Raw genomic sequence first — 144,179 nt, 5'->3', positions numbered from 1 at the left:
GCCCGATTTTTTGAATATTTCTAAAATAGCGCATGGGCCTTTTTCTGTGGGGTCCTGTTTTGTGTATTTAAAAAGGTTTTTAGTTTTGAAAATTTTTGTAGTTTTTTTTTTTAATTGAGAAAAAGTTAAGAAAAATGTGGACAGAATCTTATGCTTGAAAGATGAGTATCCGAGGCGCCAACGCCGCTGTTTTAGCAGCGATTTAGCGGCGCGACCTTTTAAAAAGATGTCCCAAGAGCCGCCACGTGCCGGTCGCTTTGCAAGCTCAGAACTGGCACCCAAACCGCGCCGACCGTCTACAGCCCGCCTCCAGACCAGCGGCCGCCACCCGATGCTGCCGGCCACGCGGCACTGTCGATGCCGTCGGATGAGTATCTGCTACGTGGAAGCTTCTCCGTAGATGTTGAAAGGCCGCCGTCGGATGAAAAGAAACCAGGGACAGCCGTCGATAAGGAATATCTAAAATTTGTTTTTCTTTTTAATAAAAGTCTTTCTTAGGGATCTTCGATGTGAGCGATGGACCGACTAAAGGGGCCTCTGCACTGTGCAGTGCAGTCATCGTCCCGACTCCCCTCCTCTGCTGGCCATAGCCATAGCTTGCTTCTTGGTTTCCATCAATTTGTTGGGTCCTGCACGTCACGTACACTTGCAAGAAAACATGCAGAAGACTTTGCACCCGCACGACCACATCCTTGTCTTATCCCATCGTCTCTCTCTCTCTCTCTCTCTCTCTCTCTCTCTCTATCTAGCTAAATAGTAGTAGCTATGGCGTCCCCTTCCAATCCTCTCTTCAGCTACCATTAGCTTAAATTTCCTTGGTCCCCACCCTCTCACCTTTCTTAGCCCTCGCGTTCGAGTCAAGCCAACCGAAATCCCTCTCCCATGGCCGTCTTCTCCTTAGCTCCTTCAAAAAGAGCTCCACGCAATTAGAGAGCCCTTAATGATCCCCATAGAAGCTTAGACACACAGCTCCTTGTTGAAACCCTCTCTGAATTGCTCTGTGTAGCCACTCCTTGCTGTACGGCTGCTGTATTTTGTACGGCCATGGTGCTGGAAAATGAGAAGATTTTGCCGGCGCAGGACATGGAAGCCTTGGAGATGGACTCCCTTACCGGAACCAACAAGCAGGGCATGCAGGAGGTGCTATGGTCTCTCCTATATGGCATGGGTGAGGCACGCCTTCGAGCCGCCCGGGAGATTAGGAGGCTCACTAAGACATCAGCCAAATGCCGAGCCTACCTAGCCGCCGCAGGAGTCATCATCCCCCTAGTCTCTATGCTCAAATCCTCTTCTATGGAAGCAAGGGAAGCAGCCATCCTAGCACTACTGAACCTTGCAGTCCGAAATGAAAGGTAGGCCTCAATCAACATCTCTTTCTTTACAATTCTTTAGATTATTCATCATTTTGAACATGCTGTTTATACACTAGAATGCGTATGTACTACCGTGTAATCCCTTCGATTATTCATCATTTGGAACATGCTGCACATGCTGTTTATACACTAGAATGAGTATGTACTACCACATAAAACCCTTTTGTTTCCAGAGTTTAGAGGCCTGGAAACAGGTGCCCTTGGGGGCTGGAATCTCTTTGTGCAGCAGGGATATGTTGGTCCTAATTCCCTGCAGCCCCCATAGATTTACCTATGTTGCACCAGTATTTTATGCGAATCGCTTTGTTTCTTAGGAGTCAGCTTAGAAGAGAATGAGAAGTTACTTGTACATATTCCTAACAATATGAGCCCTCCAAGTCTTAGTCCCAAGATCCCCTTTAGATTTCTGCCCAGCAGTGATGCTGGTAAGCTAGCTGTCTTCAATGGTTTTTTTCATTTATAAACAGCTTCTCTTGTTATGGTTCAGTTCCATGTGGTCTTCCCTATTTGCTTTAAAACTCAAATTGAGCAGATCTGTTGCTAATCTGTGCTAGAATGGTGTGTTGCCTCCCTAGATATATAAGTTTACTTGGTGTCCTTGATTAACTTCTCATCACAGATCCAACGGGTGTATAGCAGCCCAGCAGTGTGGGCTTGTGACTTGAAGAGAGAAGAAGAAGAAGAAGGGGGAGTGGGCGGGGGCCTTGTGGGGGGGGGGGGGGGGGGGGGTTGTGGGATGTGCAGGTTCAAATCCCCACAGGCCCTGTTGGTGCTGTTGGGATTGCAACCACAATTTGTAAGGCCTTTGGGCAGGAAGACCAATTTGTAAGGCCTTCGGGCAGGTACAGAAGGATCTACTCAAGGAAAAAAAAACCACATAAAATTTGTATAAGACTAGTCACAGAACCTTTGGCCGCTCCCCAGCAGGTGCTTATGATGGATCCAACTTCCAGCCCAATTCCACCTTAACAAATCATGTTACTATGTTACCTTATGTTAAGGCATAATGATTTTGCCATATAATTAGCTTATCTTATTAACAAACACCCAAATTCCCTCCTCAGAAATTTTGGAAATTGAATGCCATTTTTTGTGGTTTCACTGAGCATGTTTTGTTTCGATTTCAGGAACAAAGTGAGGATTGTCAAGGCAGGAGCCATCACTCCCTTGGTTGAGCTGCTGCAGTCTGAGGATGCAAACTTGAGGGAATCAGCTGCAGCTGCAGTTTTGACATTATCAGCTTCAAATGTGAACAAACCTGTGATCGGTTCCTCAGGCTCGACCCCTCTGCTTGTAGAGATGCTCACCTGTGGAAGCCTCCAAGGCAAGGTTGATGCCGTAATGGCCTTGTACAATCTGTCCACTCATCCAGAAAATCTTGTCCCAATTCTTGCAGCTGGTGCAGGTGCTCCCTTGATCCTTCTGCTGAAAGATTGCAAGAAATCATCAAAGGTGGCAGAAAAGATAACTGCCTTACTCGAGTCACTGATGGATTTTGAGGAAGGTAGGTGCAGCGTCATCAAAGAACAAGGTGGACTGTTGGCTATGGTGGAGGTGTTGGAAGAGGGGTCGGTGCAAGGTAGGGAGCATGCTGTTGGAGCACTTCTTACGATGTGCCAAAGCAACAGGTGTAAGTACAGAGCTGCCATTCTCGAGGAAGGAGCGATTCCAGGTTTGCTAGAGCTCACAGTGCAAGGCACGCCACAGGCCCAGCAGAAGGCTCGGAAATTGTTGGAGTTGCTGAGGGATTCTCCTCAATCGCAGAGGTCTGGCATGGCTTCTGCTTCTGCATCTGCCATGCTACAGAGTATTGTTTATGACATTGCCACCCATGTGGACAATGCTGAGCCTGGCACTGGAACTGCCAAGAAAATGCTCACGGAAATGGTCCAGCTCAGCATGGATCAGAGCATGCAGCACTTGCAACAGAGAGCACTGGTCTGTGTCCCATCAGATCTTCCACGCTCAACTGTGTGATCTAGGTTTGGTCCAAGTAGAGAGGTTTTGTATCAAAAGTCTTCCATGCTTGTTGAAGTAGGAGTTCGGTTTGTGCCACTCGGCAAGCATGTGAAGCCCCCCTTGTTCATATTACGTCCATCTAGGCACAAAATGTTGAGTCATGACAGGTAGTTGAATACAAGAAGGCTGTACACTAAAGTAGATCAGTCTGGGTCACTTAGCCTTTTACTATGGCTGTGCCCTTATTTTGCTTCATATTTTTAGACAGGAAATATATTGAGTGTGTTTAGGATGATCTCCGTTGCTCTATGGTGGTAGTGTTTTCATGTGACACCCGCTTTTTCTTGGAAATGAGTTCAGGGATTATATGAGGTGTGTGTAGGCTTCAACTTATTTAGTTGAGGACTTAAAGATCATTTGGATGCCACACTTTTCTTCCAATATTTTTGATACAACTAAGTATGGTGTTATCTACTCTCAACTTTTTAGATGCTCTCGTCTTTACTCTACTAAATTTGCCTTTATCTCTCAATCACGCCATCTTATTTTGTTGCTTATCGAGAAAGGTTATAGTTTCAATAAGATTTTGAAAAAAGTTCGTTCTTTCATGAATCATAGTAAGTTTATCTTTGGTATTTCAGCTTTTGGAATGTTTAAAATGATAAGTTTTATAGCAGTGGGGAGCTGAAAAGCCCACTTAATTCATAATTCAATGCTCTTTTTTGTAAAAGTGGATTGTTCTAGCTTAGAGTAGGGTTTGTTGTTTTAACTTAGAGTAGGCCTTGTTTAGTCTTTTTTTAATTCTTTCTAGCTCTAGCTTAATATAGACTTAGTTTGGTTCTTTCCTATGTTTTGTGATTCTTTGTTGTTATACCTTAGAGAAGACTTTGAGTGCTAGTCTCTACATGGTTGAGTATGACCATCACCTCCAGAGAGTGATAGAAACTCAGTTCGCTGGTTTTATAAAGCATGTTCTTTTGGACTAACCTTTTACAAACCTGCACCTACTCTTGGGCACTAATGACGTGAGTAGGAATGTCATAGCTTATTGTCCACACTATGCATGATAGAGTTGAACCTACGCTTCATGTTCGGACAGACATTGGAGTTAATGGTTGCGCTTTTGAGTCGAAGTCTTTTTTGAAGTTTAGCTTAATGTTTGGTTCTGGCTCTTAAGTGCTTTAGGCCTAGAGTTTACAGTTCTCTATTTTGCTATTTTGTGTTGTTGTTTAGTATCTCAGCTCAAAAGGTTTAAGTTCTTATTAAGAAGTGTGTGTATGCTTTTGTGGTGTGTGTTTTATTTTTTATTTTTTAAAGTTTTTTTCAGTCATGTAATTGTTTTGTTTTCTTTTCTTTTCTTGTTTTCTTTTCTCTTGTTTCTTGTTTCTTGTTTTTTGTTTTTTTGTTTTGTTTGTTTGTATTTGTTTTTTTTGTTAATGTCTTAATTAAAAGTCTTCGTTTGATATTATCTTTTGATTTTCTCTCCTTAGTAGCTAGGTTTGTTAGTTTATTTATTTTTTATCTTTCAAATGCTTTGTTTTTGTTTTTGTCTTTGTCTTTCTTCACTATTATTTCTTTCTCAAATCTCTCAATTCGTAAGTAAGTTCATATTTTTCTGACCTTATGAAGGTATATACTATAATGCTGGTGCTTTGCATGACCTGTTACATTTCTAGAGTAGCGGTGGTTTGCCTGGTTTGTGACTTTGTATGGATGTATCTGATAAGGCATGCTCCCATTTCGTAGTTCTTGCCTTTGGTTATTAGATTGGAAGGTCTTTGCGAGGATGCTGATCTGTTGTTTTTCTTGAGCATTTTAAGGTTTGTTGCCATGATGAAGGGATAGATATCCTTTCCAAGGGGCTCCTACGTATGATCCTTAAGGCATAAGGCTTTTGTTAGGACATTCGATGCTAGAGACCTTGTTGAAGCATAACATACAATATCTTCACAAAATAAAAAAAGCTTATGCCTTTGCCATTACCTTCCTGACGTTATCCACTGCAGTTTGACATTGTTCGGGACAAAAGAAAGTACTGGGATTCATCTTCACCTTTTGAGGGGCATTGTCATTGTGGAAGCCACATGACAGCAACTTGATGCTTTCTTTCTAGATTTTGAGAAGGCTTATGATAAAAGTAGATTGCACCTGTCTTGTCTGGAAAGCCTATGTTTAGGAGCTATCGATTCTTGAAGTTTCCCGACCACTACTTGGAAATACACTAAACATGTTTCTTAAATAGAGACAGTGCTCCATATCATTGTTTGCAAGTTGAGAAGGCCTACTAACATCTTCTTCTTCTTTTTTTGTAATGCGAGATTTTTATTTGTACCAAGCAGTGTCCTTACGAATGAGAGCTGGAAGTAAGACTAGATCACGAGACCTTACCCCAAACACACACACGCTTCACCCATTGCTCTACCGCACTTTGTTCATATGACATAGGGTATCAACAATTCAAGGCATTAAGTACACATCTTCAATGATTGCCGATTCATATCCATGACCTTGATGAGCCATTAGCCTCATAGATATCATGACTCCACGTAGGAGAACCTGCCCCGCTTTGTAGCAGTGGTAAAGATCTACTTTATGGTCTCATGTGCAAAAAATTATCAGAGACCAACGAGTGCTAGCTCATCTGGTAGAGCGTTGGTTTCTACTCCCAAGGTCTTGTGTTCAAGTCTTGGGGGCCTCGTTAGGTACCTACCCTTGATGGGTTGATTATAAGCATGTACGATGGGTTCGCCAGCCCTCATCCCGGCGGGGCTGCCTCCACCTCACGGAGGTTGGGTGTGTGTGTGTTTCTAAAATTTCCTGTACCTTCGAAAAAATATATATATATATATATATCAGAGGAAACCTTCTAGCTTATAAAGCCTTCTTCCCCTCCCTGCTTAGGGTGAGGAAGACAGCCTTCAGTGGGTTCCTTGTGTGTGTTACAATGTCGGTGTGTGTGTAACTTAACCTAGAAGTAGCCTGCTCCCTCTTTTTGCAGGCATTTGCAACAATCTATCATATTGGAGTATGGCTGGCATCTCATTGGTCAGTGAGTGATTCTCTCCACAATCTGGTATACCAGGTCCTCTCTCTTTCTCTCCCTTTCTCTTTTAGGAATTCCTATTCTAAACTCAGACAAACTCACATCCACTGTTGCAACCTTGAAGCATTGATCCCGAGACCACCTACTCAGAACTTCCCTTCTCTAACCGACCAGGCAACCCGCCAGGGACTGATTCGCACAGTCTCTCTCTCTCTCTCTCTCTCTCTCTCTCTCTCTCTCTGTGTGTGTGTCTCATTGCTTGTTTTGGAAGACATTCCTTTGTGCTGTAAACCCTTCAGCATCTTACTTCACTCTTAGCTTTCCTTGGCAAAAGAGGAGGAGAGGTTGATACCAGCGTGCTCACATGTGGGTGGGGGCTTCAGAAGCTGGCCCTACAGGAGCTTTCAGGGGTCCTAAAGCTCCTGCTTTTCTTTTCCAAACTAGCAAGGCCCAAATGTGCATCTTCAATGGGTTCTTTGCAGGTGGATATCTTGGCAAGAGCAGCACCTCGCCCACCTTCTTGCATACAACCTACCCTTTGGAGTACGACTCGCCTCCCAATGGCGAACTGGGTGGTGGTAGCTACTAGCCTCTTGCCACAAGGTGGTATACCACCTGTTGTGGTATATCTTGTTACTCATAGCAGTGATTCTAATCCATTTCTTCACACCTCACCTTAATCGACCCTAGATGCAATTCTCAAGCTGGTATCAAAGCCCCCACACATACTAGATAACTTTAATGGTGAAGTTTTTTTGTACATGGCAAGTAAAACTCAAGTTTGTTTTCATGAAAGATGGGCTTTGGGGGATAGTTAGTGGAAGGGAGAAATGTCAAGATTAGAAGTGGAGGATAGTGAAGAGATGAGAGAGTTCTAGCCATCATTACATTAGGGCTAGGCAATAGTTTCATCCATCACATTGCAAAAGATATGCAACAGAAGATAACTCTAAGAGAGAAACTATTTGGTGCTGCCAAACAAAAGAACTCCAAAATAAGTCTAAAAATTTAGCTTTTTTGGTTGGACATCAAAAAGTGTGTCCCTCTAAGCACATCTAAATAAAATCAAAAGTGTTATGCAACAACTTGCATGTGTTAGGTCTCTAGTGGAAGAGGAGGATTCCATGACAAACCTTCTCAAGAGCATGACCTTCGAACCCGTTTGGCTACCTTGAAGAATCTACCCAACCCGACCTTCACTTGCATTGAAGGACTCTTGATCGAGGAAGAAAAGAGATTCAAAGTAAAAGTAGGTGGATCCTCATCACACTACCATGAGAAATCTTTCTTCACCAGAGGACCAAGAGCTAGAGTGCAGTGCAACTTTTGTGGCAAGCTAGGCCACATAGAGAGAGACTGTTGGAGCAAGAACAATGAAAGTCCAGATGCTAGGGTTTCATAATAGACAAGCTATGGTGGGTGAATCTCTCCGCAGCTGCTAGAGAGAACGACTGGATGACGAAGAAGAGAAAGAGCGTTGCATAACTCAAAGCAAGTTTGATTGATATGATTGATTGATGAGTACAATGCCTTTAGGTAGGTATAAAACCTTATCTTATGACTCAACACACACACATGTATTGCCACATGGCACACTTATCTTCTCATAAGAGGTGGTTCACATGCATATGAGACGCATACACATAATAACAAGACCAACAACAACAACAAGAGGTGCAACTATGCCATGTAGACTTCCAACAATAGATATACTATAGAGGATTAATGAGTAAGGCTTTGAGCTAGTCCAAGTTCCAACAGAGTTGCAAAACCCAGAGGTTCTAGGGAACCCACCTCCTACAAGACCCTCTCACCTTTGCAACCTCTGCTCTAGGCAGACTCAAATCTCCTCAAACAAATCCTGAGTCGTCTTCTTCTCAAAATTAAACAGACTTCAATATAGCCACCTATCTTAAAGCTGCTTCACCACAAAACACCTTGGCTCTCTCATGACTTTCTTCTCTACAAAACTAGGCTCACACACAACAATTTTTCTCCCACATCTTTCTGTAACCATGCGCTTCCCTTTGCAATCTCTAGCATCTCCTCCTCTATTGCACATACACAATGGCTAGTTCCATTTTGGAAGGTGGCCACACAACAGTTATCTTTTCTAAAGTTTATAACCATGCATCGGCAATCTATTTCATTTTCTTGGGGTTGGGGTGGACATATTTATTGGGCACAAAAAATCCTAGCATAGTTTGCCCAACCCCCATGGTTAGAGCATTCATGCTCAACCATATGCTGCTGGCTCACCAAAACAATCCTCAAAGAAAAGTACATTTGAATCCCAACAAGAATCTCTTGTATTGGCTGGAACATCTGCATCAGCAAGGCAGGCTTGTATACCTATGAATTGTTCTAAATTGTCATAATTCAGCATCAATATGGCTTTAACCTTTAATTGAGAATGTAGTTGTGTACAACCTTGAAGGGACCTCCCACTTGATCTGGAACTTGGTCTGAAAAGTATTGTCCAGCTTGTTGTTGTATCTGAGCACCAGATCCCCTTCTTTGACACCTTTATCCTTAACAGTCGCATTGAAACGCTCAGCTCTCCGATTGCTTAACTGAATATAATGGTCCAAGGCTTCCTCTCTAGCTAACTGCAACTCTTGTAGATCCAACAATCTCTCTTTATACACATCCAAACCACTATCTTGATGCTTCAGAAGAAACTGTAAACTGGGAATCTCAACTTCAGTAGGTATCATAGCCTCTTTCCCAAAAACTAGGAATCTCAACTTCAATAGGCATCATAGCCTCTTTCCCAAAAACAAGATGATAAGGTGAAAACCCAGTAGGCTGATTTGACAGTTTTCTTGTAAGCCCTTAGAGCTGAGGAAATATGCAAGTCCCGTTTCTTGGGATGCTCCTCCAGACACTTAGTTAGCATAGTGAATGACTCTCCATTGAATCTCTCTACTAGCCCATTACATTGTGGATAGCAAGGAGTAGAGTATATTGAATGACTCTCCATTGAATCTCTCTACTAGCATAGTGAATGACTCTCCATTGAATCTCTCTACTAGCCCATTACATTGTGGATAGCAAGGAGTAGAGTACCTATGTGTGATATGTAATTTCTGCATAAGCTCATGTATAATCTCTCCTCTGAATATCCAGACCCTTGGTCTCTCAATAACACCAATGGCATGCCAAATATAGCACATATGTCTTCAAAAAAAATTTTGGCCACCTCTTTAGCGGTTACATTCTTCACACATCAAGCTTCAGCCCATCTGGTTAGATAGTCTACTCCAGTCAATATATAGGTCTTGCCTTAGCAGTAGTGGGAAAAGGACCAATTACATCCAATCCCCACTTTTCAAAAGCCCCATATGGTATAATACTCTTACTCAAATCATATTGCAAAACCTTTATGCCTTGTTTCTAATAGGGCTCACAGCTCCTGCACCAATAATAAACATCTCTTCTCATACTAGGCCATACATACCCACCAGCAGTCAAAATTTTTCTCAGTGTCAGCTTCAGGGCAAAATGCCCTCCACACACCCCTTCATAGGCAGGAGGTCATAATGGCAAAGATCTCCTCCCTGTTTAGAACTCTCCTCAAAATCAAATCCTTGCCTTTCATATATAGTTGATCATTTAGAATAGTGTACTGCAAAGCTTTCTTTATAAAACCATATTTCTGCCTTTTGGACAAATCTGCACAGCAGCAGGCAGGTACAAGACTTGTGTGTAAAAAATCTTCAATTCCCTATAAATTCTCTCTTCCAGTATAGCTGGGATGGGCTACAATGATGGTATGCACTTCCATATCCTTTCCCAACCCCTCTTTTGCTAATGCATTTGCAACTTGTTTCTGCTCTCTCTTCACATGCTGTATCTACACTTCCTGAAATCTATGCAACATCCTCTTAATATGAAAATTCCATTCTTTCAATTTAGGGTTCTTAGCTTTCCAAATAGATTGCAGCTATCTAATGACCAATAAATTGTCCCCTTTGATAATAAGTCTTCTGATGCCCTTCTTGATACGTTGCTGAAGCCCATACTCCAAGGTAGCATACTCAGCCTCATTGCTAGTCTGCACCTGCAATTTAATCCCTTCATAAAAAACCTCTTTGCCCTCTAGATCCAATAAAACTATTCCTCTATTGACCACTCTTGAGCTTCTCTTGAAAGCCCTATCAAAGAACAGTGTGAGAATCTGATAGCCTTGATTTAGGATCCTTCCATCTGTGTACCTTATTATTTGCAACAAATGTCTCTTCCTTCAACACCACTGGATTCTGCCTATATGTCAGAATATTAGATAGTGTAGCCCTAGTGCTATCCTCCACCATGCAAGTAAACTGGAACTTCTGCAGTTCAATCAACCACTTGGACAATATCTTCAAAGGAATGTCTGAATTGATCAGATGAGGAAGTAGAGAATAATGGGTAAGAATAGTAAAAGGCTTTGGGAGTAAGTAGGACCTAAATTTCCTCAAAGCAAACACCACAACCACCATCACCTACTCTGTCTCAAAATATGTCCTCTCCCCTTTGTTCTACTGACAAAATATGCAGGCCTCATATAAGAATGTTCCTTCCCCTGCTGCAACAGAATTGCTCCCATAGCATCCTCACCCACACTAGGGTTCACAAAAAATTCTTTGCTCTAATCAGGAGGCATGACCATTGGCAAAGTACTCAAGACCTCTTTCACTTGCATAAAGGCCTCTTCCTCCTTATCTTGCCAACTCAAAGGATCCCTTTGGGATGGGATGCTTACTGTGATGGATATAAAGCTTGAGACAGAAGAAAGATGAACCTAGCAAGATATCTTACCTTTTGGGTAAAAGTCTGCAATTGCTTCACATCTTGAGGAGCTTCCAATAAAAGAAAAGCTTTCACCTTTTTAGGATCAGCTTCAATTTCATTCTCTGAAACCATCGCTCATGTGCATCACAAAGTGTACTCATGCAAGTAACATCATCTGCATGTTCTCTTGGATTACGTGAAGCTGAAAGTTTGCTCTCTTATAAAGTACGAAGCAGCCAACGAGGCACAACTCTAGCCTCCTCCGTTGCTCTCCACTCTTGCTCCACTGCTTCCTCCACATTTTGAGGTGTAATGACCCCATTCATGGGGTGATTTTGAGCACCCAAATTTTGTCCATTGGATAAAGTTGATGGTTGATCTGTTGAGCCATCAATCCCCAACGGGAGAAGTCCTTGAAACATGTTATGTGGGCCCGAAGGTGGTTGTCCAAAAAATTCAGCCAATAGCTGGTCTAAATTTTTAGCAAATACATCTCTGCTGTCCAAAATCCTGTGTGGAAGGATTAAAAAGATGATAGCCTTTACTGCCACTGCTATAACCCACAAATATGCACTTAGTTGCTTTTTCATCAAGCTTACCTCTCAACTATTGAGGCACATGTGCATATCCTATACATCCAGAAACTCTAAAGTGATCAACTTTAGGTTTCCTTTCGTGCTAGGCCTCATATGGCGTGATGGTTTTGAATGCTTTGGTAGGGCATCTGTTCAACACATGTAGCACACATTATTGCATCCATCCAGAATTTGTGAGGAAATCCTTTGCCTTTAACCATGCATCTAGCCATTTCCATCAAAGACCTGTTCTTTCTCTCAGCAACACCATTTTGTTGAGTAGAATATGGCATCGTGCATTGATGCTTTATGCCTTTCTCTGCCATAAATGCTTTGAAAGCAATGGACATGTATTCCCCCCCTTGATCTGTACAGAGGGTTTGCACTTTGCAACCTGTTTGATTTTAGCAAAAGAGGAGACGAACAACAAGTTCTTGTTAATTCCTGGCACATACAATACATTTGAAAGACATAAGTCTGCACCATCTGTTGTTGTGAGGATCACCTCACCAACACCTTGAACTGGATAAGAAGAATTGTTTGCACATGTTACCCTCTTGCCATCTGGATCTGGGGTAGCCACAAGCTTCTTAAACAAATCCCTGTGTAAGGTGATGTGTTTAGAAGCACCCTATCAAAATACCATGTGTCGTGTGTTTCATTGACACTGAGAGACATATGCTCCAAAGATGCATCATAACTGCAAGTGATGAAAGTCCACTCATCCTGCACAAGATTTACTAATGCATCATCTTTCCCTACAGCGGACATGTGTCTATACCTCTTTTGTACCACGGTCTAGACAGAGGTAGTCATCGGCTAGGTGACCGCTCATGCTAGGGCCCGTGGGGTGCCACGTATCATGGCACCCCGAAACTTAACATAAACCTCCAAAACCTTGCTTCCTTGGCCACCACCATCGACTTTCTCTGCCATGCACCGCCTTTTCAGTGTGGAATTTCGATCTCTTCTGCCTCCTCCTTGCTTCAAAAACCTTGCCTCCTTGGCCACCACCATCAAGCACCATCTTTTGAGTGTGGAATTCCAGTGGTTCTTAATTACATTATCTATCCATCTAGGTAGCAGCGCAGGTGATGGTCGCCCACTTGTTACTATCAAAACAAAAAAACACAAACGATTTGCGCAAGCCTAAATACATTGCTTTTATATTTTTTTAATCCTTGCTTTTACATTGCCACGTGACCTTGCATGCTTGCTTGCTTTTGTGCAAGGGTGTTAGACTACCCAAGGTAAAAATTTAGAGTCAAAATTGCTCATGTAAGAGGTCAAAATTAGTGTTCTTGGGTGTTTTGGGAGCACCTAAATGCATCAAAACATCTAATTGCATCAATTGGAAGAAATTGGCTCTCTTTTTCTTAATTTTGCGCATAAAGAGAAGAGACATTAATTAAGAGTTTAGTTAATCTCTAATTATACATTAATTTACACATGAGTTAATGCATATAGCTTAGCAATTCCATGCTCTATCCAATGATGTTCTCAATGGTGTGAATTAATCAGTGATTAGTGAATTAATCAGTCTTTAATTAGTTTAAAAGAGAAAGATTATGAAAGGATTAATCAATCCTTAATTAGTTTAAAAGAGAAAGATTATGAAAGGATTAATCTTTGATCAATTTCTAATCATTTTGTTACATAACTCATTAAGGCTAATGAGCATTGAATGAGAAGATGCTAATGAGTTGTCAAATTGTCCATTTTGGCGGTCATTTCTGTAAGGGGGTGTCATAAAAGGGTTTTACTTTTTTTATTCCCACTTACCTTTTTTGAAAAATGTCAATATCTCCCTAATTTAAAATTCAAAAAATATCTCCCCCAAACAAGGAAATTCAAATTTTCCTCTAAATTCCCAAAAAAAAAATTTTTGGCTCTCACGCCGTAAGCCTTCACACGGAAAAAAAAAGTCAGCTCATGCCTTAAGCGTCTTACGCCTTAAGGCCTCACGCGAAAGAAAAAAAAAATCAGCTCATGCCTTAAGCGTCTTACGCCTTAAGGCCTCACGCGAAAGAAAAAAAAATTAGCTCACGCCTTAAGGCCTCACGTAATAAAAATAAAAATAAAAAAATAAAATCAACTCATGCCTTAAGGATCTCAGGCCTTACGGGTCTCACGTCTTAAGGCCTCGCGAGACCAAAAAAAAACAAATTTAATAAATTCTGTGAAGTCCGTTTCACGCGTGAAGGATTCACGGCATGAAAACCTTGAGCGTCTCACAACGTGAAACAATCCCCATGTCAAAAAAATAAATAACAATAATAATCAAATTTGATAAAAATCCATGAAGTCAGTTTCACGTTGTGAACTGCACCTTGCTAGTTCACGTCTCGTGAAAGGGGTCCGTCGGCCCCAAAAAAAAAACTCTTCAAAACAACCATGTTTGGATATTTATATCTCCTAAACCGTGAATCCGATAGAGACACTCTAGTGCTCATCAAAAAGCATCTAGCTCTTCGAAATTGGTCTTGACTATCCAAGGTCAAAATCGATCGTTTTGATCTCCGACCAGTAGCCTCAAAATTCGACCCAGAAATCAAGGCAAAAAACGGCCCTTAAAGCACTAAAAATCACCCAAAATAATCGAAAACGATTGCGAACCATATTCGGGCTACTTTTTCAGGGTCTAAACGACAAAATCACGAAAGAATCAGAGAGACAAAGTTGTAGTACTCCAAAAATACTACAAGTCTCTCATACAGAGTTTTTGCAAATTCCTTTTGAAACACCTTTAAAAACGGGTTGTGAACCACGAAAAAAATTTTTGAAAAAAAAATCCATCTTAAGACTAATGGAAAATAGGTTTTAGGACTTCCTCTTCCATGTGGGAAGCTACTAGCATGCACCTTTTCCAAAAAAATATATCTAAGAGGTTCACGTGCGTGTAGTGTCTAAGCTAATTAGGGCAAACGAACACTCGTTTGACCCAACGAAGAGTACACCAAGCTTCTTGAGGCTGTAATGCACTGTGAGAAAATATGAAAAGCAAAAAAAAAAAAATGTGTGCTTGCTCACTAAAGAAGCAATTAGTAACCTCAAGATATGGCAACGATAGAGGGATTGCCAAGGCTCACACATGAATTGAACCCAATGGCTGACATCTTCAAGCCATTGCGATCTATGCCCCAGCTACAACTTCCAATACCATTTTCCATGCCAATAACAAGCGTGTCATCGGCTTTTACACCCCCTATCACTTCAATCACACCGAGCTTTGGTCCTTTACCTAACATTCCCACAAACCCTTTTCAACCCCTAAATGCCATCTTAAATATACTAACTAATCTACGAAGGGGGTTCACCTAAGGACTACATGAGGTTCTACCCACATTACCACCCACACACGACCTCGATGACTCATACAAAAACACTACCATACAAATTTCCAAAATCATGGGCAAATATGATGGAACAACTAATCCTGTTCAATTCATTCAAATGTTTGAACAGAGATGTGAAGCCTTTGGAAATCCAAACTGTCCCACCAAGGTAAATGCGTTGAACCTATGCTTAATGGGAAAGGCTAGTCGATGGTTCATCACATTGATGCAGGCAATCAAGACAAACTTCAAAACCTTGAAAACGACCTTTATCCATGGCTTTTCAAGACAAGGTGATCAATGGAGTGCAGCGAAAGAACTCTATTCCATTGAGCGAAAATAGAACAAAACCATTCGAGATTTTATCCTTGGGATAAAACTTTTGGACTCACGATGTGAGCCATGGGAGAAACTAAATGATGCTCAATTAAAGAGATGTTTCATGATAAGCTTAAAGAATAATAGCTTACACACAACTTGGTCATTATCTCCAACCCGAGAACATTTGATTAATGTTGTAAAGAAGCAATACGGTTAGATGACAACATGATGAAAGATGATCATGACACGATATGTACCTCATCTAAACCCGCCCGACCACCTCAAATTGAAAATCATGATCACATGACGTATGCGGAACGCAAAAAGCAAGCTCAAGAGAGCATGCTTAGCATTGTTGAGTGTCATACAAGATCACTGGTCGTGATTGAACCTAATGATGCCATTCCTAAAAAAGCAAACAAAATACAAGAACTAGAGAAGTATCACTTTCCCTTTTAATACTCTCTATTGAAGAGTCTCTATAGAAGAGTCGTTAGGAGCAGATTGCACGAATTATGCAATTAAAAAAGCAGGTGAGGGATTCGATGAATCCCTTACAAAATTAAAGCAGCCTCTCAAATCCTCATTCATAAAGGAGTGCTCTTCCCTCATGGTGGTGAAGCCAGCATAGCATCAACACCTGCACCTTTAAAGGCTAAACACATGAGTTATACCAAGACATAAAGAACTCCAGCGAACAGGACTATGAGGATTCACAAGTTTCCAAACAGAACGGAGTTAGAATTGTCAGAGGACCAAGTGTGCCATTGTACACTGGGTACTCTTGAAAAGTTGAGAGCCAAAAAGAGGATGAGAGTGAATGGGAATATAAAATCGAAATGGGATCTGAAGCTGAAACAAAAACTAAAATATCCATGTTTCTCTTGAAGATTCTATCATGGTATGGTTATATTTCCCTACAGGCAATGATGTTAAACACAAACGTGCATTGATTAGCCCTCGAGCTAGTCATAACATCCTGACAATAAACACTTGGGTGTCATTAGGGCAACCTAAACTCATCCCTAAAGACAATGGTCTTGCAAGAGGAGCCAATTGTTGACAAAACATTGAAGTTCCAGGTTACTTTAGCTATGCTACTCAAACAATCGGTGGAGATGTGGAATTTAGATTCTATGTTACCCTAGATCCCCTTGAGTATGATGTCATCCTTAGTGGAACTTGGATACGTGACTCGTTGTATTCACTTGATGAATTCATGCAAACAATCACCTTGAACACTCCTACAAGCATTGTGCAATTGCTCTTATGGGAGGAAGAGACCTTGGAGACACTGGAACTTCCAACCTATCTTACTGAAAATATCCCAAGAATTATGGTTGGATTGGAACTTTCCAATAAAATCACCACAATTCAAGTACAATTTTATCATCCAACACGTGAGCACAATCTCATGACCCTCAAGTTATGGGATTTTCTAGGTCAACCAACACTCACAGGTCATCCTGAAAGAATTCCATTTACACAAGACTTGAACATGCCATGTCTGGGGGTACTTTGAGCATACAATGTATATTGAAACTAACCCCCTTACTTGCAAGGTTTTTGTGGTTGAGTATGTATGTGCTGGAAGTAGATTTAATCTTGGGGCATAAATGGACTATTGCTACCTAAGCACCACTGTGCTTTGCTAGCGATAGGGTCATCGTAATGGTCAACGATACAAAGTTGACAATACCATACTACCAGGAAGAGGATCCAACCCTAATGGATTTCTATGATGCTGAGCACAAAAAGTTACAAGCCACAAAAGCCCCTCTACACAATGACCTACCATCTACCTCAATGACCAACTCCGATAAAGCATCTACTCCTTCAACTCTATCCTCACAAACGAAGTTCAATGCCAAAACCTCGTAGTCATGCTGAAAAAGTTCCCCACACGGCAACCATCTATCTCTAACAAGAAACTCAAAGGAAAAGCCCTAGAGCTAATGCCTGTTTATCGATGACAAACCTCACCAAAGTAAATGGCAATATGTTCAAAATCCTCATCATCGAAAGTCACTCCACAAAGGACTCAAGCTTCATCAACAACAACACCCATGAGTCTCAAACCCATAGCCTCAGAGCAAACCAATGTGACTGAGGCTTCCAAACCTTCCACTTCAATTAAAAAGAAAAATCCACCAAGACAACCAAAATCTAGGTATCTTAATGGTATCAAAATGTGGGTGGAGAAGCAGCTACTTATAGCCCAAGGCTACTACAAAGATGCTAATGAGATTTGGGTGCCACGATCATCAAAGTCTCTTCCTCAATGCAGCACTACGAGAAAGAAAAGGTCCCCACAACACTATCCACAAAAGCCTATGTGAGTTCCTCAACGAACTCCAACATATCAACAAGTGTGGGCACCCAAAAGATTACTGCAAGCACAAGGGTACTACAAAGGAAATACCAAATCTTGGATTCCCAAGCGCATCAAAAAGTCCCCTAAGCCTACACAAAGAAAGAAACATCAGCACCAATAGCATCAGCCAATCCCAAATTATAATATTCATCAAAGATGGGTGCCTATGCACGTGCTTCAACCACAAGGATACTATGATAGTAATCCCATCATATGGTTTCCAAAATCGAACTAAGTGAAGACAGCCTCACCACCAGTGACTTTAACCCCAACAACTTCACCTAAAGTTTGACAGACGCAACACCAAGCAAGCCATTCAATAAATAAACAAGAGCTTGCATATTCATTCAAACCCAATGGCAACCAACCGGAAGCTATACTTACTACCTGGACAACACTTGCACCAAAAGTTCAAGATTCACTTCCCACATCTGCAAAATGAGTGCATTAAAGACAAACTCACAATGCTCTTTTCACCCCTCTAGATGTGAAGCATAAGTGTAGAAGCTACATGGCATACATAAGAACCTGTTCTCTCAAAAAAAAAGGAGAGTAGCCACAAGAACCTGTTCTCTCAAAAAAAAAGGAGAGTAGCCACAAGAACCTGTTGCTCGCAAGGTGGTAGCCCAAAAAAAAAAACACAAACACAAGGGAGTCACACATATGGCCTACTTACAACAAGTGGTAGAATATCACAAACAACTCCCAAGGATCTTAAATAGCCATTCCATTTTTGTTAATTTTATAGCTTGCTATTCTTTTGGCTAAGTTAATGTAGCAGCTACTCCATGAGTATAGATCCATACTCATGCACTGGAGGACATTTGCACCAAAGCCTCACCATCAACAACTTTCAAAGTACATCTCTAGATGGGGGGCCATGGTGGTAAGCGAAAGCCTAGTCAATATGGTACAACCCATCGGCTAGAACTTTCTTTCAAATTGCAAACCTCTGCAAACAAAAATCTTCACAACACAATGATCTCTAATCCTTAGTGAAGATATCTTAGCCTCGCAAGTTAACGTAATTCTTTCAAGTTTTGCTAATGAGTGGCTACTTCAACAAAAAGCAACAGCTTAATAAGAGTCTATTTGACTCAATTCTTGTACTTCATATATATCGACTTCATTAGAGTACTTAAATATACATAAAAGCATAAAAAGCACAAGGGAAGAAGCATGCAGGAACAGGTCCTACTCAATAACATTTGACAAGAATCCTGGCACATAAAGGGACATCATCGAAGGCCGATGTCTTCAAATGATGAATTTCGCTTCAATGAATCAAATGAGGAACTGAGAAACATAATCTCGTTCTAATGATTTGACAAGAATCCTGGCACATAAAGGGACATCATCGAAGGCCGATGTCTTCAAATGATGAATTTAGCTTCAATGAATCAAATGAGGAACTGAGAAACATCATCGAAGGCCGATGTCTTCAATGAATCAAATGAGGAACTGAGAAACATCATCGAAGGCCGATGTCTTCAATGAATCAAATGAGGAACTGAGAAACATAATCTCGTTCTAATGATTATGTCTACGTTCCTTTGGATCCTTCCTTCTCTTCTCCCCCAATATTAACATATCTTAGTTTCCCACTAACACAAATCACATGTAACCTTGCTTATGATTGCCAAAAACAAATTGAGCCAAAATAAAACATGCTCAATAAAATATAAAAAATACAATCATTCACAAAAAATCCCACCCTGTTATGAATCCCCCAAAAAACACTAACTAACTAGCCCTTCTCATTCCTTCCGGAGGAATAACGACCATTGTGACCATCAGTCAACATCAAAGGCCATCAACAAAGCTTATCAATTCTTCCCACACAAAGGTATTCCACACGATTAGGACGCGATCGCCATCAAAAAGGGAGGAATATTAACCCATCCCTAGGGTTAACGAGAGATACCGCCATTATTTTACATCAAGGAGTCAAGGTAGATACACCAAAAGGTCATACATTCAAGATATGAAGCAATGGTATCCAAATCTACAACTTGGACGGGCACCCGTAAATGGTGTGACGGAATACTTATGGCGATTCCCGCTTCAAGATCATGTGATAGTAAGTTTGGATGAAGTCCCAAGTGATGTACTTCATGGATATATTATGAGAGTAGTCATTGTAATAGCATTAGGCCTCCTATGATCCTAAAGTGCCTGACCGGCCACAGTTTAAGTGCATGTGAACACTTATGGCCATGTATACAAGTGAATTTCTCTCATAATACAAGGATACTCTCCCATTGTGCAATAGAGTCCTGCTCTTGCTAATCCTCTTGTTAATCTCTCTCTCTAAGGCATGCTAGTAAGTGTGTGTGAGTGAAGTGAAGTGAGGTGAAAGGAGGAACAAGTACACGTAGTGCAATGCAGTGGTGTGACAACACTCACGCAAGAGACGCGGTGGAATTGCTTCTCAAGGAGTTGTAGAGCTTGGAGACCTCGAGGGTTACGAGCTCAACCATTGGAAAAATCCTCACGACATTTGTGGTTCACCAGGTAATCTCTTGTTGGATGTGTTTCAAGGAGGGTTAGGATGAGCCATTAACAAGCTTGCTTCCATAGGGTTACATTTCTGTCATATAGCAAGTGAGTTGTAAGTCTGGCCCTTCTAATCTGTGGAGTGGAAATTGCAATAGGCTATCAAGACCTTCCATTGTTTCCTGCAGGAAGCGAAATTGGCTTGTTATATCTGTCAATTGTTATATCAGTTGAGTGGGACCTTGTTATATTTGTCAATTGGCTTAACTTACATTATCATTGACATTGCTCTGCATGCTTTCTCAATGACTTCATCATGTATATTGTCATATTCTGATCCATTGAAGTTTTAAGAAATCCTTTTGAGCATCTCTTCTATGGGCAACTTCTCAATACTAGGAATATGTATCTACGGCGGCAGCAGCTGCAGAACCTCATGCATCAATTCTTCTAAGAGGAGGACTTGTTCTGTTGCGCCATCTGCCTTTGTGACTCTTCCCCTCTTGGTGGCTTTATCATAAGACTTAAGGTACTCTACACATAAGTCTATGTTGATTAAGCGAGGGACAGCTTGCGGCCATTCTAGCAAGTCCTACTTTCTCCAACTTATCCTTGACCTCTGTATCTTCCAGTATTTGTAAGCATTTGAGGCTGTGGTACTAGAGTGTTATTTTCCCGTGTTGTGTTTGAACAACTTGTTTGCTGATCCTTGGAAACTCTGTGTGTATGGCCCAAGATAATTGAGCTTGGTGCCATGAGGTCCTCTCTCTTTTCGTTCCCCTATGGTATTGGTTTGGTTCACGTGGCTGGAGTCTCCTCAACTTTTTCTTCTGGTGTAATGAAGGAGGCCATCTATAACATTGGAAACAGCGTCAGTCATAATGACTAGTAGGAGCTCATGGTCCTCCCCTTCGCTTTTTTTCTGGTGTGTGTACATGTTGTTGAGATATCGAGCTCATCTAGTGAGGCGATGGACACTGATGACCCGCCTGGGGGGATAGGCCCCACACTTACACCACTGGCATGGTTGGTGAGATCATGGGTGATATGCACTGGGATGACACGCTGTGTGACAGCCATTCTAGAGACTGGCATAGTTATAGCGCCAGCTCATTTAGTTGGGTTCACACACTATAGAGAACCCTAGTATGTATGTGGTTGAGTACCTTTTCATATTGTGTGTACTCTTATCTTTGTATATGGTGTGTTGGGTGTTGTGTGAAGAAGAAGAAGATTTTCAGCCTCTCATCGTGTGTGTTCTCTTTTAGGGTTTTGTGAGTGTGTGTGTGCTGCAAGAGCTCAAGCTCTCTTCTCCCCTGCATCTTTTCATGGTATCAGAGCCTGGCTCATGCTAAGGGCTGAGCTGCAAGTAAGAGAAGCACAGGAAGCGGTATGAGGGTAAGAGCTTCAACTACTCTTCCCTATTTGTGTTGGCGACTATGTACGGTACACCTTTCATCCTATGTATTTCCAGGCAAAGCAATCCTTGAAATCTTTGAGGAGGAGAGATATTAGCGCTTCTTCCTCTTCCTCAGATGTGCAATTAAGTCTTTAGCAATGTAGATATGTTTGGGTTCCTCCCCTAGCTCTACGATATCAATTTCCTTAACTTTAGCTGGATCGTCGTATAACGTGGATAGACCATCTTTTCTTAGTCTTTTAGCCGCCGTCAATTGGACCACCTTCGGTTCGTCAATGGTGTATGTTTTGAAATGGTCCAACACTGAGAGTAGTTCTGGTTTAATTTTCATCCTCATTTTTTGTCTGAGCCATCGCCAACCTCGCGCTTGGCTTCAACAACCAGAGCATTGTGTCATTTTCGACGCCCCGCTTTTGTAAGTTTACGTGTTTCTGACTCTTGAGTTATAATTTTCTCCTCTTGTTTACCTTCCACCACGGATATCTTAACTCTTCACCCTAATTCTTAGAAAACTCCTTGTGCACATTAGTGGCTTCAAGATATCTCAGCCAACTGGGCATCCATGGGTTTACTTCATAATAGGGCATTTCGTCGAGTGATATACCTCTTATGTTTTTGCCATCTTCTAAGGCGTTAAGTGATATACCTCTTCTGTTTTTGCCATCTTCTAAGGCGTTGAGCACTAGTGCGGCCTTGTGATCCAGTCCCTTCTGTGTGCTGGAGGCTTCATCCTCCGTATCTTCTTCTCTTGGTTGCTGATTTAAGATGCACAACAAGGTGGTAGAAACATTCCCCGATTCAACATATTGGGTTCCTCTGGGTTGCAACACATCTATAATGGCAAGCACATGCATCCAATTTTCATTAAAATTTGGAGGTGGAAGTGATGCATACATTGTAGTCTCTTCCTCTTCTCTTGAACTCTCTACCATTGGTTGGCAGACTTGTAAGGACGTGGTTCGCTCGATGGTGACCGAATCGTTGCCAAACAATTGCCCTTCCATTGGATGTACCTTCCACATTTGTAGATCAATTTTTAGTATTTACGAGTCCTTTCAAACATACACATGGTCTAATGCCTAGTCATGCACCAATTTGGATTCCCTCATGAAAGGTCTGCACAAGATGATGTCGTATGAATCCGGTTGGTGTAGAAAGTCCGTCACAACAAATGTATGACAGTAGTGGAACGAAAAGAGCTTAAGTTTTTTGTTTTTCAACAGCTCCATAGGTCTTGAAAATGTTACCTCTGCCATTTTGACAATTAGATCGCTCTTTCGAAATCTAGTTTACCCCATTTTTCCCAACATCGCTTCGTAATGATGCTCACCCCCGCTCCTCCATCCAAGATAGCCAATGCTTGGTACCCGTTATGATGGATTGTGATTGTAGCATTTGTGTCATCACTCTCATAATATCGGCCCAATTGGTTGACCAGAATTTTGATGAATTTGGGGGTTCTCACCTCTGCATACTTTAGGTATTTCTTTGCTAGAGGTGATTGGGTCTCCTCTACCATATGGACATTGGGTGTAATCTTCCCTCTACCCAATCCTTTATGTCTGCCCACAATGCCGGTGTATTACGTAACAATGGTCGCGATTGCATTTGGACGGTGGTGGATAGTACTTCTATAAGACTGCCTATGTCTCTTGGCTCCATGGAAAATGAGGGCTCCTTCCATATGTTTATCTCAATTTCACCCCTAGGGAATGAATGAATGGACAAGTCTTGCTCTACTTCCTCAAACATACTTGCCACCATGAGGTCACTGTGAGTCCCTCCCTTGGATGCTTCTAGAATTGGAGTATGCACATCCAAATTCCTTTTATCAGCTCATGTCTTAGATACATTGTAACCCTTACCATGTTAGCCCTTAATTTGGCTTCATGAATTCGTTGGCACTCCTCAACCAAGGCCTTAGCTTCTTAAAGCTTTCTTATCTCTTCTTCAAGGTTTGGATATTCACCAATCCCCTTAGGGGTTGCTCGTCTCTCTTTTTGTGTTTCTTGGGTATTCTCATCTTGTTTCGGCACTTGGTCACTCCCTTCCTTTGATTCAGAGGATCCTATGTCAATGGTATCTTCTTCGGATCCATCTTGGATTGTGACCATGGTGTCACCTTTGCCTACTTTTTTCACTCTTCTTCTTCTCCGAATTTTAGAGGTTGTGACACCTATTGGGTTTTCCCCTTTGTCCCCTTGTTTTTCTTATGCTCGTATTAAGATATTTAGTGGTGTGATGCTACCAGGTTGCACACATATGGTCCTGATAGGTAGCATGGTTAGAAGTAGAAGCAGAGCCACTAGCGCGATATGGATAGTCTTTAATCAAATGATTAACCCCACACTTAACACAAGTAAGTGTTGGCATGTCATTAGGCTCTGCTGCCATTGGTTGAGCTTCGTGCGCATGAACCACATTCTTATTAGGACAGTTTGCTATTCGATGAGGTCCACCACAACAAAACACTGTAATGGCCCCCTTCTCATAGTTCAGTTTATGTCTTTGCCTTTCCATTGTACCGTGGTTTGGAACACTGGAACGGACGTGTTATTTTGTAAAACATAAAATTGTGGCGCAATCTCCACGACCTCCTCATAGTAATCATTATTGATTTCTACCTCACGCAAGACTTCACCCTCGTCCGAGAGCTCCTCAATCAACACCCGATTGATTTTAGACTGTGGTGGTTATGGTGGTAGAACAGGTGGTGGCAAAGACGACCTATCTTGTTTTCGGAACATCCCTCTTGGTAAATAGAATGGGTTTGGCTGCCCTCTAGCTGCAGTGGTTTGCATTGGTGGTGCTTGTAAGGCTACTGGTACTCTGGGTGGCGGCAATTGTGCTACAGGCTAGAGCCTCAGATACTTGCACATGGAAGTGTCATGGTTCCCTAATCTCACACAATGAGCATAATAAAGTAACTACCTTACTCTTAATTGAGGGCATTCGGTAGTGGTGTGATTCATTATGGAAAGGGAGCACCATACCAGATCTCTCCGAGGGTAGAGATGAGCATGCCCTAATGCTTCTCTTCCATCCTTGACTTTTAGTTTGTCCAGTATGGCATTATTGAGCTCGTCAATAGTCATGCTTCCAACTTGCTTACTCTGGGCTCCTGTGTCTTGGTGACTTGAGACTTGCAATGTTGTTGCTACTAAAGCTACCTTGGCATCCTCAGGTTGTAGTAATTCAAGCATGTTGTCTTCATATTCTATGGCCAGCTTACAACATGCATCTAAAGTAGCCGGCCGGGCTAATACTAGATACTCATGAATTTTATGATCTCAGACTCCTCTCCAGAAGTAGGTAATAACTGATCATTGTTTAACCTCTCCCGTAGAAGCTTACACCTTGAATTCATAGGTGTAAACTTCTACTGGAGAGGAGTATGGAAATGGGTGCTTGAGCCGAGATACATAGTCTTGCATGGACTCGTTTTCTTTCTGCTTAATATTATCAAGCTGAGGCACATGACTCCATCTGTCTCACCACTTTGAGCAAAGCTTGGTACGAACACATTCTTAAGCCTAGTGAAGTTGACTTTATCCTCTGGCTTTAGGGTTTGATACCATTGATGAGCCTTTCCTTCTAGGATCAACGAGAAAGCATGGATCATGGTCACATCACTCACCGGCCACTCACTGGCCCACAGGTTTCGCAGGTTGACTCAAAGATCTCAATACATTGGATCGGGTCCCCATCCCTTGAGAACATTTGTACACGTTTGGAAATGATATGCATCTTCATTTGGGATGGTCTGGACTCTAGAGCGGTGCCTAGCTCTCTAACCATTCCGTGGCCCATTTCCACGGCCATATTCAACAAATCAACCCTTGTGACCATATTAAGATCTACATTTGGATCCACAATTGGTCTTAGAGAAGCTACTCCCCCCCTACTACCTAGACCTCTTCCTCTTCCTGCATTTGCTCTTCTAGGCAATTCAAATCTATGGCTAGGTTTGGCCAACTCCTCATGGCATGGCTCATTATTAGCGGCCTCAGTCTGCCTCTGTTGGATTAAGAGCTCCATGCCTTGCAAGAATGTGGGATCATTGATTATTTGTTCTGTGTCTTCCCTTGTATAAAGGAAATCCTCACCCTCTCCAGATTGCCTAGGTAAGTGGTCCCCTTCATTTTGCATATCAAAGCCTTCCTCCGCCCTTGGCTCTTCATTAATGGGTTCTAGATTTGGGATTTCTCCTTCAGTCACACCCATTTCCATACTATTAGTGGCGTTTCTAGATGTTTCTGGTTCCTTGCCACGTGATTGAAAAGGATTTACATTCTCCATTTCCTTTTGTTCAGCCTTGTTCTTCGAGTATCAAGCTCTTTTTTCCTTAAGCTCAATAATCGCAATTGTCGCTCTGCCTCAACTCTCTTCAAGTCGATTGTCGCTCTGCCTCAACTCTCTTCAGTAATCGCAATTGTCGCTCTGCCTCAACTCTCTTCAGTAATGCAATTGTCACTCTACCTCAACTCTCTTCAAGTCGATTTCTATTTCCTCTGACGTAGGTAAGAATACTTGACCGGTCGTCCTGGCCGCACTTTCCTTATCTCTTCTAACCCTAGGGATTGTTCCATTGATCCTCACAGTGTTTGTTAGCCTGGAACCAGAAGGTTGGATTGGTAATTCTAGTCTTAGACCTTGTCTAGTGCTCGTTGACGAACCCATGCCCGCAGATTGCACTTTGTCTTCTATGCTGGGTTGGAGACCAAAAATTCCCTTGGCTATATCAAAGATACCACTGGATCTTGTCAGGGAAGATGATTTTCTTCGTCTCCAAAACCAAAGAGTCGTAGCCCTTCTTCCATGGACTCTTCACTACTTGTATCAACAATGGTCAGATTTCTCTGAGGAGCTGAAACAGTCAATTGAGTACTCGCCAAGTGGCATGAACCAACACTCCTTTGATATGAAGGTCCTGGGTGATTGGATGCACTATCGTCGGGGATAAGATTGTCTCCAATGAGTTTACCAAACCTCAAGTGCATGACAATATAATTTGATAGGCTAAATCACTACTCCAATTAGATTTTCATAGGTTTTTGACAAACTAAGCTTTTTGATCATGAAACTGCAGACTATAAGTCACGCCATGAAGCAGCAAGAAATGGTTCATGCCATGAAACATTTCTGCACTTTCACGTGTTTAATAGACACTAAGAATATCAGGCCAGTGTTGCCTTGATCTGAGCTAGTTGGACTCCAATTACGCAATTAAGGTACTCCCCTAACTTTAGTATGACAACCCTTAGTTCGTGAACTAGATCCGTAAACTAACAGTTCACACCGTGAAACTGTAGAGGGCAGTTCACATCGTGAAGTAGTAAGTAAGGATTCACGTCGTGAAACATGAAATGTTTCACGTCGTGAAGTGATGAATGGTTCACGTCATGAAACAGGGAATGTTTCACATCATGTTCACGTCGTGAATTATATTACTACTACTCACCTCGAGCTTATGATCTAATCCTCTTAAGAGTTGGGAGAGAAGGAAAGAACATGCAATGCACACTAATTTCTTGCATGGGATATGTGGAAACTTTAGAGGAAGAACAAGAGCAACATATTAGACCATGGTACGTAGTCTCCATCCCACATGCCGCTATAAAGTGTATTTCAACACATACACAAATTATGGTGAAGCAAAGCTGCATAAAGTCATAACATCCAATAGGCCCCACCTGAGATTGCAACTAGTCAATGTCCTAGAGTACTCTCTCTCTCTCTCTCTCTCTCTCATAAGACAAGCAAGAGTTCTCATAGCACAAAGGGAGATTGTGTCTTTCCATTATAAGAAAATGCCTTATATACAATTGTCCCTTATTCACACTTGGGTGCCCAAAACCTACTAACTAAGGCCTTGGGTGGCTAATATCTCATAATGTACAACTTTTATAGTGCCTTTGCATGACACTTATTAATGTCCTCAAATGGAGGAGCATATTTGTTATTCTAAAATGGGATTAACACCTCTTGAAGCCCTAAATATGGAGGGAGTATTGCTATGCTCCCATATAAATCTACATGAACCCAACCTACTTGTTCAAGAAGGAGCTCAAGGTGAACCTAAAGCTACAATGCACCTTCGCATGCTTTGAGCCTCATCAACCCCCCCAAGAATCATTAGAGAGGCATGGATGCTTCGTTGCACCATGTCCCCTTCATTCAATGTTGTACTTGACCTTGACGTGGCCATCATTAGGTTCTTCAAGCTTATAATCAGCCTATAAGTGGAGTTTCCCCAGATTTAATGAAGGGCCTCAAGGCCTCACCTTTGAGAACCAACTCTAAAGTAGATACTCCATGCAAGTACAATGGCCAATTCAATGGCTCCAAGGTTAACCTTTGAAGACATGTTCAAAGATCACCTTAGTGGCCACCACACCCCCAAAGTAGATGCTTATTTTTCGTATCTCTTTCCTAAAAGAAATACACACATTTACTTGTATCTCTTTTCTAAGACAAATCCACATAGTTTTGGCTAAGAGAAATCCACTCATACCTCTTTCGTAAGAGAAATCTACACATTTTTTGAGAAGATTTTCGAAAGGAGAATACACTTTCCCATGAATGAGGAGATGGCAGCATTGGATGCAAATGCAACATGGGAGTTAGTGCCTTTGCATAAGGAAAAGAAGGTAATTGGATGTAAGTGAGTGTATAAAGTCAAGCACAATGCTGATGGTTCAATGAGCAGGTACAAGGCAAGATTGGTTACCAAGGGCTATGCGCAGACTTATGGCATAGACTATGAGGAGACATTCACCCCGGTTGCAAGAATGGCAATCGTGATAAAGTTGTCATTGCTATGGCTGCAGGCAAAGGGTTGGTCTTTACATCAAATGGATGTAAAGAATGCTTTCTTGCATGGTGATTTGGAAGAAGAAGTGTACATGATACAACCACTAGGTTATGAGAGTGATGCACATCCAGATTTTGTGTGCAAGTTACGTAAATCCTTGTATGGCTTGAAGCAGGGGCACCAAGAGCATGGTCAAACAAGATCGGGAGTATCTTGTTACCATTGGATTTCAGATATCCAATGCAGATTTTTCACTATACGTGAAAAAGACAGATAGAGCGATCATCTATGTGGATGACTTGATTATCACTGGTGATAGTGATGCATACATACATGATGTCAGGATGCTTTTGAAGCAGAAGTTTGAGATGGACTTGGGTGAGCTGCGATAGTTCTTGGGCATAGAGGTGGTGAGATCACCTCATGGCATTTTGATATTGCAGAGGTAGTATGGCTTGAACATGTTGTGTAAGTATGGTATGACAGGCTGTAAGCCTATTTCAATGCCATTAGAGCATAACACAAAGCTTTCTGCAGATACATGTGAGCTTTTGGAGGACCCCACTACATACAGGCGCGTAGTGGGTAGTTTCATCTACATTACAAGGCGTATTGTAGATAGGAGATCTACCAGTGGTTTTATGTTCTCATTTGGGAGTGCTGCTGTGAGTTGGAGCAGTAAGAAGCAACCAATAGTTGCCTTGTCGAGTACAGAGGTAGAGTATAGGGGTGCTGCTATGGCAGCTTTTGTGAGGTAGCTTGGTTTCAAAAGCTACTTGGTGACATGGGAGAGCCCGTGGATAGGGCAGTTGTCATATATTGTGACAACATGAGCAACATACAGTTGGCTAGTAACCCAATATATCATGCTAGAATGAAGCTCATTGAGGTGCATTATGACTTTGTGAGGGAGAAGGTTCTAGCAGGAGATATAGATCTAGTATATGTTAGCACAGAGGATCAGGTGGCTGACATCTTCACGAAGGCATTGGGCACAGAGAAGCTCCACAGGTTTAGGAGCTTACTTGGAGTGCAGTGTGTGGAGTTGAATTCGAGGGGGAGTGTTGAGATATTGAGCTCAACTAGCGCTATGCGACGGACATTGATGACCCGCTTGGGTGATAGCTTCCGCATCTACACCACTGGCATGGTTGGTGAGATTATGGGGGTGATATGTGGCTAGGGGGATGGCAGGGTGTGTGACAACCATTTTGGATTACTAGAGACTGGCATAGTTATAGTGCCAGCTCGTTTAGTCATGTTCACATTATGGACCGACCCTTGTATGCTGTAGTAGTTGAGTACTAACCCATATAGTGTGTACTCTTATCTTTATGTTATGTTGGTTGAGTAGAGAAGAAGAAGATAGAAGAAAATTTAGCTATCCATCTCTCTTTTGTGTCTTGCTCTCTCTTGTGTGTGTGTGTTTGCTTGCTCTCTCTTGTTTTGCTCTCTCTTGTGTGTGTGTGTTTGCTTGCTAGGGTTTGAAGCTCTCCCTCTCCCCCACATTCTCTTTAACTTACACCACATAACATTATCTCATATATTTACTTTGTCTTGATAGGATGACCCTTAAGTTGGACTAGACACGTGTAAAGAGACTTGATTATGTTGGATTCTCTAATCTCTCACAAATATGCATTCACCCCTTTTTAATGCCTTCAATGTTAGGTAAGGCTTATACATTTCAAGGATGCTAAACCACCCAATTCCGTTTTGTTTTTTTCTTTCTTGAAACCTAGGAATCAACAAACTCTTGAGGGTTTTTGCAAACTAGCTTGTGAGAAGCCGTGGAGAGGTCATATTTGCCTCTTACTAAAGAGATTGGGCATAACACAACTCTATGGTGGTTGGTACAAAAAAGCGCACAAACTTTAATTGAAATATTTGAAAAGTTGGTTAGAAAGACTAAAATGGAGACATAGAGATGCATGATACTTGCTAAAAGGAAAAGTCAAAGGCTCGTGTAAGATTTATAATATGAGCAACAAGAGTTGAAGAGAAACCTTGATGAGTATATAGGTTAAGGTAATGCATACACTATGTAATGAGACTTCTAGGTTTGGAAGATTCTTTGTTAAATTTGTCTTGTTTGATGACATAAATGTTATAATATTAGGTTGACGTGGGGAATGTTATGGAGAATGCAAGGTAGGCGCAATTCTCACTTAGTTTCTCTTAATGTGTGTGTGTCACACACACACACACACACACACACACACACACACACACACAGAGGAATTATGGACTATGTAAGGTAAGTCTCTATCTCTCTCTCTCTCTCTCTCACACACACACACACACACACACACACACACACACACACACACACACACACACACACAAGCACGCACGTGTGCACTCATTTTTTTGTTTTTTGTAATACGTTATATTACTACTGGGAAACCTCCAAGTGGAGGAGAAAACCCACAAGAAAACATGAGGTAAGTTACAAGCCCAGCTGTCCAACTTTGAGATAGCTAAAATTCAAAAGCAATCAAAGAGCACTTGTAGCTGGTGCAAGGGAAGGACTCCAAGGTTAAAATAATCCCCCCCCTTTGAATTGTAGTCCCCCCAGCCCCCTTTTCTCCTATGTGGATCATAGTGTATAGATGGCAATCGTACCCTAGCATGCCAAGCCGAGAGAGAGAGAGAGAGAGAGAGAGAGAGAGAGAGAGAGAGAAAATCTCTTTCTTTTGCTCTCACCTCAATTGCATGGGAAAGCATTCCTGAAATGGATCACCAATTCATACCTTTGTATGCAAAGAATTCCTAAGGTTTCCTCAACCGTTCCGTAAGGTTCTCATGGAGACTATACATTTCCACAAAGCAAATGAATGCATGTACCTCTTGGTATGTTGTTCTAGCTAGGTAGTGGTAGTGAAGGGACAGTTGCTTTTTGCTTTTACAGGGCCCCCTTCTACAACGCGCCTCTCGCTGTGGGTATCAGAATACCGAGTTCCGGAGATCCATATCCATCTCTGCCCCGCACAGCAGCAGACAGCAGAAAAAGCATGAGCCAGACGGTGACTGCCGGCGAGGGATCGCCGCCCGGCTCTTCGACTACGCTCACCATGGAGGCGCCGGCAGCAGGCGGGCTTGAGAAGAAGAAGCTCTTGTCCATGGAGGTGGAACCCCCGCTGTTGGGTGCAGCGTCTGCCACGGCGGAGGACTGGCGGAACGCCCTCAGCCGCGTTGTGTCCGCTGTGGTGGTCATTAAGTCCACTGTCACACGCTCCTTCGACACCGAGCCCGCCGGATCCATCCATGCCACTGGCTTCATCGTCGACAAGCACCTCGGCATCATCCTCACCAACCGGCACGTTGTCAAACCAGGTAGTTTTCCCTGATGATTTGTTCTAATCTTCCCATCTGGATGTGATCATTAAGCTCCCCATCAAATGGTCTCAGCAACCACGCTCTTCATTAATCATCATACTCATGCTTGGCACCACATACCCTTCCCTGTAACCCTCTGTACCGCTCCTGCAATGCCTTCAATTGTGTAACAAAAGCGCTCTGCATTTGGCATTTTGGGTGATTTCAAATGCAACTGGTGCTGCCCAACAAACAGAGCTCAGAGGCGACATGGGCAACTGGAAGGAAAACAATGCAAACTACCTGTGAGATGTAGCATCTGGTTTGCAGTTTTGTCAGAGGGAGAACTGAGCTGATTCTTTGAGAGAAAAAATAGGGAGAGGTGTCCGGCACTTGACTGACCTGCTCATTCATCCGGGCACACCTTTTGTGAAGAAATTTCTGCACAGATGAGAACTGTTGAAGAGTAGTGACGCGCCACCTCAACCATGTAGAGTGTGTGCCTCCCTCTTGTGAACTCTGCCTTGCTCTAGTCTGCAAATTTGTAGTTGTTCTGGAAAAGTGCAAGCCATTTATTTAGCTCTGGAAATTGGGGCTTTAATTGGTTGCTGGTTTATTCCTCACTGTTGCCGTAATGTTACATCACATGTATGGATGTCCAGGGAAAGGATCATACTAACCTCATTTTTTAAAGCTGTTTGGATTTTGTATGATCATGGAAACTGGCTGTATACTCTTGCCTAGCAAATGGGCATAACTAGATTTCTTGTCTCATGGCAAGGCAGAGGGACAAGGCAGGCATGTAGAGGCAAAGAGGACACAGGGAATTCCGGGGAGGAAAGAAAAGAGGTTGTGATGGTGTAAAGCCCTCCAGGGCTTAATCAACAGTAACACCCTAGTCCATCGGTCTTGGGATCTTTGAGAAGAACTCATTGAGTTCACTGCCCAGCTGTAGGAAATACCTGCGTCCACCCCTGAGCTGGAGGCTAGAGTACTTGTCCAGGTGAAAGCTCCAAGTGCAGTAAGCCTTGGCCAATACATACCCTGAGGGTGTCCTCGCATTGAGTGATCTCGAAGGTCAAATTGACACATCCGTCCCCCATAATTGAGCCTTGAGTCTAACTTATATAGGCTAGCCGACTTTGCTGTATTTAGCTTAACCCTAGATCTTAATGTAATGGGGCAGACCCAAAACAATGCAATAAGGATTACGTGCAAGGTTGATATACGCATGTGAATACTAAGGATCTGCACTTAGCACACCACTCTAGGGACTGAAGATGGGTTGGCTGCTGCCTTCCAAATCTTGATCACCAAGATGGAATTGTCAACCACAAAGCTTTGCGGGCACCCAATGGTAACTTCGCTCGGAGTACCAGATTTCCAAGATAGCAAAAATAATTTCAATAGCTTGATGCCGATTCTGATGACATAATAGCTGTGCACCAGTTTTCTCCCACTGCAGGTCAACTACCTGGCAAGGCCTTCACACCTGGGATGCGACTGGAAATCTGCAACAGCCTGCTTTCTGTCCGTACAGCCCTGCAACAGTCAGCTGGGAACCTTTCTTGTTGTCTGTACAGTCCATACAACTGATGATGATGTCAGCATCTGTGATGTCTGTACCGTACGGGCTCATACCCTCTATACAGCTGCTGGTCTTCACTCTTTGTAGGTTGTACAGGTGCCGTATGGCTGTCTGTGCAGCGTATGGTGTTGGAAATTATGGTGATCTAGACTTTGGTAAGAAATGGTAAATGAGTTGTATGGACAGGGATGAATTTATGAAGATCGAGGAGGTGGATGAGATCTAGATAGTTCCATTGGGAATTATGGAATCATGCACTTGCTTCATATGAATCAAATGTGATTTTATGGGTGTTCGCTTTGGCTTTATGATTGTCATCGATTTAAACTTGATTAGTGTTGATTGGTTTGCTTATTCAACCATGAGTCTTTTAGTGGTTTTTGATTCTCCCTAGATAGGAATTGCTACTCAAGGACCTCTCTGTACAGTGTTAGGGTCTAGGGGGCTCCCTTAAGTGGGTTTTGAGACCCAGTCTCCTTGCACAAAAGTGATCTGCGCCGTCCAAACTGAAACAATTGAGCTCCTGGTCTAACCTATAGAGGATAGTCCAGTGCGCTATATTCAGCTTAACCTTAAATTTTAACCTTGGCCTCGCGTTTACCCCACCATGGGGTATCTTCTAACCTTAGCAGAACTTGGGACATAACAAACGGCGTGAAGGGGTGATAAATTTGGAGTGGGGAGTAGGCAAGAAGAAGAGGGTGGAGATGTGAAAGATAAAGCAGAGTTACAGCTGCATGGTGGAGTAGTTCAGGAGGTGGAGGAGGCAAGAGAGGGCTACAACGCAGGGAAATTGCAGCTTGATGGAGGCACAAGAGGTTTTTAAAGTTGTGGATTGGCATCATAAGTCAAAAGAAATATGAAATTTTATTATTATTATATGTGTATTCAGTGCTTGATAGAAAGAAAAACAAAGGGAGAAAAAAGTACGCTGTGTGTGCTCTAGGGCTTGATGGAAAAGATTGAAGGCTTTGGTTGCTGTGGCTGACATGCATTGTGATGTGGCTTTCATTTGGCAGGGCCTGTTGTTGCAGAAGCCATGTTCCTGAACCGGGAAGAGATTCCTATCCACCCACTATATCGAGATCCTGTGAGCTGCGTTTTGAACATTTAAACTTCATAATTAAATGCATAATTGTTGTCTGCATCAAACCAAAACATAATTGACCATATAAATTGTGTTCCGATTTTTTAATGCCATGATGAATCGCTCTTCAAATTTCTCAGCCCATTTTGTTTTACAACTCTTGTTGGTTGCTACGTTGTGGCTGCTAGATGGTGTCTACCACTCCGCCAGTGTTAACGCAATAATTTCTCTTTGTGTCTATAAATCCCATGTAAGAAAAGGGCCACACATCTCTGGTTATCATATTCAGTGGCACTGCAACACAAGGGCCCAAATTCTTCCCTGAATAAGCAATGGAAGCACCCTCTCATAGTATGCCAGAGAGAACCCCAATAATATAGACTTACCCACCTCAATATACAGCTTGCCCCCCTGCTTTCGTAGCTCATTAGATTTTACATTATTTTTGTATTGCATCAACTCGAACAGCATACTTAAATTGAGTTTTCTAGCTTGCATATTATTCTTTTTCTATGCTTTTGTAGAAGACATTTATTGTGAAAGCTGTTAAAGAGTTGAAGGGAGACAGTGGAATGATGAATATTTGGCTTCCATGATTTTGCAGGTACATGATTTTGGGTTCTTTCGTTTTGATCCTGATGCAGTGCAGTTTATGGAGTATGAGGAGATTCCACTTGCACCAGAAGCTGCCGCGGTTGGTTTGGAGATTCGAGTGGTTGGCAATGATAGTGGAGAAAAGGTTGCTACATTCCAAATGTGCTATTGAATCTATGTGGTCTTCCTGATGATGAACTGAACATGTGATGAATATCCCTGTTGCAGATCTCCATTCTTGCTGGTACCTTAGCACGGTTAGATCGGGACGCACCTCATTACAAAAAGTAAGTATTATGTAGAAAGAACCAAACAGTATGGCTTGTGTGTATCTGTTATCAGTAATACTCTTCCAAGGAGTACAGACAATGGATTGGCCCTGCACAGGTTATGCTGGCCTATCAACGTACTGGTGGGGAGGGGGTGGGGACATGCGTGGCTTGTGTGTATCTGTTATCAGGAATTCTTCCAAGGAGTACAGACAATAAATTGGCCATGAGGGGATCCATTTGTTGCTCAATGGTTTATTGAGGCTTTTACTCAGAGAGTACGAGAGGGTTGATTTGAAGACCATGCATGTGACACTGTATTATAGTACATGGGAATCAGAGGTGGGAGGTGTACAGGGTTAGATAGTGATCGTGAGGTGGCTCATGCTATTGATGGGTGGTACCAAAGCATTATTGAAGAACTATACAGTTATTGGACGATGACTCTTAAGGCAAAGCATGCATCCACTGGGTGCATGAGACTTTTTTTCTCTCAGGACATGTACCTCAGATGGGTCATGTAAGAGATGCAAACTTTTTATCTAATGCTTTTATTCTTTTCACATAGAAGCATTGTATCATGTAGAAGGATGCAACAAATTAGCAGTAAAATGTATCAGTGGAAAGAATAACGGCTCCATTGGCATTCAACATCTCAAGTAGGATTGCACGAAAGGAGAGTCCCTGTCTAAGTGATCACCTCAAGGTGTTGTGAGATGGCAGGGGAGGTGATCGATAATTCACCCATAGTTGCCAAAACGTCTAAATGGAATGAAAATGGCAAACCCCCAAACGTTTTGACAATGGCATCATGTCATAGGGTTAACCAACGTGGCCTTTATCACACGTTTTCATCAAGGGACTTGGAAACTATGATTGATCTAGCTGCATTACATATGGGTTTATAGAAAAAAATGAAGGTGATGTTGAAACATTGTTCTGTGTCTTTTGCAGGGATGGGTACAATGATTTTAACACATTCTACATGCAGGTACACCAAATGTTTGAAATAACTGATCTATTGGACTAATTGCTTTTGTCAAGTCTTGTTTTCCATGGCGATTAATTTGATTGTGGAATTTTAGGCTGCTTCAGGGACAAAAGGAGGCTCAAGCGGGTCTCCTGTCATTGATTGCCATGGTCGTGCTGTTGCTTTAAATGCAGGGAGCAAAACATCTAGTGCCTCTGCCTACTTTCTTCCACTAGAACGTGTGAGATTTTTTTCCTAAGCTTTTCACCTTTGTATCGGCATGCAGTGTTATAGAAATAACAAGTGGAGGTTTTGGGTACGCTACATTAGCAATTTCAATTGTTGAAGTCCCTACATTCGGATTGACTACCAACATATTCTTTAAAGGTTACGTCTATAAAGTATAACATACAGAACATATAAGAATCAAAATTCATCCAAAGTTGAAAAAAGGAGGCTAATGAACACAGATGTTGCTAGAAAGCCAGTCAAAAAGACACTAAAGGAAGAGGTTTATTGTTACATGTAGACTAGGTGGAAGCGTTAATGATGATTGAGGTGTGCATTAATTGCAGATTTGGAAGAAGAGAGGTAAACAGAATAGCACAGAGGCGACACCTGATTGGGTCGCAATAACCCACTTAAGGGTCCCCACTGGTGGCCACCACAAGCGGTGTATTGCTGAAATATTCAAAGTACAAAATAGGTGTTACCAAAGGCTGATTTGCATAAGTGCTTAATCTGTTGTAGATTTGTGTTACTGTTTTGGGCTGACTGCCTAACCATGCGGGGGCTGATGCCTGTTGAAATCTAGAATGCTGAATTTCAGATCTCCTGCTAATTTTAGATTGCTCCTTGCTTCAGATGATGACCTTCTTAGGCTTCAAATATTTGCTCAAGAACTGTGAAATATCCAAATGAATTTCCAAACACATCTATATAGGAGGTCCATGCTCCAGTCTGCCCATACTTTGTTCAGCCCTTTCCCATGTGTGCAAATGACCATTCCTCGTGTTCATATGGCTGCCTGGATACTTAGCAATCAGCCCGAGACTTGGTAAACCTTTCTAGACTGTGACTTGACTATGTCGGGTGCCAGAATTTTGGTCTAATAAGCATCCTAGACATTTGTACAAAGAATATTCCCAAGTGGGTTGCATAAATTATGCGGGACAATGTATGATCTGACACCTTGTAGATCTAGATGACAACTAGGAACTTGTCCTCACAACTTGGATAGTGGAGTGCACATCCAAAAAGTAAGCTGTACCTAATGTCCAATTATGTCCAGGTGGCACCCTAGTAGAGATGGCATACATGACATAGTTGAGAAAAGACACGATTTGAGATAGTTATGGAGTGTGAGAGTTGCAAGAGAGAGCTATGGTGGGTGAAAGATGAAAGAAGGCATCATTAGAGTATGATATCAACACTAATAGAGATGATTAAGGTATGAGACAAGACTAATCAAAACATCACGACTTGCATTAGTGAGAATGACATACAGTGCTTCATTTTCATCCACATGGGGTCTTACATACATATCTCCAAGAGATAAGGATACCTTTGGTCCACATGCTACTTGCCTACATCCAGATAAATGCTACACATGAACGTTGCCTCACGTTCATTGACCCATACACATTATTCTTAGATACATATGACCATACATAATATCCCAAATCCTAAGGTTACTATCCACACATAAATCATAGATGACATAAACCTACATGGCGTGACATGCACACATACATTTGTGCACCACATTTTCAACACCCCTCTGGTGCCCAAATGGGTCTCATCCCAAGAGAGTAATGTGACATACATGACATGACATTCTTTGCCTCCCATTGATGGAGACACATATACATTCACTTAGTCTACATATCGATGGCTAGAGGTGATTACATCAACATGACATGAGACATAATATGATCATAGACATAGAACATAATCATAGACATCATTATATCTAGAAAAGATGTTCTTTTGGTGCATCATCAAGAGTTGCTTTCATCATTACATTGGATTGTTGTTTTTCCTTTGACCAACAATTCTTCTCAAGGTGAACTACCTTGCCACACATACAATCTTGGGCTTGTTTCGAAGATGACATTGGGCCATTACATGTTCCATCCTTCCACAATGGTTACATTTGACATTGGTTTTGTTAAAGAAAGTAGTCTCCCTACTATTTTAAGCTTTGTTGTGTATCTTTTAGCTTCTTATCCTCTTCAAACAAGGAGGATGCAGCACCTTCAAGAGTAAGATTAGTAAGAGTTGTTACAACGGAAGAAAACTCTTGCTCTTGAGACATACTACTGCTCATCTGGAACCTCTTGCAAAAATGGTCCAACGCAAGGCATCAACCATGAGGCGTGGGAGACATCATGCATAGTCCAACTGTCTGGTAACTTCAACTTCATGGGGACATCATTGAGCTTCTTCACAATGGGAAATGCACCAAAGCTTTGGAAAGAGAGCTTGGGACAACGCTTGCTCACTTGCTTGCTTCATGATTTGGAGAAACACCCAGTCTCCCTCCTTGTAGTTGACATCTCTTCTAGACTTGTTGGCTTGCCTAGTGTACGCTTCTTGTGCGTTGGATAGGCGCGCCTTCATGGACTCAATAATCTTTGAAAATATCTATAGTTTTGCTGGTTTCTAGTGATGGCGACATCATCCTCGTAAAAAGTGACGAGAAATGGTGTGCAAATGTTGCCTCATATGGAGTCCGGTCAATACTAGGTGAATGAGTGGTATTTAGGATAGCTTGCACCAATAGAAGATATTGTGTCTATTTCGACCATTAGATATGGCAATATATTTTGATAACATCAAAGGCGAGTTGATTATAAATCTCTGTCTGACCAATTTGTATGTGGATGAAATGCACTGGACAACTGTAACTTAGTCCGAAAGTCATCAAATAATGCTCTCCAGAAATGTGAAGTGAACTTGGGATATCTGTGTGGTGTGATTGTCCGTGGTAAACCACGAATGGGATACCAAAGTCGGCTAAAGAGGCGAGCAATGTCTTCTATTATGGCCGTCTGCGTGCAAGGAATGAGGATGTAAAACTTATTGAACCGGTCACAACAATGGTCATACACTGTGTATTCCTGGTTCCCATAGCTGCTGGAAGAGGGCCTACAAAGTCCATGCTAATATCCTGAAAAGGTTCTCCTGGTTTCCATAGCTGTTGGAAGAGGGCCTACAAAGTCCATGCTAATATTTTGAAAAGGCCCCTCAGCGGGAACAAGCAAAGGCTAAAGCAACCTAGTTTGCTTCGAGTGTGGAACCTTTACTTTTTGGCAAATCTAACATTCGTGGACATATTGGTAAAAGGGTTTGGTGGACTCTTGGACGTCTAAATATTTAAAAAATACAAGCTTTGGGAATGGGGGATTATCCAGTACAAAAGAGCAAGTGCTTGAAGTTTGAAGGAGATAGCACAGGCGGAAGCATAAACAGTAAACATATGAGAGAGTGCAAAGGAGATTAAGGGAGTTGGACAAGATCACCTTTTATAACAGTAGTAAAGCTTTACAATGGCAATAGCCAGCAATTGAGTGTTGAACTATGTGCAAGGGAAGTGGATGAATGAGTGAATAATGGGAAACTTCTTATATAGTGCAGTAGGGAACTGGCTGACTGCCTCTAGGATTCGCCCTGGACAAATAAATAAGAGTAAAATGTATAAAATACCCAATAAATGGTAAAGCCCCAAAACACGAAGATGCACAAATTCTAACAAAGTTTGCTCTGGGTGCCCGACATGGTTTCTTGGACACAGAAATGGGCTTTGGGTGTGGAACCTTCACTTTTTGGCAAATCTAACATTCATGGACATATTGGTAAAAGGGTTTTGTGGACTCTTGGACATCTAAATATTTTAAAAATACAAGCTTTGGGAATGGGGGATTATCCAGTACAAAAGAGCAAGTGCCTGAAGTTTGCTCTCGGTGCCCGACATGGTTTCTTGGACACAAAAATGGGCTTTGGAGCTCAAATGTCAAGTGGGAAGCATATATGGCAAGCTCTTGAGGATTTGGGAGAGATCTGGCTTTCAAACATGATTCTACATGGTGCTCACATACATTTTTATAAGGTGAAATACAAAGGATCACACTCCTAAAATCTAATAGGGTTACTATTTTTGGACAACCCCCAATGGAAATTCTGTTTCAATACGTTCGTAAGCCTAGCAAATGGGAGACTTTTGTTGAAGCACCTTTGATAGAAGGTATACGAGTTGAGATATTTTTAGAGATAAGTTTATGGGTGGGAATAAATTGGGACATGTAGCACGACAGTGGATCAATGTGAGGCAAGTGGCCTCACACTTGTCACCTTAGCTCTCCACTTGTCATTATAGCTTTTACTTGCTGTTCTAGCCCACGAGAGCCCCAAATGTATAAATTGGAGCCCTCTCTCTTCATTTGAGTTGAAACCAGCCTTCAAAAATCTGACGGGCGGTGAAACAAACACTTGCACACAAAACACTTCATCACCCATGGGGACCTGGAAAAGGAAACAAACAGGGGGAGCTAGATTGCTCTTGCAAATAGTACAAGGACACCGATTGGTTCCAAAATGCAGTGGTGCCCCTTGCGGTATTTCTTTACTTGATCAAATTTTGAGTACAAAGTACAACTTGTAGAATCCTCTACCAATAGGATCCCTTATAGTTTCACTCAGGACTTCCAAAAGAGAACTCTCGTTATTACAGCACAGCATACCATGGAAAAGGCACACCTGTATAACACCTCCCTGCTTGAAAAGGTCTTCTCCATCTCTACCATGGATCCCTCAAACCCTTTCCCTAACAGCAGTAGGGCTGTACCAAACCATATGTCCTTCCCTATAGTCACCGCTTGCATGTAACCTCGAGAAGACTACAACCTGTTCACATGAATCGAAAGACATGCTTTCCACATGAAACCAAAGACCTGTATCCCATAAACCAAGGACCTGTATCCCATAAATCATAGGCCTGTTTCCTTGTAACCAAAGTCCTCTTTCCATGACAGATATACCATCCAAGTACGGTTGCCAAAACCCAGAGAGAAAGATAGAGGACGCCTGAATACACATCAGTCCAAGACAAAGAGTAACAACACAACTCTTCCATGAACATCATCTTGTGCATCTTAGCTTGATCCTCTGTATCCCATTCTCTAAAACAAGGCTTGCAATCCACGAATAAAGAACTCTCTGACGGAGGTGTCGATGATCTGGTAGACGGCGAGAGCGATCATGGAGGTCTTGTTGGTGTCGAACTGGGCCTGGACGATAACGTCACGGTTCTAGATGATGGGACGGTTAGCGCGCTACTGAATGGCCAAGGGCCTCTCGAAGCTGTAGGCGTAGATGCCCTGCAGGAGCTCATCCCGGACACCCCTCGTATCGGAGCTATTGCACATCTTCACGCCCGGACTTGTCTCATAGGCCATGCCATTGTTGTCCACCTCCGCCACCACCTAAGACCGTTGCTCCGCCTGCACCACCACCACAGACCATCGCTCTACCTGGCTAAAGGCAAAAACCATCTTTGTTAACCATAGATGTAGACAAAGTTATCCATAGTTGCAGTTATAGTTCATGGTGCGGCCAACTGTGAACCATACTCAACTTTACCATCTCATGTGACTAGTACACAATATCATAGAAGTCCCATAAGCAGATGTACTGTCAGCCTCAATACTTTCGGGTGAATACAAAGATGTCACCAAGCGACTCCTAGATGACAACTGAGCCTGTCTCTAACAAGGGAGCGGAGGTGCTACCTCCCCCTCTTGAGCATCAGGTAATGCTCCAGACCCATGCTCTGCTGAACCTGAAGGAGCCGTAACAAGAGTTGACTCCAACTCAAAGGCATCAAGATAAAGCTGCAATACCTTAGGTGAATCTGCTAAGTCACCCTCCTCCATCCACTTCGCATCCATTAGTGAACAGTTCTTGAACTTCACAGGATAGCGATGGGAAACTTTACCTTGTACCTTTATTTCCTTATGTGCCATTATTTGCACGGGAATAAGAACCGCATTAAGTTCTTCCGCTTCTGTCTGAGCCTCATCTGATACATCCACAGGCACCCAAAAGCTGCTTGCACTCCACCCAAGTGGTAAGCACAAGTCCCCAATGAAGCATAGTAGATCATCACTGCTAAACATAGAAAGAAGCTGCCTTTTGAACCCATGAAGTTTCCGTGAAGATACCATTGATGACAAATTGTCGAAAGCCATAGCCTTCAACCCATATTTTGCACCATAACACTTCAATTGCTTCTTGTTCCTGGCTGACTACTTCTGGTCCTTGGTGTCTTTTCTCCTAAGCTTCATCTTTAGCTTTTGCTCTTCACCTCATATAGGCAAAGACATACAATCTTGCACTGTCTCCTGCACTTCCTTTTCACTTTCCTCATGTAGAAGCTTTTGATGTGACAACCATGCGCTTGCCTCCTTGAGAAAGTAGACGATATCTCGGCAATGGAACCATGAAACCGGCCTTCAGAAATCTGACGGGCGGTGAAACAAACACTCGCACACAAAACACTTCATCACCCATGGGGACCTGGAAAAGGAAACAAACAGGGGGAGCTAGAATGCTCTTGCAAATAGTACAAGGACATCGATTGGCCCCAAAACGCAGTGGCGCCCCTTGCGGTATTTTTTACTTGATCAAATTTTGAGTACAAAGTACAACTTGTAGAATCCTCTACCAATAGGATCCCTTATAGTTTCACCCAGGACTTCCAAAAGAGAACTCTCGTTATTACAGCACAACATACCATGGAGAAGGCACACTTGTACAACACCTCCCTGCTTGAAAAGGTCTTCTCCATCTCTACCATGGATCCCTCAAACCCTTTCCCTAACAGCAGTAGGGCTGTACCAAACCATATGTCCTTCCCTATAGTCACCGCTTGCATGTAACCTCGAGAAGACTACAACCTGTTCACATGAATCCAAAGACATGCTTTTCACATGAAACCAAAGACCTGTACCCGATAAACCAAAGACCTGTATCCCATAAATCATAGGCCTGTTTCCTCGTAACCGAAGTCCTCTTTCCATGACAGATATACCATCCAAGCACGGTTGCCAAAACCCAGAGAGAGAAAGATAGAGGACGTGTCAAGTAATCCCTGAATACACATAAGTCCAAGACAAAGAGTAACAACACGACTCTTCCATGAACATCATCCTGTGCATCTTAGCTTGATTCTCTGTATCCCATTCTCTAAAACAAGGCTTGCAATCCATGAATAAAGAACTCTCTGACGGAGGTGTCGATGATCTGGTAGACGGCGAGAGCGATCATGGAGGTCTTGTTGGTGCCGAACTGGGCTTGGAAGATAACGTCACGGTTCTAGATGATGGGACGGCTAGCACGCTACTGAATTGCCGAGGGCCTCTCGAAGCCGTAGGCGTAGATGCCCCGCAGGAGCTATCCCAGACACCCCTCGCGTCGGAGCTGCTGTACATCTTCACGCCCGGACTTGTCTCATAGGCCATGCCATCGTTGTCCACCTCCGCCACCACCTAAGACCGTTGCTCTGCCTGCACCACCACCACAGACCATCGCTCTGTTTGGCTATTTTCACAGAGGCAGCCGCCATGTGCATGTAGACTGCCCCACTCTGTCGAAGGTCGCCCGCCTGGCGCCCGCGTGACTGCTTCCACATACACGTAGCCGCCTGGCTGTTTTCCATACGCGCAGCCGCCTGGCACCCGTTGCTGGTTGCAGCTTGCCTGGTGCCCACACGTGGCTTGCTCCAAGGAGATGCACCCGCATATACCACACGATGACTCACGCTTCGGAATCCGCCACCCTTCCCTATATAAAGAGGCGCCTCCACCTGCTTTTTTTCTCCAAAAACTAAAAGCAATAGCAAAAACGCATGCCTTCAAATATAATAATTATTTTTAAGCCTTCAAAGGTTATTAAACCTTATAAACTTTAAAATCCTTTTGTCCCCCTTCACACTTGGGCTGGCCACACATATGGGTTTCCTTTTCATATCCAAACTGATGCCGTTCACACTGTCCATCCCATGCTTGTGCCCACCTGCTTGTTGTCCAGAGAAAAACACAGGGTCGTAACATGAGTTTGCAACTCTTCTGTGTTCTTGGTGGTTCTTTACTCCAAAGTTATGGCTCTCCACCACTGCCATAAGCTGCCCTAATGCCGGTTGCTCTCTTTCCTCTTTGCAAGGCTGCCCATGAAGTATACCGGCTGTTGGGGACTGTTTTGAAGACTTCCATTGCGAAGAAATCTTGAAGGCAAGGGTATTTGATCATTATGTTATGGTTTGCGACCATTGGGCATTTGTCTTTTTAATTCGTGAATCGTTATATATGGACAGCCATTGGGCACTTGCTACAACAATCGGGCATGTATTTGAGCCATTGGGCACTTGCTATTGCCTTTGGGGTATTGTATCTCAATCATATGGGTTTATGGAAAGCTTTATGGGCTTATGATTCAACCATATGGATTTATGGACAGCTTTTATGTGGGCTATTGGATAAGCTATGTTGGACTAGGACAATGCGTGTGAGTGATTCTTATCTTATCTTACACACTTAAGCCCACCTCTCCTCCAAGGTTTGGTTAGAGTACCAACACGGAGTGTAAGTGGTAGAGTGAAACTTGAGCCCACCTCTCCTCCAACATGTGTGGTCAGAGTACCAACACGGAATGCGAGTGGTAGAGTGAACTTGAGCCCACCTCTCCTTCAAGTTATGTGGTCCAACACGGAGTGCAAGTGGTAGAGTGGACATAACGCCTCGTTGGCAAGGGACTTATGTCTATGCCAAGGGTCATGTCGACTTACGCTTGGTTGCAAGGAACTTATGTCTACGCCCAGGGTCATGTGGGCAAACACCTTGTTGGCAGGACACTCTCTCTATGCCAAGTGTCAGTATAACTATATTTGGACTTATGGGATCGTTTTGTCTCGCCCATGTATAGCATGGTTATAATCTTATGGGACTAGTTTGTCTCACCCATTTATTTGGGACATGATTTTGCTATTGGTATTATGGAGAATTATTTAGTCTCCCCCACTTATTTGGGGCATGGATTCTTTCAGTTATATTGGATTTTTGAGAGTGTCTCGTCTCGTCCACTTGATAGGACATGATTATATCTTGGATATATAGCTTGAAGCTTAAAGTTATAGACAACTTCTAAAAAGCTTGGGAGGGTGTCACAAGGTCGGACATTTCTCAGTATGGAAGGGACGTTTGCTCGAGATGGTTTCTTGGACATTGGCGTTCAAGTGTCAAGTGGAAAGCATGCATGGTGAGCTTCTAAGGATTTGGGAGTGAACTAGTATTGAAACACGGTTCTACATGAGGATTACTATTTTTGGATACTTCCCAATGCAAAATCCGTTTGTGTCATTACGTCCGTAAGCTAAGCAACTGGGGACTTGTTGAAGCACCTTGGACAAAAGGTCTACGAGTTTAGATATTTTCAGAGATGAAGTTTATGGGTGAGAACCATCTCTTAAATTGGGACATGTGGCACGATAGTGGATTAAAGTGAGACAAGTGGCCTCACACTTGTCATCTCAGCTCTCCACTTGTTATTATAGCACTTACTTGCTATTCTAGCTCATGAGAGCCCCAAATCTATAAATTGGACCCCCCTCTCTTCATTTGTGTTGGCAACTCTTCTCTATTCTTGTTGGTTCTCTACTCCAAGGTTATGGCTCTCTACCATTGCTATAGGCTGCCCTAATGGTGGCTGCTCTTCTCCTCTCTCTTTGCAAGGCTGCCCATTAAGTATACTGGCTGTTGGGGACTTGTTTGAAGGCTTCCATCACGAAGAAATCTTAAAGGCAAGGGTATTTGATCATTATATTATGATTTTTTAAGCCATTGGGCATTTGTCTTTTTAATTAGTTATATATGGACAGCCATTGGGCACTTGCTATTATTGTATCTCTGTCATATGAGTTTATGGACAGCCTTATGGGCTTTATGATTCAGTCATATGGGTTTATGGACAGCTTTATGGCCTTATGATTCAGCCATTGTTAGCACATTCATCACCAGATTCAGACCATCATTGGAGTCCCCTTTCTGGTCCCTTTTCATGGCCCTTGGTTGTGGGTTGGCCACCCTATTTTTGTATATTTTTTAGGCATTTTTCCCAGGTCGGGTACCTTTTTTCCCAGTCGGCCAGCTGCCCCATGTCCAGTCGGCAAGGTTCAGATGTCCAGTCGGCCAGCCCCTCTTACCTATAAATAGGTGGGCTGGCCGCCCTCTTTTCTTATAGTCTAGTCTTCCTTTTGCTCCCTCACTTAAGAGACTCTTCATATCTCTTGCTTGGGACTGTATCACTTCAGTATATTCAGCATAGTTGCTTCATATCTCTCTCTCTCTTGCACTCTCTCACAGCACACTCTAGTGCTTGTTTGCTTCCGCTATGTGCACTCATTCATGGTATCATCGCTCCCGGTTTAGCGTTAATCTGTTGCCCCAATCAGCGTTAACTTTTTGCCAACACCTTCAAATCTACGTTTTCTTCTCAGATTTGTTGCTGGTCGGCTGGCTTCTTCCGGCGCCTCTCCACTGCAGATTCAGGTCTTCCCTCACTAGTTTGATCTCTAAGATCCCCCTTTTCACGTGTTGGCTGCTCCTTTTCAGGGTTGTAGCATCTGTCTTGCTGTGTTTTCTTCCTTACAGGTGGCTCTTGCAGTTTTTGGTGTTCTGAGTTGAGGATTGGTGGCTTCTGGTACCTATGGTGGACACCTTCTGAGATTGTGCATTTTTTTCTGAGACTGAGCCCAAGCTCTTGTGATGGCTGCCCCGACTACACTTCATATGTTCTCTGAGTCTGCAAAGTTGGATGCCTCCAACCACACTTTGTGGAAGGTGAAGGTGAAATCAGCCTTGCATGGCGTGGATCTTTGGGATTGTCTTGTTACACCTGCCAATGCCACCCCTCCCACCCTTGCTTCCGGTGGTGTGACTCAGGCGCAGATCGATATTTGGCAGGCAAATGATCGTCGTGTTTTCTCTTTTCTGATGTTGAATTGTCAGGATTCTGTTCTCTCTCATGTGTGTACAGCAGATGTTGCACATGAAGTTTGGAAGGCATTTGCAGATCTTTATGAGATTAAGTCTTCGGGACGGATTTTGGCTTTGGAAAAGCAGCTTATGAACTTGTCAATTTTTGTCTTTCCATCTTTATCTGATTTCATCTCGAAGATGAAAGATCTCTGGGATGAGCTTGCTGTTTGTGGCAAGGATATCTCTACAGAGGATACGACTATTCGGCTTCTCTCCAAGCTTCCAGAGAGGTTTGATGCTTATTTTCAGTCTCTTGTTTCTTCTCCTCGTTCTGTTCCACATACTTGGGAGGAAGTTCTCCCCTTCATTATGCAGATTGAGTCTTGATTTGAGGAGCGGACAGGCGGTGGTTCTGATGGAGCTTTGGCTGCACGAGATAAGGGGAAGAATCAATAGAAGAAAGGGAAAGGAATCAACATAAGAAAGGGAAAGGGGGTTCCGACATAACGACAAGGAAAAAGACAAAGATAAAAGCAGATCTTCTAAAAACAAGGACATTGAGTGTCATTATTGTGGCAAGAAGGGTCATAAATCGCCCCAATGTCACAAGAAGAAGCGGGATGAAGAAGCAAGGAACTCTTCCTCTACAACGGTGTCTTAGACCAAGAAGGATGATGGTATTCTTCTATTAGCAGGTACTCGTCGTGTACATGCTCTTGTGACTTCTCAGTTGTGGTCGTGGATTGTGAATAGCGGTGTTGCTGCTCATACGACGCCCCATCGAGATTGGTTCGAGGACTTCACTGCCAGGACAGGCGAGATCACTTTGGGTGATTCTTCTTCCGTGCCAGTGCATGGACATGGCACCATCCCCATCTTCCGCTCCTCCGAGGACAAGAGGTACTTCTCTGATGTTCTGCACATTCCATATTTGGCATTTAACCTTTTGTCAGTGAGTGCTCTTATAGCTTAGGGTGCGGAGGTGATCTTCTCTCGTTACGAGATTACCATTCGTGATAAGGAGACTGGTAGCATCTTGGCTCAAGGAGTCCAAGATAGTGGTTTGTACAAGTTGACCGCTTTGCTTTCTTCTAGTTCTTCTTTAGCTCTTTGGCATGCTCGGTTTGGCCATTTGAGCTATCAGCTTCTACAACGAGCTTCGAAGGATGGGTTGGTTGAAGGTTTACCGACCATCAAGGCTCCATCTGTTCCTCTTGTTTACAAGGGAAGCAACACCGAGCTGTCTTTCCAAAGGAGGCGACACAGAGATCTTTGACATCACTTGCTCTTGCTCATGCATACTTGTGTGGTCCTATGAGTACCGTGTCTTTGAGTAAGGCGTTGTACATGCTCATGATAGTGGATGACTTCTCCAGATATACTTGGGTCTTCTTTCTGAAGTCCAAGGATGAGGCTTTTCAGCACTTTTGTGATTGGAGGGTTGAGGTGGAAAAAGAGACTGGTTCCTCGATCAAGGCTCTCAGGACCGACAAAGGGGGTGAGTTTACATCCCAGGAGTTTCAGCAATATTGCAAGGCTTGTGGCATTCGAAGATAGCCTACTACATCATATACTCCATCACAAAATGGAGTTGTAGAGAGGAAGAATAGGACCATTATGGAGATGGCCCGTGCTATTCTTGAGCATTCTTCAATATCTCAACGTTTCTGGGCTGAGGTGGCTTCTACTGCTGTCTACATTTAGAACAGGTCTCCTACTGCTGCTCTTCCAGATAAAACTGCATATGAGGCTTTCCATGGTGAGAAGCCCTCTGTTGTTCATTTCCGGGTATTTGGTTGTTTGGCGTATGTACATGTGCCTAAGGAGCATCTCTCCAAGTTGGACTCCGAGTGTTACTGCATGACTTTTCTCGGATACAACACTGTGTCCTAGGCATATCGTCTATATGATCAAAGGGCCGGCAAAGTTGTTGTGAGCCGTGATGTGGTGTTCGACGAGACTCCTACATCTTCAGAGGGGGGGTGGTGAGCTTCTTCTTCCTCCACCTCCTCTCCTCTTCCTCCTCCTCCTCCTCCTCCTCCTCCTCCTCCTCCTCCTCCCTCTGTTGCTGTTACACCCCTAGCTGTGGATTCTTAGTCAGATGATGATGACTCTGCACCTCCTTCAGCGAGTTCAAGTAGATCTGTGTTTGGATGTTTTGTTTTCAGACAGTTTGTGATTCTAGGTTACGTGAGCTTCCCGTTGCTCCTCCGCCTGGTTCTCTCAGGCGGTCTTCCAGAGTTTCAGGGAAACAAATTCATGAGGGAAACATGTTTGTTAACTATGCTTCTATGACCTCTATCATTCATGGTCCTTTTGATCCCACTTCTGTGGACGAAGCTCTTTCACATGAGGCTTGGCGTCATGCTATTATGCAGGCAGAGCTGGATGCTATTGAATGGAATGGCACTTGGATTTTGGTGCCTAGGCCAATGTAGCGTAAGGTGATTGGTGTGCGTTGGATTTTCAAATTGAAGTTCCGAGCCGATGGTAGCTTGGACAAGCACAAGGCGAGGTTGGTTGCCAAGGGTTATGCTGAGCTCCTTGGAGTTGACTTCAATGAGACCTTCGCTCCGATGGCCCGGATGACTACCATTCGCACTGTTCTTGCTCTTGTAGGACATCATAGATGGCCCGTATTCCAGATGGACGTCGAGTCGGCTTTCTTGAATGGAGAGCTTACACAGGAGGTTTATGTTGATCAGTCGTCGAGATTTGTTGTTCCAGGCAAACAGGATCAGGTGTACCAGCTGAAGAAAGCTTTATATGGTCTGAAGCAGGCTCTGCAGGCTTGGTACTAGCGGATTGATGAGTTCTTTCAGAAGCTCGGCCTGTGCCGTTCTCATGCAGATTCGAACCTTTATATCCTCCTTGAGAGGGGGTTGATTGTTATCATTGTGGTCTATGTTGATGACCTCATCTTTACAGGTTCTTATTCTGTGAGGATCCATTCAGTTATGGATGCTTTGGAGAGTTTGAGATGACGGACCTTGGTCTTCTGCATTATTTTCTTGGCTTTGAGATTTGGAAGACCCCGAAGGGCATTTTCTTCTATCAGCAAAAGTACACACGGGAGATACTTGACAGATTTCAGATGACTGGATGCAAACCAGTATCTTCTCCTATGGATACTAGTGAGAAGCTTCCTCTCCTTGATGCTTCTCGAGGGATTGATCATGGATAGTATCGAGTTCTCGTCGGTTGTTTGGTTTGGTTGACCTACTCTCGATTGGATGTGTGTTTCGCAATCAACTTATTGAGTTCTTTCTCATCCAAACCCTGTCAGCAACATTGGCGGTGTGCTCTCAGAGTTCTTCGGTACTTGCGTGGTACTCTGGCCTTTGGCATCTTCTATGGCCAAGGATGCACTCTTCTTGGATGGTCTGATTAGATTGGGCTGGAGATCCAGATACTCGGCGTTCGACCACCGATTGTGTTTTTTCACTTGGGTCTAGAGCCATTTCATGGAGTAGTAAAAAGGAGCCTACTGTGGGGCGCTTTCCTCTACAAAGGCGGAGTATCGTGCAGTTTGTTATGCTGCTTGTGAGGCGATTTGGTTGCGGAGACTGTTGGGGGAGCGTGTGAAGGGAGCTAAACAAGCTCAGCTGAAAGTTAGGGTTTCATGTGGGAGACACACACAGAGAAGAAGGGAGAGAGAGAGACATGTGGGGATAAGTCAACTCACAAAGTATGAGTGTGTGACTCTCCTATCACACATGTATATTTGCTCTAGTACACATAGTGCACTTAGTACATTAAAAGTACTAAGTGTACTATGTACTATAAAACTTATGGGCTTGTACACACTGTAAGGGTGGGCATAATGCCAGATGCACATATCCTGTGTGCCCTTGAGTTATCTCATGACACCTTTCACTGCTTCCCAATGCTTCTTGCCAGGGTTGGCCATGTATCGAGTAACCACTCCCACTGCAAATGCAATGTCCGGCCTGGTAGCAACCATGGCATACATGAGACTGCCACAAGCTGAAGCATACGGAATCTTGGCCATTTCAGCCCTGTCACTATCCGATTGTGGGCTGTCCATAGCACTGAGTTTCACATATGGAGGCAAAGGAGTACTAGTCTTCTTCCCCCCATCCATATTGAACCTCTGCAAAACTTTGCCAATGTATTCCTTCTGAGACAAATACAACACATGCTGATTTCTGTCCCGAAGTATCCGCATACCCAAAATGTGATTTGCATCACCCAAATCCTTCATATCAAAGGTCTGATGCAGCCTCTTCTTCAAGGCATCCATCTCTTTACGAGATTTCCCGGCAATCAACATATCATCAACATACAAGATGAGGATCAATAGACTGCCATCCAAAGCTTTCTTGGTGTATAAGCAGTGATCTATGTCACTCCTCCTGAAATCCTGGGATTTCATGAATGTATCAAATTTATGATACCATTCCCTTGGTGCCTGTTTGAGCCCATAAAGACTCTTTTTCAGCTTGCATACAAGCTTCTCCTTTCCATTTACTACATAACCCTATGGCTGTTGCATATATATCTCCTCATGGAGATCACCGTGAAGAAAAGCAGTCTTCACATCCATCTGAATCAAATCCAGATCATCATGAGCAACCAAAGCTAATACAGCTCTAAGTGTGGTCATTTTGACCACTGGAGAGAAGATCACATCAAAGTCCACACCATATTCCTGCTTAGCCACTAACCTGGCTTTGTATCTTGGCTTTGCATCAGGTGCAACTTTGAGCCTGTAAACCCACTTGCATGGCAAAACCTTCTTGCCTATAGGCAAATGCACCAACTTCCATGTTCCATTTTTGTGCAGAGAATCCATCTCTGACTTCATAGCACGCTTCCAAAGAGCCTTGTCTGCCCTCTGTAAAGCCTCCTTATAACAAGAGGGCTCCCCACAGTCAGTGAGCATCAAGTAGTCAACCCCTGGAACAAACCATGGAGCATAAGCTGTGAGCCATCTGAAAACACAAGCCTCACATCACCTCTGCTAAGAATCTGGCATGCATGGTTGTCACCCAAATAAACTACTCCTTCATTGCCAGCAGTATACCTGACAAACAAGTCTCTGCAACCTGTGACATGAAAGGTCAATGATCCATGAGTGCATAACATGACCATCTCCTGGATGGAGTGAATGGGCATCAAGTGAAGACATGAATAGGACTTCATCCTCAGTGTCACGTGCATGTGACACATTGACTTCTTCAATCTTGACTCCACTTTTGTCCTTTGGCTTTGCATCTTTGGCTTCATCTTTGTCTTTGTCTTTGCCTTTGCCCTTTTCCTTTTGATCATTCTTCCATTTGTAGCATTGCTTTTTGAAATGTCCCTTCTTGCCACAATAATGGCATTCCAAGTCCTTTTTGGAGCGGGACTTGCTCCTTCCCCGTTCTTGGCTTTTACCCCTTTGCTGGGATCTCCCACGTGCATTCATTGCATTGGACTTTCCAACAGAGTTGTTCTTCCTGTTCATCTCCTCTTGAAGGAGAGCACCCTCCACATCTGCATATGACAGCATAGCATTTGAATTGCTAGTGGCTGTCTTGAATGTGTCCCAACTCTCTGGCAAAGTGCATAAGAGAAAGGTGGCTTTGAACTCACCGTCCATTGCCAACTTTTGATTGATGACCTGGCTGACAACACCATTAAACTCATTTAGATGGGCTGTCATAGACGCCCCTTCCTTCATTTGAAGACCTATGAGTTTCTTCAACCAATACACTTTGCTTGAGGCACTTTGCTGGGCATACAAGTCATGCAATCTTTGCCACATTCCCCAAGCTGTCTTCTCTTCACGTATGTTGAAAAGTAAAGAGTCTGACACAGACAACATGATGGTGGATCTTGCCATCTCATCCATATCTTCCCATTCTTCAGCAGTAAGAGAAGCGGGCATTACACCCCTTTCTTTGATGGGCTTGTGCTGCTTCTTCTGGAGCAACACATTATAGCACTGGGTTTGCCAAATGTCATAATTATGTGAGCCTTCAAGCTTCTTGATGTGAAGCAATGAAGAGCTCTCACCTGTGGTTGCCATAGCAATATGCAACCTTTGACACAGTCAATGCCTGACTCCCTGCAAGATGTGCAAACACTGCACCAAAGCACACAAAGTGCTCACAGTTGTTCTCCCAAAGTTTATCTCCCACTGCGGAAGCACGAATGCAACTCTCCTCCCACTGAATGTGATAAAATCACCAAAATCTGGTTGCTCTGCAGATTTATGACAGCACCTTAGATGTGCTCTGTTCCCCTTCCAAAATACTGTACAACAGTACTAAGTGCTCACCAATGATGTACCAAACCTGTACCGGCAAGTATAGCAGCTGAAAATGAGTCTTTTCCTCACTCAAATCAATGTGCAGCCATGCCAAAAATTTGTACAAAGTTGTACCAAATCTGTACCAGCAAGTACAGTAGCAATAAATGCTCTCCTGGCTGTCCAAATGAGTGAAAATCAGACCTTGACAGTCCCCACCACTGCACACAACAGTCCCGGACAGAAATTGGGCAAAAGCCCCTTGACTGCAAGTGGATTTCTGAGCATAAAAGTCCTCTCTGCTGCTTTGCCAAGCTCAACAAGCACAGAATCTTGAAAAGCCCCTTGATTCAAGATCAATTTCTGATCATGAATGGTACATTAATGCACATGAAGGCATCGAGAGTCTTCACAATGCTTCCCCCTGGCCACATATACATCCAATACATAAAAGCCCTTTGATTTATTGGCACATTGAGTGCTTGACAGGCATCAACACATTGCCCAAAGCATCAAATGCCAGTGCCTGCATGCAAATCAACCCAATTGGCACAAAAGCCCTTTGATTTGCACTCCAATTTCCCGCAATTTAGCCCCGAATGTGAGATTGCTCACATCATACAGCATGTATGAATGCCCAATGGCACAATTACATGAAAAGCCCCAGATGTTAACACCCAATTTCTTGCCAATTGACCCGGAATGTGACCAATGTCACCCAATGTTGCCAATTGTGCTCAAATCTGAGCCATTAGGACCTGTACCTGCTCAATTGATGATAATGGACATGCAAATCCCAAAATTGAAGCAAATATCTCTGCAAATTTCTGATTTCTGTTGCAGGAAAGGGGGGGGCGTCGTATTTGCTGACTCGTGTAGCCGAGTTCACAGGCTGCAATGAGCGAACTTTGAGCTACGCATGCGGGAGCTAATGACGAAGAGGTGGTTGCTGGACTGAGTCGTAGACGGCAGGCTGCAAACGCAGGCGGCGTGGGAGAACCGGCAACGTGCAGACGAGTAGGGCGACTATACCTTGGAGCCGGCAGCGGCGACTGTGCAAGAGACGGGCAAGGGCTGATGTTGGGAAGTCACAGACGGCGGAGTGGAGGCCGTGACCAAGCACACGGACGGGAGCTGCCAGAAGACGAAACAGTGACACGGTCGACGGTAGGGAGCTACCGATTGGAACGGAGGCCGCTAGACGGAGCGAGACGTCCACCAAAAAAGAAGACCAGTTTGAGGAGGAGCTGATGTTGGCATGACAGCCCATGTATATGAATTATTCAATGGTCATATGTAGATAAGTGTGGAGCGTGTGCTCCCCCAAAGCTTGTACATGATATTCTTCTCCTTGGCTAATAAATTACTCCACGAGGGGAGTCGGCCCATTCCAGTCTCTATGTGGTGCCCAATGTACACCTCTCTCCTTTACAATTTTGTGGAATTAAGTGGCATAAGTTTAAGGCTATGGCCAATTTAAGTGTTTAATGGCATTAATGTGAAACCCCCTTCTGCTCTCCTCTTGGAGTTACAATATGTATTGAAGAATGCTTAGAGAACTTGGGTTAGATCTCACTTGATAACTGTTAAACTGTCTTTGGACCCTATACATCATTGTAAAGCAAAGAATTCAGATGTAAATATCCCTGTATGGAAGAGAAATAAAAAAGTCTAAGCAAGAGAGGTTTTGATGATGAAGAAATTTTAGAAGAATTCAATGATGCTCAACATAACTACGCTTCAACTAAAGCTGCACATGCAATCTCATAATATGCTTTGCAATAATTATTGAATTTTGAAGTCACTTAATTTTTCAGAAAAATTGACAGGTGCTTGACTACGTTCATTTTCTCCTGATTCTAAAGCGTTAATGGTGTCATGGATGCTTACTTTTCCTTTCCTGCAAGATCTGACTCATCATGTGTTACTGTTTTGCAGGTTGTCAGAGCTTTAACATGCCTGCAGGGAAGCAAGGATGATGCTACTAAGAAATGGAACACCACAGAGATCTCCCGGGGCACGCTTCAGGTAGTCCAGGTCTTCCTAAGTATCGCTTTGGTATCTCAGGGGGATATGGGAAAGGTTCTTAAAACTCGAAGCCTTAATTCTGTAGCCATGCCTGTAGTTTTCTTGATGCACTCTCTTAAACCTTCCTACCAGCATCATCATTAGCACATGCGAACCTTTTTTTGGTAGAAGTTCAGTTATAATGGCTGCTACTTTGATTCAATTTGGAAATGCTAACCTAGCCTTGTTTTCAAAGGCGACATTCATGCACAAAGGATTTGATGAAACCCGGCGGCTTGGTCTAAAGCATGAAACCGAGCAGGTGAACTGACCATGCTTTTTATGAACTTGGATTGAATGTTTTGTTGCCTTGGATCAAATGTTTTGTTGCTCATTTTTCCGCTATTTGAGACCCATGCATAATCGCAAAGCAAGTTGTGTACGGCCACGTTGTATATGAATCATTTAGGCAAAAGTGGGTTCTCATCAATGTTGTATGCTTGCAGCTGGTCAGACAAGCTTCTCCTACAGGAGAAACAGGAATGCTTGTGGTGGAATCTGTGGTATGTTCTTTAGTTGTACTGATTATTTCAAAAAACTGCATCCATGTTTTTTGTCAACTTTCTGGTGCCTTTCTGTATGTTTGCGTGGATTTGTAAAGGGGTTTTTGAAACCAACTCAGGTACCTGGAGGGCCTGCTCACAAATATCTAGAACCAGGGGATGTACTTGTGCGTGTTAATGGCGAGGTAAGGACATTTGAAAGCTCTAGTTGTCTATGTTGGTGGCTATGAATAATGTCGCGCAGTCCTGTTTCACTTTACATCTAATTAATTAGAAGAAATCCTTTTTGTTCATATGGTTGTTAATGTAGTGGGCTCTTAGAGGTTCTTTATGATGCCCTCGGCTCTAGTGGAGCACCAGTTAATGATGATGACTTGGTGTTTTTCACATTGAATGGGCTTGGAAAACTTCAACCAAGATGCAGTTTTACAAGGACCGTTTCTTACATATATTACTGATAGTTTCCCTCAGTGATTATGGTGTTTGTAGAGGCACATGCCGAAATTGCTATTGTTAGATCAAGGTCCACTCACCCTTGGATCTAGTAAGGATTTACACAACTAAGAAAGAGCAGAAATGGAGGTCTCTGTGATGTGGATGACTGGAGAGCTGTTTCAACGTTCAACAAAGATGCAGTTTTACAAGGACCGTTTCTTACACATTATTTCCGATGGTTTCCCTCAGTGATTAAGGTGTTTGTAGAGGCACATGCCAAAATTTCCATGGTTAGATCAAGGTCCACTCACCCTTTAGATCTAGTAAGGATTTACATCAGTACAACTAAGAAAGGAGCAGAAATGGAGGTCTGTGTGGTGTGGATGACAGGAAAATGAGCAGTGCTCCATGAGGGGCGAGCAACCTCAAGGTGATGCTAGAATCCAAAAAGTTCAATTTTCATTTTTTAGTTGAACAGTTTGAGACCTCGTGGTCTATGCTTTTGCTTTGGTCCCATAGGTCATAATTGGCATCGATGGATGTTTAATCATCAACAAATCTATCTATCATACAGATTTCATTTGACATCCTCATCTATGTTGCAGCCAACTGGTTTATATTAATCCTTTCCATCTGAAGTGGTGCAGTTCGTCCAACCAGCTCCTTGCTTTGGCCCACTATAAGTTGACTGTGTACACAAGCTCCTTGTGTCCTCATCATTCTCCTGCTCCTTGTCTCCCCTTCTTTTCTGGACTTTCAATTATTTCCTCTTTCTTCAATTTTATCGAATCATTTAAACTGATTTTATTCCAAATCAAATGAAATTCTCTATGCTCAGGTTTTTATATATTTTTTCCTAATTTCTTCTTTATTTTTCTAAATTTTCGAGTTGGAGGACCCAAATTTTCTGGATCCTTGGGAAAGGTTTAAGGAAAGAGTAGGAAATGGACCTCAAGGCTGGGGTGATATGAGATGAAGGTGCAAGTTCTGTTGCAGGTCTTGGGCTTGCTACTCGTAGCATGACTAGGCTTTTATGCCATTAAATTAATTTAGATAATTGGCATCGACATCAAGGTGTGCCACAAGCTTTAGTGGAGGCCATGTTTCGAGATCAAGTTCCACTTGTGACTAAGGCCATTGGTGTTGGGGTTCGGAGTCTCGTGTGTGTGTCCTCTCGTATGTGTGAACCTTGTTTGTGTATGTGTATGTGTGAACACGCACTTATGTGTGTATGTGAGTAAGTGTTCTCCCTGATGGTCGGCATTTGGTTGCTCAGGCATATGCTGATGACTCTTTCTTTTTTCCTCATAATATGCAATCAGATTTGCAATGTCTCATGAACACTTTGCATATGTTTGGATTGGCGCAGGTCTTTTTATCAATTTTAAATCAAAACTATTGCCTCTCAATGAAGTTCAATGGCATAGCATTCTATGGTTTGGGCAAATCATATCCCCTACACAACATGTTAGACATTTGGGATATCCTGGAGGATGGAATCTTTCTCTTTGTGATGCTACAGATTGGGTGTTGTAAAAACTTATGATTAAATTGGAATATTGGAAGCTCTCTACTTGGCTGCTTCATGTCAGATTGAGAATAGTTCAATCGATTTTGATGGCTTACTTGCAGTTTTTTCTCCTTCTTCTGGCATGGTCTAAAAACCAAATCTCTAGTTTTATGACAAAGCATTTCATGTCAGATTGAGAATAGTTCAATCGATTTTGATGGCTTACTTTCAGTTTTTTCTCCTTCTTCTGGCATGGTCTAAAAACCAAATCTTTGGTTTCATGACAAAAAGCATTGAACTCTTTTGGCAAAACTCTCAATATAAGAAGGCCTTGCGACTCCTCAAATATGAGTTCATATGCTCACCGAAAATGCATGGAGGGCTTAATATTATGAATATCCATTATCATGTTTTGGCACGCAAAGCCACTCTACTTCCGAGGTTTATTGTGCAACAACAAATCTGGACACTTATGATTGCAACTCTTTGCATTGATGTGAATACGGATGAATTTGGCAAATGGAAGCTGACTCACTGGGAACTTATATTTGGCTATGTGGAGGGCGAAATTCCGTGATGCCCTTATGTCTCTCGTCTCTTTGTAGACTAGAAGCTTGTTCTACAATATATTCAGTGATTGGGTAGACTTGAGACTGGCAACACTTTGAGACAAGAAAATATCTTTTGGAGCTGTGAATTCCCTACTCCTTTGGCTCTCCATTACCCTCGGCAAGCTTACTTTCTTTCTACAAAAGGCATTCGGGTTTGCTAAGATGTTGTTGATGCTGAAGGAAATGTTTTGTCCTTTCCTCGAGCTCAAAGTTGTTGGCACTTGGGTATGCACCATAGACCTTTATGACGTATGTTGGAGGAACAATTGCAGCCTTTTACTCCTCTTACGGTTGTTCCGGATGGTGAAAGAATGGAGGATTGGATTTTCCATAGGACAGATCTTGAACCTTATCCCAGATTCTCTTTCCCTCGGGTTTCGGCTGCTTTGATCTACAGGTTGATTATTCTTGCACCTTGGTTTGTTGATCAAGTTAATAAGATTTGGCTTCTCACTGAGACAACTCGTTGGTGGAAACAAAACTTGAAGAAAATTTGGCATAGTAAATTTCCACTCAAATGTAGATTGTTGTTGTGGCAATGCTTGTTGGGAGTGCTCCCAATTGGAGAACTTATTGAAAAAGACACATAGCTGCACCGAAATGTCCTTCTTGCCCTTGCATGAAGGAAACAGTGATGCATCTTCTTTGGTCTTGTCCGTAGATCAGAAGCTTCCTTTGCCAAATTTCTCATTTTCTGTGGCTTAGATTTCCAGGGCATTTCTTCTCTAGATTTTTTTGGCTCGTTGGCAGATGACCTTCTACATTGGATCATGCTGAGTCCTTTCTAATCTGGACTAGATATTGGGTTTTGTGGACAATTTGGCATGCAAGAAATCAATTGGTTTTCCATTCTAAAGGATTGAACGCTATCCTTACTTTTGTCAATCCTTGCGTCAGTCTTTGTTTGATTCCGTTCACCTGGTTCAGATAGATCATGGCTAGTTGGCTTTGTTTTTTCAATGCTGTGAGCTTTTGGGATTGCTTTTTAAGAAGTTTGCCTTTTTTTTGAGGACTTCTTCTTTTGTATAGTGAACTAATAGAAAATAGCCTTTTACAACAAAAAAAGTATGTGAGTGTGTGAACCCACTCTTAGAGTGGTTAGGATAATATCTAGATATTATACTTGTATGACATAAGCAATGATGTCATTCAGATGAGCCTTGAAGGCTATAAAAACATCGTACTTGGTGAAGCTATATATCACATCAATCAATCAAATCATCATTGAGTCGTGCAATCACTTATCAGATTTTATAGTTCTAGGTTTTTGTTATCTTTCTTTATTACTATTTTGTACCCAGGATGATGTGCCTCATGGATATGATGTAACCTTTTGGTCTCATAGGTCATTTTGGCCTTTTGAAGACGTTAACACAACTCTCTCTCTCTCTCTCTCTCTCACACACACACACACACACACACACACACACACACACACACACTATGGGTATCTTCTATCCACCTTAGTTTACCTGTACCTGTGTAAACTCTAATTCCTTTAGTTGGTATTAGAGCACGGCTTAGCTTGTTCATTAAAAAAAAAAAAGGGTTTTGGCCTATGAGCTACCACTGGCAAATGTGGCTAATTTGCTCCTGCGCATTATTGTTCACCTACGTAATACTGTTCGCCTGATGACTTGCTACACCCATCTCGCTGGCGCTTGAGGGAGGGCCTAATGGACAAGGCATTTGACTCTAATCCCTTCTTGCCTTGCCTCTGCATCTGACAGCTATTGCCGTTGAGAAACACCCACCTCCTTGCCTCTGTGAGTGCCGACTGCACCTCTACCTCCATTGTTAGCTATCCTAGTAGTCACGCGGTGGTCTGGACTACCAAGGAAGCATGCATGAGTTGTGGCCATGGAGCTGCTGTTGGGTAGGAGGGAAGCTAGCCTGCACACACACACACTTTTTTTTTGGTAATGTCTAGTGCAGTATATTTATATGTTCACAAATTTACAAAGATGGGAGATCTCCATAAAGGAGAGGAACCCAAATGTCAGAAACATAAACAGAAGAGCTCTATGCAAGAAGCATCCATATCACCCTCATGGTAGGCATCATATAAGGATTGCCGCAATGAGGCTCTGAAGAATTCATATGACTGTTGATTCAGCCTACCCAAGTATGCCATGTTGTGCTCACTCCAAATTGTCCAAAGAGTCCAATATCTCACCCAGAAAAGAAATAGTGAGTATTGGGACAAAGACTGCAATAATCTGCCAAAGAGCCAAAAATGTTTCCCAAATCTGTGACTCGGGAATCGGAGCCGAAGATAGCCTGAAATTCTGCTGAGGAGGGTCCTGGAACAAGGACATTGCCACAGCAGATGAAGAAAGGTCTTTGAGGGAGCTGAACATCTTAGACATGTGGATGGTGCAATGTGACGTTTGGCAAGTGTGACCCCAACTGATAATGTGCCTGTCAAACATCTCCAAAGAAAGAGTCTTTGCTTCAGTGGCATTTTACACTTCCATAACATGCGGAGATTCTTCCGCCACCAAGAGAGAGGCTTTCTCATATGCCACAAAGAATTGGCATGTTGCTGTATCCATGGGGGAGGCTGAAAAAGCCTGTAAGCTTTGATGGAGGTCAAGGCTGGAAGGGGAACAGGATGAGTGCTTGCAGTAGATGAGCACAATTGCCAATCCATGAGCCTGTCTGTGTCAGCCATAGTTGGAATAGGTAAAAAAGGAAGCAATATATCAGCAATTTTCTTCCATATTGGCCTATGATGCATTCCCAATGCATAGGTAGCAGTGGCCCGAGGAAAGGATAAGACATATCCTCGATCATCCACCACATCATGTATGTACCTAATTCCCAGTTTCATAAGATTGTATGCCCGAATAGGTTCCTGCAAGGCAAGTGGAGTGTCAAAAATGGCACTCCAATGAATACTTTCCTTCCTCATGGAGTTCATCCCCAAGCAATTACGAGGAGCCCATTTGACCTTAGAGAGAACTTGTTTCCATTCAAGTATTAAGGCAGTGGAAAAAGGACAGCCAGGTATCCTGCCTTGAAATCTCCCAATAACAACCTCCCAATGATCCGTAATCCAATGACCATAAGCTGAAGTCCTCATGTTGACACACATGGACGCTAACATACAAGTCCATGGTTGTTGTTGGCAGAAGAAAGTGTGCAACATAGTAGCCTTCCTTGCAAGTACATGATATCTTATATTGAGAATATTGAGTCCACCATGCATCCCTGGGGAACACACCATTTCCATCTTCATCAGTCTCAAAGCTTTAACAGCAGATTTTGTCTTCCATAATATCTCCATAGCTTGAGACATAAAGGCTGAAATATCCCTGGAGGACCAATGCAATAAAGGCAAATAGAACTGAACATAAGACATCACTATGGATTGCACAATTCTGAGCCTGACATGAAGAGGCCAAGTAGATATCTTCCAGTATTCCAGCTTATGATGGAGTTTTTGGAAAATCCATTTTAGTTGCTGCTTTCTTGAGATATGCCATCCAATGGGATATCCCAAATGTCTGACCACATCTCTGGAATGCACCACCTGCCCCGGCCAAAGAATAGAATGCCAATCACATTCTTTCAGGGGTATTAATTTAGATTTATCAAAATTAATATGCAATCCAGCTGCCTGTCCATATAATGAGAGAGTGGCCATAAGCTTGCAAAGTTCCGTAGGAGAATTCTGTGGCATAAAGAAGGAATCATCTGCATATGCTTGTGCCAAGAAAGGTTTAGCCCCTGGGATTTTAAGACCAGTCATCTGTCCTGAGTCTGTTAGATGATCAAGATACATCAACAGAGGATGAGTGGCAATGGCATAGAAGAGAGCACTAAGAGGACAGCCCTGTCTAACCGATCGACCCAATATCCATGATCGAGACAAATGGCCCCCAAGAATGCATTGAGCAGTAGCGCCAGAGTATAGCCAATAAACAGCATTTGCCATCTTGGGACCAAAGCCCAGCTTTGTCATAATCTGAGAAATGAAATCCCATTGAACATTGTCAAATGCCTTAGCAATATCCACCTGCAATATCAGCACATCCTGACGAGAATACTTAGCATATTCAACTGCAGTCAAGGCATTGGATATATTGTCATGGATTTGTCTTCGCGGCAGAAACCCATACTGATGAGGGTGAAGACCTGCATGGAGTATCCCATGAAGCCTATGCACTAACATTTTGGCAATAAGTTTGTAAATTACCGGCATCAATGTAATAGGCCTCCAATCAAATATGTGATCACACAGATGGTTTTTGGGCACAAGCTTGACTATGCCATGTTTCCAAGAATGCAGCAACTGATTTTCTTGCCATGCCACATTGATCATTCTCAAGAGGACCTCTTTCAAATCATCCCAAAAAGAAATGTAGAATTCCACCGTAAGGCCATCCCAGCCAGGGGACTTATATTTACTGAGGTGGAACAATGCATTATCCAGTTCTGTGTGAGTAAAAGGCCTCTCCAAAGCAAGAGCATTATCCGGCTCAACTATTGCAGAAACATATTGAAGTAACTCAGTCCTTGCATCAATCACTTGATTAGATGGGAAAGGAGGAGCAGAGAACAATTTCTGAAAATAGTTGTGGCATTCATCTTGGAGATCCAAAAAAGAATGAGTCCAAGAACCATCCAACTTCCTAACCCTTAAGCATGAGTTTTTCTTTCGAGTAGCATGCAACCCCTGAAAGAATGCTTTTGATGAGCAGCCCTTGTCCATGAGGGGCTTCATTCTCGCCCTTATCTGCCATTTGTGCAATTTCCTCTGATCATTAGCAGAAAGTTTTGATTGAGCACGTGATAGGTAATCCTTTTCTGAATCCGTAAGTGGCCTAGATTGAGAAAACTCAGTCAATTGTTGCACTGTCTTTTTTGCCCCCCTAATCTCATTCCTCCATTCAGTCATATGCCACTTGCCATACTCCCTAATGACATTTTGCATACGAGAGACAAAGCTGTCCCAAGCAAAATTCATGTCCTCCTGGGCATGCAATAGCAAAGGATGAATAGCAAATTTAATCATCTGCCGGAAATATATGTGCTGGAAATATGCGCTGTTAACATGCAACAATCTACTCGGGAAAAGTGGCAAATCATCCAGAGGCATGCCAAGCTGTAAATTCATCCACAATGGAGCATGGTCTGACAATCCCAGTGAGAAATCTATTAGTAGATGAGGGCTGAAATCTGCAAATTGTTGTGGATAAAACAGATACCATCTGTCCAGCCTTGCCCAATATGTGGTAAGTGCATTATGGTGAAAGGTATATCCAGGGACCGACCCTTGAAGAAGTAGCCATAAATCTTTAGCCTGCACAGAGAGAAGCATGTCATCCCATTTCTGCCTTTCCAAAGATAGCATATGAGACCGTGAAGTGGTGTTATCCCTAGGCAGAGGGGAATTATTAAAATCCCCACAGATGAATGCATTGGATCTCCATGGATGTCTGCATATAGAGTCCCACAATGTAGCCCTCATGGCCGAGGTCTGGGAGGCATACACTGATGCAAACTCAAGAATATCACCATTGACATTACATTGTATGACAATCCATCTGCCACTGCTGTCATTGAAGGCCAACTGAGGCTCCAACTCATGTCTCACTAGTATGCATACACCTGAATAGGTAGCGGTACCAGCATAATATATATCATAACCATGCAAAAAGCCATGATGTCCAGCCATGGAGTGCTGATTGTGCTCTTGCAAACAAACAATATCTGGCTGCATTTTATGTACATAATTCCATAGAAGCCTCCACTTTGAAACATTGCAGAGGCTCTGTACATTATATGTAAAGCACTTAAGTGTTTGAAGCATAAAGGGGGTATGTACAAAAAAGTGAGGATAAAAGGAGAACTTCAAAGAGGCTAAGCCTCTGCCTGCATAGGCTGCATGCCTTCACTACTCATGTAGGACATAGCATTTTCCCCCTCCTCTGAATCACATATGGGGATGCCTTTCTTCAAGACCCCCACCCAATTTTGAAGGACAGGGGCGGAGGCTGAAGTAGAAGTCTGTCCTGGCGAAGGAGAAGAAGCATCCCATTGACGAGATTGAAGAGGGCGTTGCTTCAGAACAACTACCTTCTTAGGTTGTTGGAAACCATCCTGATCAATTCCCACAGATTCCTTCAGCTTCTCTTTCCCTTTATCTTTTCCTTTTCCAACAAGTGAGTGCACCTGAGTAGCTGATTTTGCATTCTTGGCTGCATTTGTATTTGCTGCCTTAGCTTGCAAATTCTCATTCTTTTCCCAGGGCTGAGGTGGCAAAGCATTTGGAGGGGGCTGATGGAGAACCATCGGGCATTCAGAAGCTAGATGCCCAAACTTGTGACAGGTAAAACAAGCACCTGCAAACACACCCCACTTCAATTCAAAATACTTTTTGCCCAATTGCACCCCCTCAACTTCGACTGCAATAGAAGGAGGGGTAGGTATATCAGTATCCCAAAGTATACAGAATCTGTTACGGTTTCCCATGGGGCGTGGAGGACAAATAACCTGTCCCAAAGTGGCAGCCAGGCCAGGCAACTCTTCACGCATATAATCCGGAAAGTTTGCAACCTCAACCCATACTGGGCAGTGGTGCCGTATCAGGCTTTGGTAATCCTTGTTGGGGGACCAGGGCATAGCATGCACCATTTGCCTCCCATAAAACAGCGGAGAAAACTCAAGAAGCCTCTGTTTGCATGAAGCATCTGATAGATGCACCTCATAAAAACCTCTGGAAGCAAAGTATACTCCTTCTACAAAGCATCCTCCAAGGATGGATTTGATCCATTGTGCAACATCACTGGCTGCGGGAATTCTTCCTGGAAAGAATATTATGACCGCAGTTTGAGAGAGCTTCCTGAGGGGATTCACAATGGACGGCAATTTCAACTTATAGGTGACCTCTGGAATGGGTTTGCCCCATTCTTGGCGAGACTGCTGGAAGTCATCTTTAAGAGTGTCATATACATATTGAGCTTCTGATGTAGATTCTTCCTGCAACAAAGGAGGCTCTGATAAGCGACGTTTCGCTTCTGTATTTCTTTCTTTCCTGGCATATGTACAGACGTCCATTCCTTGAGCCATAATCAAAGCACGCAGGAAAAGGAGAGAGGTTCTCGAAGGAGGCAGATGAGATATTGACAGAGAATTCGAGGAGAGGGCAGAATCAGCAGAAGTGGATACGCAGGTACGTGGACAGATAGGGGAGGAAGATTGAGGGCTGTTTGGCGGTCAAAGTGCAGAACAGAAAAGGAGAGAAACTGGAAAAAAACTGCGAGGCAGAAAACTGAAGCGTAAACAGTGAAAGAGGGCAGCGCAGGTGTGACAGACAGACGAGGAGCAGGGAGGATGATGAGCGGCAGTCTGGGAGACGATGGTCGGATGCTGCAGGCCGCGTTAAGCAAGGCAGAGCTTGCAGCGGGTATCCTCTGTCGACGTCTTGAAGGCAGGCAGCAGGGTGCTCTCTCTCTCTCTCTCACACACACACACACACACACACACACACAACCTCAAGCATAGAGAAACGTGAGAGTGCTGGATAATGATATGAAATGAAAGTTCAAGTGAGTACTAAAAAGGCCTAGGGCAAAGTGCCCAACGCACATAAGTGTGTTCACACGGGGAAAAAACCTGTGTCCAGTCACAGGGAAAAAGTGCACGTGAGTAAGCTGGGTTCACACCTAAACTAGCCGGGAGTGGACATGACCAGCAAACCCTCCTCAAGTGAATGGTGTGAACGGGTGGTAGCAGGGTGGTAAAGTTGTGAATGCTGCCCTGCACTATGCTCCACAGTAAGAGTGAGCTGCAGTGCCAATGGAAAAAGCAAGCACTATATGACGGGGAAAAGGAGAATCCCCAATGTCATAGTGCTAATGCTAGAGCACAGTGGTACATAAATGCATCACGAAAAATGCATGCAAAGATCATGTGGACATCAATTGTATCAAATCAAGAGGCATCGCATAATGCCCCCCTGAAGGCAAGCATCCAAATGCCAAGCTGAACTGCATGTAATCCACATCAATGCTCTGTAACTGCACCAATGATAAGCATAAGAAGAGGTGGCAGATATACGCATGTGTAAAGGCAACAGGATCCAAAAGTCATGCCTACGAGACAGCAATGTAAGCTGCAAAAGTGAAACTCAATGGAGGATCCGATGAGGAAAAATCAGCAATGGTAGGGCTGATAAAAACAAAAATTCAGCAATGGGAAAAGCTAAAAATGGGGCCTCGAGGCGGGCATCAGCCAATGCTATGAGAGGATAGGTAAACTCTTAGCGATGCCATGATCAGTGGCATGTATGGCAAGTGTAAAGATGCATAATCCCACAATGAATAATATACATGTGACATGTCAAAACCATGAGAACAAGCCAACACTGGCCAAGTGTGTAAAAGGAACTCCTAGTAAACATCACATGTGAGAAGGTGACAATGTCAACACTGTAGAAACAATCCTGCTGCAAGGGAAAACAACATAAAAGGCATCTCCAGCAGACATCACATGAGAGAAAGCGTCTAGCATAGACCAGCATAAGGGTCAACAAGCATAAGTGACCATGAGGCATCACCAACTGTATGTGGGCAAGTAAAATCCCCACCGGAAATGCATCTGCCAGACAATGCATACCATGGAGTACAGACTATAGAGCATAGTCATCAAAAGCAACGGCATCAGAAGACTTCTCTGCAGGCGATGAAGATGTAGGGATCAAGGCTGACACGTGTAGCCAAATTGGCTTGATCTGCACCTGTGGAAGAAGATGCCAACTTCTTCTTTTTTTCACTCTCAATACGCTTCCTGCATTCCTCTATGGTGTGCCCTGTTTTCCTGCAATAGTTACAACGCTTTTTCTTTTCAGGCTTGTCCTTTGTCTTGGGAGGATCTGATGGGCTAGGTTTAGGCCCAGATCTATTCCCACGAAAGGGAGCAGCCATTGCTGACTCAGCAGACATCATGTTGTTCCTGTTGGAATGAGATTGCTCTTCACTGAGCAAGAGAGTCACAAGGTTGTCAAAAGTGACCGCATTAGGTGCACTGCCAACCAACAACCGCAAAGTGGTACCAAATGTTTGATAAGAGTCAGGCAAATTACGCAAAACTGTCTGAACAAGATAGCTATTTGTCAAGACCTCATCAATGTTAATGAGCTGCTCTCGTAGGTCTTTCACATGCGTAAGGTACTGATCCATAGAGTCACCTTCAAGCATGTGGTCAGTCTCAAGCTTGCCCTGAAGGTAAGCTACACGAGCCTCATTGCGACCTGAATACAACGCCGCCAAGGTATCCCAAGCACCCTTTGCAGTGGTGCAAGAACAATATGCCTGCGGCTCGAGAGAGCAATCAATGCATGGGCCTGAGCATCCCTAGCATCTCAAGTATGTTGCTACTGAGTAGGAGGAAGACGAGGAGGTGGACCTGCATGAGGGTGAGCGGGAATCACTTCACCTTCCACTGGAGCAGGTTCTAGAGGACGCTCCTCAGTGCCATCCACATATAGCCATACATTCTTGGCAACCAATACATGACGCATCATATAAGCCCACATAGGGTAGTTATCCCCATTGAGCTTGTCCTCTTGAGATAGCATTCCAAAGAGGTCATTGTTACTGTTGGCCATGATAGCACAACAAATCTGTCACAAGTCACCACGAGTAGGCAATGCCCAGCGAAACCGTAAGAATGCGGGAGATAAATAGCAGGATAACCAATGGACTGAAAGGAAACTCCTTCACCACGAGAAATACATATGCATGTCCCAAATCTGCAAGTGTACTATGCACAATGATGCAAATCAATCAAAGTGTCCACAATGGCATACATATACTGCAGCAAACCATAAATGTATACATGTGCCGTGAGCAACACAATCAGTTGACACCTGTAAAAGCTGCAAGTGCACAAATCTTGGCAGGTAAATCGGTCGAATGCTCCAAAAATGGGCTCAATGTAGAAAAGCCCTAATTTTTAGGCAACCAATTAGACCAGATCTGAACCGGATCTGCACCTGTAAATGTGCTAATGCGATTGTCACTTGTACCAAATACTGCAATGTCCAAAAATTGGGAGAAATGTCCCAGTGCCAACCAAATGTGCCTGTAATACCCAAAAATTGGGGGAAAAGCCCCAATGCCAACCAAATGTGCGTGTAATACCCAAAATTGCTTGCAAATAGTGCCAATTTCTGCAAAATAGTGCAAATTTTTGTAAAATCCCCAACTTTCTAGTGCAATTATGCACCAAATCTGTTGAAATCAATGCCAATGTGTGCCAATGTTGCAATTGCAGGCTCAATGGTGAAAAGCCCCAATTTTTAACAAGCAAAATGTGCAATTTTAGGCTTGCAAATTTCACAAACCTTGTAGACCTTGTAGATCTAAGATTTGAAGTTGATTTGGGCAGATCAGGTACTATACAGTTGGACCAGAGCAGGTACAGTCGTACGACGGCGCAGGTACGATCGTACGGTGGTACAGGGCTTTGGTATAGGGCACGGTACAGGGCGGTGACGGCAAGGTGTCGTGTGGCGGCGCAGGTGGCGGCTGCCCGTGAGGGTGACGACAGAGGCGGCGATGCACAGGGCGGAAGGCGCTGCGTGGAGGACAGGCGGCGCCGGATCCCGAGTAGAGAGGACAGGCGGCGCGAAGCAGATCAGGGGCGGTGTGAATCAGATTTGGGGCGGTGGGAAGCAGATCAGGGGTGGTGGATTTGAGAGGCGACGGCGGCGGGCTGCTGAGGGCGGCGGCAGGGGGCTGAGGGCAAAACCCTAACCCTAAACAGCAAAAACCTTAATGCTGCAAACCCTAATGCCAATAGGTTGAAGCTCAAGCTCTGAAGGGCAGCAGGGGGAAAACCCTAATGCTAACCCTAACCCTAACCAAGCTCTGATACCAATGTTGGATAGGGGAGAAGCTAGCTTGCACGCGCGCACACACACACACACACACACACACACACACACACACACACACACAGAGACAACCTCAAGCACAGTGAAAAGTGAGAGTGCTGGAAAAGATGTACTCAATAATGATATGAAATGAAAGTACAAGTGAGTACTAAAAAGGCCTAGGGCAAAGTGCCCAACACACATAAGTGTGTTCACACGGGGAAAAAACCTGTGTCCAGTCACAGGGAAAAAGTGCCCGTGAGTAAGCTGGGTTCACACCTGAACTAGCCGGGAGTGGACATGACCAATAGCTGCAAGGTGGGGGTGGTTCGGCCTAGTGGAATTAGACGCTAGGTTGGGGCCATCTGTACCAAGCAGGCTCGTGGCTATTAGACCTAAGGCTTGAGGGTGGTTTGAGGCATTGAACCTATGGTTGGGTGCTGAGTCACTAGCCACATTTTATCACGGTCATGCGATGCGTATGATGATGTTGGGTCTATGAAACGTCGTTAGGGTTTCGTTTCTAGGCTAGATGATCCTTGGCATTGTTTGTGGAGACCTTACAGTCTTGGTCGATTGTGCATGTCCTGCACATGTTTGTAACCCTTTGGAATGATGTAGAGGTGTTCCAGGCACTTCTCAGGCTTGTAGCTAGGTGTACGGGCACCAAACTAGGTATTGGAGTCAGTAGCCAGGATTCGATGTGTGTGAACCCATATTTATATGGTAAATAGCAACTAATAAGGGGATTGTGGACCAGCTATGGCTTGAGGACAAGGTGTGGCACCTTGGGCAGCCTTGGAGGCTTGCTGAGGACCCATTGGGGACCCACATGAGGGAAGCCAGGCCTAGGCACATAGATTTGGGAGGCCACACATGAGAAATGATCCGTTTCAAAAGATCTTTCTTCGGGACAACCTCCCTCCCAAGCTCCCCTTGTCTAGACTAGAGGATCACAAAATTGATCTTCTCGCCAGCTCAGAACCACCGAGCAAGTTTCTATATACCGCTTGATCCCCTCTCACATGTGATGCATTACAAAGATCAAAGATGCATGGGACTATACCTAAGAGCTGAGGCACCACAGAAACAAACTATCGAGGCAGCAGCTTAAGAGGAAGGATACTGCACAAACATCTGTCACTGACTGTGTTTGGCCCTCACGAGCGAGTCCTAGCTTACTCTCAGTCCACATGAGATCCGCAAGGACAGCTCGACTAGTGCAAGGCTAAATGCCCCCACCAAGTGAGCACTCCACGGACTCAGGGGGTCCTCGGAGAGAGAGCACATGTCCTCTAGGGAGCTAGACGTCCCCAGTTCTAGAGACCCAGACCCTCCACCCTAGAGCTCCAGATGCAGGACTTGCTTTAGTGATAGAAAGAGGCACTCCCACAAGTAGTCGACATCGAGGCGAGATACTCGGTCCATGACGAGGATGGCACATTATGAGCTCGAACTCATGAGGCTCTTCTGCCCACTATATTATTCCTTAGGGTCTACGTAGTATGTTGGCCCTTATTTTTCTTTCGACAGCTAGTTTTTCTTTCTTCATGTTGGCTTGACATCTGTTTACTTATGGATCACATGTAACATGTTTACGGTGTCATAGACCATCTTTTGTAGACGTTAGGAACATCTTTCTTTCTTTCTTTCTACTTCTCTATGCCATCACTGCGCATGTGATTATCATTAATCTCTACAGCTTAGCATTAATCATCATTAATTACGCTTTCGCATAGCTAGAAAATTACATCAAAAAGATGGGATTTGGAAGAGAAGAAAAGAAGGGGGAGAAGAGGTAGGACAGAAGAGGAAGGCCAGGTGCATGACACAAGGGCATCTAGCATTGAAGTGCTAGAAAGGTTGGGTTTTTTATATGTGTGGGGGGTGGATTGCATGTGCTTATATGAGGATGGTGTGGATTGGATCATATGGTTACACATAAGTTTGGTGCAGCTAATATTACGGTGCGTATCCTTATCCAAGCATGATGGAGAAAACGAAGGGAGTTTTTTGGTGCAAAAGTTACATGGCGAGGGTGCACTTCAATGGTGCTGGCACAGACAGCTTTTCAATTGAAAGAAACAGCACAAGGTTACTTTATTATGTAAAGAATTCAGCATTAGGCATAAGTGAAAAGGGAAGAGCCATTTTCAGGTCCATGTTATTGATGAGGCACAATTGAAAATTAGAAGTTTGGGCCAATCATTTTACTATGTAACAAATATCTGGGATTTTGCAAGAATGATTCACAATGCAAATTCGCTTCACTTTTTCTAATTTGCACATTATTTGATTGCAACATTTGCTTGTAGATTGTAACACAATTCTTGCGGTTGGAGACTTTATTGGATGATAATGTGGGATGCACTGTGATTATGGAGGTAGAAAGAGGTGGTCAAACAGTAATTAGCACATTATTGGTATGCACCATTTTAATTTGGTTTATTTTACTTCTATTCTTGTGACACCTTTTGCTGAGTTCCAACTTCTTGTGACGGAGCAGGTTCAAGACTTGCATTCTATTACTCCAAACTTCTTTTTGGAAGTAAGCGGAGGTGTGATTCACTCTCTTTCATACCAACAGGTATGCATTTTTGCCATGTGTTTTGCTTTCTTTTAGTGCTAATATATGTTTATTATTGTTAGCTAATAGCATTTGTGTAGTTTGGGAATTTGTATTAAGGCTTTTGGGAAATTTGGGCAGCCAGCAGCAAGAACATGAAAGAGCTGACAGAAAACGAATGCCAGTTTCAGATGCCTAATGTGTTTGGTCTTGTAGAAACGTTGAAAGCTTCTGTATGATAGCAACATAGCTGTCATATAATTTTTTATGACGTTCTTATCATTTATCTTATATTGCTTTTGGGATTCGATAAGATTAAGTGCATTTTGTGCTGGTAAAGGATGCCTATATCTGGATGCTGTGTGATTGTGCTAGCAGCTGGACCCTCACCTCCCCTCTCTGCTCCCTGCGTCCTCAGTTCTTGTGCTGCCTTTGCATTGTGTTCTCATCACCTACATCTTTATACATCTGGCAATTCGTTAGTATCCATTCATAGGAGTCTGTCCTTTTAAGATTCTTCCTTCATGTCATATCATTGCATTGTTGTGAGGTGAATCGCACACGTCTTGGACATGTACCCCATGATTGGGTGTGATTTCTGGAATCATAGTTACCGGGGAATGCCGTTCCTTCACCTAATGGCGAAACGCCTTACCCCAGCCTTGCCATTCCTGTTTCTTTGTTCCCCCCATTTTCAAATATGCCATTTTGTAGAACATGTTTTCATGCATGCTTACATCCTCTCTCTTAATATTTACTATTTTCTTAGGCATGTCTATTGTTTGCTATGCCTTTTCAGAGAGAGACAAAAGCATTGTTTGTATGTCAAAACATGTGGATATGGTGTTCCCCTGTTCCCGTTTCCCCTCAAGGAAATCCATTCCTGTTTCCCCAAGGACCCCTGTTCATAGTCACAGGAAACGGCCGTTTCGGACCCTAGAAACGCGTTTCTCCATTTTAGGACCCCATCCGTTTCCATGGCCGTTTCTCGTTTCCCAAGTGATATTGTCACAGGAAACGGCCACCCCTAAAAACTCATTTCCCGTTTCCATTCCTTGAACGTTTCTGTTCCCGTTTCTCGTTTCTGGTGACTATGCCCTTGTTCCCGGTTCCCCATTCCTGTTTCTGGCAACAATGGCTGGAATCCCTCATTAAAGAAGCAGCAAAAGTAGCTACTGAGTTAGGAAGGTAAGGGCTCATGCACAAATGTGTGTGTGCATGTGGGTTGGGGTGGCAGGTAATCAAGTTGGGGAGTATAGGTGTTGAACGCAAGCTTGTGCATGACACAAATTTGTGGTCATACGAGGCTTTGTATGAGGATTTTCATAGATTTTACATTGTTTCTGTACTGATTGAGGTTTGTGTGGTCAAAACCATGTACATGGCATCCTTCCAGTGTCCTGAGTGTCCTGAAGGGTTAGTTTCAGAATTGTACAGTTGTTCAGTTGTTGAAAACTCTTAGTGGGCTTGATGCTGGTTGCTCAACCTAGTTTCTACCAATTGAACTTATGATGCTTTTGGGCTTGATGCCAGTTGCTCAACCTAGTTTATTTCTATTGAACTTAAACACTTTGTGGAAGAATCTTGTGAAAAAAAGAATTCAGAAATAAGGTTTTAGCATGTAAGATTTTATCACATGCTCTTTTTCAGCAAAAATCTTTGGTAAAAAGTGTCTGATTCCTTGTTTTATTTCTCTCAGGCCCGAAATTTCCGCTTTACATGTGGCCTAGTGTATGTTGCCGAACCGGGGTAAGCCTTGTGTAAAGCAATTATGTCTTGCAATGTTTTGAATTTTTTTCCTTAAACAGGTTGATTGCTGTGCTTTGAAACTTGCTTGTGTCAACCTAAACTTCTGGTTGATTTTAAGTACCTCTGGGTTTTAACCGGGAAAGAATTTCTGAGCTCTTTTACTGCATTTTTTTATCAACAGATATATGCTCTCAAGGGCAGGAGTTCCTAGGCATGCAATCATTAAAAAACTTGCTGGAGAGGAAGTATCCAATGTGGATGGTTTTTTAACAATTCTTTCAAAGCTCTCTCGAGGGGCTCGTGTGCCTTTAGAATTTATTACTTATTCTGACCGACACAGAAGTAAGGTATGATACTCAAATTTACATTGGAAATGGCATTTCTATTCTGTCTGCAGTTTATGGACTCGTATTAGTATCAGTTTAGAAACCGTCTTGGGAAAATATTTCTTGTAGAAGTTTATATCATGTCAAAGGCTAAAGCATTATAGGGTTTCATCACCTTCTAGAACAGTTCTTTGAGAATGCCAATGGGCATGTGCTATATATGTCTATATACAATCATTAGCCTTCCTGCATTAGGTTTACCAAATGTGCCAAGATTTAGTATAGCTACATGCTCCAAAAATTTGCCAGGAAAGCTGTGAGGTAGCCAGAAAGCTAAGTGATGTAATAAGTAGGCTAAAAACCACTTGCTAGCTACCTCAGAGTTCTCTTGACACACCTTTGGAACTTAAGCCGGATTATAGTTTGGTAGCTTAGAACACAGTCAATAGCAGGACGGCTATTGATTATGTTCTCAATCTGGCTTGTCCATTCATTCATCTACTAGTATTTCAAGGGGCATAATGATGGTCCTGCCTCTGGTTGGGCCAATTTTACTTTACCATCACGCAAGCGTCACATATATCAGGCATATCATGTACCCCTGGTAGGCCAAGCAGCAATCACCATCTGCCATGTATTCTGGCAAGTTTTGCATCTCTTTCTGACTGAACTTTTGGGTTATGCAGTCTGTGCTAGTGACAATTGATAGGCATGAGTGGTATGCCCCTCCTCAATGGTACATACGTGAGGATACTACTGGAATGTGGCAGATCAAGCTTGCAGATCCAAGTATTATCCAGAGTGGTACTGTTGCAGCTGTTCAGTTTGAAGCAACAAAGGAACTAAGCACTCAGCCAGTTCTTTCAGTTGAGGGAGAAGATGAAGGCTTAGATGCAGACTCTCCTGTTATTGCAGGCTCTCTTCCTATTATAACTGGCAAAGATGGAGATTTGGGAGCTGCGTTGGGTCCTGATTCAGGAGGAACCGTGGGAGTTTCCACCATTGAATGTGAGCAAGCAGCAATCGACACTCTTGGAAGGGCTGAATGCAAGCGAAGGCGTGTTCAAGAAAAAAACTCTGACGATGGTGCCGTGATGTCAGATTGTAAGGTGGAGAAAATGGAGCCCACCATTACTGATAATCTCCCTATAGACCAGGTGGAAGGTGTTGATGATGGGGCAGCTGCCACGAGAAATAATGCTTCAGTTGCTGAAAATGTCATTGAATCGACACTTGTGATGTTTGAGGTGCATGCCGTGTTTGTTATGGGACTGTAAGCTGAGGTAATAACTTAAAATGTAGAACTCTCATTTTCTTCAATACTTTGTTTTTTTACAGGTTCATATACCACCTTCTGCAATGCTGGATGGTGTCCATGCACAACATTTCTACGGCACGGGGGTGGTGATTCACCACTCACAGAATTTAGGGCTGGTTGCTGTAGACAAGAACACAGTGGTGATAGCAGTATCTGATGTGATGCTGTCATTTGCTGCCTACCCTGTAGAGATTCCTGCTGAGGTATCTGTCTGAGGACACGCCAAGTTTAGGTGTCTTCTCATCATGTGCATTGCAGTGCTTATTATCTCATTGATAAACCTATGTATGGATAAACAGGTGGTGTTCCTTCATCCTGTGCACAATTATGCTCTTGTTGCGTACAATCCTACCGCTTTGGGAACAGCCGGGGCAGCTGCTGTGCATGCTGCAGTTCTTCTTCCAGGTTGGTTAATAAGAAAATTCTTACTTTGGCCAGTAATTAAATACTTGGCACCAGAAGCTTTATTTTGGTCAATTTCACTGGTAGCAGAGCCTGCACTGCAGCGGGGGGATTCTGTTCACTTGGTTGGACTAAGCCGAAGTCTACAAGTGACATCGAGAAAATCTATGGTTACAAACCCTGGGGCAGCCCTAAATGTTGGCTATTCAGATTGCCCAAGATACCGTGCAATGAACATGGAGGTCATAGAACTAGACACAGGTTCTTCTCCACAATCGATGGCCCATTCTGGTTGCAGATGTTTTGAAATGTCAAATGTTTTATGTATGCCAAATACTACATATTTTCACATGCCACCTTAAATTAAAAATTATACATGATACAGATTTTGGACATGCTTTTTCGGGAGTTCTTGCAGACGAATCTGGTAGAGTCAAAGCTCTATGGGGTAGCTTTTCAACTCAGGTTAGTATTGGGGTACTTAGATTCTTATCATTCAACACCTCTAGATGACTGTGCATGTTTTTATTTATGATTTGCCTCTGTTCATCAGGTCAAGTATGGTGACACCCCGTCCGAAGACCATCAGTTTGTTCGTGGCATCCCTGTTCATGCAATATGTGAGGTCCTTGATAAAATAGTCAAGGGTAATACAGGTCCTCCTTTGCTTATAAATGGTGTTAAAAGGAACATGCCCACTTTACGCATTCTTGAGGCAGAGTTGTATCCTACTCTTCTGTCAAAGGCTCGTAGCTTTGGTCTAAGCGACAACTGGGTTCTTGTATGCTTCTTTCCTCTTGTTCCCTCCTGTTTTTTTTTTTGTGAAGTAAGGTATGGAATGTGGGCAACTTTCTCTGTGTTCTTTACTTATCTGTGAGTGTCTTTAGTGAATGTGGACAGCAAGTTTGGTTTTTTTAAAATTTAATGGGACAAAAAGAATGTTGGCTCATCTGGTCATTTCTTGCATGATATACCTGCATCTGTATCATGGTAGCTCTTGAAACGTGTAACAATACTCGTGCCCAAGCTTCTTGGTTTCCTGCTTTGCCGGCCTTGTAGAAAGGGTTTGCGCTCTGACTACAAAACCTTTTCATGCTCTCCACCTTTGTGGATCCTCTTTCACAGGCTCCATAGGCTTGGGCCCATGATTCTTGTTGAGGAGACTTATATTGAAAGGTGGTAATGGACATCGACAACTTAAATGCTACCTCAGTGATCTCTTAAAATTTAAGAATGGCCTATTATAGGTGTTGGGAGGCAATTCGAGCATGAAATGAGTAGAAGGTGTGCTGGATTATCCCACCTGTGGAAACATGGGAAGTCAAAGAGCTATATGTGGGCTAGAGTGGCACCTTGTCATAGTCATCTCCCCCGGCTGGTATTTTTGGGGCAGCACATCGGGAGGTTAGAGCCCGGTGGGGGGTTTTCTGTAGTGTGGTGGTGGTCATGTGAATCGTCTTGATGGCCTGGGTTGTTCTTGGATGTGGCGGCGCTATTGTGACTTTTCACATGCTATCAGAGCTTGGGCTTGTGGTCCTGGGCAACCCTCGCTCCTATCTTCGGGTGGCTCTAATGGAGGAGGGTGTTGGAGGCAATTTGAGCATGAAATGATTGGAAGCTGTGCTGGGTTTTTCCACATGCGGAAACATGGGAAGTCGAAGAGTGGCACGTCGTTATAGTCATCTCCCCTGGCCAGTATTTTCTGGGGGCATCACACCGGGAGGTGGGAGCCCAGTCAATCGTAATCGGATAATGCAAATGAGCTGATGGAGCTAGCTCCCAGTCATTCCAAGCTTGTACAAGGGAGAGTCTTTTGGTAATAGAATACCATAAGAGGGGGGTCGACCCATCTCTGATCCCTAGTGCAGTGTTTATGGTCTTGTGATTCTGTGGTATAATCTTTCATGCGTAATTGTGTGTAATCAACTTAATGGTTAATCGTCCCGAGATATGTGCTGCCTATTACATCCTCTAGACTGCATTTGAGAAGGTGCTGCGGTGAGTGACACAGATACGAAGCGAACGAGGAGAGTGATTAACCAAGTAAAAGCAGCACTTCGGAGCAGTGAAGAGCCCTACAAGAAAGGAGTCGACAAGCATGACCAACAAGTAGACCTCAAACAAGATGAGAACATCCAAAACGTTTCATCACCTATAATGGGCCATTCTTAAATTTTAAAAGATCATTGAGGTAGCATTCATGTTGTTGCTGTCTGCTACCACCTTGTCACAGTAGTGCTGCCACACCCTGGCCATCTGGACGATTCAGGCAACGTACCACCAGGAGGCGACCACCGCCGCCCCTTTGAGCACTGCAGAAGAGATGAAAACATTGAAAGAGTAGTGTGTTGGTGTACTGGATCATTGCCGCACAAATGATCACACCTGGATGTGTACTCACTCTCGCAAGGTAATCGGTTCTCCCATAATCCTTTAGGAGCTGTTCCATCGCATGAAAAAACATCAAAATCGAAGTATATATGGATACATGCTAAATTTACCTCTTTCTTCAAAACGGTCCAGACAGCACTATGGAACCTTCAAATCAACCCTAAAATAGGCCAACCAACTGTGAAGCTCCTCCATTCAGCAGTAGGGCAAGCATTTGGAGCGATTGTGCTCAATGAAGAGGCGAAAAACAGTCCCAACTGCTAGGTAATGAGGTAGAGAGCAAGAGACAATTGATAGATTCAATATGAGCTGAAAATTGCATTGAAGAAAGTGGTTTGAGTAGCCTCTTTACAAGCGTCCCTTTTTGTGTAGTTTGACATGTGGTGGGCCGCCACACTCACACACATGGCCACTGTTTGGGACAGCCTGCACTTCATTAATGCAGGGGAATTCAACTTATAAGTTGTCCTCCTTGTTTATTATTTGTCCTTGGGTTTTTTTGGTGTGAGCCTGCACATTTCACCTTAGTTATAAAATAGCAAAATTTTATAAGTGGACCAAAAACCAATACGTACCATGCAAAACACATTAGATACACTATGTCAAGCTCAAGTAGGACTATGCACACATGCACCCATAGGTTTCCACATTTCCCCAGTCTCGTGGACATTCATATGCATTATCTAGGCAGTGTCCATGCCAGAATCAAGTTTACGTGAGTAAAGCATATGTGAAACGGCATGCTCATGCTCAATGCGATTGTACTTCGGATAGTTCATGCATCTTCAAGCATTGTACATGTTCCTAGCAGGTTCTTCCAAACTTGCTCCAAAGAAGAAAAGTCGTTTTATTAAGATCACCGAGAAGCTTAATGACATCAGTTTAAGGGCTTACAAGCGGGAAAGAACAGCATCAATGTTAAAGGTTTAAATAAGTCTAATTGACCAGGCTTTGATTGTGCATGAGCGGTCGAACAGCTCATGTGAACAGCCTTACAGCTGTGAATTGAGTGGTCAAGGACTCCAGCCTATAAATAAGTCCTCAGCCTCCTAATTTAGCAATGGATCAGGTAATGGGCTTCTATTCCAGCAATGGCGCAGCCATGTTCTCTCGTGTGTGTTGGAAGCTCAAGTGAGATAAGAGAGGCAGTGTTTGGAGAAAAGCAGTGATTTCCAACCACCTGGGTTTCTATCTGAGTTTTAATCTTTTGTAACTTTTATAGTCATTTGTCCATCTATCTGTTGTATATTTGGGCTTGAGCCCTTGTACTTAATAAAGTTAGTGTATATTTCTTTTGTATGATTGTGCATCTGCCAATCTTCCGCTGTACTCCCCTTTCATAGCACCAACAGGTATACATACTTATATCACTCACTCCATCGATACCATAAATGTGATTTTTACGTACCTCATCCGAGGAAACATGCTCTTTTTGCAATCTTACTGATATGCAAGTCCGCTTGCAATTTTGTAGAGTTCAAAGTCATGTCATGTGACACGTCCTGTTGATTGAGTGTCCACATCTGTACAAATGACATCTCTAGCACTCACAGTATGTCAGAAAGAGTTCAGATTTAGCCTAGAGGCAGGGATTGGTGCCTCCTGATTCCAAGGGGGACACAGTGTGGTAACATAAAGCTGCATGGCAACTTTGGAACGGAAAATGTCTAGTGCCATTGATGACATCTAGTAGAGTAGTGTAGAACTCAATTCCTCTTTGTCTGCCGTCTGGTCCCATGATTTTTTCCTTATTATAGGCGGCTCTGGCTTGGAGTGGCAGTACCATTTGCTTAGGTCAGCTCAGCTTTGGTTAACTTGTTGGTAGCAGTCTTGTGCTGTATGAAATTAAATGTTTTACAATATGGTTGTGGTTCCTCTGCTTGTCTATTTGAATTAAAGTTCAGCATGCTGTTGCGTAAGGGCATACTATGTTTCTTGCAGGCTTTGGCAAAGAAGGACCCAATTCGAAGACAAGTCCTCAGGGTGAAAGGCTGCTTAGCTGGATCTAAAGCAGAAAGAACTTTAGAACAAGGTGACATGCTGCTGGCCATTAATGGGCAGCCAATCACCTACTTTAAAGATGTTGAGAATGCATGCAATCTTATCAGCGAGCATGATGACATAGAAGGAAGTCTCAAAATGACAGTTTTTCGCCAGGTAAGAGAAGTAATGATGACCTCGTTTTTTATATGAAAATGTACCAGGATGTGCACCAGTATATGCTACATTGATGATTGTTTGCAAAGATTACAGTTTGGGCTCTGGTCCAATGAGCCGCCTCTCAATGAGCCCAGTTTATGATAGTGAACCATTTCTATGCAGGCAGGGGTGAAGACCATGTGAAGATTATTGGATGCTTGTGTCATGTGGCTACCAATCAGGGTTAGGGTTAGGGGTAGGTCACTGTTTAGAGTTTGGGTTTTGTAGTGAGTAAGCCCATTGGATGCATGTGTCATGCGGCTACCAATCAGGGTTGGGGTTAGGTCAGTGGTTAGAGTGAGGGAGGTTTTGTAGTGAATAACCCCATTTTTATTTTACCCTTGAAAAAAGGGTTCTGAAAAAAAAGTAAAAAATGCTGAAACGTTCGTATGTTTCATAAAGTTACTCTATGGTAGCCAATGAGGTGATAGCTCAAGTGGTGAAGGTGTTTGCCTAGTACGAAGAGGTCCTGGGTTCAAAACCCCCCTTGGTGCTTTCTTGGCGGCATCGCCTATAGGCGGATAATTAAGCGCCTACGAGTGGTTGAAAATCAGTATCTACGACGGGAGGATCTTGGGCCTAAGGCCAGTTGGAAAAAGTTACGCTATGGTACAAACATGCTTTTTGGTAACATGAGTACCATCCAGTGTGCTCAGTTTGGGGAAATGACACCCACTTTTTTTTACCGATGATAGCATCACGTGCGGGGGCAGGGTTCGAACCCCCAGTCTTCAGGTCATGAGCCTCACAAGTTGGGAAGTCCAATTTGTGGGGCAGATGGCTGCTCACAAAATCTCCTCCCCCTCCCCCCCTCCCCCCCCTCCCCCCCATCCACCCAACCCCCTCTCTTACTTCCCTGGGCGGGGTTTCCTAAGGGGCGTATTGCTAGCAATCAGACGGTGTGGCTATACCCAAGGAGGATCTTACTACAGCGCTGAGTGTGGCCTGCAACAAGGTGGTGCTCCAACCTGGCCTTCCACGAGTGCTCTCTGAAGTTTCTCCCGGACAACCATTGTGTGACTTTGGCTGCATGCCCAGCTCAATCCAACCACACATCTGAAGCAACAATGCTTATGGCTAGGAGAGGATATTTTTTGCTTTGAGAGGGAGGCGGCGGAATGAGGATGGATGGTGGAGGGGAGACAGGTGGAAGAAATAAAAAAGGAGGCAGAGATAGACCAAATGCTGCGAACCAGGGTGGGGTGGAACTTGGAAGCAATAAGGCGGGAGAGGGGAAAAAGCAGGGCGTTGGTGGGGCAGCGGAGGGGAGCTGCAGGTGGCCTCGGCAAAGAGGAGGGGGGGTCTGAGCAGATGGAAATAGGGGGACCGAATGGTGCGTGAGGAGGGAGGGGTGGAGGAATGCAGCACAGAAAGAGGAGAGGGGGGGGGTAGGGGGAGGTTGGTTGCATGCACGCCAGCGATACTCTAGCTTATGATGATATTATGTATTCTCAAGTGGATGGGTGATGTTTGCTCAGCAGCATATTGATAACTCTGCCTGATTTCTTTTTATCATTGTGCTTTTTCTTCCAGAAATAAGCCCGAAAATAGTAAAGAGCAGAATGGCCAACTCTGATCAGAACTCTTTAAAGCTGGTCAAGTTCGGTTAAAGCTGACCCCACAAAATACAAAACAGTGTGCTGTATCTGGTCAAGGGCAGAAATAACTGGTCCTCAATCCCCGGGAGCAATCATCAACGTGGACCCATACTTATGTATGAAACCAGAAGCATGGATATTTTGTTCAGTACTGTTTGGGTATGGGTATATTTACATGTACATATCACACACAATTCATGTTAAAAAATGGGGAAATGGAAATAAGTTGTTGGAAAAGAATTTGCTCAATGCTCCACCTTCGTGCTGTTACTGCCGGTGACGGATGATGTCTATTTTGTAAGGCCTCCTATATGAGGAGTAGCTGTTGCAGTGAGCACGTGAGCACTTGGTAGTTCTTAGTTTAGACAGTGGATGGTGGCCAAATGTGGCCACCATTCCCATATTAGACACTGGATGGTATTTCCCAATTTAGACACTGGATGGTGGCCAAACGTGGCCAGTTGGCTAGGAGATGGCTTATGTAGACTTGGCACTCAGCCAAGTAGGATGCATGCTTGTGCAGGCTATATGATCGCATTAATGAGTGTTGGACAACAAACTAAATCATATCTGATCACTTGGTTCTTGTCATCCGGAGACAGGAATGAGGAGTTCGGGTCATACTGGAGTGGCAGGATGCGATCCATCCCGAGTCCACTTGTGCCCATTTGTTGATAGCTGTTGGGAGAATTGTAGGGCAAGTCTTGGGAGTCTCCAGGGTGCCATGGCACTGATCCTGTGAATGTATGTGACTGTCTGGAAGAGTGACTCTACTACCATGGGTGCTACAGCAAACTCTTCCAGGATAATATCATGTGGTGCTGATGGTTTGGTGCGTATCGTATGAGAGAGCATCATGACCTGAGGCCTCTCGATATTTGGCCATTTGGCTGCTGTGAGATCGGGTGCCCAAAAGATGCTCTATACATCAATGTCAAAGTGACCAAGATGTCAAATAGCCACAACTTGGTCCTCGGCTCCTAGAAATGGGTTGGAAGCACTCTCTCTCCATGAGAGCAAGAGAAGCATACCCTCACATTAGTCTAGCCTCTACAGCATGGCTCATCGAGAAGACCGGTCCGGTAAAAGTGACTCCCAAGTACGCATATGGGTGTGCAATCTGCCCATGTAGGTGAAACTCAGTTGAGATGTGAAAAGAAGGGATGTGTTGAAGACCATAACCTTGGTTTTCCCAAGGTTTACTGTGAGACCCTGTTGTGCACAAAGGTCGTGTAATGTGTCAAGATGCCTCTAGAGAGCTTGTGGAAAGCCTGCAATAAGCACGATGTCATTAGCATAAAGTAGGATGGAAACAAAGATGCTAGTGACATGCCTCCTCCCCCTCCTCTATCAAATGAAGGCCGAAATTGCGTCGATGTAGAGGCCAAAGAGAGTGGGAGACAGTGGGCATTCTTACTTCATTCCGATGGTATTGGAGATCTCCTTTGATAATCCTCTTGGGCATCTCACCTGCCCTATGCTGACTCATAGAATGTAATGATCCCCCAGATCATGGCTGATGGTATCCCAAAATCTTGGGGTCTCTGCAGTAGTTTGGCTTGGGGCACCGTATCAAAGGCTTTGCAGAAATCCACAAAGCAGCAGTAAACTCGTCGGTGTCGTGCTTTGGCCTTCTCTATGATGGCTTGGAGGGTGAAGATGTGGTCCAAAGTGGAGAATAACTTGTGGCTTGCCTGCCCTGATGCTCTGTGCCCTTGGCTCTGTGCTGGTGTGCTGAGCTTCATCTCAAGTACCGATTCGTAAAGTTGGCTAGTGTGTGGCCAATCATAATAGTCTCGTAATTGTTGGGGTCCATGGGATCTCTGGCTTTATGGATGGGTGTGATGGTATGGGCTATGCAGTCCTTCCAAATGTGCCCGGTTGAACATATGGGCGACGAGGGGTGCCAGAGTTTCCCCCGCATGGGAGATGTGCTTTGCCAAGAGGCCCTCGTGGTCATGTGATCTACCATTTTTGAGTCTCTAGGTGGCTCGGGCCACCATGGCGGGTGTGAAAAAGTTGGATGTGGTGGGGTGTGGATGTGATGGAGGTGGGATGGGGGGCCGATCTGGTACCTTGTACAAGGATTGTGCATATGTGTGCCATATAGATGGAGATGTGATGGGTGTAGGGTGGGCGTTTCTCCTCCAGCCCTCGTTACAGTTCACACCTTTGAGAGATTGGTGTAAGTCCTTGCATTGGCCCTTAACATGCACCTGTTTATTACATTTGGTTGTGTATTGGTTAATCCTTTGAACATCTCGCTCTCCAATTTGGCTAGTTGCAACCTTGCATAGGAGACGCTCATGTGGTATGTGGCATTCCTTGTCATACCAATTGTTCTGGGGCATAGTGGCAATAGGGGCTCTGGCAGTGGATGGAAATGTGGCTATGGTGGAGGTGTGTAAGATTGTGGTGAGCTGAGAGGTGAGGCCGGCTAGTGGGGGATTGGGGTATACATATGTTAGATGTCGGTAGAGATGGTCAGAGTAAGTCGATTCCCCATCATGGTGGAAGTGAATCTGGATGTAGTGGGAGATGGGTGGTTGTGGTGAGGATGGTTGGTAAAAGCTGAGGCTGAAGGAGAGGTAGGCATGGATGGCTCCAAGGGGGCGGGTGGGAATGGTGAATGCATGTATGGATGTGGCTAAAGCCAGAGATCCCATCAGGTAATCCATTCTACTTGAGCCTCTACTGTGTGGGAAGCATGTGAGAGCCCTGGAAGGAGGCCAACGGGACATACATGACTGAGCCATGTGTGGTCCCTAGCCCGAGGAACTCTCTCCCCGATGCTGTAGTGTCCCCTTTGTCCTGTGATGAGGAAGAGCCAACCATGCAAGAGATGAACCCGGAGGAGATTGGCCTTCAGCGGTCATAGAAAGATGCTCGCTCGCTGTGAGTCTTGGCATTGAAGTCTCCTAAAAGAAGAACTTCACCCAAGCATGAGAACTCAATGATGTCTGCATGGAGGGGAAAAAACTGCCCTCCCTCCTCCAGAATAGCATATTAGGACTTCCTAGGTGGGAAGTAACAGAGTGCAATGTGTATACATCTCTCCACTGTGACCTGAAATCTCACCCACATAAAGTGTGCCTCTATGTCCCTGCGGACTATGGTGATCATTGGCTGTAGTTGTGTCCTGAATAGTACTGCCACTCCGCCCCCCTCGTACCCCACCGCATGTGCGTGTCTCCTCTCGGTAGGCCGATGCCCACTACTCACAGCCAGACCCACAGCTCAAAACCATAGTAAACAAAAAAAAAAAGGAGATTCTAGCCATCATGGAGACTTTAAGTCTTTAGGCATCATCGACTTGAGGCCAGGTCCTAGAAGGCGGACGTGGCCGAGACATCCTTGGCCAGAAGCAACGCCTGGTTCTGCGAGACGATACCAGTAGCCATAGGGAGGCGTCTGGTTCCGCAAGGTGATCTGAGCAGCCACAGGGATGCGCAGCTGGGAGGCTATGGTTCCGTGAGGTGATTTCAGTAACCCCACAGGGATGTGGAGCTGGGTGGCTATGGTTCCGCGAGGTGATTTCAGCAGCCACAGGGATGCGTAGCTGGGAGGCTATTGCTGAGTGTGCAGAGAGGAATGCCATGCGCAAGAGAAGAGGAAGTAAACAAAGCATAGTCACAAGGGAATGGGAACGTTTTGGGGAACGGATGACTGTTTGGAACGGGAACGAAAAGCTTGAATAAAAGGGAACGGAATCGGGAACGCCACATCATTGCATAAATGTGTTTATAAATTTACTTTATATATCTGTAAATGCTTTGGAAAGAGGCATAGTAAAGAAAGAACCTCAAACCATCTCAGTAGTGGCCATGATAATGCATAGATGTGTTCTACATGATACATAGTTCACTTATATTTCTTACATGGTCTACGGTGCCATTTTGGAACGGGAACGGGAACGGCTATCTCTATGGAACGCGTTCCCCCGTTCCAAGAGCTTGGAACGACGTTCCCTTGTGACTATGAAACAAAGGACAAGAAGAGGAAGTAAACAAAAGGTTGAGAAGAGATTAGGGTTTAAAACTCTTAATTTTTGTGTTCACATTCTCCTCTAGCCCTTCTTATCCATTCACACTCTGGCCATGTCTTTTTTCCTTGTGCTATCCATGCGACACATTGTGGCCATTCCATTCCACACGTAGCGGATACTAGGAGTGTTTCATGTGCAATTTGCAATGGGGGGTCTTTTTGAGTGTGTTAGTTGGGTTTACACACTATGTTTGAGGTGTTCACATGCATTATGATGTTGGTGTACGTTTGCTGATTGCTTTGGGTTGTTCACATGCGCCTCATACTTTGAGCATTTGGATGTTCATATGGTTTCAAGGTGCAACATCATGTATGTATGCCATGCATGCGAGCTATATGCATATCATGATTATTAAATGTCTAGTTCGGATGAGGAGGCAACATTATCATGCTATTTTGATGAGCGCAAGGCTATGTACATGTGTGCATCTTTACATCTCTTTGTATGGGATCAGACAAGGAGCTATGGTGTCTACTTGGATTTCATTGGTTGATTTGGGACCCTTTGCACATACCAGCACTTTTGGGAGGAGTGGTGCGCATGCAAGTATGGATTTGATCCATATCATTCCTCCAAGGATGATGATGATGTTCGTGATGTGACTATGGATGATTATATGGGTGATGTTGATCATGATGGTCATTCATGGGATGCATTTAGTGAGTCATGGCATGACAGGTTTGGATCCTTGGAGGACACGTATCGAGCTTGCTTACACTTTTGCCGCTATCGTAGTGGTGTTTGCATGGGCCTTGATATCTTCTACGACACATCCACGACATCGATTAGCCATCGTCTCATTGGTTCTCATTCACCTAGACCGATTCATTTATTGTATTATGATGGGGATGTTAATGTTGCATTACACACACACGCACATGTTTATATTGATACACGCGCACATACACATGTTGATGTAGTTACACATGCACATGATGATGTTGCTACACATGTACATGATGTTGATGTATGTGATAGTGATGTGTGTGAGTCAGATCATGTGGGCATGATCTCGAGGGCAGATATGGCAGCGAGCATGCCTATCATCTTTCCTACACCAGAGGACAGGATATGCCAGCTCTGTCACACAGAGCCCGAGATAGGGGATCATTACATATGCCGATGCCCTATATACTATGAGATTCGGGGGAGGTTCCACTGTCTCTTCTGAGCTGGGTTCGGACCACTTTCCAGGATCATGGACTTCTCGGATCAGAGATGCCTGAGACTTTTTCTTCTAGAGCTTCGTAGACACAGGGAGTCCTTAGTGAGATCAAGATCAGCTGTACTTGCTCGAGGACCAGCATAGAGAGCTCTCACTGACTTCTTCCATACCAGCACTCCGAGGGCTGATCCACCCATCATACTTGGACCACAGGCTAGTGCAGGAGCTCAGCCGAGAAGCGTGCCCGATGCCCTTGGCCCCACGATCACCTCATCAGCTCCAGATCCAGGACATGCTCCACCACCATCGAGCTACCTTTCCACGTGACACAGCTGAGGGAGACCTCTCGGCATACGAATTAGCCCCATGCTTGATATTTTGGAGAGTGGTATACCATCTAACTCGGAGCTGATGTTGCTCTCATGTTTCTATGTTCTTAGTATTCCATGATGAGTTTCCATGGACAGTTTTGTATCACCCCAGTGAGATAGCTATGTTTATGTTTTCTTTCTGTTTTATTTTCCATTCCATGATGAGATATGCCATGGACATTATTGTATCACTTTGGTCTCATAGGCCCATTGGGTCTTTAGTAGACGCTTAATATATCTTTCTTTCTCCCTCCCTCAAGGCTCATACACACATACTCTACTCTCTCTCTCTCTCTCTCTCTCTCTCTCTCTCTTAGACTACATCAGAGGGAGATCACAGAGATACGGGCTCGACATCAGCACCATATCCAGGAGCGGCTAGCTCACTTACACTCACACCCGGAGTTCATGCTCTGAGGTATTTTTGCTTTGCCATCGCCTATGTATCACATATTACACCCCCATTATGGTACTGGTTGGAGCTAGACAGATCTGCATTGCATTCTTGTATACCCTACGCATATAGGTTGCATACTGAGCCTCTAGCAGTAGTGCTCCATCCATCACACCCCCCCACTAGCTCAGTACTTTCATACTTTATTTCATGTTCATTTTGTCCTTTTTTTTTCTGGACATCCATAAGACATTGACAGTTGTACATTGATTTGTCTCATAGGTCGAGTACGGCCTCTAGTAGACATTAATACAGCTTTCTTTCTTTCTTTCTTTCTTCTCTCTCTCTCTCTCTCTCTCTCTCTCTCTCTCATACATACATACACATGCGAGCACACCCTTAGTGACTTTTTCAGAGCAACAACGACCCCGCGCACCGTTGACAATGAGACGATTGGGCCCCCACAGCCACCTTGAGGAGTCACCCTGGATAGAGTTGGACAGCTCTGTAGAGCACGGCGTCCACAACCCGCTGGGCCGTGGCCCCAACCGAGACATTATCAGAGGATATTTACACGACGTCGTGCGGCACGACCTCTGCGCTTCAGCCTGTCTATACTGGATCGACCTATGCGAGACAACATGGGATGAGTCTATCTCAGCTGCTTCCCATATCCTACCATTTATTTAGTTTCACACTTTTATCGGATATGTCTTTTTCTGGCAGTTGTATTAGGCCACTAGTTCCTCTTTGGCCACATGTTATAGCTAGTTGTTTTTTAGTTTATGCTTTTCATTTTCTACTTGGGACATTTAGTTTCCTTGAGTTTTGGATGTATTGGTACTTTTGTCTCATAGGCCACTTTGGCCTCTTGTAGACGTTAATATATGTTTCTTTCTTTCTTTATGGCCTTCTACAAAGATGGCCTTCTACAAAGTTTCCTTGAGTTTTGGATGTATTGGTACTTTTGTCTCATAGGCCACTTTGGCCTCTTGTAGACGTTAATATATGTTTCTTTCTTTCTTTATGGCCTTCTACAAAGATGACCTCCTATGCCTGACAGAGGATGGGTTCATCATCCGTCCACGCTACATGGACATACGCCTATCCTTTGGGGTGAGATGTGCGATTGGCCAGATCCGCACCTCGTCCCACCAGCTGAGAGTGGAGACTGCTAGATATGGGCCTACGGCGGCCGCACCAGAGGACAGGATATGCCAGTTCTGTCACACAGAGCTCGAGACAGAGGACCATTACATATGCCAATGCCCTGTATACTGTGAGACTCGGGGGAGGTTGCACTGCCTCTTCCGCCGAGCTGGGTTCGGACCACTTTCCAGGATCATGGACTTCTAGGATCAGAGATGCCTGGGACTTTTTCTTCCAGAGCTCCGTAGACACAGGGAGTCCTTAGTGAGATCCAGATCAGCTGTACTTGCTTGAGGACCAGCACAGAGAGCTCTCACCGACTTCTTCCATACCAGCACTCCGAGGGCCGATCCACCCATCATACCCAGACCACAGGCTAGTGTAGGAGCTTGGCCAAGAGGTGTGACACTCGACAGAGCCACTAAGTTATGCAGAGCTCGACGCCCCAGATCCCATGGCCCTCGCCCATGGCCACGCCACCACAGGAAGATCCGGGCCATCATCTCCCATCATCGCAGGACCTTCTCGCGCTAGCTCAGTTTTACCACCTTGAGCACCATGTCACAGCGGCCCATGAGGGATGTATTAGGGTGATATGAGAGCTCTCTGCTCATGTACCTAGATCAGATTTTAAAGTTCTAGATTTTTGTTATCTTTCTTTATTACTATTTTGTACCTAGGATGATGTAGCTCATGGATATGATGTAACCTCTTGGTCTGATAGGTTATTTTGGCCTTTTGAAGACGTTAATACAACTTTCTTTTCTTTCTTTCTTTCTCTCTCAACTTTCACTATACATACATATATACATACATACATACATGCATGCATGCATACATATAAAACATACGCCTCTAACACACCTCTTACGTCTCTAAAATATAGGAGTCTTTTGAGAAGCGTACCATACTCACCTTGTGCCAAACGCCTCTTATGCCTCTAACAACCCTGGTTTCTAGTATTAGATCTGTCAGGCTATTCTTCTAGGATTTCTATTTGTGGAGATATCGTTGGTACGACCACTACTTCTAGTATTCATAGCATTCTTGGTAGCGTTTGTGTGGATAGAGTTCATGTATTTGAGCAGTCAGGGATAGTGTATGAGAGTAGTGTTGATTTCATTGAGGTGAGACATTGTATTAGGATTATGCATATTGATAGTAGATCATATGGCATAGATCTCGAGAGATTTGCATTTGATTGAGATATCTCCTTAGATTCTATATATTGTCAGAGATAGATTTATCATGGGATGTAGGGGTCACATAGGGGCATCATTGATGGAGATAGACCATGTTTATGAGGATGACCTTGGAGATGCCATAGATGATGATTTAGTAGAACCATTTACTTTTCATGTAGGAATACCTCTTCATTTTTCAGTGATGACTATGATGATTCTAATGATCATATTGTTATTTTGTATCATCATACACACATAGAGGCTTTTGCACATGGAGATGGTGCATGGTTTGGCTCATGCTCTTATACCCATTGATGCAATAGATCATGTCTTTGACTCTTCACGGATGCTACATGGGATGACGGCATTGGTTCGCTCTTATCCTCACATGATGTCAACCTTGAGATATGTTCTTTTGGTTCGCTCTTACCCTCGCATGATGCCAACCTTGAGATATTTCGCTCTTACCCTTGGATGATGCCAACCTTGAGATATGACGGCATTGGTTCACTCTTACCCTCGCATGATGCCAACCTTGAGATATGTTCTTTTGGTTCCTACGGGTGTCGACACGATCCTATCTTCTTTGGAGCTAGGACATTTACTTTTGGATGCAATATATATCATTTGGGATGCATGGTTTTTGATTATGTGGCGCATTATGTGGATTTATATGCATCGCATCCAGATTTTCACCCAAGCAGTTATTTGGGCCATGGATTTGATGTTATTTTTGGTTGTCATTTCACCTAGACGAGGAGCTTGGATACTTCCTTCTCGATCCAGTTGGTCACACATTTGGTCCATGGTTGGATGGTCGACATTCATATCTTTTCCATTTGATCCTAGAGAATACCCGACTAGCCTCTTCATTGACGGGAGTCCTATATCTTTTCCATTTAATCTCGGGGGTCATGAGATTCAAGTATTGGTATTGGTTCTCTGCGATGGTGATAGTTGGTCATGTATTTGTCTTTTTGTATATAGCCTTTGTATTTGTTTTGTGTACGACCACCCTTTGATTTCGAGGACGAAATCATTGTAGGAGGGGATGGTTTGTAATGAAGTAGATTTGGTATGCACATGCACATGGGAGATGGGGCTTAGGTACTTGGACTTAGGATCATTCACATGTATACTTTTGGGGATCTTGGCCTATATTAGGCATAGCGCTCATGGACATTGGATCCTTTTGATGATCTTTTACTCTATAGACATCTCGTCTTCTTAGAGCTTATGCCCAAGTTTTCATGGCTAATTCATGGTAGTCTTTTCATGTCTAGGTGCTACTCCCTAGGATGAGTGGGACATGTGTGTACTCCATGCTAATGAGTGCAATCCTCAAGTCCCCTTCATTATAGAGTTATTTGGATCCGTTGCCTTATAGTCTTGACACCCTTAAGCAGATCTAGATGATCCGTTGAGAGGTTAGAGAATCTGTCAATGTGGGTGGACTATGCTTGGCATATGTCCACAAAGAATTGGATGTCGTATGTGGTCTATAGTATCTCCTAATTGACTATCTTGGCCACCTTGGCCGGATCAAGTCGGATGCTCTCGGCACTGATTATGTATCCAAGGTAGTGAATCTCGAACATATAAAAGTCCGACGTCTTCTCATTGACATAGAGCTCGTTGCTTTCCAGCAACTTTAAAATTTTCTCCACATCAATGTGATTCTGCCTAGCTAAAAATACTAGTATGCCGTCCAAAAATATGAATACACACTTTAAAGTGCCTGAATATTTGCATCATCATGCGGTCGAATGTGGGTGGAACGTTCGTCAAGCCAAAAGGCATGACCACAAATTCATAGTGAGCCCATTTTGTACGGAAGGCTATCTTGGGATGTCCTTGTCAACAATTCTAATCTAGTGGTACCCATTCTTCAAATCCAGTTTTAGAACACCTTGGTCTCATTTAGCCTCTCGAGAATGTAATCTATTCGAGTGTTGATGGTTACCGCACCTCCCAAGAGAGAACTCTGAACATTCACCATTGAAAGAAGCAATAGACAACAACCATTGTTGGGTACTTACCAATGCTTCGAGCTCGCGTCCCTTGAGGTTCCCAAGCTCACTTCTGCAAGCTCCAATCCTCCAAGCTCCACCTCCACATTGTCACCGTAGAGTCGCTCACACCACAACACAAGCCCATCTCTCTCTCACTCCTCTACACATACATGCATAGAGAAGGAACATGCACTAGAGTACACTCTCACACACTAGTGAGATAGCTATGTTTATGTTTTCTTTCTGTCTTATTTTCCATTCCATGATGAGATATGCCATGGACAATATTGAATCACTTTGGTCTCATAGGTCCATTGGGTCTTTAGTAGACGTTTAATATATCTTTCTTTCTTTCTTTCTTTCTCTCTCTCATAAGACAAGGCAAGAGCTCTCATAGCACAAAGGGGGATTGTATCCTTCTATTATGAGAAAATGCCATATATACAATTGGCTCTTATTTACACTTGGGCGGCCAAAACTTACTAACTAAGGCCTTGGGTAGCCAATATCTCATAATGTACAACTTTTATAGTGTCTTTGCATGACACTTATTAATGTCCTCAAATGGAGGAGCATATTTATTAATCCAAAATGGGATTAACATCCCCGGGCCATAGTCACTAGAAACGTTTCAGGGTTTTGAGGTTTCGGGACAAAACATTTTGTCTTTCGGCTAAGAAACGTGGAGGTTTCGTAGTTTTTTCTATATAAATATAATAAAATGGTTTAAAACTTGTAGTTTGTAGAATTATTTGTAGGCCTACCTAGTGCTAGCTAGGCCCTTAAAATATGGTAAAAGCTTAGGCAATTGTGGTTACAATTGGGCAATTGGGGAGTTCTGGAATTGTGACTCGTGAGAAATTGGACAATTGTTGTGAGAATTTGGGGATTTATGAGAAATTGGGCAATTGAGAATTTAGGGAATTGGGAATATTGGGGAATTTGTGAGAAATTGGGAGAGAGAGGAGGAGGAGAAGGAGGATGAGGAGGAGAAGAAGAAGAGGTGACTGCAAATCGCGTGCACGAGAGAGAGAGAGAGAGAGAGAGAGAGAGAGAGAGAGAGAGAGAAATGAAATGAAATGTTATATTAACGTCTTCAAAAGGCCATAATGACCTATGAGACCAAAAGTTACATCATGGTGGATCTGATACAATGTCTGGATTAAAAAAAAAAAAAAAACCCAGAAAATGAAAAATAAAGATGATACTACTGGCACCTAGAAAATGAAACTGGAACTGGAAGGTACACTATGGAGGTACCCCCATCTCATAATATGTGCCGCATCGGACACTGGCGGATCTCCTCAATATCCTCTGTGGTCAGCACCCTGACTGGGTGTCTCGCATGCCTCGCAAGAATAATCCGAATCTGCCGCTGCAACCTCTGTCTATGCTGTGATGCCCTCCTCCGTAGTCGTGGGCGTCTGGACCACCCAAGCTCAATCGCACGATCAATCAGTGTACCCCTGGTGTGGGCGGTATCCATGTCCTGCTGCTGCTGTGGTCCATCTGGCGCAGTGATGGCCGGACTAAAGAAGTCTGTAATGTGCCTCTGAGTCTGGCTCTCTGTGCGCCTAAGCAGGCTATCTCTATGTCTCCGCAGCTCAAGCAAGAACAATCCCAAACACCTCTGGTCCTGGTACCCCATGACTCTGGAAAGTGGTCCAAAACCCTCTCTGAATAAACAGTGGAAACGACCACGTATCTCATAGTATGCAGTACAATGGCATATATAATGCAGCTCTGTCTCTGGCTCCCCATGGCATACTCGGCATATCCTGGCCTCAGCTGGTATACCTCTATATCGGCCAATCTCAATCTCAAGCTGGTGTGAGGATGTGCGAATCTGACCAATAGCACATCGTACTGCATGAGACAAGTGTACATCCATGTAACTGGGTCTGATCACAAAACCATCTGCTGTGAGCTGAAGAAAATGCTCTCTGTAGAAAGCCATCTTCGTGCCCAGCTCCTCAGCCGGCTGTATCCATGTCCTCCTAATGTCCAGCTGAACTAAATCCTGACGGATGAGTCTGGTAATCTCTGTCCGTGTAAGAGTGAGAGAGGGTGCCTCCAGAGAATACTGGAAGGGAGGCAATCTGTCCATGCTAAAACCATGTGCCTGGAACCAAGATGTCATCTGTCCATACCAACAAGCCGTGTCTCCCTGTAAAGCCAACTGTCGGGAGGACTCCAGGGCGAGGCGTGCATATCTGTCTCGGGGGAGATCCCACAAGCCATGTATGTAGGAGACTGATCTCGTAAGAGCCTCAATCACCAGAGGGGCAGCCGCCAGCTCTGCTCGAATAATCTCATGAGGTACCACAGCCTTGGCTCTAATAAGCCTAGCAATCATAGATACCAAAGGCCTCTCCATACCTCTCCACCCGCCTGCGCTGTGATGGCCCACTGAAGGTCCCCATATCTGCACTCCATAAAGCATAGCTGATGTCACTAGAGTGTCAAAAAGCCAGAGTTTCGTTCGAGGTTCCTGAAACTGAACCTGCGAACACATCCTCTCCAAACCACCCAGGGCTGCATGTGCTCTAGTCAATCTAGTCTCTGCTGCTCTCCTCATCGAAAACACTGGCCCACTGAATACTACCCCAAGATATGTATATGCATCTGTATACTCCACAATCTCCTGCCCATATGTAAATGTGGAAGCTGATCGCCTAACCCACTGTGGCGTGGTGTTAAACACCATAACCTTGGTTTTGCCAAGGTTGACAGACAATCCACTATCATGTGCAAACTCATGTAAAGCATCCAGATGACGCTGCATACCCTCAGGAGAGTCAGAGATCAACACAATATCATCAGCATATAACAATAGTGGAATCCATGTACCTGCTAGCTGGGCTCCTCTGTCCCCCAATCTCTCAATGTAGTCAGAAGCCTCATCCACATACATACCAAACAGTGAAGGAGATAACGGGCAACCTTGCTTCACTCCTATAGTGGAGTGAACCAAAGTAGAGACCCCCTCTGGGGTGCGTACCTGTCCTGCAACTGATCTGTATAAAGCCATAATCCCCCATATGAGCTCTGTGGGTACCCCCATCTCCTGTAATCGCCTCATCAATCTGGCTCTGGGCACTGTATCAAATGCTTTGCAGAAGTCCACAAAGCTACAATAAATCCGTCGCCCATGCGACCTGCCCTCCTCAATAATGGCCCGCAGAGTCAAGATGTGGTCAAGAGTAGAGAAACCTCTCCTGAACCCTGCCTGTCCCTCTGCTCGAATGCCAACTCTCTCTGCCCATCTACTCAACTGCTGCTCAAGAATGGATGCATACAATCGTGCTAGTGTGTGACCAATCATAATAGTGCGATAATTACCTGGCTCCATAGGGTCCCCTGACTTGAAGATAGGCACGATGGTGGACATACTCCAAGTCTCGGGTAAGCCTTCGCACATAGCACGATTGAACATCACTGCTAGAAGCTCTGCCAGCATGTCTCTCGCATGAATAAAGTGCTCAGCAACCAATCCATCGTGATCATATGCTCTCCCAGTCTTCATCCTATCAATGGCCTTCCTTACCATCTCTGCGGTAAAGAAAGTACATGTCTGTGGGCATGGTGCTGGCGGGTCAGGAAAAGGTGTCTGTCCAGGAACTGTATATAGAGATGCTGCATAACTACCCCAGACCTCTGTAGAAGTGATGGCCAAAGCAGGGGAGGACTCATGAAACAGACGCCAAGCCTCCCTCGAATCCTGGCTCAAGAACAGCTGGTATAATTCCTGCTCTAGCTGAGCAAGGAAGGCCCGCTTCTTCCTTCGCACAAGGCGTCGGAAGGCAATACGTGACTGTTGGTGAGTAGTGACTCCCAAAGCAACCTCCCGCTGCAGTCGGGCTCTGGTCTCTCTGCACTCCTCATCATACCAACTGTTCTGGGGCATACATCTAGAACGCTGTCTCTGTCCAGGCTGAGTATGTGGATATGCCTCTCTCGCTGCATCATGTAAAGTCTCTGTCAGTATATGGGTCAACTCCTCCAAAGGTCTCCCTGGCTCCTCTGTGTACAGACGTCTATAAATCCCATCTGTGTAGACAGCATCAGTCTCTGAGGTAAAAGTATATCGAGTGTGATCTGCCCCTCGTGTGCTCTGAGCTGTGGTAAAGTGAAAAGAGATAGTCAATGTCAACAATGCATGATCCACTACTACCCCAATGGGCCGAGATCCAACTGTGAAGTCCTCAATGCATGAAACAAAGCTGGGCATAGCCATAACATAATCCACTGTGCTAGCACCATGTCTATGTGGAAAGCAAGTAAATCCAGCTGCTGACGGAAACCTCTGCAAGCCATTAAGTATGGCCAACCCATGTGCAGTCCCCATATCTACCAAATATCTCCCATACTCTGTGCACTCCACATCCTGTGAGCGTCTGTCTAATCCCATATCCAGAGTGTCCAGCTCTCTCAGCATCTCCTCCGAGGTATCATAAAAGGCTGTCTGGCGGTTGCCCGTCCGGGCATTAAAGTCCCCTAACAGGATGATGTCTCCATCCCTAGAGAACTCCCATATGTCATCATCTAGCACAGAGAAAGGAGACTGCCCTCTAGGTGCTGCATATGTCGATGTACTAGGAGCAAAATAGCATATGGCAATATACAGGAATCTGCCTGTGTCGGCCCTCAGTCTCACCCACATATATCTGGCCTGATCATCTCTCCGAACTATGTGTAGAAGCGGTTGCAGCTCCTCCCTGAAAAGAACTGCCACCCCTCCTGATCCTCTACTACTGTGTACCGATCTCGTCCCTACTCTGCAAGCTGTCTCCCATCTGTATCCTGTCACCTGTGGCATCATCTGACCAGGGGCCTGGTGAGTCTCCGAGTAGAAGACTATATCTCTATCTCTAAAGCTGTCCTCAAAGGCACCTACATCAAGTCTGAGAGATCCATTGCAGTTCCAGGCTGCCAGCTTTAATTTGGTCCCATAGGTCTCGCACCGTCATGTAGAGCGTCGCTCCACGATGACCACCCTCCCTTCTCTATAAAATGCTATCTTACCCTTTTCTCTTGCTGCTCTAATCTCTGGCATGACTTCCTTCATATGTGCAAGCTGTGAAAGAGTAAGATCATCACCAAGAAAAATGCCTGTATTCTTTAAAGTGGGTCGTCTCTTCAAGAACTCCTTCTTCGCCTCAATAGAAGGGAAGCGAAGTATGAGAGCTCTTTCCTTTGATGTTTCCCCGTTGCCTCCGCTTTTTTTGCCCACTCTCCAGGCTTTTGCGTGTGTCGGACTGTCAATCCCCATCAACACCATAAGCTCTTTCACCTCCTCTTCAACTTTATCCCCGTCTTTAAGGCCGGTAATCCTCACATGCAAAGCACGTGTACGTCTTCGTTGTTCCTCTTCCAAAGTCATGTTAATGATTGTAGGTGTAGGGGTTGTTATCTCCTTACCTTTACCCTTCTTGGCGATCTCTATCCACTTCTCCGCTTCATCCATCTTCTTTTGCGTCTTGGTGATGACTTCCACCCATGAGGAAGTCTTTGCTTCCTGTTGCTTCTCTTCTTCCTTAATTGCCCGTACTTGTTCCTTGATAACCTTGAGCTCTTCTATCATGGATGGCTGAATTTCACCTTCTTCAAGTCTACCATTTGCCTTGGCCTCTGCAAGCTCGCTCTGAAGAGCTGAAATTACGCCTTTGAGCGTGTTGACTTCCCCGTGAAGGTCTTTGACTTCCGCTATGAGGTCCTCCTTCTCCTCTTTCCACCGCTTACCCTCATTGAATACCATTTGGAGAAAGTTTGCTTTCTCCTTCCACCATCCCTCCATCTCTGCCTTCCATTCCTTCATTTCCTTTTCCACATTTGTTATCCTCTTGTTTGTGACCATAAAGGTCGCCTTCGTCGGGTTGCGCAAGGGGGAAGCCATGGAAGAAGTGAGAGAGAGAGAGTTATGCTGCTGCCTTGGGGGCCTGAGCAAGGGTCGGTGGGAAAAGGGATACATAGACTGGCCATTGCCAGCAGACCTGTGCGGCGTACAGCGAACAGGGCAGCTGGCGGGGGAAGCGAGCAGGGTGGCGGCGGTGAGCAGGGCAGGAGGCGGAAGCGAGCTGGGTGGCGGCGGCGAGCAGGGGAGGCGGCAGACAGGGAAGGGCGGCGGAAGCGAGCAGGGCGAGCAGGGCAAGCGGCGAGAGAGAGAGAGAGAGAGGATGTTTGGGTTGCAAGTCGCGCGCGGAGAGAGAGGGAGAGTCCAGCCGCGTTTCGGGGTTTCGGAGTTTCTCAGCCCAGAAACGCGTTTCTATGTGACTATGCATCCCCCCCTACCTGATGTAGGTTCTGTCCTCAGAACCTGTTACCTAGGCCGAAAGACTTGGTCACCGAACTTATGTTTGTAAAATTTACGGCGTGACTAAAGCTTTTTCAAGGTTCTTCGTTGAAAGGCGGAGTGAGAGGTCCAGAACCATGTGTCGACCATATCTTCAAAGGTGATATGCATGTAGCGTGGAAGACACCTTAGGCGATGATAATATAACATCATGTCTCGTTTATTGGCGCTATGTTCATGTCGAAAAGGAGTTGCTCCGCACCAAAGTTGTCATACTGCTCCTTTGATTGATCGAGAAGCACCACGGTCAACTTAAAAAACTTGACTATTGCTACGATAGCTGGATCTGGAATACGATGCCACGCTCGTATCCATGCCAGCATTTGTTGTCTTTGTTGTGCTACATTTAAAAATGTTGTCGGAAAAAATTGTGGGAAATTGTAGCACACATGTGAATCCCGTTGCTTTGCATCATGGAATTGCAGTGGGGTGAACCTCCGCTTAATTGGCATGTACAATGGATCAACCCCTAGGTTTGGTGGTAAAACACTGATACTGTTGGCTGTACTTTGGAATGATCAAGTACTCTTTCTGCCACTCAGGTTGTATGCTAAAATCTTCAAGTCGAGGGTTGGTATCATCTGTTACAATGGCGGTATAACCCCCTCTTGTGTGTACGGGATTTGCTTTTCCTCACATGCGGAAACAGTAGCCGATCATAAATGTGATAATCTTGATTTTGAGCAGATATGCTAAGTCAGGGTTAGCCAGCTTTGTATGTTTTGCTACATTGGCCCATAAGGTTCCTTTTCCTGCCACTGGCAATAACTCTTCTAATTCAAGCATTGGTGCTCGGAGAGGATATGACACATATGGTTGCCGTGTAGATGAAACTATTGAATAGACATCTGGCATGATTCTCGTGTTTGGGTCAAAAGGTGTGATTTGTAGCAACACCTTGAACATTAGTTTTGGTTTTAGTAATGGATTGTCTGTCCTGATAAGCCCTTCATATTCTACACATGACAAGAACTCAAGAATATTGCTGTCAGTAAACGGCTGAATGTCATCTCTTAGTTGAATGTGACGTATCTCTTGAAGCGACAATTTCTAACAACTCTTCACTTCCAGTTAAACCTTATCCATTTCATTCTCATCACAATGCACTTTTTGACTGCAAAGGCAATCATGAATCTTGCATAGTGGGAGCTGAAGCTCAAAGAGGATGGAAGAAACAATGGTGTTCTCCGGCAATGGCGCCAAAAATGTTTATGGCTACCGCACCTCCCAAGAGAGAACTCTAAACATTCACCATTGAAAGAAGCAATAGACAACAACCATCGTTGGGTACTTACCAATGTTTCAGGCTCACGTCCCTTGAGGTCCCCAAGCTCACTTTCGGAAGCTCCAATCCTCAAAGCTCCACCTCCACGCTGTCACCGTAGAGTCGCTCGCACCACAACACAAGGCAATCTCTCTCTCACTCCTCTACACATATATGCATAGAGAAGGAACATGCACTAGAGTACACTCTCACACACTCTCTCTCTCTCTCTCTCTCTCTCACACACACAAACACACACACACACAAGACAAGGCAAGAGCTCTCATAGCACAAAGGGGGATTGTATCCTTCTACTATGAGAAAATGCCTTATATATAATTGGCACTTATTCACACTTGGGCGGCCAAAACTTACTAAGGCCTTGGGTGGCCAATATCTCATAATGTACAACTTTTATAGTGCCTTTGTATGACACTTATTAATGTCCTCAAATGGAGAAGCATATTTGTTAATTCAAAATGGGATTAACATCGAGGCATCGAGAACTTACTGTTGATAGTCAGCTTATTGAGTGCATGATAATTGACACACAATCGGGAAGACTCATCTTTTTTAGGATCGGGTCTGCAAATGGCAATACACTAGGGCGTATGAAGCCAGATTGCAATAGTTCTTGAAGTTGGTGTTCCAACTCCGATTCCATTACCTTGGACAGGCGGTATGGAAACTTGCTCGGGGATCCGAGCTTGGGAGGTCTATCTTGTGGTCCTTTGGTCTAGACGGGGGGAGCTGGGGAGGGAGATTGTTCCGAAGAAAAAACTTTTGGAACTTTTCATGGAGAGCTTGGTACTTCTCTGAAGCACAGGCTACCGTTTGGGCAATCTAGATAGAAATCATTGCATATTGTGCGCCTTTTCTGATTTCTCGTTTAGCCTGCAAGTGGCTTATGAGAGGAAAGTTCGGGATTCTTGGCTCACACTTAATGGTCAATGGGGCTTTGGACACATTCCGGGTAATTTGAAAAGTGTGCCTGTCCCAATCAATATCTGGTTGGAACTTGTGAAACCATTGAATTTCCAAAATTATGTTTTCTCCTACAAGAGGGGCAACCATAAAGTCTCGCATAAACTCTATGCCCTGAATCACTAGCTTGGTACCTTGAGCTTTAAACTTGATGCTCGTCGTTATGCTTGTGCTAAAATCCTTAACCTTCTTCTCTACTGAAATAAGGAGGAACCGGGCCTGCCAAGCAGCTTGTTCTGTGACCACATCCTCCGTGTTGCCGTTGTTAAACAAGACGATGACTTTCTGGCCACCTATGTAGCCAAAGGTCTTGAGCAATTCGTTGCGCTTAGTACTCCTAGTCTTGGGCGCCCTTCTGCTTATCTTCGAGCTTGTGGCTAACGATTGTACTAACCAAAGAATTGGGATTTGAAGAACTAGGGATGGCCGCTAGGATCTGTGGAAGAGCGGGGCTCACCGTGGAAGTTGTGGAGGCTGGGGTGGTAGTCTTTTTGGACAATCCTTAGAAGTGTGTCCTTTTGTGTAACAAAAGAAGCACCTACCCTCCTCCTTGTACTGAGTTGTCTCTTGTGTACTCAGTTTCCTACCAGTCTTGCTTGCTTGAGCTTTTTGGTATGGAGTAAGCTTGGGCGTGTTAGTCGAGTTCTTGGAACTAGAGGCTCCTGTGCTCTGCCTTGGGAAAGACCTCGTTTGGTTTTGGCCTTTTTTCCCCGAGGCGGGTGCCTTAGGAGTGGAAGGTTCGGATGTCTTGGACTTTTCGCCATTGTACTTCATTTCAGCACTGCGCAAGCGAGAGTGCATCCTCAAAAGTGGCTGGCCGAAACATACACACTTCCCACTAGATTTGCGTGTCAAGGCCATAAAAGAACTACCCTTGGCAGATATGCCTAATTGCAAACACAAGTTTAAAATTTTATTGGCAAGCTGTAGGATTGGTTGCGCGTTTTGATGTGCCCCCTTGAACTCGCTTGGTGTGGGCATGAGTCCATTGGGTCCACCATGGAATGGCCTCACCTTCCAAATACCAACTAGCCAAGATCACTCTATCAGTATCATTCTTTCTAACTGTACTTACTGAAGTTCATCCTCTCGGGAGGATGACTCGAGGAAGCCGCTGGTGTCACTCTTGCGTCTAGAGCTGCAAGAAATCTTTCATGCTCCACATGTCGCTTGGCGTGTCTTCTTGTGCAGCAGCACAAGATGCTAATGCACGGTCTTCCATCATCCAATCTCTAGTGCTTGTATCTGCAACTCGAGGTCGAACTCGACTGCGATCATAACCCCTCAAAAGGATTATCTGGTAGAGGATCTGCTATCGGGATGTGGGAAAGAGAAGGAGAGAGGAGAAGACGGAGAAAAAGGGTTTGGAAAACGGGCTCTTTCTTCTAGGGTCAAGATTTGGGTCTTTTGCTTGTTCAATTTGGTGCTCTTGTCATGAAATTCCTCATTGCTTTTGCTTTCTACTGTTCATGTGTGGCATATGGAGCCTGACATGCAATACATGTATGGCTTATGGAGCCTGACATGGTGTGTTTGTATGGCATATGGAGCTTGACATGACAATACATGTATGGCTCATGGAGCCTGACATGATGTGATTTCCTGAGACTAGCTATCCTAGTGGTTATCTGTATTTATGTTTTGGACAAATGCTAGAGAAAAAGAAGGGCAACATACACAACATCTTAAAGAAGCTCATGCAACGTCCGGAAGGATCATGAAGCCTTGAACACTTTACTTCATACAACTAAGGGCATATGGGTGTTTCTTCCAGTCTAGTTGCACTCATGTGTGTGCATGACTTTGATTATATATTTGGATGACTTGTCTTGTTTGCCTGGACAATGCCTGAGATTGCTGCTTGTGTTGTCCATGGGGCCGGAGACACTTGGGCACCTTGTGGGGACCCGTATATGCACACCTGTTTGGGACTGACGGGTGGTCTACATGTGTTATACAGGTGGTAAGTATCCCTAAAAGCCCAATTTACAGCTTTACGATTTTACATACTAATATTTATTGGTGCAAGTCCACACTCACTTATAAGTGACCGGACAACTTATAAGTTGTACACATTGGGCATGACTATTTTAATACACACGGCGGCCAAAAGATGGGCACTGGACATGATTTGGGCAATCTGCTCGTTGGCGCCCCATCCTGGACCTAAAAAAGCACATGCCTGAGTTATTATTGGTGGGCAAGCTCTATTACTGGAGAGAAATCGAATTTTGGAGGATGCGCATGTTTTTCTGTTGCATGGAGAGCTGGTTGACCAGATCTGGAGCTTTCTACTACCATCCACCACGACGGATACCAACCAAGTGGAAGGAGGGAGCTGGTCGACTACTTCCATAAGCGCTTCTGGTGCTGGCCGGGTGGTAACAGCCTTAAAAAAGCTGCTTGTCGAGGCATTTGGAGCACCAGAAAGCTGGTCGATTTGTGAGGGAGACTTCCTCTGCTGATCGGTTACCTTCTGGCCTGTAAACCTCTGCTGGTCGACTCTTCCTGGGGCTACTGAGAGCTGGTCGACTGCTGAAAACAGCCCCTCAAGGATGGTCGATTTGCTTTGTGAGGCAGACAGGTGGAAGATGGAGTTATAGGGCTGTCCCGGGCTGATGTGGGAATGCTGTGGATTGTCCATGGCTCTCTTGCATTTGCTCTAAGCTGGGAAAGCTCTCTTGTTTTGAGGACGAACATCAAATTCAGCATATGTTTTGCTTTTGTTTTCATTTTGTACTGGAAGAATCATGTGCTAGCCAATGGAGAATCCTTGGGCACCCGCAAGGTTGTATCTGAAGCAGACTCCTTTTTGGTAATCTAACCATAAAAGAGAGAGGAGGGGGGGGGGGTGCGGTTCAGCCCATCTTCTGGTCCCTAGTGTGGTGTACTCTGCAGAGTTGTTTATTTCTCTCTTATCTGGCATGTGCATGTGTTCGACCAGTTTTCATGATTGATAAGATTTCCGTGTTACAGCTGCCCTTCCGTTACAACTCTAGTCTGCGATTGCTCTCATCATCATCTGGAACATGTCGTGCACACTCATGTCGGCCGCCCTCGAAGGATTGCCTGGTGCTCCTTGTTCCGAAGTTCTTTGTTCTCTCTTCGTCGAAGCTGGCCATAGCGGGAATATGCACTTCCTTTTTAGAACACAATTTAACCATCCACTATGCGTGTGTGAGACTTTCTGGAGACTAAAAACCAACCGTCCTTCTAGGGACAAGAGTCACACCGAAAGGAGAAACCAACCCCACAAGCAAGATTTTTTTTTTCTGGTTTTCTAGTTGAATCTTCACACTTGAAGGCTCTGTAACATGCAGAAGCTATGGGAGTCTTCTTTCGGCCCTAACACCATCCTAGAACAACCTGATGCATAAGGGAAGCAAGAGAGATGGAGAGAAGAGAGAGAGATAGCTAAGTTGAAGCAAGAGAGATGGAGAGAAGAGAGAGAGATAGCTAAGTTATAGTATATTCTGTAGTACAGAAAAGGTGTACAAAATCATGGCTAGCCTTTGGCTGCCCCATCAAAAGGTGGAAACACACTAAGTCTATGAATCAGTCCATGGAGGATTGAATGAGTCAAGCAATGAGCAAGCAGTGCCTTATATAGGCCTTGGGAATCCCAATGGACTGGCCGACCTGCTGTCGGCCAGGTCCTGGACAAGTCCATGTCCATTTGTTACAACTGACAGGTCATAAACCCCTTCATGCGTTGGCGATAGCCTTCTAAATCCTCCACTAGGCTTCCCTACCCACACAAGCAATACATGCTCCTGAATCTGGTCCAAAACCTTGTCGTTATCTTTTGCCTTTCAAGGATCAGCCCTGGGATCAGCATGCACATGTGCATGCACATGACATCCCCCTCTGCTAAACTTGATGACGGGATTCTAAATTCTATTCGATTGTCATCATCCCATTGTCTATTCCTCGACTCCAAAACATGTCATCCTTCCCTTCACTGAAAACCCTGTTTGGTCTCCAAATCGAACTCCAAATTTGCGGAAGATCCATGCTGTCCCCTTTCCCTTCAGGCCCTGCTCTTGAACACTTTCTCTGGTCTCCTTTTTGTGAGTATTGAGACTGGCACTCTCACTCCACCTGCTTCCTTGGAGAATTGATGCCAAAAAGCGTTTCCTGGTATGTCCCCAAGTGGCACCTGACTCATAGGGCTGCCATTCCCTTTGGGTCTTGTGGAACACCACCAACTAACCTCCCGGGAACTTCTTCCATGTCTTGTGTTCCTTTCCTTGGACGGTGCTCCTTTATTTGGGACTAAATCAGTGTTTAGTCTTGCTGAGCTTGATGCTCTGTGATACCAATGTGACATGCGAAAGCTCGGTGGAAGAATCGGTAACATCAATGTTTAGAAATCAGCAATCGTTCGTGACGAAGATAACATACAAGAGAGAGAGAGAGAGAGAGAGAGAGAGAGAGAGAGAGAGAGTTCTATTAGACGTCTTCAAAAGACCCAGTGGGTCTATGAGACCAAAAGTGATACAATAGTGTCCATGTAATCTCATCATGGTACAAAAGAAAACAAAGACTAGAGCTATGAGCTGAGAATGTCAAATCCGAGCCATATGATACAAAGTGGGACCATCATCATACAACCTATGGAGCTAACCCCCGGGGGAGGGGGCCATCAAGGATATCAAGCATGGGGTTAGCTTGTAGAAGGCTTTGTAGATCCGCTGGGTGTGGGAAGTGGCTCCAAGATCTCCTCAAGCTGGGGCTGATATTTGTGTTGTTAGTGAGGTCCAGGGAGTTAGGGGCGTTGGGCTCGCTGTAGTGCCGCGGCGTGGTCTAGAGAGAGAGAGAGAGAGAGAGAGGGAGGGAGAGTCGGACATAGTATTGGGTCCCGAATACCCTATGTAGGCCCCCCACCATGAATGGTGTATTTGCTTTATTAGAATGATGCAAATTCTGCAAATAAAAATCTGGTTCTTGACCACCACTCTTAACCTTCGCGGTCTTGGCCCTTGGAATTCAGCAACCCTTTGTGAATTATGAGATGCTTGAATGGATATATTCTTAAACTATTTATAGCTCTAGAATATGCTGGTCGGTTTGCTTTACAGGGTTCAACCTGCTGCAGAAAACCCCACAACTTGGTCCCATGCAATAAATGCCTTTTGTATCCAGTGTTTTCACACTGGGCCTTGTCGGCCGCTCTAGGTTTGCTGTCCATGCCTGCGCCTGGCCGCTGGGCAGCCCGTAGGCCGTGGCCGACTGGCTGCTGGCAGCCTCTAAGCCTGGCCGCCTGGCTGGGCAGGGCCATGGAGCCTGTCAGCTGTTTGGCCAAGCCCCTTGTGCTGGCCGACAGCCTGCCCAGCCCTTCATTGGGCTGGTGGGCAAAGCCATGGGCCTCCTTACGCCGCTTGGGTGGCACAACCACTTGCCCATTCAAGGGATACCATCCCTTTTATGGGGTCGCCCTAAGGGCTGGCTCCCTTCTACATGCAACCTACATGCTTTGTAGAGATGCGTGGCATCTGGTTGAACCAAACACTCACATCATTCCAGAGGGAGACTCACAGTACAGACTGGCATTGCTCCGTGTAGGACAATGCACACTTGACCTTGGACGCTTAGAGTGTAACCCTGGCTGACTCGTCCCGAACTCGGACTGGGCTCACATGGGACCTGTTTCCACTCCAGGTCTTGCATCTTTTGTTCAGATATGTCCACGTGGCATCCAAGTGCGGGATGCACGTGACACTTTGACTCTTGCCTTGTGGTTACTTTCTAGATTTTATCCACTCTCTTTTACAAGAGTGTGCACATGTCTTTATGCTTTTGTACTTGGATAAGGCTCGTTCTCCAACACTTCCCCTCAAGCGTTATTTTAGTACACACTTCGTTTGGATTAATCTATACTTACGACATAGTTTCACTAGAAGTTGTGTATGGTTCTGTTCTTGGGATAGAGTTGATGGTAGTCAAGTCATTTTCTTTGTAGTAGACCTTTTAAAGGTCCATGAGTCTTCATACTCTGGTCTTCTTTGGAGGTTTCTTCTTCTTCTTGTGTGACATTGGCTTGTTCTTTCTTGTGAAAGCAATCCTTCTCATTGTGGTTGTTTTTCCCACAATATTTGCAAGGCTTCTTGGGATAGAAGTGCTTTCTTGCATGATTGTTTTTACTAGAAATGGAACACTTTTTACCTTTGAAGTTGTTCTTTGTGAAGGAGTTGTCTCCCTCCGTTGCTTTATTGTTGATCTTTCTTTCTTCTTCCTTGAAGGAGGTCATGACACCTTCCAAGGTAAGGTTTGGCAGGTTCTGCAGTGGTGATGAGGTTCCCATAAAGCTCTTCAGGTAAAGGCTTTATGAGCAGTGGTAGGGTTACATCTTCTTCCACATTAGCTTTGAGATCTCCAAGCTGGTTCAATAAGGACTTCATTCCGTTCGCATGAGCATTAAAGCTCTTGTGTGCACTGTGGTTGCATTACAAGACCATAGAGGTCTATCTGCAAAGAAACTTTAGAGTTCCTTGCTTGAGCCCCAAAAAGCTTGTCGAGCTTTTCATATGCTTCTTTAGAGATTGAGAGATGTGCAACATGGTGTATAAAATTATGAGAGTCCAGGGCTACGAATCCAAAGGATCTTGGATCTCTCAATTTCATGCAGTCTGATTTGCATCTTTATTCTCGTGCATATCTTTTCTTCCCTTTCAATGAATGGCTTTTCCTCATAAGACTAAACTTAGGCTTAGTCTGCAAGGTGTGGAAGTTTTTCCCATTGAATGTTTCAATGAGCATGTGGGTGGCCATGATATGCTATGAATTTGGCAAGGTTTTATCAGAGTATTGTCTAATCCCTTACAAATAATGCCCAGGGAAAAATTAGAGCCTCCAGAAATTAGGGTATCCAAATATGGGGTTTTGATCAATAATGCCTTAGGATGCTATAGCAACACCTTCATGCTAGATTTACACCCTCAACTGTGAAAATTAACAAAGTATGTAAGACTAAAGACTAAGCAAGATTTGTAGACAGTTGGTGTTGAATGATGTGGCACATTCAGGAGTGCTGGATGACAATGGTGGCCAGCTATGATGATGAATTGCTCAAAACGGTGCAGTTAGCGATGGTGGTGCTGATATCAGGTAGGTGGTGGTGGTGCTGTTGGTCAGTGTAGGCAGATGGTACATGTGCTGCTGGCAGGACATGAAGATTGTGGAAGAGTGGGCAGCTGAATGTTGATCAAGTGCAGCAGCTGCAGTTGACTTTGATAGTGATGGGCGGTGACCATCAGGAGAGAAAGGTAGGGCAGAGATGTAGAAATCATAAACTTACAGAAACCCTAGCTCTGATACCAAATGTTCGAAACAATGAAGTGGAGGCTACGGTGGAGGATCATAGAGAAACATGGCTATGGCTATAGCATGTATATATATATATATATATATATATATATATATATATATATATAGGATCATAGAGAAACATGGCTATGGCTATAGCATATATATATATATATAGAGAGAGAGAGAGAGAGAGAGAGAGAGAGAGAGAGAGATATTAACGTCTACGAGAGGCCAAAGTCGGCCTATGAGACAAAAAATAATACAACTGTGTTCTTCCGGTCATCGGAAGAAAAGAAACAAAAGAAAAGAGAGAGAGAGAGAGAGAGAGAGAGAGAGAGAGCGTCTACTAAAGACCAAAGACCCAACGGGCCTATGAGACCAAAGGGATATAAAATAATGTCCATGTAATATCTCATTATGGAATGGAAAATAAAACAGAAACAAAACATAAACGTAGTCATCTCACTGGGGTGATACAAAACTATCCATGGAAACTCATCATGGAATACTGCACCCAACCATAGGTTCGCGTCCGCAAACCTCCTCCAAGCTAGGGGCTAAGGTTCCACTCCCACTAGTCCATGCGAGTCAGCCCTGGTGTTCCACACCACCTGCACTTGACCACAATGAATCAATAATAACCCAAGACTCACTTATATAGTGCTTATTGTTGCTATATATAACAATCCAGTCATGAATAAACAATAACCTCGGATTTATTAAATCTGAACCTCAGCCACCTGAATCCTCTTGCTTTTCCTAATCTTAGGGCTCCCCTAACCTTGCTAGATTAGTCCTCAACCCGAAGGGTTTTTTCTAGGTACATAATAGTTAGGGTAAGTCTCCGGTTGCTAGCCGTTAGTTTTTAGTTGGATTCTATCTTGTTCAGATGTCTTCATGTTGTGATTTTGTTGGGGTATATGTGGTCTACTTATGGGGTTACAACACTTCATATGGTTGTAGGGGATGGAAGTGGAGGTTCTTGTGGGAACGGATGTAAGAAATGGATTTGGTACAACGAGAATGGTGAACTGGTCTGGAAGTATTATTCAAGACTCCCATCCAGCTGTGCGTGCAATGGGATTTCTACCTGAAGAAGGTCATGGAGTTTATATTGCCAGGTTGGAGCCCAGCTGGAACCTTGAATTGTCAAGTATGTATGGTACAAAATGAATTTATCGACATGTTTCTGCTTTTTAGGTGGTGCCATGGGAGCCCTGCTCACAGATATGGCCTATATGCTTTACAATGGATTGTTGAAATCAACGGGAAACGTACCCCTGATTTGGACTCGTTTGTGGAAGTAACAAAGGTGCGATATTTGCTCTCCAGCAGATGTTAATAAACCTGTGTGTGTGTGTGTGTGTGTGTGTCTCTCTCTCTCGTTTCCATTTTATTTAATCTTTGTTACAATAGATCCAGGGAAAGCATGAGCGTTTGAATAAGAACTGTGTTAAGCTTGTTTTAAGGGCAGAAGGACGGGGATTGTTCTTTGAAAGAAATTTGGTCTTGCATCTTCTTTATATTGTAATCTGGTCTTCAAATTCGCTGAGGCTTATTTATGTGAACGGAACAGGAATTGGAGCATGGAACATTTGTTCGGGTGAAAACAGTGTATTTGAATGGCAAGCCTCGTGTACTTACATTGAAGCAGGACTTGCATTATTGGCCTACTTGGGAACTGTGCTTTGATCTGGAAACAGTGACGTGGCGACGGAAAGTCATCAAAGCATACAATCACTGACCTGACAGCTTCACAGAATGGTTAATGGTTAGCTTTGCATATAATTCTCTTTCATTAAAGAGTATTGGGTTATTGCCATTGTATAACCCATTTAGCAGATCAATTATTATTTTAAAATCATAAGCCCTATGTTCTAAGTTGTTCAATAATAATTTCTTTTTTCTGCAAGTTGCAGTATGTGTCAATTTTCTTCCAAGCAACATGAGATGTCCCAAACTCTGATGATTTGTGACACTTGGTTGTGCATGTGGCTGGTCATGATTAATGTACAAGACGGGGAAATGATCGCTCAGGGTAGGGTCTTAATCAAAATTATCATCACTTCTTGTGAGAGCATAAGGGATTGGTGGGCTTTGAAGACGTGGAGAAAGCAGGCAGTGACAAAAGCCCTACTGGAAGGGTGCACAATGTTTTGGAAATGGGATTGAAGCAGGTGTTTGCACTAGTGGGAGAGATTGGAAAAACAAAAGATTCCTAGCAAAAGGGAAATGAAAAGTTGCAGATTCTTGGAGAATAACTCAATAAAACACAATGGGTTGTGATGTTAGAAGGCATTCAAGAAGATGGTGGATTAACCAAGGACACGACATTATTATCCATGAGCTAGGGCTATGGCATTTGGGAAAGGATTCAACGAAAGAGTGCCCAGTAGTGGTCATGTTCGAGGGTGATAATGATGCTTTTAGCAATTCTTAAAAGAAGGGTAAAACTACAATAATGCATAAAGACCTCACACCACTGCAAAGTGACACTAGAAGGCAATGTCTTAAACAAGTGCAAGTAGCTAAAAACTAGAACAAATGGGAATTTTACATAAAAATAACAATGTTCCCTTTGCAAGAGAAATGAAAAAACATACTTAAAAAAGGATGTGCAAGGTGAGTGTGATGTAGCTTGCTCTCTGTATGTAGAATTATAATGGTGCACTTAGTTTTGCACCCCGACGTTTCATGGAAGCCCTTAAGAGTGATGGCATTGCTTTTTAGTAGGAGATGCATCATATTCCAACACGAAGTTTCCTTCATGTGCAAGGTTGTACTTTGCAAGCAACATTCAAAAATGAGAAATGACAGGAGGATGGGTCAAAGGGCGAGAGGAGGTGGTGTGTTGCACAAATCACATCCAGGAAATGTCCTTAGTGGTGCACATGCCACTTACATATGATGAGTCCAACAATGCAAGAGACTCCAAGATGTGTATATAACCTCATAGTAATCTACATGCGCAAAAGTTAGATCTATGGTAGAACCAATATTCTCATATCATGCATTTGACATGATATACTGGACTTCTCTAGCAAGTGAAAACTACTAGTAGTTCAAGACTTAAGTGCACAAATAATAGAGCTCGAGTTTTTCAAGAATGCTGTTGCTGCTTCTCGATGCACAAAACAATGAAAAAATTTCAACTAACCCAACTTTAGTTATAACGATGGGAAACACTTGTTTGAGATGGTAGGCGACATGGTTTGCTAATGATCAATAAAGAAATGAAGGCCCACATTTTTCTTATTCCAAGTATGATTCCATGTGGTAGGCATAAGAAGATTCTCAAGTGGGCAACAGTTACAACTATAGCATATCGAAAACACTTTTTGAGGTGGTTCGCCACATGAATGAATTGAAGAAAAGGCCCACTTCATTTGGCTCTAATTTGGGGGATTGGAGAAGTGTTGTTAATTACATGATTGGATCTCTAGCATCAATCCTTGAGATGCCTAGATTTTATGTCATTATGCTTATGCCAAGATTTGACTATTGTGCTCTTTGGTTTAGCCTCAAAACATCCAGTAACCACGTGCGCACCTCCCAAGATTGTGGCCACCTACTATCCCTATCATTTTGTCCATGAGCATCACAATCAACATAAATACTTGAAGGCCTAAGTTTACTTCTGTCTCCACACTCGTAGAGAACTCATCCTCTTAGTTATGATGGTGATTAATGTAAGGCCTTATTTTGAGAATAGAATATTCCAGTAATGAAACATAAATGGAGTAAAGACCGCTTGTTAGGTAGAGCATGGGCTACGTACCTAGAATTATCTAGAGCAATAAGTCCAATGACTTTTGGCTATTTCTTATAAACAAAATCAGCCTCTCCTCTCTCACATATGGCAATCCTAGACATTTACACCCTTTAATGTAGTCAACCACCCATATTAAATGTTACATATGTCGCACAAACAACAACTAGATCCACTCTATTTATAGTTGAGTATATTTCCAAGTCCATTAAAATAATTGAAGAATGGTAAGGCATAAGGAATCAAAAGATCATGAGGGCCTTTGATTGGAACTATTTACACATAGCTATAGTATGTAGACTATTGTACTAATCCTAGTCCAACTTTTCATTGAGTCTACTTGCCTAGCTAGAGGTAAGAGAGCACCATCACACCTTATTGACAAGCCAATGAGACAACTCAACCAACAAATTAATTATAAAGGTTGGTAATCTTAATGCCAAAATCTTTGTATCAGTAGTGGTGCCATGCATGAGAGTGTGAAGATGGCTAGGGAGTAAAAGCTATGGTCTAAGCAAGATTTTGGTGAGAACACTCCACATCTCACCATATTACATCCTCAAGCCATCATTGAGAATGAGAAATAAAAAGACAAACTATATTCATGCAATTTTTGAATTTCTACAAGGCCTTTAATTTAACTCTGCAAGAAAGACTAATTAATTGGTTGAGACAAATAGACATAGAGGATGATGTTGTTTATGTCACAATCACACTTTAGGACCTTGTTCAAGTCAAGAGCTTACCTTAGCCTATTTGGAAACAAGTGTCGTTTGGTACTTTGCCATAGAGCTACAAATACAACTTCCCTTGTGGGTGCATTAGCTTGTCCTCACTTCCCCACTCCGTTATCACACTGGAATGCTTCCATGGCTATGGGAGTGAAGAAAGAGCTATCTTTGCCTAGATGGAGAGAAGAAGACAAGAGCCTTTGCAATGGTTCTCTCTCACAAGAGGTGGGTGGAGAAGAAAGAAAAAACTAATGAAAGGGAGGAGCCTACACCCAAACCTATTCAAGCAAGCAAACCATCAAGCATGCAAGCATCCAACAAAGCACATCAAGCATGCAAGCATCCAACAAAGTAGAAGCAAGCATCCAACAAAGCACAAGTAAGCAAGAGTAGAGAAGTGTGAGAGTTCACAAGTATTCTATTGTAAGTGAATGAAAGTGTATTACATAATGCAAAAAAAGATGTATATACAAATGGCTAGCTTTCACACTAGGCCCGATAAAATTTAAAAAAGTTCATGGTCACTAGTTCTAGCATTAAGCAAGTATGTATACAAATTTTGCAACTTTTCTATTTAGTATTAAGCTCAGGGTAAGGTCGCTTTATAGAGTCCAATGCTGTCTTGCAAAGAATACACTTCCTTTGTGTTGCGCGCACAGATAAGATGGCAAAGTGCTTATGGTAGGAGGGATGGGAAAAACTATGTTACCCAATGGTTAGCATACCCTGTTTTCTAATGGTGATTTTGTCATCACATTACTAAAATTGGGTGGTGAAGATATTGCTTGTTTTGGAGAGGTGTGGATGGTCAAAGATGTGGTTGGTGTGAAGAGACCAATCCATGTGCTTTGGGGCATGTTGGAGATAGAGTTTGGTTGCCCTTGATTTAGGAAGCATGTCGACATTGCTTGTGGTTTGAGATGGGTAAAAGAATGCTTGATATGAGGCTTCATCTCTGGCGTCATGAGTTTTTTGGGCCTGTATAAGGAAAGTGGGCCCATGGTGTTACTTTGCAAAAGCATGCACCAAGACCACCTTCATTTTAATTGGCAATGACTGATGTGGTCTCGAATTGTTTGACGCAAAAACATTTTATATCCTCATGGTTGTGAAACTAGAGACTTGGCAAATGAGGTTTTTGTTGTGATGATGAAGATAATTGAATAAGAGAAAATTGGTCCAATGGTTGAGACCGCAAGGAGTCGTTTTCTTTGAAGTCTTTGGAGGTTTTTGCATAATCAAAGAGGAGCTAAGTAATGGGTCGTACTATGGAACAAGATTTTTCCCATCATGGCTTTTCCATTGAGAGACGTACTTGGATGGTTATGCTCTCTGGTTTCTTTGATTCTTTTTATGCTTTCCTTGACATTTTTCACTTTGGTTGAGGATAGATTAAGGGGTATATACGCGAAGAGGTTATCCTTGAAGAGATTAGTTGTTGCCCATGAGGTTAAGTTGTCAAATAGAGTGGGAATGTAATCATTGAAGACTTCTTGTGCATGCTCTCAAGGGAATCTGGATGATGGTGGTCGTATCATGGACCAGGCTCATGGACTAAGCTTTCCCCCACTACAGTCCCCTCATCCAAAAATGTACTTGGATGGATGTCGATATGGTGAGGGTATGATGTTTGTATACTTTGTAGTACTTTGGGTTTAAGCATGGTATTGTTGTATTTAGTTGGTCTCACAGTTTCGACAAATTAATTAAGAAAAAATGTGAGCTTTTTCCTTGAAGTGTGTTTGTTTGAGAAGCTACTAACATTGGTGGTATACTTGATCTTGGTGGTAGATGTTGAGGTGGTGCGTTCATGTGGCAAGGCCGACTTAGGGAAAAATTTAGGTCGAAGCTGTTTACCATCTAGCGTGTTGAATGCAAAGCTCTCTTTTATTGAATGGGGCTTCACCTTTTTGTCATGCTTTTATTATCTAGCCTTTTTCATCCTCTTATTTTTCCTCTTTCTCTCTTTGAATTAAAAAAATTTAGAGCTCTCTCTCTCTCTCTCTCTCTCTCTCTCTCTCTCTCAATAACAAAAATTTAGAGAGCTCTCTCTTTGTCATCACGGGACCCTTTTTGTACTTCTTGATGAAGGAATAATTAAAAACTCATAAAATATATCAAAAATTAAAAGAGACTTGAATTAAATTGAAATCAAATCACATAGCATAACATAAGGCATGAGAGAAATAATAACATCACCATCAAGACAAGATTGGGTGCAATCTCCTCTTCACATGCCGTGTAGCTCCACTTCCACGACATGAGTATTTAGAGAATTTTATTTCATAAAAATAGTGGAAGGAGCTAAGAATAGATGAGCGTACAACTTGGGCTTACTTTTTCCACTTTTGGGGTATTGCTTTACACATTTTTAACCATATGAAGTCTCCTAATAAGGTATGTACATATAAAAACCTTTGCCCAAATAAAATTGCTAGTGGGCCTTGTTATATAAAATGACTTTGTGCACATTTACACCTATATATTAATCTTGTGCCTACTTGCACATTCCATTAAGCTGAATCCTGCACAAATTAAATTAAACATATTCTTGTATGATTATTAATTCATTAAAAATATAATAAAATATATACATGTAGGCAGTCCTCCCGCTTTGAGGAAGCAATTGTCCTCAATTGCATAAGAAAAATGCCAAGAGAACAAGATTGTTGATGTCATAACCTGCAAGGTAAACTTAGAGGTCCGAACATGGCTCAGAGGCACAAAGGCATGGCTCAGAGATTTTATGGACATAGAATACTAATCAAGAAAACTCATGCGACAGCAAAATTGGTGATCGTCACATCGATTATCCAATAAAAAATAATATGCACAAAAAGTTTAAGAAAAATGATCATCATCTTCACACCACCTCTCAATCCACTAGCCATACGACACCTCAATGGGTACCCTCGTATAGCGACACCTCAATCGGTACTCGTACATCTCATGTAGTGCGATACCTCAATTGGTACCCTCGCACTTCTCGTTGCTATACTCAGACGCTATCCACGTTATTTAAAAAATTAATTGAACACATCAATTAATCCCAACATCGTCTTGAGATATAGACAAGCCATAAATAATCAAATAACAGCTACACATGTTTGCCAGGCGTAAGTACCCAGGGAATCACCCCTCCATAGTACCTAGGGAATCACCCCTCCATAGTACCCAGGGAATCACCCCTCCATAGGAACCAACTGAAACAAACAGTTAAGGCAGCCACACACATGTTTGCCAGGCGTAAGTACCTCGGGAATCACCCCTCCATATACGAACCAACTGAAACAAACAGTGGAGGCGCACATCATACCATATACGGGCGTCCCTGATATACAGTTGCATAAATGCATGAGAGGATGGCTTCGTGATTGGTGTGGAAGACTAGATCTACACACATAAGATGGTAGAAAGATAGAAGACATAAATGTGTATGGAGTAAGTATATAAAACTACTCTGATGTCCCATACCACCAGATTAATTCCATATATCACTTTTTTTTTCAGAATAGAAGTTTGAGGCGTAGTGGTGGCCAACTCTCTCTGAAACTTAAATTTTGACACAAATTTTCTCTATCTAGAAATTTCATTTAAGTTATTGAACTTACCTAAGATTATAAACCAAAGTAGATGAAATTGATTAAGGAAACAAGTCTGGATGATGAAAGGTTAATTTACTTTTGAAGTTGACATAAACTTAAATAATAAACATGAAACTCAAGCGTAGAGACTCGTACCTTTCTGTATATTCGACTCTGTAATGATATTTTACATTGAAAAAGAGAGAAAGAATGCGAACGAATTGAAATATAATTATTATTACATACGTAACTACGGTTATATTTGATTATGACTTTATAAGAAATAAAATCTCAAAGTTTTATCAATGGATATTAAGCATAATCACTATTGTAAGAATAGGGATGAGAAACTTACTTGGAAGGTGTTTGAGTCTTTGTCGTCTAAAAGATAAAACTTATTTTGAAGAATTATTTACTAAGCTATGAAAATTAGGAACTTACTTGCAAGTGTTGAACAACCTTGCTACAAAATACATCATTAAAAGGTCACAAATACCACAAGTATATGTGATATTTTAATTATGGAAAATAGGGAAACTTACTTGTGTTGGACTGTAAAATATTAGTTAAAGAAAACAAATTAATGAGTAACAATTTTCATTTTATACAAGTAATCGAATTACAGAAGGTGAATACGTAGCTAGTAAATAAAAGATTTTGCATATACTAATGTGTACATTAGTTTCAATTCATAAGTTCAATTGCTAATCTCTAAAATGTAGAGGCTGGAGTTATTAGTTAGCTTTCACCTATAATTCGTAAAAGTTGGAAGCTTGTATGTCGAAGAGAAGTTGTTGTCCTCCAGGTTGACTTGTGATAATTAACAACCCCTGATGAAATCTGTAAAAAACAAACCTTGACAAAACTTTTGAAAATCTAATGTTGGTTGTAGTCCTTGAAATCCTTAATTTAACCTCCAAAAAGCAATGGTAGAAGAATCTTGAAAGTATTTGTTTATCTTGGTTGATTACAAAAGTCCTTAATTATAGGAATCAATATATAAAGCTTATAAACTTTGCTATATAGGCTTATATTATAAGTTTTATAATATAAGGCTTTATTACATGGCCTTAATAATAATCAAAGCTTAAACCTTTGTGGCAAATTATGGTGGCTAGTACACAGAAGTGAAGAGATGGGTGATGGCCAATTTGAAACTGAAAGGAGAAAAAGGGGCGCTAGAGATAGCAATATATATTTATATATTTAAAAGCCTTGAAATAATAATAATAATAATAATAAAAATACAATAAATAAATAAAATAACGCTTGGCAAGGCTTATAATTTGAAACAGTCATCGCATAGCATAAAGTGGACTGCGACTCTAAAATGTTTCGTCGGCGTCGAAAGGTGGATATATATATGGCTTGTATATAAAGCTTATCAAGCTTTATTATTAAAAGCTTAATCAAGTTTTTAATCAAATAAGCTTTATTAATAAAAACTTACAAAGCTTTTGGTGTTACAAGAATTTAAATCTTGTATTACCCTAGGTTTATATTGGTATTAAAATTCTGTAGCTTAAGCCTTTCCTAGGTTTCATATAAGTTCTCTCTGAAATTTTTAAAAGGGAGATTAAAGCTATTAAAAGCTTTAATTTTAGCTTTGAGGCAAAGCTATTAATAGCTATAAGTAACTAGTAGCCCATGGACCGTCATATTTATAAATAAATATTAAGCTTTTACCATTGAAGACAATGTGGGGAAAAGAAAAGAAAAGAAAAAAAATCAATTATCCAAAGCTTATGAAGTTTGTTTTAATAAAGCCAAATAGTAGGCGCAGCGGTAAAGCTTTAATATTTAAAAGCTTGTAATTATTTTATTTTTTTTTGGGGCCAGCTAATCCGCATAGCACAGTCGGACAGAAGGATGTTCGTGAATTTGCCGCTGCTTTGCTCGTTGAAGGTGGGAGATAATATTTTTTTAAAAAATAAAGCAACAAATATATATATATATATATATAAAATAAAATAAGTTTTAAGCTTGTTCACAAGCCTTAGCGCTTAGTGCATAAACTGAGAGAGAAAAAGAAGAAATAGTAAAAAGAACAACAACAACAGGCATAACAAGAGGGGACACTATCATATCGTAGGGATCCCTCTTCGATGAAAAAAACAATGTATAATATGTTCAAATGTCAAAGGACCTTTCTATCCTTATTTTGTCTAGTTAGAGTCATTACAGACCTTGAATTAAAAAATAAAGACTTGAATTTAATTGAAATCAAATCACATAGCATAACATAAGGCAAGAGAGAAATAATAACATCACCATCAAGACAAGATTGGGTGCAATCTCCTCTCCCCATATGCCGTGTAGCTCCACTTCCACGACATGAGTATTTAGAGAATTTTATTTCATAAAAATAGTGGAAGGAGCTAAGAATAGATGAGCGTACAACTTGGGCTTGCTTTTTCCACTTTTGGGGTATTGCTTTACACATTTTTAACCATATGAAGTCTCCTAAGGTATGTACATATAAAAACCTTTGCCCAAATAAAATTGCTAGTGGGCCTTGTTATATAAAATGACTTTGTGCACATTTACACCTATATATTAATCTTGTGCCTACTTGCACATTCCATTAAGCTGAATCCTGCACAAATTAAATTAAACATATTCTTGTATGATTATTAATTCATTAAAAATATAATAAAATATATACATGTAGGCAGTCCTCCCGCTTTGAGGAAGCAATTGTCCTCAATTGCATAAGAAAAATGCCAAGAGAACAAGATTGTTGATGTCATAACCTGCAAGGTAAACTTAGAGGTCCGAACATGGCTCAGAGGCACAAAGGCATGGCTCAGAGATTTTATGGACATAGAATACTAATCAAGAAAACTCATGCGACAGCAAAATTGGTGATCGTCACATCGATTATCCAATAAAAAATAATATGCACAAAAAGTTTAAGAAAAATGATCATCATCTTCACACCACCTCTCAATCCACTAGCCATACGACACCTCAATGGGTACCCTCGTATAGCGACACCTCAATCGGTACTCGTACATCTCATGTAGTGCGATACCTCAATTGGTACCCTCGCACTTCTCGTTGCTATACTCAGACGCTATCCACGTTATTTAAAAAATTAATTGAACACATCAATTAATCCCAACATCGTCTTGAGATATAGACAAGCCATAAATAATCAAATAACAGCTACACATGTTTGCCAGGCGTAAGTACCCAGGGAATCACCCCTCCATAGTACCTAGGGAATCACCCCTCCATAGTACCCAGGGAATCACCCCTCCATAGGAACCAACTGAAACAAACAGTTAAGGCAGCCACACACATGTTTGCCAGGCGTAAGTACCTCGGGAATCACCCCTCCATATACGAACCAACTGAAACAAACAGTGGAGGCGCACATCATACCATATACGGGCGTCCCTGATATACAGTTGCATAAATGCATGAGAGGATGGCTTCGTGATTGGTGTGGAAGACTAGATCTACACACATAAGATGGTAGAAAGATAGAAGACATAAATGTGTATGGAGTAAGTATATAAAACTACTCTGATGTCCCATACCACCAGATTAATTCCATATATCACTTTTTTTTTCAGAATAGAAGTTTGAGGCGTAGTGGTGGCCAACTCTCTCTGAAACTTAAATTTTGACACAAATTTTCTCTATCTAGAAATTTCATTTAAGTTATTGAACTTACCTAAGATTATAAACCAAAGTAGATGAAATTGATTAAGGAAACAAGTCTGGATGATGAAAGGTTAATTTACTTTTGAAGTTGACATAAACTTAAATAATAAACATGAAACTCAAGCGTAGAGACTCGTACCTTTTTGTATATTCGACTCTGTAATGATATTTTACATTGAAAAAGAGAGAAAGAATGCGAACGAATTGAAATATAATTATTATTACATACGTAACTACGGTTATATTTGATTATGACTTTATAAGAAATAAAATCTCAAAGTTTTATCAATGGATATTAAGCATAATCACTATTGTAAGAATAGGGATGAGAAACTTACTTGGAAGGTGTTTGAGTCTTTGTCGTCTAAAAGATAAAACTTATTTTGAAGAATTATTTACTAAGCTATGAAAATTAGGAACTTACTTGCAAGTGTTGAACAACCTTGCTACAAAATACATCATTAAAAGGTCACAAATACCACAAGTATATGTGATATTTTAATTATGGAAAATAGGGAAACTTACTTGTGTTGGACTGTAAAATATTAGTTAAAGAAAACAAATTAATGAGTAACAATTTTCATTTTATACAAGTAATCGAATTACAGAAGGTGAATACTTAGCTAGTAAATAAAAGATTTTGCATATACTAATGTGTACATTAGTTTCAATTCATAAGTTCAATTGCTAATCTCTAAAATGTAGAGGCTGTAGTTATTAGTTAGCTTTCACCTATAATTCGTAAAAGTTGGAAGCTTGTATGTCGAAGAGAAGTTGTTGTCCTCCAGGTTGACTTGTGATAATTAACAACCCCTGATGAAATCTGTAAAAAACAAACCTTGACAAAACTTTTGAAAATCTAATGTTGGTTGTAGTCCTTGAAATCCTTAATTTAACCTCCAAAAAGCAATGGTAGAAGAATCTTGAAAGTATTTGTTTATCTTGGTTGATTACAAAAGTCCTTAATTATAGGAATCAATATATAAAGCTTATAAACTTTGCTATATAGGCTTATATTATAAGTTTTATAATATAAGGCTTTATTACATGGCCTTAATAATAATCAAAGCTTAAACCTTTGTGGCAAATTATGGTGGCTAGTACACAGAAGTGAAGAGATGGGTGATGGCCAATTTGAAACTGAAAGGAGAAAAAGGGGCGCTAGAGATAGCAATATATATTTATATATTTAAAAGCCTTGAAATAATAATAATAATAATAATAAAAATACAATAAATAAATAAAATAACGCTTGGCAAGGCTTATAATTTGAAACAGTCATCGCATAGCATAAAGTGGACTGCGACTCTAAAATGTTTCGTCGGCGTCGAAAGGTGGATATATATATGGCTTGTATATAAAGCTTATCAAGCTTTATTATTAAAAGCTTAATCAAGTTTTTAATCAAATAAGCTTTATTAATAAAAACTTACAAAGCTTTTGGTGTTACAAGAATTTAAATCTTGTATTACCCTAGGTTTATATTGGTATTAAAATTCTGTAGCTTAAGCCTTTCCTAGGTTTCATATAAGTTCTCTCTGAAATTTTTAAAAGGAAGATTAAAGCTATTAAAAGCTTTAATTTTAGCTTTGAGGCAAAGCTATTAATAGCTATAAGTAACTAGTAGCCCATGGACCGTCATATTTATAAATAAATATTAAGCTTTTACCATTGAAGACAATGTGGGGAAAAGAAAAGAAAAGAAAAAAAATCAATTATCCAAAGCTTATGAAGTTTGTTTTAATAAAGCCAAATAGTAGGCGCAGCGGTAAAGCTTTAATATTTAAAAGCTTGTAATTATTTTATTTTTTTTTGGGGCCAGCTAATCCGCATAGCACAGTCGGACAGAAGGATGTTCGTGAATTTGCCGCTGCTTTGCTCGTTGAAGGTGGGAGATAATATTTTTAAAAAAAATAAAGCAACAAATATATATATATATATATAAAATAAAATAAGTTTTAAGCTTGTTCACAAGCCTTAGCGCTTAGCGCATAAACTGAGAGAGAAAAAGAAGAAATAGTAAAAAGAACAACAACAACAGGCATAACAAGAGGGGACACTATCATATCGTAGGGATCCCTCTTCGATGAAAAAAACAATGTATAATATGTTCAAATGTCAAAGGACCTTTCTATCCTTATTTTGTCTAGTTAGAGTCATTACAGACCTTGAATTAAAAAATAAAGACTTGAATTTAATTGAAATCAAATCACATAGCATAACATAAGGCAAGAGAGAAATAATAACATCACCATCAAGACAAGATTGGGTGCAATCTCCTCTCCCCATATGCCGTGTAGCTCCACTTCCACGACATGAGTATTTAGAGAATTTTATTTCATAAAAATAGTGGAAGGAGCTAAGAATAGATGAGCGTACAACTTGGGCTTGCTTTTTCCACTTTTGGGGTATTGCTTTACACATTTTTAACCATATGAAGTCTCCTAAGGTATGTACATATAAAAACCTTTGCCCAAATAAAATTGCTAGTGGGCCTTGTTATATAAAATGACTTTGTGCACATTTACACCTATATATTAATCTTGTGCCTACTTGCACATTCCATTAAGCTGAATCCTGCACAAATTAAATTAAACATATTCTTGTATGATTATTAATTCATTAAAAATATAATAAAATATATACATGTAGGCAGTCCTCCCGCTTTGAGGAAGCAATTGTCCTCAATTGCATAAGAAAAATGCCAAGAGAACAAGATTGTTGATGTCATAACCTGCAAGGTAAACTTAGAGGTCCGAACATGGCTCAGAGGCACAAAGGCATGGCTCAGAGATTTTATGGACATAGAATACTAATCAAGAAAACTCATGCGACAGCAAAATTGGTGATCGTCACATCGATTATCCAATAAAAAATAATATGCACAAAAAGTTTAAGAAAAATGATCATCATCTTCACACCACCTCTCAATCCACTAGCCATACGACACCTCAATGGGTACCCTCGTATAGCGACACCTCAATCGGTACTCGTACATCTCATGTAGTGCGATACCTCAATTGGTACCCTCGCACTTCTCGTTGCTATACTCAGACGCTATCCACGTTATTTAAAAAATTAATTGAACACATCAATTAATCCCAACATCGTCTTGAGATATAGACAAGCCATAAATAATCAAATAACAGCTACACATGTTTGCCAGGCGTAAGTACCCAGGGAATCACCCCTCCATAGTACCTAGGGAATCACCCCTCCATAGTACCCAGGGAATCACCCCTCCATAGGAACCAACTGAAACAAACAGTTAAGGCAGCCACACACATGTTTGCCAGGCGTAAGTACCTCGGGAATCACCCCTCCATATACGAACCAACTGAAACAAACAGTGGAGGCGCACATCATACCATATACGGGCGTCCCTGATATACAGTTGCATAAATGCATGAGAGGATGGCTTCGTGATTGGTGTGGAAGACTAGATCTACACACATAAGATGGTAGAAAGATAGAAGACATAAATGTGTATGGAGTAAGTATATAAAACTACTCTGATGTCCCATACCACCAGATTAATTCCATATATCACTTTTTTTTTCAGAATAGAAGTTTGAGGCGTAGTGGTGGCCAACTCTCTCTGAAACTTAAATTTTGACACAAATTTTCTCTATCTAGAAATTTCATTTAAGTTATTGAACTTACCTAAGATTATAAACCAAAGTAGATGAAATTGATTAAGGAAACAAGTCTGGATGATGAAAGGTTAATTTACTTTTGAAGTTGACATAAACTTAAATAATAAACATGAAACTCAAGCGTAGAGACTCGTACCTTTTTGTATATTCGACTCTGTAATGATATTTTACATTGAAAAAGAGAGAAAGAATGCGAACGAATTGAAATATAATTATTATTACATACGTAACTACGGTTATATTTGATTATGACTTTATAAGAAATAAAATCTCAAAGTTTTATCAATGGATATTAAGCATAATCACTATTGTAAGAATAGGGATGAGAAACTTACTTGGAAGGTGTTTGAGTCTTTGTCGTCTAAAAGATAAAACTTATTTTGAAGAATTATTTACTAAGCTATGAAAATTAGGAACTTACTTGCAAGTGTTGAACAACCTTGCTACAAAATACATCATTAAAAGGTCACAAATACCACAAGTATATGTGATATTTTAATTATGGAAAATAGGGAAACTTACTTGTGTTGGACTGTAAAATATTAGTTAAAGAAAACAAATTAATGAGTAACAATTTTCATTTTATACAAGTAATCGAATTACAGAAGGTGAATACGTAGCTAGTAAATAAAAGATTTTGCATATACTAATGTGTACATTAGTTTCAATTCATAAGTTCAATTGCTAATCTCTAAAATGTAGAGGCTGTAGTTATTAGTTAGCTTTCACCTATAATTCGTAAAAGTTGGAAGCTTGTATGTCGAAGAGAAGTTGTTGTCCTCCAGGTTGACTTGTGATAATTAACAACCCCTGATGAAATCTGTAAAAAACAAACCTTGACAAAACTTTTGAAAATCTAATGTTGGTTGTAGTCCTTGAAATCCTTAATTTAACCTCCAAAAAGCAATGGTAGAAGAATCTTGAAAGTATTTGTTTATCTTGGTTGATTACAAAAGTCCTTAATTATAGGAATCAATATATAAAGCTTATAAACTTTGCTATATAGGCTTATATTATAAGTTTTATAATATAAGGCTTTATTACATGGCCTTAATAATAATCAAAGCTTAAACCTTTGTGGCAAATTATGGTGGCTAGTACACAGAAGTGAAGAGATGGGTGATGGCCAATTTGAAACTGAAAGGAGAAAAAGGGGCGCTAGAGATAGCAATATATATTTATATATTTAAAAGCCTTGAAATAATAATAATAATAATAATAAAAATACAATAAATAAATAAAATAACGCTTGGCAAGGCTTATAATTTGAAACAGTCATCGCATAGCATAAAGTGGACTGCGACTCTAAAATGTTTCGTCAGCGTCGAAAGGTGGATATATATATGGCTTGTATATAAAGCTTATCAAGCTTTATTATTAAAAGCTTAATCAAGTTTTTAATCAAATAAGCTTTATTAATAAAAACTTACAAAGCTTTTGGTGTTACAAGAATTTAAATCTTGTATTACCCTAGGTTTATATTGGTATTAAAATTTTGTAGCTTAAGCCTTTCCTAGGTTTCATATAAGTTCTCTCTGAAATTTTTAAAAGGAAGATTAAAGCTATTAAAAGCTTTAATTTTAGCTTTGAGGCAAAGCTATTAATAGCTATAAGTAACTAGTAGCCCATGGACCGTCATATTTATAAATAAATATTAAGCTTTTACCATTGAAAACAATGTGGGAAAAAGAAAAGAAAAGAAAAAAAATCAATTATCCAAAGCTTATGAAGTTTGTTTTAATAAAGCCAAATAGTAGGCGCAGCGGTAAAGCTTTAATATTTAAAAGCTTGTAATTATTTTATTTTTTTTTTGGGGCCAGCTAATCCGCATAGCACAGTCGGACAGAAGGATGTTCGTGAATTTGCCGCTGCTTTGCTCGTTGAAGGTGGAAGATAATATTTTTTAAAAAAATAAAGCAACAAATATATATATATATATATAAAATAGTTTTATATATATATATGGCTTGTATATAAAGCTTATCAAGCTTTATTAATAAAAGCTTAATCAAGTTTTTAATCAAATAAGCTTTATTAATAAAAACTTACAAAGCTTTTGGTGTTACAAGAATTTAAATCTTGTATTACCCTAGGTTTATATTGGTATTAAAATTCTGTAGCTTAAGCCTTTCCTAGGTTTCATATAAGTTCTCTCTGAAATTTTTAAAAGGAAGATTAAAGCTATTAAAAGCTTTAATTTTAGCTTTGAGGCAAAGCTATTAATAGCTATAAGTAACTAGTAGCCCATGGACCGTCATATTTATAAATAAATATTAAGCTTTTACCATTGAAAACAATGTGGGGAAAAGAAAAGAAAAGAAAAAAAATCAATTATCCAAAGCTTATGAAGTTTGTTTTAATAAAGCCAAATAGTAGGCGCAGCGGTAAAGCTTTAATATTTAAAAGCTTGTAATTATTTTATTTTTTTTTGGGGCCAGCTAATCCGCATAGCACAGTCGGACAGAAGGATGTTCGTGAATTTGCCGCTGCTTTGCTCGTTGAAGGTGGGAGATAATATTTTTTTTAAAAATAAAGCAACAAATATATATATATATATATATATATATATATATATATATATAAAATAAAATAAGTTTTAAGCTTGTTCACAAGCCTTAGCGCTTAGTGCATAAACTGAGAGAGAAAAAGAAGAAATAGTAAAAAGAACAACAACAACAGGCATAACAAGAGGGGACACTATCATATCGTAGGGATCCCTCTTCGATGAAAAAAACAATGTATAATATGTTCAAATGTCAAAGGACCTTTCTATCCTTATTTTGTCTAGTTAGAGTCATTACAGACCTTGAATTAAAAAATAAAGACTTGAATTTAATTGAAATCAAATCACATAGCATAACATAAGGCAAGAGAGAAATAATAACATCACCATCAAGACAAGATTGGGTGCAATCTCCTCTCCCCATATGCCGTGTAGCTCCACTTCCACGACATGAGTATTTAGAGAATTTTATTTCATAAAAATAGTGGAAGGAGCTAAGAATAGATGAGCGTACAACTTGGGCTTGCTTTTTCCACTTTTGGGGTATTGCTTTACACATTTTTAACCATATGAAGTCTCCTAAGGTATGTACATATAAAAACCTTTGCCCAAATAAAATTGCTAGTGGGCCTTGTTATATAAAATGACTTTGTGCACATTTACACCTATATATTAATCTTGTGCGTACTCGCACATTCCATTAAGCTGAATCCTGCACAAATTAAATTAAACATATTCTTGTATGATTATTAATTCATTAAAAATATAATAAAATATATACATGTAGGCAGTCCTCCCGCTTTGAGGAAGCAATTGTCCTCAATTGCATAAGAAAAATGCCAAGAGAACAAGATTGTTGATGTCATAACCTGCAAGGTAAACTTAGAGGTCCGAACATGGCTCAGAGGCACAAAGGCATGGCTCAGAGATTTTATGGACATAGAATACTAATCAAGAAAACTCATGCGACAGCAAAATTGGTGATCGTCACATCGATTATCCAATAAAAAATAATATGCACAAAAAGTTTAAGAAAAATGATCATCATCTTCACACCACCTCTCAATCCACTAGCCATACGACACCTCAATGGGTACCCTCGTATAGCGACACCTCAATCGGTACTCGTACATCTCATGTAGTGCGATACCTCAATTGGTACCCTCGCACTTCTCGTTGCTATACTCAGACGCTATCCACGTTATTTAAAAAATTAATTGAACACATCAATTAATCCCAACATCGTCTTGAGATATAGACAAGCCATAAATAATCAAATAACAGCTACACATGTTTGCCAGGCGTAAGTACCCAGGGAATCACCCCTCCATAGTACCTAGGGAATCACCCCTCCATAGTACCCAGGGAATCACCCCTCCATAGGAACCAACTGAAACAAACAGTTAAGGCAGCCACACACATGTTTGCCAGGCGTAAGTACCTCGGGAATCACCCCTCCATATACGAACCAACTGAAACAAACAGTGGAGGCGCACATCATACCATATACGGGCGTCCCTGATATACAGTTGCATAAATGCATGAGAGGATGGCTTCGTGATTGGTGTGGAAGACTAGATCTACACACATAAGATGGTAGAAAGATAGAAGACATAAATGTGTACGGAGTAAGTATATAAAACTACTCTGATGTCCCATACCACCAGATTAATTCCATATATCACTTTTTTTTTTCAGAATAGAAGTTTGAGGCGTAGTGGTGGCCAACTCTCTCTGAAACTTAAATTTTGACACAAATTTTCTCTATCTAGAAATTTCATTTAAGTTATTGAACTTACCTAAGATTATAAACCAAAGTAGATGAAATTGATTAAGGAAACAAGTCTGGATGATGAAAGGTTAATTTACTTTTGAAATTGACATAAACTTAAATAATAAACATGAAACTCAAGCGTAGAGACTCGTACCTTTTTGTATATTCGACTCTGTAATGATATTTTACATTGAAAAAGAGAGAAAGAATGCGAACGAATTGAAATATAATTATTATTACATACGTAACTACGGTTATATTTGATTATGACTTTATAAGAAATAAAATCTCAAAGTTTTATCAATGGATATTAAGCATAATCACTATTGTAAGAATAGGGATGAGAAACTTACTTGGAAGGTGTTTGAGTCTTTGTCGTCTAAAAGATAAAACTTATTTTGAAGAATTATTTACTAAGCTATGAAAATTAGGAACTTACTTGCAAGTGTTGAACAACCTTGCTACAAAATACATCATTAAAAGGTCACAAATACCACAAGTATATGTGATATTTTAATTATGAAAAATAGGGAAACTTACTTGTGTTGGACTGTAAAATATTAGTTAAAGAAAACAAATTAATGAGTAACAATTTTCATTTTATACAAGTAATCGAATTACAGAAGGTGAATACTTAGCTGGTAAATAAAAAATTTTGCATATACTAATGTGTACATTAGTTTCAATTCATAAGTTCAATTGCTAATCTCTAAAATGTAGAGGCTGTAGTTATTAGTTAGCTTTTACCTATAATTCGTAAAAGTTGGAAGCTCGTATGTCGAAGAGAAGTTGTTGTCCTCCAGGTTGACTTGTGATAATTAACAACCCCTGATGAAATCTGTAAAAAACAAACCTTGACAAAACTTTTGAAAATCTAATGTTGGTTGTAGTCCTTGAAATCCTTAATTTAACCTCCAAAAAGCAATGGTAGAAGAATCTTGAAAGTATTTGTTTATCTTGGTTGATTACAAAAGTCCTTAATTATAGGAATCAATATATAAAGCTTATAAACTTTGCTATATAGGCTTATATTATAAGTTTTATAATATAAGGCTTTATTACATGGCCTTAATAATAATCAAAGCTTAAACCTTTGTGGCAAATGATGGTGGCTAGTACACAGAAGTGAAGAGATGGGTGATGGCCAATTTGAAACTGAAAGGAGAAAAAGGGGCGCTAGAGATAGCAATATATATTTATATATTTAAAAGCCTTGAAATAATAATAATAATAATAATAAAAATACAATAAATAAATAAAATAACGCTTGGCAAGGCTTATAATTTGAAACAGTCATCGCATAGCATAAAGTGGACTGCGACTCTAAAATGTTTCGTCGGCGTCGAAAGGTGGATATATATATGGCTTGTATATAAAGCTTATCAAGCTTTATTATTAAAAGCTTAATCAAGTTTTTAATCAAATAAGCTTTATTAATAAAAACTTACAAAGCTTTTGGTGTTACAAGAATTTAAATCTTGTATTACCCTAGGTTTATATTGGTATTAAAATTCTGTAGCTTAAGCCTTTCCTAGGTTTCATATAAGTTCTCTCTGAAACTTTTAAAAGGAAGATTAAAGCTATTAAAAGCTTTAATTTTAGCTTTGAGGCAAAGCTATTAATAGCTATAAGTAACTAGTAGCCCATGGACCGTCATATTTATAAATAAATATTAAGCTTTTACCATTGAAAACAATGTGGGGAAAAGAAAAGAAAAGAAAAAAAAATCAATTATCCAAAGCTTATGAAGTTTGTTTTAATAAAGCCAAATAGTAGGCGCAGCGGTAAAGCTTTAATATTTAAAAGCTTGTAATTATTTTATTTTTTTTTGGGGCCAGCTAATCCGCATAGCACAGTCGGACAGAAGGATGTTCGTGAATTTGCCGCTGCTTTGCTCGTTGAAGGTGGGAGATAATATTTTTTAAAAAAATAAAGCAACAAATATATATATATATATATATATATATATATATATATATATATATATAATAAAATAAGTTTTAAGCTTGTTCACAAGCCTTAGCGCTTAGTGCATAAACTGAGAGAGAAAAAGAAGAAATAGTAAAAAGAACAACAACAACAGGCATAACAAGAGGGGACACTATCATATCGTAGGGATCCCTCTTCGATGAAAAAAACAATGTATAATATGTTCAAATGTCAAAGGACCTTTCTATCCTTATTTTGTCTAGTTAGAGTCATTACAGACCTTGAATTAAAAAATAAAGACTTGAATTTAATTGAAATCAAATCACATAGCATAACATAAGGCAAGAGAGAAATAATAACATCACCATCAAGACAAGATTGGGTGCAATCTCCTCTCCCCATATGCCGTGTAGCTCCACTTCCACGACATGAGTATTTAGAGAATTTTATTTCATAAAAATAGTGGAAGGAGCTAAGAATAGATGAGCGTACAACTTGGGCTTGCTTTTTCCACTTTTGGGGTATTGCTTTACACATTTTTAACCATATGAAGTCTCCTAAGGTATGTACATATAAAAACCTTTGCCCAAATAAAATTGCTAGTGGGCCTTGTTATATAAAATGACTTTGTGCACATTTACACCTATATATTAATCTTGTGCGTACTCGCACATTCCATTAAGCTGAATCCTGCACAAATTAAATTAAACATATTCTTGTATGATTATTAATTCATTAAAAATATAATAAAATATATACATGTAGGCAGTCCTCCCGCTTTGAGGAAGCAATTGTCCTCAATTGCATAAGAAAAATGCCAAGAGAACAAGATTGTTGATGTCATAACCTGCAAGGTAAACTTAGAGGTCCGAACATGGCTCAGAGGCACAAAGGCATGGCTCAGAGATTTTATGGACATAGAATACTAATCAAGAAAACTCATGCGACAGCAAAATTGGTGATCGTCACATCGATTATCCAATAAAAAATAATATGCACAAAAAGTTTAAGAAAAATGATCATCATCTTCACACCACCTCTCAATCCACTAGCCATACGACACCTCAATGGGTACCCTCGTATAGCGACACCTCAATCGGTACTCGTACATCTCATGTAGTGCGATACCTCAATTGGTACCCTCGCACTTCTCGTTGCTATACTCAGACGCTATCCACGTTATTTAAAAAATTAATTGAACACATCAATTAATCCCAACATCGTCTTGAGATATAGACAAGCCATAAATAATCAAATAACAGCTACACATGTTTGCCAGGCGTAAGTACCCAGGGAATCACCCCTCCATGGTACCTAGGGACTCACCCCTCCATAGTACCCAGGGAATCACCCCTCCATAGGAACCAACTGAAACAAACAGTTAAGGCAGCCACACACATGTTTGCCAGGCGTAAGTACCTCGGGAATCACCCCTCCATATACGAACCAACTGAAACAAACAGTGGAGGCGCACATCATACCATATACGGGTGTCCCTGATATACAGTTGCATAAATGCATGAGAGGATGGCTTCGTGATTGGTGTGGAAGACTAGATCTACACACATAAGATGGTAGAAAGATAGAAGACATAAATGTGTACGGAGTAAGTATATAAAACTACTCTGATGTCCCATACCACCAGATTAATTCCATATATCACTTTTTTTTTTCAGAATAGAAGTTTGAGGCGTAGTGGTGGTCAACTCTCTCTGAAACTTAAATTTTGACACAAATTTTCTCTATCTAGAAATTTCATTTAAGTTATTGAACTTACCTAAGATTATAAACCAAAGTAGATGAAATTGATTAAGGAAACAAGTCTGGATGATGAAAGGTTAATTTACTTTTGAAGTTGACATAAACTTAAATAATAAACATGAAACTCAAGCGTAGAGACTCGTACCTTTTTGTATATTCGACTCTGTAATGATATTTTACATTGAAAAAGAGAGAAAGAATGCAAACGAATTGAAATATAATTATTATTACATACGTAACTACGGTTATATTTGATTATGACTTTATAAGAAATAAAATCTCAAAGTTTTATCAATGGATATTAAGCATAATCACTATTGTAAGAATAGGGATGAGAAACTTACTTGGAAGGTGTTTGAATCTTTGTCGTCTAAAAGATAAAACTTATTTTGAAGAATTATTTACTAAGCTATGAAAATTAGGAACTTACTTGCAAGTGTTGAACAACCTTGCTACAAAATACATCATTAAAAGGTCACAAATACCACAAGTATATGTGATATTTTAATTATGGAAAATAGGGAAACTTACTTGTGTTGGACTGTAAAATATTAGTTAAAAAAAACAAATTAATGAGTAACAATTTTCATTTTATACAAGTAATCGAATTACAGAAGGTGAATACTTAGCTAGTAAATAAAAAATTTTGCATATACTAATGTGTACATTAGTTTCAATTCATAAGTTCAATTGCTAATCTCTAAAATGTAGAGGCTGTAGTTATTAGTTAGCTTTCACCTATAATTCGTAAAAGTTGGAAGCTCGTATGTCGAAGAGAAGTTGTTGTCCTCCAGGTTGACTTGTGATAATTAACAACCCCTGATGAAATCTGTAAAAAACAAACCTTGACAAAACTTTTGAAAATCTAATGTTGGTTGTAGTCCTTGAAATCCTTAATTTAACCTCCAAAAAGCAATGGTAGAAGAATCTTGAAAGTATTTGTTTATCTTGGTTGATTACAAAAGTCCTTAATTATAGGAATCAATATATAAAGCTTATAAACTTTGCTATATAGGCTTATATTATAAGTTTTATAATATAAGGCTTTATTACATGGCCTTAATAATAATCAAAGCTTAAACCTTTGTGGCAAATGATGGTGGCTAGTACACAGAAGAGATGGGTGATGGCCAATTTGAAACTGAAAGGAGAAAAAGGGGCGCTAGAGATAGCAATATATATTTATATATTTAAAAGCCTTGAAATAATAATAATAATAATAATAATAATACAATAAATAAATAAAATAACGCTTGGCAAGGCTTATAATTTGAAACAGTCATCGCATAGCATAAAGTGGACTGCGACTCTAAAATGTTTCGTCGGCGTCGAAAGGTGGATATATATATGGCTTGTATATAAAGCTTATCAAGCTTTATTATTAAAAGCTTAATCAAGTTTTTAATCAAATAAGCTTTATTAATAAAAACTTACAAAGCTTTGGTGTTACAAGAATTTAAATCTTGTATTACCCTAGGTTTATATTGGTATTAAAATTCTGTAGCTTAAGCCTTTCCTAGGTTTCATATAAGTTCTCTCTGAAATTTTTAAAAGGAAGATTAAAGCTATTAAAAGCTTTAATTTTAGCTTTGAGGCAAAGCTATTAATAGCTATAAGTAACTAGTAGCCCATGGACCGTCATATTTATAAATAAATATTAAGCTTTTACCATTGAAAACAATGTGGGGAAAAGAAAAGAAAAGAAAAAAAATCAATTATCCAAAGCTTATGAAGTTTGTTTTAATAAAGCCAAATAGTAGGCGCAGCGGTAAAGCTTTAATATTTAAAAGCTTGTAATTATTTTTTTTTTTTTTTGGGGCCAGCTAATCCGCATAGCACAGTCGGACAGAAGGATGTTCGTGAATTTGCCGCTGCTTTGCTCGTTGAAGGTGGGAGATAATATTTTTAAAAAAAATAAAGCAACAAATATATATATATATATATATATATATATATATAATAAAATAAGTTTTAAGCTTGTTCACAAGCCTTAGCGCTTAGTGCATAAACTGAGAGAGAAAAAGAAGACATAGTAAAAAGAACAACAACAACAGGCATAACAAGAGGGGACACTATCATATCGTAGGGATCCCTCTTCGATGAAAAAAACAATGTATAATATGTTCAAATGTCAAAGGACCTTTCTATCCTTATTTTGTCTAGTTAGAGTCATTACAGACCTTGAATTAAAAAATAAAGACTTGAATTTAATTGAAATCAAATCACATAGCATAACATAAGGCAAGAGAGAAATAATAACATCACCATCAAGACAAGATTGGGTGCAATCTCCTCTCCCCATATGCCGTGTAGCTCCACTTCCACGACATGAGTATTTAGAGAATTTTATTTCATAAAAATAGTGGAAGGAGCTAAGAATAGATGAGCGTACAACTTGGGCTTGCTTTTTCCACTTTTGGGGTATTGCTTTACACATTTTTAACCATATGAAGTCTCCTAAGGTATGTACATATAAAAACCTTTGCCCAAATAAAATTGCTAGTGGGCCTTGTTATATAAAATGACTTTGTGCACATTTACACCTATATATTAATCTTGTGCCTACTTGCACATTCCATTAAGCTGAATCCTGCACAAATTAAATTAAACATATTCTTGTATGATTATTAATTCATTAAAAATATAATAAAATATATACATGTAGGCAGTCCTCCCGCTTTGAGGAAGCAATTGTCCTCAATTGCATAAGAAAAATGCCAAGAGAACAAGATTGTTGATGTCATAACCTGCAAGGTAAACTTAGAGGTCCGAACATGGCTCAGAGGCACAAAGGCATGGCTCAGAGATTTTATGGACATAGAATACTAATCAAGAAAACTCATGCGACAGCAAAATTGGTGATCGTCACATCGATTATCCAATAAAAAATAATATGCACAAAAATTTTAAGAAAAATGATCATCATCTTCACACCACCTCTCAATCCACTAGCCATACGACACCTCAATGGGTACCCTCGTATAGCGACACCTCAATCGGTACTCGTACATCTCATGTAGTGCGATACCTCAATTGGTACCCTCGCACTTCTCGTTGCTATACTCAGACGCTATCCACGTTATTTAAAAAATTAATTGAACACATCAATTAATCCCAACATCGTCTTGAGATATAGACAAGCCATAAATAATCAAATAACAGCTACACATGTTTGCCAGGCGTAAGTACCCAGGGAATCACCCCTCCATGGTACCTAGGGAATCACCCCTCCATAGTACCCAGGGAATCACCCCTCCATAGGAACCAACTGAAACAAACAGTTAAGGCAGCCACACACATGTTTGCCAGGCGTAAGTACCTCGGGAATCACCCCTCCATATACGAACCAACTGAAACAAACAGTGGAGGCGCACATCATACCATATACGGGTGTCCCTGATATACAGTTGCATAAATGCATGAGAGGATGGCTTCGTGATTGGTGTGGAAGACTAGATCTACACACATAAGATGGTAGAAAGATAGAAGACATAAATGTGTACGGAGTAAGTATATAAAACTACTCTGATGTCCCATACCACCAGATTAATTCCATATATCACTTTTTTTTTTCAGAATAGAAGTTTGAGGCGTAGTGGTGGCCAACTCTCTCTGAAACTTAAATTTTGACACAAATTTTCTCTATCTAGAAATTTCATTTAAGTTATTGAACTTACCTAAGATTATAAACCAAAGTAGATGAAATTGATTAAGGAAACAAGTCTGGATGATGAAAGGTTAATTTACTTTTGAAGTTGACATAAACTTAAATAATAAACATGAAACTCAAGCGTAGAGACTCGTACCTTTTTGTATATTCGACTCTGTAATGATATTTTACATTGAAAAAGAGAGAAAGAATGCAAACGAATTGAAATATAATTATTATTACATACGTAACTACGGTTATATTTGATTATGACTTTATAAGAAATAAAATCTCAAAGTTTTATCAATGGATATTAAGCATAATCACTATTGTAAGAATAGGGATGAGAAACTTACTTGGAAGGTGTTTGAATCTTTGTCGTCTAAAAGATAAAACTTATTTTGAAGAATTATTTACTAAGCTATGAAAATTAGGAACTTACTTGCAAGTGTTGAACAACCTTGCTACAAAATACATCATTAAAAGGTCACAAATACCACAAGTATATGTGATATTTTAATTATGGAAAATAGGGAAACTTACTTGTGTTGGACTGTAAAATATTAGTTAAAAAAAACAAATTAATGAGTAACAATTTTCATTTTATACAAGTAATCGAATTACAGAAGGTGAATACTTAGCTGGTAAATAAAAAATTTTGCATATACTAATGTGTACATTAGTTTCAATTCATAAGTTCAATTGCTAATCTCTAAAATGTAGAGGCTGTAGTTATTAGTTAGCTTTCACCTATAATTCGTAAAAGTTGGAAGCTTGTATGTCGAAGAGAAGTTGTTGTCCTCCAGGTTGACTTGTGATAATTAACAACCCCTGATGAAATCTGTAAAAAACAAACCTTGACAAAACTTTTGAAAATCTAATGTTGGTTGTAGTCCTTGAAATCCTTAATTTAACCTCCAAAAAGCAATGGTAGAAGAATCTTGAAAGTATTTGTTTATCTTGGTTGATTACAAAAGTCCTTAATTATAGGAATCAATATATAAAGCTTATAAACTTTGCTATATAGGCTTACATTATAAGTTTTATAATATAAGGCTTTATTACATGGCCTTAATAATAATCAAAGCTTAAACCTTTGTGGCAAATGATGGTGGCTAGTACACAGAAGTGAAGAGATGGGTGATGGCCAATTTGAAACTGAAAGGAGAAAAAGGGGCGCTAGAGATAGCAATATATATTTATATATTTAAAAGCCTTGAAATAATAATAATAATAATAATAATAATACAATAAATAAATAAAATAACGCTTGGCAAGGCTTATAATTTGAAACAGTCATCGCATAGCATAAAGTGGACTGCGACTCTAAAATGTTTCGTCGGCGTCGAAAGGTGGATATATATATGGCTTGTATATAAAGCTTATCAAGCTTTATTATTAAAAGCTTAATCAAGTTTTTAATCAAATAAGCTTTATTAATAAAAACTTACAAAGCTTTGGTGTTACAAGAATTTAAATCTTGTATTACCCTAGGTTTATATTGGTATTAAAATTCTATAGCTTAAGCCTTTCCTAGGTTTCATATAAGTTCTCTCTGAAATTTTTAAAAGGAAGATTAAAGCTATTAAAAGCTTTAATTTTAGCTTTGAGGCAAAGCTATTAATAGCTATAAGTAACTAATAGCCCATGGACCGTCATATTTATAAATAAATATTAAGCTTTTACCATTGAAAACAATGTGGGGAAAAGAAAAGAAAAGAAAAAAAATCAATTATCCAAAGCTTATGAAGTTTGTTTTAATAAAGCCAAATAGTAGGCGCAGCGGTAAAGCTTTAATATTTAAAAGCTTGTAATTATTTTATTTTTTTTTGGGGCCAGCTAATCCGCATAGCACAGTCGGACAGAAGGATGTTCGTGAATTTGCCGCTGCTTTGCTCGTTGAAGGTGGGAGATAATATTTTTTTTTAAAAATAAAGCAACAAATATATATATATATATATATATATATATATATATATATATAAAATAAAATAAGTTTTAAGCTTGTTCACAAGCCTTAGCGCTTAGTGCATAAACTGAGAGAGAAAAAGAAGAAATAGTAAAAAGAACAACAACAACAGGCATAACAAGAGGGGACACTATCATATCGTAGGGATCCCTCTTCGATGAAAAAAACAATGTATAATATGTTCAAATGTCAAAGGACCTTTCTATCCTTATTTTGTCTAGTTAGAGTCATTACAGACCTTGAATTAAAAAATAAAGACTTGAATTTAATTGAAATCAAATCACATAGCATAACATAAGGCAAGAGAGAAATAATAACATCACCATCAAGACAAGATTGGGTGCAATCTCCTCTCCCCATATGCCGTGTAGCTCCACTTCCACGACATGAGTATTTAGAGAATTTTATTTCATAAAAATAGTGGAAGGAGCTAAGAATAGATGAGCGTACAACTTGGGCTTGCTTTTTCCACTTTTGGGATATTGCTTTACACATTTTTAACCATATGAAGTCTCCTAAGGTATGTACATATAAAAACCTTTGCCCAAATAAAATTGCTAGTGGGCCTTGTTATATAAAATGACTTTGTGCACATTTACACCTATATATTAATCTTGTGCCTACTTGCACATTCCATTAAGCTGAATCCTGCACAAATTAAATTAAACATATTCTTGTATGATTATTAATTCATTAAAAATATAATAAAATATATACATGTAGGCAGTCCTCCCGCTTTGAGGAAGCAATTGTCCTCAATTGCATAAGAAAAATGCCAAGAGAACAAGATTGTTGATGTCATAACCTGCAAGGTAAACTTAGAGGTCCGAACATGGCTCAGAGGCACAAAGGCATGGCTCAGAGATTTTATGGACATAGAATACTAATCAAGAAAACTCATGCGACAGCAAAATTGGTGATCGTCACATTGATTGTCCAATAAAAAATAATATGCACAAAAAGTTTAAGAAAAATGATCATCATCTTCACACCACCTCTCAATCCACTAGCCATACGACACCTCAATGGGTACCCTCGTATAGCGACACCTCAATCAGTACTCGTACATCTCATGTAGTGCGATACCTCAATTGGTACCCTCGCACTTCTCGTTGCTATACTCAGACGCTATCCACGTTATTTAAAAAATTAATTGAACACATCAATTAATCCCAACATCGTCTTGAGATATAGACAAGCCATAAATAATCAAATAACAGCTACACATGTTTGCCAGGCGTAAGTACCCAGGGAATCACCCCTCCATAGTACCTAGGGAATCACCCCTCCATAGTACCCAGGGAATCACCCCTCCATAGGAACCAACTAAAACAAACAGTTAAGGCAGCCACACACATGTTTGCCAGGCGTAAGTACCTCGGGAATCACCCCTCCATATACGAACCAACTGAAACAAACAGTGGAGGCGCACATCATACCATATACGGGTGTCCCTGATATACAGTTGCATAAATGCATGAGAGGATGGCTTCGTGATTGGTGTGGAAGACTAGATCTACACACATAAGATGGTAGAAAGATAGAAGACATAAATGTGTATGGAGTAAGTATATAAAACTACTCTGATGTCCCATACCACCAGATTAATTCCATATATCACTTTTTTTTTCAGAATAGAAGTTTGAGGCGTAGTGGTGGCCAACTCTCTCTGAAACTTAAATTTTGACACAAATTTTCTCTATCTAGAAATTTCATTTAAGTTATTGAACTTACCTAAGATTATAAACCAAAGTAGATGAAATTGATTAAGGAAACAAGTCTGGATGATGAAAGGTTAATTTACTTTTGAAGTTGACATAAACTTAAATAATAAACATGAAACTCAAGCGTAGAGACTCGTACCTTTTTGTATATTCGACTCTGTAATGATATTTTACATTGAAAAAGAGAGAAAGAATGCGAACGAATTGAAATATAATTATTATTACATACGTAACTACGGTTATATTTGATTATGACTTTATAAGAAATAAAATCTCAAAGTTTTATCAATGGATATTAAGCATAATCACTATTGTAAGAATAGGGATGAGAAACTTACTTGGAAGGTGTTTGAGTCTTTGTCGTCTAAAAGATAAAACTTATTTTGAAGAATTATTTACTAAGCTATGAAAATTAGGAACTTACTTGCAAGTGTTGAACAACCTTGCTACAAAATACATCATTAAAAGGTCACAAATACCACAAGTATATGTGATATTTTAATTATGGAAAATAGGGAAACTTACTTGTGTTGGACTGTAAAATATTAGTTAAAGAAAACAAATTAATGAGTAACAATTTTCATTTTATACAAGTAATCGAATTACAGAAGGTGAATACTTAGCTAGTAAATAAAATTTTTTGCATATACTAATGTGTACATTAGTTTCAATTCATAAGTTCAATTGCTAATCTCTAAAATGTAGAGGCTGTAGTTATTAGTTAGCTTTCACCTATAATTCGTAAAAGTTGGAAGCTTGTATGTCGAAGAGAAGTTGTTGTCCTCCAGGTTGACTTGTGATAATTAACAACCCCTGATGAAATCTGTAAAAAACAAACCTTGACAAAACTTTTGAAAATCTAATGTTGGTTGTAGTCCTTGAAATCCTTAATTTAACCTCCAAAAAGCAATGGTAGAAGAATCTTGAAAGTATTTGTTTATCTTGGTTGATTACAAAAGTCCTTAATTATAGGAATCAATATATAAAGCTTATAAACTTTGCTATATAGGCTTATATTATAAGTTTTATAATATAAGGCTTTATTACATGGCCTTAATAATAATCAAAGCTTAAACCTTTGTGGCAAATGATGGTGGCTAGTACACAGAAGTGAAGAGATGGGTGATGGCCAATTTGAAACTGAAAGGAGAAAAAGGGGCGCTAGAGATAGCAATATATATTTATATATTTAAAAGCCTTGAAATAATAATAATAATAATAATAAAAATACAATAAATAAATAAAATAACGCTTGGCAAGGCTTATAATTTGAAACAGTCATCGCATAGCATAAAGTGGACTGTGACTCTAAAATGTTTCGTCGGCGTCGAAAGGTGGATATATATATGGCTTGTATATAAAGCTTATCAAGCTTTATTATTAAAAGCTTAATCAAGTTTTTAATCAAATAAGCTTTATTAATAAAAACTTACAAAGCTTTGGTGTTACAAGAATTTAAATCTTGTATTACCCTAGGTTTATATTGGTATTAAAATTCTATAGCTTAAGCCTTTCCTAGGTTTCATATAAGTTCTCTCTGAAATTTTTAAAAGGAAGATTAAAGCTATTAAAAGCTTTAATTTTAGCTTTGAGGCAAAGCTATTAATAGCTATAAGTAACTAGTAGCCCATGGACCGTCATATTTATAAATAAATATTAAGCTTTTACCATTGAAAACAATGTGGGGAAAAGAAAAGAAAAGAAAAAAAATCAATTATCCAAAGCTTATGAAGTTTGTTTTAATAAAGCCAAATAGTAGGCGCAGCGGTAAAGCTTTAATATTTAAAAGCTTGTAATTATTTTTTTTTTTGGGGGCCAGCTAATCCGCATAGCACAGTCGAACAGAAGGATGTTCGTGAATTTGCCGCTGCTTTGCTCGTTGAAGGTGGGAGATAATATTTTTTTTAAAAAATAAAGCAACAAATATATATATATATATATATATATATATATATATATATATATATAATAAAATAAGTTTTAAGCTTGTTCACAAGCCTTAGCGCTTAGTGCATAAACTGAGAGAGAAAAAGAAGAAATAGTAAAAAGAACAACAACAACAGGCATAACAAGAGGGGACACTATCATATCGTAGGGATCCCTCTTCGATGAAAAAAACAATGTATAATATGTTCAAATGTCAAAGGACCTTTCTATCCTTATTTTGTCTAGTTAGAGTCATTACAGACCTTGAATTAAAAAATAAAGACTTGAATTTAATTGAAATCAAATCACATAGCATAACATAAGGCAAGAGAGAAATAATAACATCACCATCAAGACAAGATTGGGTGCAATCTCCTCTCCCCATATGCCGTGTAGCTCCACTTCCACGACATGAGTATTTAGAGAATTTTATTTCATAAAAATAGTGGAAGGAGCTAAGAATAGATGAGCGTACAACTTGGGCTTGCTTTTTCCACTTTTGGGATATTGCTTTACACATTTTTAACCATATGAAGTCTCCTAAGGTATGTACATATAAAAACCTTTGCCCAAATAAAATTGCTAGTGGGCCTTGTTATATAAAATGACTTTGTGCACATTTACACCTATATATTAATCTTGTGCCTACTTGCACATTCCATTAAGCTGAATCCTGCACAAATTAAATTAAACATATTCTTGTATGATTATTAATTCATTAAAAATATAATAAAATATATACATGTAGGCAGTCCTCCCGCTTTGAGGAAGCAATTGTCCTCAATTGCATAAGAAAAATGCCAAGAGAACAAGATTGTTGATGTCATAACCTGCAAGGTAAACTTAGAGGTCCGAACATGGCTCAGAGGCACAAAGGCATGGCTCAGAGATTTTATGGACATAGAATACTAATCAAGAAAACTCATGCGACAGCAAAATTGGTGATCGTCACATTGATTGTCCAATAAAAAATAATATGCACAAAAAGTTTAAGAAAAATGATCATCATCTTCACACCACCTCTCAATCCACTAGCCATACGACACCTCAATGGGTACCCTCGTATAGCGACACCTCAATCGGTACTCGTACATCTCATGTAGTGCGATACCTCAATTGGTACCCTCGCACTTCTCGTTGCTATACTCAGACGCTATCCACGTTATTTAAAAAATTAATTGAACACATCAATTAATCCCAACATCGTCTTGAGATATAGACAAGCCATAAATAATCAAATAACAGCTACACATGTTTGCCAGGCGTAAGTACCCAGGGAATCACCCCTCCATAGTACCTAGGGAATCACCCCTCCATAGTACCCAGGGAATCACCCCTCCATAGGAACCAACTAAAACAAACAGTTAAGGCAGCCACACACATGTTTGCCAGGCGTAAGTACCTCGGGAATCACCCCTCCATATACGAACCAACTGAAACAAACAGTGGAGGCGCACATCATACCATATACGGGTGTCCCTGATATACAGTTGCATAAATGCATGAGAGGATGGCTTCGTGATTGGTGTGGAAGACTAGATCTACACACATAAGATGGTAGAAAGATAGAAGACATAAATGTGTATGGAGTAAGTATATAAAACTACTCTGATGTCCCATACCACCAGATTAATTCCATATATCACTTTTTTTTCAGAATAGAAGTTTGAGGCGTAGTGGTGGCCAACTCTCTCTGAAACTTAAATTTTGACACAAATTTTCTCTATCTAGAAATTTCATTTAAGTTATTGAACTTACCTAAGATTATAAACCAAAGTAGATGAAATTGATTAAGGAAACAAGTCTGGATGATGAAAGGTTAATTTACTTTTGAAGTTGACATAAACTTAAATAATAAACATGAAACTCAAGCGTAGAGACTCGTACCTTTTTGTATATTCGACTCTGTAATGATATTTTACATTGAAAAAGAGAGAAAGAATGCGAACGAATTGAAATATAATTATTATTACATACGTAACTACGGTTATATTTGATTATGACTTTATAAGAAATAAAATCTCAAAGTTTTATCAATGAATATTAAGCATAATCACTATTGTAAGAATAGGGATGAGAAACTTACTTGGAAGGTGTTTGAGTCTTTGTCGTCTAAAAGATAAAACTTATTTTGAAGAATTATTTACTAAACTATGAAAATTAGGAACTTACTTGCAAGTGTTGAACAACCTTGCTACAAAATACATCATTAAAAGGTCACAAATACCACAAGTATATGTGATATTTTAATTATGGAAAATAGGGAAACTTACTTGTGTTGGACTGTAAAATATTAGTTAAAGAAAACAAATTAATGAGTAACAATTTTCATTTTATACAAGTAATCGAATTACAGAAGGTGAATACTTAGCTGGTAAATAAAAATTTTTGCATATACTAATGTGTACATTAGTTTCAATTCATAAGTTCATGTAGAGGCTGTAGTTATTAGTTAGATTTCACCTATAATTCGTAAAAGTTGGAAGCTTGTATGTCGAAGAGAAGTTGTTGTCCTCCAGGTTGACTTGTGATAATTAACAACCCCTGATGAAATCTGTAAAAAACAAACCTTGACAAAACTTTTGAAAATCTAATGTTGGTTGTAGTCCTTGAAATCCTTAATTTAACCTCCAAAAAGCAATGGTAGAAGAATCTTGAAAGTATTTGTTTATCTTGGTTGATTACAAAAGTCCTTAATTATAGGAATCAATATATAAAGCTTATAAACTTTGCTATATAGGCTTATATTATAAGTTTTATAATATAAGGCTTTATTACATGGCCTTAATAATAATCAAAGCTTAAACCTTTGTGGCAAATGATGGTGGCTAGTACACAGAAGTGAAGAGATGGGTGATGGCCAATTTAAAACTGAAAGGAGAAAAAGGGGCGCTAGAGATAGCAATATATATTTATATATTTAAAAGCCTTGAAATAATAATAATAATAATAATAATAATACAATAAATAAATAAAATAACGCTTGGCAAGGCTTATAATTTGAAACAGTCATCGCATAGCATAAAGTGGACTGCGACTCTAAAATGTTTCGTCGGCGTCGAAAGGTGGATATATATATGGCTTGTATATAAAGCTTATCAAGCTTTATTATTAAAAGCTTAATCAAGTTTTTAATCAAATAAGCT

General features: G+C 41.5%; 2 protein-coding genes across 3 annotated transcripts; both read left to right on the top strand.

Moving 5' to 3' along the window:
- The first annotated feature begins 511 nt into the window (after nt 1-511).
- LOC147611287 (U-box domain-containing protein 17-like) lies at nt 512-3,624 on the top strand. Its single transcript, XM_086784376.1, has 2 exons — nt 512-1,352; nt 2,501-3,624. The coding sequence occupies exons 1-2, from the start codon at nt 1,045-1,047 to the stop codon at nt 3,348-3,350; spliced, it is 1,158 nt and encodes a 385-aa protein (XP_086640502.1). The 5' UTR covers nt 512-1,044; the 3' UTR covers nt 3,351-3,624.
- Nucleotides 3,625-31,245: 27,621 nt separating this feature from the next.
- On the top strand, nt 31,246-110,298 carry DEG7 (DegP protease 7). Of its 2 annotated transcripts, XM_086784375.1 has the most exons (25): nt 31,246-31,822; nt 34,412-34,482; nt 35,084-35,218; nt 35,302-35,360; nt 36,297-36,333; nt 36,428-36,553; nt 55,537-55,626; nt 55,862-55,927; nt 56,112-56,168; nt 56,288-56,353; nt 71,925-72,032; nt 72,116-72,196; nt 73,875-73,924; nt 74,106-74,271; nt 74,937-75,054; nt 75,166-75,497; nt 75,589-75,771; nt 75,868-75,973; nt 76,061-76,231; nt 76,356-76,435; nt 76,524-76,751; nt 80,303-80,518; nt 109,350-109,507; nt 109,587-109,698; nt 109,963-110,298. In XM_086784375.1, the coding sequence occupies exons 1-25, from the start codon at nt 31,501-31,503 to the stop codon at nt 110,128-110,130; spliced, it is 3,306 nt and encodes a 1,101-aa protein (XP_086640501.1). In that variant the 5' UTR covers nt 31,246-31,500; the 3' UTR covers nt 110,131-110,298. The 2 variants fall into 2 exon arrangements, with proteins under 2 accessions (XP_086640501.1, XP_086640500.1); XM_086784374.1 differs by having other exon boundaries at nt 74,937-75,497.
- Nucleotides 110,299-144,179: the final 33,881 nt, after the last annotated feature.

The sequence above is a fragment of the Cibotium barometz genome, chromosome 47, assembly GCF_041138505.1.
Source record: "Cibotium barometz isolate CiBa-2024 chromosome 47, ASM4113850v1, whole genome shotgun sequence".
NCBI lineage: Eukaryota > Viridiplantae > Streptophyta > Polypodiopsida > Cyatheales > Cibotiaceae > Cibotium > Cibotium barometz.
The sequence above is the reverse complement of the archived record's forward strand: the minus strand, read 5'-3'. Positions and strand labels throughout refer to the sequence as shown.

Excerpts from the sequence above, each read along its gene's own strand:
- DEG7 (XM_086784374.1), top strand. The coding sequence starts at position 31,501 with ATGAGCCAGACGGTGACTGCCGGCGAGGGATCGCCGCCCGGCTCTTCG. Across the intron at positions 56,354-71,924 it reads TTGTGCGTGTTAATGGCGAG|ATTGTAACACAATTCTTGCG; the intron begins GTAAGGACATTT and ends ATTTGCTTGTAG. Across the intron at positions 76,232-76,355 it reads GGTCATAGAACTAGACACAG|ATTTTGGACATGCTTTTTCG; the intron begins GTTCTTCTCCAC and ends TACATGATACAG.
- LOC147611287 (XM_086784376.1), top strand. The coding sequence starts at position 1,045 with ATGGTGCTGGAAAATGAGAAGATTTTGCCGGCGCAGGACATGGAAGCC. Across the intron at positions 1,353-2,500 it reads CTTGCAGTCCGAAATGAAAG|GAACAAAGTGAGGATTGTCA; the intron begins GTAGGCCTCAAT and ends TTTCGATTTCAG.